Raw genomic sequence first — 144,179 nt, forward strand, 5'->3', positions numbered from 1 at the left:
CCCCTAAGCTGACCCCGGGCCTCCAAGTGTGCCTCTGCAGGGCCCGTACCCCACATGCCTCCCGCTCAGCGAGCCAACCATTCCCTGGCAGACCCTGCCACCTTCTCCATGCCGCTTCAGCGTGGCAAGGTGCGTGTATTCCAAGTGGCGGGGGCGGGTGGTGGGGCCCCACAGGCTGCCCGGGTCATGTCCTCTGCACTCTCACCCCTTCTGGGTCCCTGTCCATGCTCCCTCCCCTCCACCCTCCACTGACCTACAGGGATCCTGAGCGGGTTGCTCCTCTCTCCAGGCCTCTCAGAGCGATGGGAACAACGGACGCGCAGACCTGCAGACAGACAGGACGCGGGGGCGGGGGCGGTGCTCTCAGGACTTGACAGGGACAGGAGTCTCTTTCCAGAATCCAGGCCCATCTCATTCAACCTTTTCCTCTGCTATCCCCTCCCGCACCCCAGCCGCCATTTCTTTTCAGGCCATGGGCACTAAACCAGGATGCTTTCCACACTACGTTTGGGTCGTTTGCGCCCTCCCTAGAGGCGATCTGCCCAACCCATTCCCCTTTCGCCCAGTTCATTTAATTTGTTTTCATAGGTGCAGAGTGTGAGAGGGGGTTAGCCCCAGAATGCGTCTACGTTTCACTGCCGCACTGCGGGGGCGCCCCCCCACCATGGTTTACTCTAAAATGGTTGGAGCAATGGGGGTCCAGAAAGCAGCCGGGGCACTGCGGGGACCCTCCTTCCCCCACTGCTCCGCATCCCCCTTCTCACCAATCTGGATGATCCTTTCCCCTGCCCCCTGCCCACTGCTGCGGGATCGTGCTGCCACCCACCTCCACCCCTGTCCCGGGTCCGCTGGCAGTGCCCGCCTGCTTACTGACCTGCGAGGACCCGGGACAGGCCTGCGCCTCCTCGGGCTCGCAGAAGCCCGCTCGCTGCTCGCCCGCCGCCCAGCGCAGCTCAGTGAGCTGGTTCCGCGCGGGCGCCGGGACCGGACCGCAGGGCGGGCGGGCGGGCGCGGGGGCTGGTGCCCACGTCGGCGCCCGGTTGGTCACGTGAACGTCGCGTCACCCGAGCTCGCCCCCCCTCCTGTCTGACCCACCTCACCACCCCGCATCCCTGAGGGGCTGAAAAGATGCGGACATTGGGGATGTATGTGGCAAATGAGGTGGGGGAGTCACCAAGAAGAAGAGGAGGGGAGACTTCTTGACTCCAGGTACTTTACCTGGTGCATCTCACCGCATAGTCGCACAGCATACCACTCAGATACCCATTAGAGGTGTGACAGCTGATCAGAGAGACAATCAGATTTTGCTAAGACCGTTCAGCTCTTGTACCCCAACATCTAGCTTTCAAAACCAGCTCTTCCTGATTTTGGAGCCCGGTGGTTTCCACTGGAAAGCCGAGCTGCCATCCTGAAGGGTGGCATTCCCTAGGGTTCTGTCCTGGGCCTTCTTTCTCCTCAAGTTCTTTCTGGCTGGGTGTTCTCATTCGTTTGCCTCTAAAAACTGAACTCTCAAATTTGCATCTCCATATTCCCTCCCCAAACCTCAGACCTATTTTTGCCTTCCCACCAAAAATAATACAGTGCTTACTGATACCCTTTCCATCATATCATATGACATATTTTTAAATCTTCACTAATATAGTTGAGAAGTACTATTTCAATGGTTTTTCCTTTTGCCTTTCTCTGTGGTTAAGGACAATTTAAATATCTTTCTGTGTGCATTGTCTGTTTATGTCTTATTCACTTTTTTCTAGTGGGTTGTTGGTCCATCTCCCCTTGTTTTTCAAGTGTTCTTTATACATTAATTTTATTAAGCCATTACCTGTTGTATATGTTGCAAATATTGTCTTCCAGTTTGTCAGCTGTTTATTGGCTTTGTTTATGGCATTTTCTGCCATGCATTTAAAAATGTAGTCAAATATATCAAGCTTTTCTTACCTCTACACTTTCATTCATAGTTAAGAAATCTTTTCCTACTTATGGTCAGAGAAGTATTAACCCATGTTTTCTTCTATTATGCATATGGCTTTATATTTAGAGTTTATACTTGTGTATGGTATGAGGTATGGATCTCCACTCTACAAGACAAATGTTCTTTTTCTAATTAGTTTCTCAGTCATTTGCAGCATCATTTATTTAAAAGTCCATCTTTGCCCCTGTGGTTTGAGATGCTACCTTTATTCCATGCTAAATTTCCATACGTATTTGGGAAGCTTTCTAGGCTTTTTATTCTATTGCATTGGTGTATTTGATACTTATACTACCAGTTTGAATTACAGATGATTGTATTAAGTTCATACATTGAGCAGAGCTACTATGCCTAGTAATTTTTCTTTTTCAGTTTTTTCCTATATGTTCTTGCATGTTTATTTTTCCATATGAACTTTAATGTCAACTTGATTCAGATCCATTTTAAATAACTATTAGATATATCCACTCATATATCCCTGGAATACCTGAAATTCAATGTCCCCAAGTGATTTCATCATCTTTCCTTTCTTTTCTTCACACACAAACTCCCTTTCTTGTTTCCTTTATCTTAATTGATGATCTGAGGAGCCACACACCCTTGCTAAAGTCTAGGAATCATCCCTGATTTCCTTTTTCTCCCTGGGACCAAGTACAGTCACATTACTTAATAATGGGCATAAATTCTGATAGTTGCATCAATCGGCAATTTTGGCACTATGCAAACACCATAAAGGTATTTACATAAAATAGGATAACTATGGTGTCATTAGGTGATATAATTTTTATGGGATCACTATTATATATGAAGTCCACCATTGACCAAAATATTATTATGGAGCACATAATTATACTCTTAGAAATCCTTTTAGTTCTCCCCCATTTCTACTCTTGCTACCCACTTTCAGGCAACCAACTCCTCTCTCTTGGTCCATAGTGGCAGGTCCCTTTCTGGTTAGTACTTAAGTCTTGCTCTCCTCTAATATATTCATTTTTCTAATTTTTTTGGTGCTGGGGATTGAACTCAGGGCCTTGTGCATGTGAGACAAACACTCTACCAACTGAGCTATATCCCTAGCCCCTAAAATATTGTATGTCATATTGTCTCCATTCCTTTTCCTGTTCCATCTTTATTACAGCTCTTGAAGCAATTGTTAGTAACATATTGTCTCTCATTCAGAAACTATTCCATGAGTCAGGTTAAAAAGGGTTTCTTTTCTTTTTTTTTTTTTCACATAAGAGAGTTTATTAAGCAAACAGTGTCTCCCTGCAGGGTAAGAGAGAAAATGAGAGGAAACAAAAGGAAAAGGGAAAGGGTGCACGCAAGAAACAGTGGGAAAGCAAGGAGGAGAAGGAAAGTGAGTCAGGGGGAGAGAAAGTAAGAGAGCCAAAAAGGGTTTCTGTCTTTAGCTTGATTATATTCAAATCAACTTTTAGTCATTATTGAAGAGCTAAAATAATTTTTAAATTTTGTTGAGATAGTTGACGAGAAATGTGTCTTTTGAATGTTTAGGAAGCCAGATTCCCAGATGGGATGATTCAGTCTTACAAAGCTGTAAATTCTATCTACCCATCTTAACACACAAGAGCTTCTAATAATAAATAATTAAAACAGTGTGGCACGGGTCCAAAAACCAATTTAGTGGACGATAGGAATGCTCTTCTACACACGTAGGTTTTAATGGGCTTTTAATATGTGGATAAGGTATATATATTTCGATATAGTGCCAAAAAACTGGCCTATTCTGTACATTGATGTTTTGCTCTAACTAAATTCATGTGAACTTCATAGCCCAGGACACTAAACCCAAGGAGATAATTCATCTTTGTTATCTTTCTCATCAAAAGGTGTTGTTGTTATTTTATATGCATCACATCATGTGGTTACCATATAACATACACTTTGATAGCCAGTATCATTATTTACTATAGAGATCAAGAAATAAAATATCAGCTTTGCCACTTAGTGGTTGTGTGAACCTGGAAAAGTTAGTTTCCTTATCTAAAAAAATGGAATAACATTATCTGCATCAGAGGATTATTGTGAATTCTAAACAAAAATGCTTATAAATGTGTTTAACATATAGTACTTCTTCAAAAAATGTTAGTTGCTTCCAACTTCATTTCACTCTCCCATTAAAGATAAAATTTTGTAATAAAATGTACATAGTTGTCAGAGGTATCATTTGGAAATGTAATAAGAGAAATATATATATATGTATATATATGTGTGTGTCTATATATATATATATGTATGTATGTATAAGCTTCAGTGACATCAGATTAACAGATGATGGGATACGAGAAAAACACATTGTACTATCTGTGGCTCCTCTGTCCCATTATGTTACGTTCTACATGAACATCTGGGAAGCACAGGTATATGAGAAACAGAAATACAAGTTACTGTGTATGCTGCTTCTGTCTGGACAAAATACTGGAATCAGGAGTCTTGTCTGAGTTTCCAGAGATAAAACCATCACTACTTTGTGTCCTTGAGTAATTCACTTCCATTGTGTTGCCTCCACAGCTGAAAAACACTGAAGTAATAATACATCTTCACATCTTGGGTCCTCAAGAAAATGCAGTCATAATGATTTCTTATGCATCCACTGGAGTATGTCAGGATCGGGGAGACACAAAGACCAATCACAAAAGAAACAGTGCTTTTCCTCTAGAGACCTCTGGGATGCTCACCATTACAGAGTGCTTGCCAAGTGTCGTGAATGGAGACAGCTGCTTTATGTAGGTCAGGTAGTGGGGTATTCAGGTGTCCTCTCACCAATCTCTGAAGTAAGGATTAGTTGCTTCATTGAATGAGTTAGGAACCTGAGGCTCAGAGTTCACAGCTAAGCATTTTCAAAATTATTATTATTATTATTAATTATTATTATTATTATTTTGTTGGCAGTCCTGGGGATGGAACACCTGGCCTTGAGTACACTAAACTATATTCCTATCCTGCTTAAGAGTTTAAGGTTACACAAGCTGGTTAGTGCCAGGTCATAGAATGAGGCTGTCTCTATGTTCCTCTGTTATCTCCCATTTTCTCAATTTCTTTCTTTTTGTTTGCTCGTGAGTTAATATTTATTTCTTTGGGGGCCTAAGGATGACTAGCACTTCCCTGCATTCCCTAAATGGAAAGGGCTTGGTCTCAGAGCAGGGCACTACCTTGGTGGAAGATATGTTCTCTCTGTAGGCAGAAAACCTCTTTATACAAGGCCATCTGGGAAAAGGACTAAAGGGAAGGATGGATTATTGGGCCAACAGGAGCTCAAAGAAGGCAATGATGATATTAGTCTGAAATAAACAGAAAGCTTCAAAAGGGAAATGAACCTTGACCTAAGCCCTAGAAGAAGGTCAGAATATAGAAGGAGGGAGGGAGTAACTCACCTGTTTTGACTACAAGTCCCAACCTGACATTAACTAACTTTGCCTATCTTTACAAAAGTTAACTTCAACTTCAAATCAGAGTCTCGTCTAATTTCTCTCTCCCCATCAACAAGTCCTCTTATTTCTTCAGGGTATCTCCTTAATCTGAAACTACCTTAACACCTCATCATCTCATGTCTGAAGTATATGATAGTTCCTTCTCTAGTTTTCCAGCTTCCTTCCGTACCTTCTTCCCTTCCAATAACTTCTGTACATTACCACCAAATTAAACGTCACTCTTCCCCAGTTTCAACATGTCATTCTCCTGCTCGAAGGCCCTGAATGGCAAGCCCATCACTTACAGAGCAAAACTTACACTACTCATCTTGACATTAAGCATCAGCAGAATTGAGCCCCAGGACACACATTCATGTACTAGTCATGTACTTCTCTGCTTTCACTGCTTGTGTCCCAAGCATGCTATATTTATTTCTCATTATCCTTACATGCCATTTTCTTCCTGCTATCTTCTCTCTTATTCTTCCAAGATCCTGGTCCTGCTCATTATTAGATGTCTGGTATTCATCCTTCAGCCTTTGAAACCCCCAGCTGGAAGCAATGTTTATCTCCCCTATGACTACTGCACATAGGGTCTACACTCCTCATGTGGCCCTTAACAAAGACTACCTTTTACCTGTCTCTCCTCCTCCTCCTCCTCTTCCTTCTTATTCTCTCTCTCTCTCTCTCTCTCTCTCTCTCTCTCTCTCTCTCTCTCTCTCTTTCTTTCTCTCTCCCTCTGCCTCCCTCCCTATCCCCTTCTGTAGAAAGAGCACATCAGAAAGGTGGTCAGATGTAGCAGATCAAATGTGATCTCATCCTGCATTACTGGTCCCTATGCTGGTACATGGTGATTTGCTCAGAAATCTGTCTCAGAAGCTGATTACCCATTGGCTCACAGATCAACCTGCTTTCTGAATGCACAAAGATTGGAGCAGATGGGGTTTTTTGTTTGTTTTGTTTTGTTTGGTACTGGGCATTGAGTTCAGGAGCACTTAACAAACAAGCTACAGCCTCAACCCTTTTTACTTTTTTATTTTGGGGACAGGGTCTTGCTAAATTACTGAGGCTGGTCTCCAACTTGCAATTCTCCTGCCTCAGCCTCCCATGTTGCTGGCATTACAGGCAGTGCATTACCAGGCCAGCTTGAAGCAGATGCATCTAGATTCCTTCTTTGTTCTCTCTTAGCACCCTTACTTACCATTTGTTAACACTTATTGTTAACTTTTGTAATTGTTTCTTTCCATTTCTGTATCCCCGACATTCTGTAAGTCCCACAAAGATGCAAACTGTGGCATACTTCTTTTTGCATCATCTTACATGGTTGTACAAATACCCAGTTGATGAAAATAATCTAAATACCCAACAGTAAGGGATTAGATACTATGGAATGGTTTGCTACCATTAAGAAAATGTGACTCTGTTTGTATTGGCATGGTATTATATCCAATATATTGTTAACTAAAATATCAAGTGACAGAACAATATGGGATATTTCAATTCTAATATATATATGTGTGTGTGTGTGTGTGTGTGTGTGTGTGTGTCTCAGAGTGATCTGCCCATTGGAAAGAATTTGTAAAACTTTAAATTTCTGAAAGGTTCTACACTATAAGAAAACACAAACATGCAGAGAGATAAGCCTAGGATTTGAAACTGTATTTTTCTTGAAGTCTGTGATTAAAGAATAAGTGTTATGGTCTAGATTCGGTGGTATCTCTGAAAAGCTCACGTGTGAGACAATGCAAGAAGATTTATAGGTGAAATGCCTGGGTTATGGAAGCCTTAACCTAATCAGTGAATTAATCCATTTATAGGGATTAGCTGAGTGGTAACTGAAGGCAGGTAGAGTGTGAATGGAGGAGGTAGGTCCCTGGGGGTGTGACTTTAGGGTTTATATTTTGTGGTGATGAGGAGAGCTCTCTGCTTCCTGATGTGATGTCTTGAGCTGCTTTCCTCTGCCACACTCTTCTGCCACAATGTCCTGCCTTACCTCAGGCACTGAGGATTTGAGTTGGCCATCTATGGACTGAGACCTGTGGAACCATGAGCACTAAAATAAACTTCACCTCCTATAATTGTTCTTGTCATGTCTTTTGGTCACAGAAGCAAAAAGCTGACTAAAACAACAAGTCTATACCAAATTGCTTTGAACTTATAGCACATTAAAGGTACCATAATAACAAAAATCAAAGCATAAGATCCACCAAAAGCATGTGGGGGTTTTCTAAAATACCATCACCCATATTGTGCTTGGAACTTCAAATATTATATCTTCAGGGAAATTGTAAACTGAAAATAAACTAGCCTCCACAGAGTGTTACAGGTTGACTTTTTTGTTTTCTTTCATTTTGAGACAGGGTCTTACTATGTTGTGCAGGCTAGCTTCAAATTCCCAGGCTCACTGGCTCAACCTCCCAAGTAGTTGGGATTATATGCACATGACACCAAGCTGGGCATATATCTTGGCTTTGAATCATCTAGATTCACTAGTAAACGTTAAGATAAGAATGTAGTTTAATATGGTAGTAAGCACACATATGGCCCTGACCACTACAAATGAAATCTTCTATGGAATCATATTCCATCATCCTAGGCCAAAAATTAATACAAAAAGCAATTGCTCAAGTGCAATATCCACAAATCAGAAATAACCAAAGGTATAAGGAAAAAGACATTGTAAGAGGTAGTAAAGACAACAGGCAGCACAAACAGATGCATGAGATTTGAATTACTTTATCATATTTAGATTACTAAAGCACAATGCTTAGTGTATTTGGATAATAAAATCTAATCTTGAAGATTTCAACAGGGAACTAGAAATTAGGAAAAGTGAAAAATAAGCAAAGGGAAATTATTTTAGGAAACAAATTACAGAACTTAGCTGAAATTAGTAACCAAATAGATGACTTTAACAGGAATTATGCAGCTTGAAATGAAAGAAATAGAAATGGTGTTCAGAAGAAACTTATCCATAAAATTTCACAAGAAGTAAAGAAGATGAGAACTAATAGAAGGGAAGTTATAAGATGTAGTGGAAAAATCATAAGATTGAATATGTTCAACTGGACTTTCATACAAAAAATGATAAATGGAATTGTTCAGAAGAAATCTCCAAAAAATATAATGGCTGAAGATTTTTCAAAACTAATGAAAGACACTGATACATAGATCCAAGAATCCCAACATACCCCAAACAGAATCTATAATAGGAAACTTACACCAAATGTGCAATACAGCAATTTTCCTTTATGTGTGGTTTTGCTTTCTGTGTTTTCAGTTACCTATGGTTAACCATAGTCCAAAAACATTAAATGAAAAATTCCAGAAATAATAAGTTTTAGGTTGCATGCTGTTCTGAGTAGCACAATGGAATCTCAGCCTGTCCCACTTCATTACTTTCTCCAGCATATCCACACTATTTATGCTATGCTACCCACCCAAGTCACTTAGTCTCAGTTATCAAATCCACTGTTATGGTATCACAGTGCTAGTGCTTGTGTTCAAGTATCCTTATTTTATTTAATAATGAACCTAAGGCACAAATGTAGTGATGATTGCAATTCAGATGTGCTAATGAGAAGCCATAAAGTACTTCCTTTAAGTGTAAAGATGGATGGCCTCAATTTAATAAGTAAAAATTCGTATGCTGAGGTTGTTAAGATCTATGGTAAGAATTAATCTTCTATCCGTGAACTTGTGGAGAAAGAAATAGAAATTCATGCTAGTTTTACTGTTGCACCTCAAACAGCAAACATTATGGTCACAGTACATGGTAAGGTGCTTAGTTAAAATATAAGGAAAAACATTAAATTATGAGGTTTGGAACTATCCACTGTTTCAAATGTGGGTTTTGGAACATATCCTCTGAAGATGGGGTGGGGTGACTAATGTAGTGAATTTGTAGAGAATCACAGACAAATAGAAAATTTTAAAGTAGCCAGAAAAAATAGATTATGCCTTCACAGAAACAAGTTAGACCGATTGCTGGTTTCTCAACAGTAACCATGGCATCATATACTCAAATATAGGTTGTGTCTTCCAAAGAAAAGTGCCAACCTAGACACTGACAACCAGCAAAAATACACTTTAGAAATTGAGGTGGAATAAAAACTTTTACAAATAAAAAGTGAGAGTGTTTGACAATAGCAGGTATGAAGTAAAGGATGTACTAGAGAACATTTTTCAGATAAAAGGAAAATGATCTCAGATGAAAGACTGGAGAAGGAAGGAATGTGAAGCAATTAAAAAGATAAATATCTACATAAATTTAAGCCAATACTTATAGAAAAATAATATCATATTGCTAATCTATGTCAACAAAAATATGAGTTAAGAGGGTGAGAGTAAAAGTATTTGAAATGCAACATCTGGGGAGCATGTAAAAGTATAAATTAATATTAGCCTTTGATAGGTCAAGACTGCATGCTTTAAAATGATTCTGAAGATGAGAAAACAAGTTGGGAGAGGTGGTGGTGCCTGTTATCCTGGTGACTCTTGAGGCTGAGGCAGGGGATTGAAAATTCTAGGCCAGCCTCAGCAACTTAGTAAGACTGTCTCAAAAAGGACTAGAGAGGTAACTCAGTGGTAAACTGCCCCTGGGTTCAGTTCCCAGTACCTATATATGAAAGAAAATTAATATGGATATGGGACAAACAGAAGGAAATTGATTAAATGATTAATTTGTGCCAATTAATATCAGTAATTACATTAGTGCAAATGGTCTACATGCAAAAGATTAAAAACAAAGGTTTTTAGACTAGAAGAAAGCCCAACTATATACTACTCACAAAATACAAACCTGAGGGACTGGTGAGGTAGCTCAGTGGCAAAGAATGTGCATGCTAAGTCCTAGGTTCAACCCTCAGTACCAAAAAAGAAAATAAAACAAACCTGAAAGATGAAGATACATGAAGACTGAAAGTAAAGGGCTGGGGATGTAGCTCAGTTGGTAGAGTGCTTGCCTCACAAGCACAAGGCCCTGGGTTCAATCCCCAGCATTGCAAAAAAAAAAAAAAAGTAGACTGAAAGTAAATATATAGAAAAATTATAACATGGAAAGACTAATCAAAAGGAAGGCATTGGAGTTATATTAATAATAAAATAGACTTTAAAGCTAACAGTATTACAAGAGTTAAGGAGTGTCACTTCATAATAATATTTAAAGACTTTCATGCATTCATTAACTTGATCTCAAAACAAAATTTCTTAAATTTCCAGAATTACAAAGATAAATAAACAAATTTTCTATAATATTTTAACAGCCTTCTCTCTGTAATTGTTAAAAGAGACAAAAATCAGTAGGGATACAAATTAAATGAACAAAATCATCAGCAAATTTGACCTAATGGGACACTTGAAACACTGTACAATGACTGCAGTATGCCCTTTTGTTTAAAGTGAGTGCAAATCATTTACCAAAGTTGAATAGATTCTACGTTATAAAATAAATCTTAACAAATTTTGAGAAACTGAATTAAGGGGATTGAGGATTTGGATGAGTGGCAGAATGCTTGCCTAGCAAGTGCAAGGCCGTGAATTTGGTCCTTGGTCCTGATTAAAAAACCCTGAAATATGGTACCGAATAGAGGACATGGACACAAACCCAAATAAATACAATTTTCTAATACTAGACAAAGTTGCCAAAAATATGCAATGGAGGAAAGATAGCCTCTTCAACAAATGGTGCTGGGAAAACTGGAAATCCATATGCAAAAGAATGAAAATAAACCCCTATATCTCACCCTGCACAAAACTCAACTCAAAATGGATCAAGGACCTTGAAATCCAACCAGAGACTCTGCATCTTGTAGAAGAAAAGGGAGGTCCAAATCTTCAACAAGTCATTTTAGGATCAGACTTCCTTAACAGGAATCCCATAGCATAAGAAATAAAAGAAAGGATGAATAACTGGGATAGATTCAAACTAAATAGCTTTCTCTCAGCAAAGGAAACTACCAGCAATGCGAAGAGAGAGCCTACAGAGTGGGAGAATATCTTTGCCACGCATACTTCAGATAGAGCACTAATTTCCAGAATATATAAAGAACTCAAAAAACTCTACACCAAGAATACAAATAACCCAATCAACAAATGGGCTAAGGAAATGAACAGACACTTCACAGAAGAAGATGTACAAGCAATCAACAGATATATGAAAAAATGTTCAATTCAACATCTTTAGTAATAAGAGAAATGCAAATCAAAACTACACTAAGATTCCATCTCACCCCAATTAGAATGGCGATTATCAAGAATACAAGCAACAATAGGTGTTGGCGAGGATGTGGGGAGAAAGGTACACTCATACATTGCTGGTGGGACTGCAAATTAGTGCAGCCACTCTGGAAAGCAGTGTGGAGATTCCTTAGAAAACTTGGAATGGACCCACCATTTGACCCAGCTATCCCACTCCTCGGCCTATACCCAAAGGACTTAAAATCAGCATACTACAGAGATACAGCCACATCAATGTTCATAGCTGCTCAATTCACAATAGCCAGACTATGGAACCAACCTAGATGTCCTTCAATTGATGAATGGATAAAGAAACTGTATATATATATATATATATATATATATACAATGTATATATATATAAATATGTATATATATATATATACAATGGAATATTACTCAGCCATAAAGAATAATAAAATTATGGCATTTGCAGGCAAATGGATGAAATTGGAGAATATCACGCTAAGTGAGATAAGCCAATCTAAAAAATCCAAAAGACAAATGATCTCACTGATAAGCAGATGATGACACGTAATGGGGGGTGGGAGGGGGGCAAGAATGGAGGAAGGAGGGACTGTATAGAGGGAAAAGAGAGGTGAGAGGGGTGGGGGCGGAAGGAAAAAATAACGGAATGAATCAAACATCATTACTCTATGTAAATGTATGAATATGCAAATGGTATGCTGTTACTCCATGTACAAACTGAAACAACATGTATCCCATTTGTTTACAATAAAAAATAAATAAATTAATTAATTAATTAATTTTAAAAAACCCTGAAATAATATAGAGTAACTTCTTTGTCATAGTGCAATTAACCAAGAACGTAATAGTAAAAGTAATTTTAAAAAGTGTTTGTTTGGAATTTAAATAACAAACTTGTCCAGTGGAAACTTTTAAAATGTTTGAAATGAAGGATAATTAAAATTATATATCAAACATTAGAAGAAAAAAGCTTGTGGATTGTAGCTGAATCATGCCTGGGGGATATTTATAACATGAAATACATATATTAGAATAGAAGAAATACTGAAAATCAATGACCCAGGCAACTAGGTTCAGAATATGGAAACAGAACACAAACTATACCAAATGAATTAGAGGCAAGGAGACAGAAATCTACAAGCAGAATGTAATGAATTAGAAAACAGACATATAATAAAATGCATCAACGAAACTAAAGTTGATTTTTTAGTAAATAGTAATAAAAGCAATAAATACATAGACTGGCCTGTGATAAAATGAAAATGAACAAATAATAAATGGCAGGAACAAAAATTGAAGTATCTCCTCAGAACTTACAGATTAAAAAATATATTAAGAAGAATTTTATGTCACTAATTTCAAATTTTAAATAAAATATATGAATTTCTAATGATATATTTGAAAATCTTATAAAAATTTAAATGCAAATAAAATTCTTATTTATTCTTTAAATATGAAAGAAAAAATTCATAACTAAAAATCTTCCAAGATGTTTTCCACCAAGAAAATTTCAGACTCAGATAACTTCTGTAGTGAATACTTGCACACATACATCTAAGGAAGAAAACAGTATCCGTCTAACAGAATCTTTCAGCGAATTATAAAAGTGGGAATACTCTGAATGTCATTTTAAGAGTACAGTATAACCTTAACGACAGTATAACCTTAACCTAACAAGGCCATTATGGGAAAGGAAAAGTCCAGGCCAATCTTCCTTGTCAACAAAGCTGAAAAAAATCCTAAATGAGAAAGAATTTTATCATATATGAAAAGAATAATACACCTCAAACAAGTTAATGTATTCAAGAGCTGAATGATTGATATAACATTTGAAAATCCATTAATATAATTTATTATATTAAGAGAATAAAGTCTAACAGCATGATTATCTCAAAAAAGGAGTAGATATAATTTACTAATATTCAGTGTGTATTCATAACATAAAGCATTATCAAATAGGAATAGAGACTTCCTTGATCTATTAAAATAAATTTGTACAACATGCATAGGAAACATCAAATACAATGATGAGCACATTCTCTTTGAAATTAAGAATAAGATAATGAAGCCCCAGATCTTTTCAAAATATTACTGTAAGTCCTAGCCAGTAAAAGAAAAATGAAAGATGAAGGCAAGAAATCAAAAAGGAGGGAAGGAAGAACTGGAAAGGATGAGATCAAATAGTTACACACAGTCAAGATGATTTTGTAATTTAGGAAATCTATATCTACATGTATATTTTAAAATGAATGAGGTTGAATGTTCAGGATACAATATACAAAATTCAATTTCATTTCTTTAAAAAACAGCTTGAGATATAATTCACAGTCCATCCTTTTAAAATGTGCAATTCAATAGTTTTTAGTATATCCATAAGATTATACAACCAACACCTCTATCTAATTTTAGAACATTTTTTTCTCTTCAGGAAAAGAAGCTCTATACCCCTTAACAGTGAAATCCCATTCCCTCCCATTCAGTCTCTAGCAACTACTAATGTATTTTCTATGTCTTGTATTTGCCTATGCTGGACATTTGGTATAAATGGAGCATATAACAATTTTTTAAAAAAAGCAAATATTAGTTTTATCAGCACCAATTTCCAAAAGACAATATTCAAGAATTTGCTCATAGAACACAGGTGCTGGAAGGGAAAATATAATTTGTGACAGACACCATATTCTACAGTTAATTTAGAAAAATATAAGCATTATATGTATTCATTATTATGGTCATGGGAGCAATCTGAATGAGATCCTGACTCTGCCACTTAATAATGATTTGACCTTGGGCAAGGTGCTTAATGTCTTTCTGCATCTCGGTTTCCTCAATTTATGCTGAAAACCATAACAGAATCTACCTCATAGGGTTATTATGAAAATTGACACATTTAGGTTTTTAGACAGTGCCCACAGGAAATAATTTTAGCTATTTTTTCAATGCCCCATAACCTATACTTTGCATGGGCAATGCCAATATCTAATAATTAAGTATAACACAAACCAATCAGGTGATAAAAAAGGAGTAGTTTGTTTTCCAATAATTGGAAAAAAATAAAAAGGAGACTGTAAAACCAATTTCTACAGAATATATTCTTTCTTCTTCACTTTGAGAGTCATTGAATCCTTAAATACTATTGCTGTCTTTTAAACTTTTAATTGACATATTATTGTACAAATTCATAGGACACAATTGGATGCTTTGAAAATATGTAATACACTATGTAATCAGGGTAATTAGCACATCCATCACTTCAAATGGGAAGATCAAAGAGAAAGAAATCAAACTTTATCACTTATCACTCAAGAAAACCACCAAACCACAAAGACAAAGAAAAGAATGAAGGACATACAAAATAACCAGAAAATAATTAACAAAATGACAGGAGTAAATTCTTTTTTTTTTACTTGTTCTTATTAGCTATACATGGTAGTAGAATGTATTTTGACATATTATACATAAATGGAGTATAACTTCCCATTTTTCTGGTTGTACATGATGTGGAATTGCACTGGATACGCATTCATATATGCACATAGGAAAGTAATGTCCTACTCATTCTACTATCTTTCCTTTTCCAATTCCCCCTCCCTTCCCCTTTGTCTAATCAAAAGTACTTCTATTCTTTCCTATCTCCCCCCCCCCCTTATTGTGAGTTAGCATCTGCATATAAGAGAGAATATTCAGCCTTTGTTTTTTTGGGACGGCTTATTTCACTTAGCATGATAGTCTCCATTCTCATTCATTTACCCACAAATGCCAAAATTTCATTCTTCTTTATGGCTGAGTAGGAATTCATTGTGTATATACCACATTTTCTTTATCCATTTGTCTGTTGAAGGGCATCTAGGTTGAGTCCATAGTTTAGCTATTGTGAACTGAGCTGCTATAAACATTGATGTGGCTGCATCACTGTAGTATGCTGATTTTAAGTCCTTTGTGTATAAACTGAGGAGTGGGAAAACTGGGTCAAATGGTGTTTACATTGCAAATTTTCTCAGGAATCACCATACTTCTTTCCAGAGTGATTGCACAATTTGCAGTCCCACCAGCAATGTATGAGTGTCCCTTTTTCCCCACATCCTCGCCAGTATTTATTGTTGCTTGTGTTCTTGATCATTGATTGCCTTCTGACTGGAGTGAGGTGAAATCTCAGTGTAGTTTTAATTTGCTTTTCTCTAATTGCTAGAGATGTTGAACATTTTTCATACATTTATTGGCCGATCATATTTCCTCTTCTGTGAAGTGCCTGTTAAGTTGTTTTCCCCATTTATTAATTGGGTTATTTGTGTTTTTTGGTGTTAAGTTTTTTGAGTTCTTTATATATCCCAGAGATTAATATTCTATCTGAGGTGTGGGTGACAAAGATTTTTTTTCCCGTTTTCTAGGCTCTCTCTTCACCAGAGTAAGTTCTTACAAGATAATAATAGCCTTGAATTGAATGTAAAGGAATTAAGTTCCCCAATTAAAAGATAGAAACCATATGAATAGATTTAAAAAAGAAAAAAACATAGACCAAATTATTTGCTGCCTAACAAGAAACTCATCTCACTGGAAAAGACACACATAGACTGAACGTAAACAGATGTAAATAGATATTCTATGAAAACAGAAACCAAATGTAAGTAGGAGTGGCTATACTTATATCAGATGAAATAGACTTTAGGTCAAAATTGTAAAAGAGACAAAAGTGAAATGGAAAAGATAGAAATTCCGCAAGAGAAAATAACCATTGTTAAATATATATGTGCCCAACACTGGAGCACCTAAATACATAAAGCAATATTTTTAGATCTAAAGGGAGAGTTATATTCTAACACAATAAAAAGGGGGACTTCAACACCCCACTTTCAACAATGGACAGATCATCCAGAGAGAAAATCAACAAAAAATTTGGGATTAAATCACACTATAGACCAAATAGACCTAGCAGACAATTACAGATCACTTCATCCAACAGCTGCAGAATATATATTCTCTTCATTTGCACAAAGAATATTCTCCAGGATAGATCAATTGCATTTCTTAATCAGCAAAGAAAATTGCAAAATAGAAGTTTTAAATTCAGTATATGATATTTGAAATTTCTATGCTAAAAAATGTTACTGAGAAAAATGGAATGCCTAAGTAAATGGAATACATAGCATGGTGATGGATTGGATGACTCAATGTTAAGAATATGGTATTTTCTACTAATTAATCATATCTTTAATACAATCCTAAACAAAACTCTTCCTCCCTACTCTCCTTTCCTCCTTTCTTTCTTTTGTGGACCTTGATAAGCTGTTTCTAAAGTTTATATAAAAATTCAAAAGGTTAAGAATAGCCTAAACATTACTGAAAAAATCTAGGAATACTTCATTCATTAATTATAAATATTAATATAAAGTATAAATATCAGTACATATTATTAAGTCCTACTAATTTAGTGTAATATTAATTCAAAGATAGCCAAAGAGACAAATGGAATCAAATAGATACCAGAAACAGAATTATGCATAGGTCTTGGACTTACAATAAAAGTGCTTATTAAGCATTGGGGAGGAGGATAACTATTTAATAAACGATGCTGAGTAAATTACATGCTGATATGGAAAATATAAATCTTGACTCCTATCTCACATCACAATGTGGTTAAGTTTATGTGTTAACTAGACTGGGCTAGAGAGTACTCAGAAACGCATGCAAACACTATTCAGAGGTATTTCTGGATAAGTATTTGAATCACTAATATGAGTAAAATAGATTGTCCTCTTTAATTTGGGTGAATCTCAGCCAATCAAAGATGGGAAGAGAATACAAAACCTGAATTAGAGGGGTCTTCTTGATTAATTGCTTGAGCTGAGAACTTAGACCATGGCTTTCCTGAATCTCCAGCTTTCTGAGTGTATATATTTAGAGAGAGAGACAACACCAATACAATACACAAAAACCAACTTCTGGTCAATCATACATACATGAACCTTCTAGAAAAAATATAAAAGTCTCCTTGATTATGAGGTAGGAACAGACTTTTTGAACTGGACACAAATGTGCTCATTGTAACAGAAAAATTGGGAACTCTTGACTTTACTGAGGTAAGACTTTCCATTAGTCAAATGACACCATTGAGAGAGTAAAAAATATGCTACAGAGTGGGTGAACTATTTGCAATAAATTTCACTGACAAAGAGCTCAGATACAAAATATATACATTAAAAAACTGCTGTAAAGCAATGTAGAAAGATATATAAGCCAATAATGGGACAAAAACAATATGAGAATAATAGAATCACCTCATAAAAGAGGATATCTAGTCAGACATGGTGGTGTAAACCTCGAATCCCAGCTACTCTATAGGCTGAGGCAGGAGGATCACAATTTCAAGGCCAACCTGGGCAATGTAGTGAGATTCTGTCTCAAAGTAAAAAATAAAAAGTACTGGGGGATGTAGCTCAGTGGTACAGCACCCCATTACCCTCCCCAAAAATGAAGATACTGAACTGGGGTTGTAGCTCAGTGGGAAAGAGCTTGCCTAGGACATGTGAGGCACTGGCTTTGATGCTCAACATAACATAAAAACAAACAAACAAATAAATAAAATAAAGATATGGTATCCATCTACCACTAAAAAAATTTTAAATGAGATACTCAAATCATCAGAAATATATGAATGTATGCTCAACTTCATTAGTCATCAATGAAATGAAAATAACAGATGATAAGTGATGGTGAGAATATAGAAAAGTGAGAACTCTTGTTACTACAATGAGTGTGTAAATTGATAAAACCACTTTGGAAAAGTTTGGTGTCATCTATTACATTGAATATGTAACTCCACTCATAAATAGCTACTTAATGAAAATGGGGTGCACACATAAACTGAGATATATAAATAAGAATGTTCATATCAGCATTATTTATATTTAAAACTGAATATAAACCAAATGTGTCCAAAAGTGTAAATTAATATCATAAACTGTGATGTTTATTAACAGTACACTACACATCAATGAAAATAACATAATATCTTAACACAAAACATGGACTAATATCATAAACTTAGCATTTTAGCTTGGGCTGCTATAACAAAATACTATAGACTTGAAACAACCAAGATTAATTTCTCATAGTTTTGAAAGCTGGGAAATCCAAGATCAAGAGGCTAACAGATTTGGTACCTGGGGAGAGCCTACTTCCTTATGGAGGACACGTTTTTTACTGTAACTTCATGTGGCAGAAGGTTAAGGGATCTCTCTGTGGTCTTTTTTTTTTTTTTTAATAAGGGCACTAATCCCACTCATGGAGGCTTTGTTCTCATGACCTAATCACCTCCCAAAGGCCTCTGCTGCCTAACACTATCACCTGGGAAATTAGGAGTTCAGCATATGATTTGGAGAGGGCATAAAGATTTTGTCCAATTCACATGCTATTTAATGAAATATGCCAGTCATAAAATTACATGCTATATAATTCCACTTACATGAAGTTAATTAACAGATAAAACTAAACTCTACTGCCTAGGTCATAAAATATAAAGAAAACTAAGGAAATGATTAACATAAAATTCAAGATCATTATTTTCTCTAGTGGGGAGGGAGGTTGGAATGATTGAGAGAGGATATCAGTAGTATTTCTGGGGTGCTAATGGTATTCTATTTCTTGATATGAGTGGTGTTAATCCAGGTTTTCATTATATAATAAATAATTTAGCTCCATATTTTATGTGTGTGACTTTGAATGTATGTCTTCATTATAAAATGTTAAAATTGCAGAACTATAAGGAGAAAAAAATCCATAACCACTATGAGACATTAACATATTCCTATCAATAATTGATAGAATAAAGCTGGGTGTAGTAGTACACATCTGTAATCCCAGCTACTAGAGAAGCTGAGGTAGGAGGGTTGCATGTTACTGGTTAACCTGGGCAAAATTAGCAGGACATTGTCTCAAAAATAATATTAAAAATGGATGGGGATGTAGCTTAGTGGTGGTGCACTTGCCTAGCACGTGCAAGGCCCTGGCCTCAATCCCTAGTACCACCAATAATAAAACAAAACAAGCAGATAGAATAATTGAAATGAAAAAGATCGAAGCAATTCAAGTAACAAACTTTCCTAAGGACGTACATAGAACCCTGTAGAAATGGGATTGGAACTTGGTCTGACTCAATAATCCATGATATTAGACAGCTTGCTTGCTATTCCTTTTATCTGCATTACTACATTTCATATATCTGCATTACCAAGGATAAGAACTACAGCAGTATTCTCATCCTAAACCATATAAGCAAGAAAAGAATAGAGTGAAATATGTAAAGTTTTGAAAGAAAATAAATCAACCTAAAATTCTATATCTGGCAAAATTGTCTTTCAAAAGTGAAGGGGAAATAAAGACTTTGTCAGCCAAACAAAAACTGATGAAATTCAATACCAAAAAACCTGCCTTTCAAGAAATGTTAAAAATATTTTGCTTTGGGCAGAAGGAAAAGAATATTGGTCAATGATTAGGTCTACATAAAATGTGGAAGAGTACTGGAAATGGAGTAAATGAAAGCAAAATGACATTTTGTTTTTCTTATTATTATTTGATATAAAAGACAACTGTCTAAAGAAAAGATTGCAACAATGTATTGAGTGATTATAGAGTATGAACAAGTGAAAAGAATGACAAGTACTCTATATTAAGGCACCTATACTACATACAGATTAAGCAGAAGATATTATTTAAAAATGGACTTAGTTAAAAAATAATGTTAGTTTAAAATTAACCATTAATTCGTTTTAAAAGTTAACTGAGCCAGGCACAGTGGCACACACCTGTAATCCCAGTGGCTCAGGAGGCTAAGGCAGGAGGATCAAAGCTAGCCTCAGACAGTGTGATGTCCTGTTTCAGGGTGTCCTGGACCTACTTTCCATGTGAAGGGGTACAGGTGGATAAGACAGGGAATGGCCCTCTGTGAACCCAGCTCTCCTCTGTAAAATGGGGTCAAGAATGCTCAGCCACAACATTAATGGGTCCTTCAGTGATGACACAGGGGAGAACCCCATAGATCTGTGCTTTTTGTGGGATCTTAGATACCTGTATTGACTGGGCATGGTGGCGCATGCCTGTAATCCCAGCTACTCATGAGGCTGAGGCAGAAGGATCACGAGTTCAAAGTCAGCCTCAGCAAAAGTAAGGTGCTAAGCAACTCAGTGAGAACCTGTTTCTAAATAAGATACAAAATAGGGCTGGGGATGTGGCTTAGTGGTCGAGTGACCCTTAGTTCAATCCCCAGCACCCCCCTCCCAAAATACTCAGTTAAATCCAGAGAGGATGAAGAAACATTTGTTAACAAACAGAAAAAAGTTATAAACATGGTTGATATTAAACCAAATATATTAAGAATCACTTTCAATGTGCATGGTCTAGATACACCAATTAAAAACAGAATAGTCAGTGTGGATAAAAAATAAACAAGATCCAAGAGCTGGTGGGGTGTGTAGTTCAGTGGTAAAGCACTTGCCTAGTATGTGTGAGGTTCTGGATTTGATCACAGTACTGAAAACAAAGAAACAGCTACATGTTGTCTATAAGAAGCCCACTTTAAATATAATAGTTGGAGGTTAAACATAAAGTAATGGAGAAAGATATTCCATACTACACTAATCAAAAGAAAACTGGAGTACCTATATAATATTAGAAAGAGAAAACATCAGAACAAAAAATATTAGGGTTAAAGGGATACTACATAATAATGAGATTAATTCTCCAACAACACATCATAATCTCAAACATGTATACACCTAATAGAGTGTCAAAATATGTGAGGCAAAAACTGATAGAACTGAAAAAAGATATACACAAATCCATTATTAGAGTTGACGACTTCAACACCCCTTGTCAGTAGCTGATAGATTAAGTAGGCAGAAAATCAATAAGGATATAGTTGATCTGAACAGTGCTATCAATCAAATTGATCTAATTGACCCTTGGCCTAATTCATAGGATATTCCATTCAATAGAAGAACACTGCTCCCCCCATGAAGCTTACATTGAACATTCACCACTAAGAGATACCATGATCTAGGCCCTAAAATACACCTTAAGAAATTTAAAAGAATGGAAATCAAGAAAATATGCTCTCAATGGAATTAAACTAAAAATCAATAACATTTAATGTCTGGAAATGAAACTAAGTTCTATGTAGTATGAGTGAAAGAAGAATTCCCAAGAGAAATATAAGTATATTCTGAACTAAATTAAAATGTATCAAATTTGTGGGATGTAACAAAAGCAGCACTTACAAGGATAATTTCTGGTTTAAATGAATATATAAGAAAAGCAGGATATAAAATCAATAACCTAAGCTTTCACCTTAGGAAAATATAGTTAGAAGAGTAATACAAGGTATAACAACAGAGAAATCAATGCAATTGCATATAGGGAAACAATAGAGGAAAGCAACGAAACCAAAAACTGGTTCTTTAAAAAGATTAGTAAAATCAATATATCTCTTCCCAGGCAGTCCAAGAAAAAAGAAAGAAAATTCAAATAACCACATTAGAAAGAAAAAGTGGAGTTATCACTGCTGATTCCATGAATATTAAGAGGATAATGAAGGAATACTATGAACAATTCTATGCCTATTCATTTGTTAACATATATGAAGTGTACCAATTCCTTGAAAGGCACAGATTACCGAAACTCACAAAAGGATAAGTAAACAACCTGAATAGACTAGTATCTATCAAATAAATTCAATTAATAATTAATAACCCTCCAGGGACTCAGGTTGTGGCTCAGTGGTAGAGTGCTTGCCTGGCATGTGTGAGGCACTGGGTTTGATCCTCAGCACCACATATAAATAAATAAATAAATTAATTAATTAATTAAAGGCCCATCAACATCTAAAGATATATAAAAAATAATTAATAACCTTCCAAAATAGAAATTGCTGGGACCATAAGGTTTCATCAGTGAAATCTACCACACATTTAAGGATTAAATAATACCAATTCTTCACAATTTCTTACATAAAATAAAAGCAGAAAGAACATTTATAGACCCATTCTGTGAGGCGAGCATTACTGTAATTCCCATACCAGATTAAAAACATTACACAAAAGGAAAACTACAGATGAATCTCTCCCATGAAAACAGATGTAGAAATCCTCAACAAAATACTGTCAACTCAAATGTGTAAGAATTACACAGGCATTTGTAGATCAACCAATATGATCCACCATATTCAAAGAGTAAAAGATCAAGAAGAGATATGACCATATAACTTGATGCAGACAAAGTGTTTGACAAAGTCCAATTCGGGTTCGTGATAATAGCACTCAAAATAGAATTAGAGAGGAGGTTCTTCAATGTGATAAGAAACAACTCCAAAAAACCATGCCTAATATCAGAATTAATTGTGAGAAAGTGATACTCTTCAACCTAAAATTGGGTATAAGAAGACATTGATGTCCTATCTCATTGCTCCAATTAAACATAATACTGGAAGTCCTAGCTAGTGTAATAAGAAGAACTGAAATAAAACATACATAAATTGATCAGAAGGAAATAGAACCGTTTCTATTTGCTCATGACAGAATTGTCTATGTATAAAATGCCAAAGAACTGACAAAATCCTGGCTGCAAGGTCCCAGGATAAAGGTTAATATACAAAAGTCAATTGCTTTCCTATATACTAGCAATAAAACAGTTGAAATTTAAAAATTTTAAATATCATTTATGAGTGTGGTGTCTCACATATGTAACCCCATCTATTCAGGAAGGAGGATCCCAACTTTGAGGCCAGACTAGGCAACTTGGAAAGATCCTGCTTCAAAATAATAAAAACTAAAAGGGCTGGGATGTAGCTCAGTGGTAGAGAGCATTCCTAGCACATGTGAGGCCCTGGGTTCAATCTCCAATACTGCAATGAACAAACAAAGACCATTTATAAATGTAGAATGTGACAAAAGAATCTAAATGTCTTATGAATGTATGTAACAATCTCACTTAAAGGAATTGGGAAATAAGGTGCTGACATGTAAATTTGGAAAAGGCAAAAGGAACTGTACATATCACTTTATTCTAGATTGTAAAGTTGTTTCCCTTATGGAACCTATTACACATGTATACTGAAATTGAATAATTAACAAAATACATATCAACAGTGGGAGACAGGATTCTTGCATTAGACTGGAAGGTTAAAGATAAGGGGAGGTGGTTCTGGAGATATAGCTCAGTTGGTAGAGTGCTTGCCTTGTAAGCACAAGTCCCTGGGTTCCATCTCCAGCAACACACACACACACACAAACACACACACACACACACACACAAAGATAAGGGGAGGGTAGTATGATCCATGTAATTATGGATTGCTGTAGACACCACTATGAACTCATATTTAGATTTATATAAACACAGATGGTTATGTAGAGAAATATTTAAAAATTTCTGTTTATTTTCTATGTAAATATAATGGTATATACACACATGGATACCTATATGGGTTATTATATACATATATATCTGCTTGTTCTGTTAACAGAAAGAGCCTAGAAGCAATGCTATTCTTACAGCAATGATTATGCCTCGTGCTCAGATCTTGCTCTCTTTCTTTTCTTTCTGTAATGGGGAGTGAACCCAGGGGTAATCTATCACTTGCTATTCTTTGAGATGGGGGGGTCCCCTTAAGTTGTCCAGCCTGGCCTTGAACTTGTGATTCTCCTGCCTCAGCCTTCTGAGTAGTTGGGATAACAAGCATGCATCATGGTGCCTGGTTTAGATCTTGCTTTTTAAATACCATTCTGCAACAAAAGTTACCAGGGCTCCTTGGGAAAATGACTGATTCTAGGAACAGGGCAGAAAATACACAAGGCTGGAACATCTTTCAGTGCCAGAAAGTAATTAAGTACTAAAGTACTAAACACACACACACACACACACACACACACACACACAACAATGGAACTATGTCAAATGAATACAAGAGCCAACTGAAAGACCTCCCAATGGTCAAAGCAGGAACTATTTGAGCAAGAAAATATGTGAAATAACAATGGATTATAATTAAAATGATAAATAAGTATTTATGCATCTATACTGATATAACCTGAATAGATAAATAAATGAAGAAGTGTCAAATATACTGTACATTAGAATTACAAATGATTTTTGTAGATACTGTCATCAAGGAAGTGGAGCATAATGTTCCAATGCTTAAGGGTATGCTGCCAATAGTGACTATTCCAAAGAGTAGTTTGGAAAGGGAGAGATTAAATAGCAATTTTGCCAAAGAGAAAACTGACAAGTACTATCTCAGCCCGGTGAACAAGTTTAACATCAACAGTAGTAAATAATATTGACTAGTTTGTGCCCTTTACATAATGGAATGAGAATGACATTTTCACCTCTTTGATTTTCTTCCCCAAAACATGTAACACCTGTGTAACCACAAGAAGAAAATAAAGGAAATTCAACCTGTGAGACATTAAATATATGATCAGTGTTTTCAAAAGTGTCAAGGTCATCAAAAACAAGTCAAGTCTAGGAAATTCTCATAGCCAAGAGGAGCCTAGGAGAGAAATGATGACTAAATAGAAAGTGGTAACCTGCGTGGGATTGTAAGACAGAAAAAGGACATTGGGAGAAATTTAAGTAAAGTATACACTTTGGTTAATAACAATTTGTCAATATTGGTTCATTATGACAAATATGACATACTAATGTAGGATGTTAAGAATAGGGGATACTGAGTATGGAATATATAGAAACTCTATATTACCATTTCAATAATTCTGTAAATCTACAACTGTCTTAAAATATAAGGTTATTTGAAAAACACTATAAGCAAATAAAGGACTACCAAAAAGCCAGGAGTCAAGAAATCACAAAGGCAAAAGAGTCGTGCAAATGGTAAGGTAGGGCTTAACAGGAATTCCCTGGGAGACAATTCCTAAGGAAAAAAAGTGTTAGCGGATAGATTACCAAGTGAGAATAGCACAGCATCTGGTCACTCAGATTTGTTTTCCTGCAATCTCCAGTATCTAAATCCCTTGGAGAGAGCTAAATCAACAAAAAGTATGGAAAGAAGTGTTTTGTATGAACTTCAAAAAGCATCAAAACCCAAGTGACAATTGGGTACCCAAGTGGGTTAAGGTGACTATATTGTAGGTAAAGAGGAATTCTCCACCTTGTTGTTGGGACACAGTGTTGCTTTAATCATTTCCAGCCCACCACCAGCAGAAGGGACCTTAGGGAGGTTAAGGATCCATTAGGGGAGGCACAAAAACAGGAGACATTACACTACCCAGGGGACATTGGTACCCACCTCTCAGTTGTCTGGACTTATTCCTGACATAGATGAGACCTGTGAGAACACCTTCAGTTCTCCAGCAAGTACCTATTAGAGTATTGGTTCTGCTAGTGCAACAGAAAAGGTAGAAGCCAACCCAACATACTCAATACCTTATTTAATTTTCTCCACAAGCCTGGAAGACAAGTTTTATTTCCATTTCACAGATGACAATGCAGTCCTTTACAGCAAGGGATATATATTAACTGTTAGATTGCTCCAGAATGGAGTCCCCAGAGTAATACAAATTTTACCTATCATTTTACATCCTGATGACAGAATTTTAATGTCTCCATTGCATTTATAAGTCTACTGGACAGTTTTTGATAAATTGTGTATTATTTCCCTGCTTATCTTTTATTATTTTATGGCAACAGGAATCTGTTTTAGGAGACAGTGGACAGATGAACAAAAAAAGAACAGAAAATCACCACAAATAACCCCTTTTAGTGAATACAACTTTAAAGTTGCTTTCTCTACATAGTTTACTAGGTAAATATCTTTTTAGATTTACATAAGTGGGTCAATGCTATATATATGGTTCTGCAAGTTATTTTAATTTTACAAAGGAACTATAAACATTATTCCATGCAGTCAATGAAAGTCTACTACTGACACATACATTGTTGCAGTTGGGTCAAAGGGCCTAAAGCAAAGTATTCGTAAAAGGTTAAAGCCCAAGACCTGGCAAATGTCCGAGAGGAATACTACACATAAGGAATGTCTTCAAGGTCCCTCCGTGGGGCCCTGCAGCCACCCCTGAATTCCCTTGGGCCCCTTGGGTAGAATGGGTCTTCTAAATTTCTTTGCATCCACAAAAGCCTCCCTAATTTCTGTTTGCTTTTTCTCATGTCATCCTCTACCTTAGCCATATTGTCAAATTCTCTTATCATATCCTCATTGCTGAAATTCATATCATGTATGGACTCCTTATACTCTTTAAGGTAATGAGCCAGCCCCTTGTTGGTTTTTCTTTTGGCTTTCCTGGGCATGTCATCCTCAGCTGGGCGCTTTCCTGCAGCTCTTGTTTCACTCTCTGGCTTTCCTTCCTCTTGTGGCTTTCTCTTGCTTTCTGGCTTTCTTTCCTCTTTCGCCGGTCTCTCACCCTCTGGCTTTTCCATATCCTTCAGCATTTCCTTATCCGCAGTCATTTCCTCATTTTCTAACATTTCCTTGTCTTTGAAAGGACAGGCTCCTTCTTGCTTTTCCTCATCCTGTGGCTCTTCTTCATTTTCCCTCTTTTCTTGGTTGGAAGGTATTCCTTCATTTTCACGGTAAAGTTCTTCCATGTCAGGATTTCCCCTCCTCCTGTCTTGGGAGTAGGGGTGGAGAGAAGACAAAGAAGAAACATGGTAGACTGAAGGATGGGAATGGGGGGTGGGACGACGATGCACGTCCACAGGGTATTGAATCTCACCCATGTGAGGGTTCCCCTAAGCTGACCCAGGCCTCCAAGTGTGCCTCTGCAGGGCCCGTACCCCACATGCCTCCCGCTCAGCGAGCCAACCATTCCCTGGCAGACCCTGCCACCTTCTCCATGCCGCTTCAGCGTGGCCAAGGTGCGTGTATTACAAGTGGCGGGGGCGGGCGGTGGGGTCCCACAGGCTGCCCGGGTCATGTCCTCTGCACTCTCACCCCTTCTGGGTCCCTGTCCATGCTGCCCCCTCCGTCACCTGCAAGGATCCTGGGCGGGTTGCTCCTCTCTTCAGGCCTCTCAGAGCGATGGGAACAACAGACCCTAAGATCTGCGGACAGGACGCGGGGGCGGAGAAGGCGCGCTTAGTGAATTGACAGGGACTCGGTGCCTTTCCAGAATCCAAGCCCTCCTCACCCAGCTTTCCCCTCTACTACCCCCTCCCGCACCCCAGCCGCCATTTCTTCTCAAGCCTCTGGCGCCAGACTACGATGTTTTCCAAACTACGTTTGGGTCTGCGTGTCCTTCTGCTTTGGAGACAACTCGCGTTCCTACCTTCACGATCAATATTTCCCTCCACGTACGGAATGACCGAGAGGGTTATTTCCACTATCTCACTGCTGGGGCGCTTCGCCGCCCACCATCTCAGACTTCAAAATGGACGGAGGGCAGAGGAGGTGCCTAGAATTCCGGCGTGAATACTTGGGGTATTCGTCTTCTCTACCCTCTGCCCACAGGCTGCATGCTCCCCCTCGGCTAACGTTCTCCCACTGCCATCTCTACCTACATTCCGGGCCAATTTCCCTTGACCGGAACCCCACCTCCAGCCTTCCCCTCTTTGGTACCCACCCCCGAGTCCCGTTAGCAGCGAGCAAGACCCTCAAGCTGACCTGAAAGAAGCTGAAGCAACACTTAGGAGACTCGGAGCAGAGCGGATGACTCCCGGGCAGCACCGAAGGGAAGAAGGGCTGGCGCCGCAACTGGCAGGTCACGTGAACTCCCCAGCCCCAGAGTTGGATCTCGACACACCCCGCCTATTAAGTGACGTCCGCTCACCACCCACTTTTCTTGAGCAGGTACTCCCTCACCTCTCTGAACCCCGTTGTCATTTTTTTTCTTCTTGTTGAGAAGTTGTTCAAAGAAAAAATTTTAAAGGTTTATTTTGTGTGTGTGTGTGTGTGTGTGTGTGTGGGTTGGGCGGTCCGAAGGAGGAGTCTTGACAATGTTGCTTTTAAATATGATTGCGCGAATGTAAACCCAGCCAACTGAATGGAATGAATGCTTAAATATTGTATGGAGGTTTGAATACTGCATTTAAGAAAAAAATTAGAACATTTTCCCAAACATGATGGAAATTTCCCCTTTTCTTGACAACCAGAAACATTTTCTCATGAATAAAAAATGAAATTATATTTGAAGCTAAGTAAAAGAATAATTTATCTTAGATGAGAAATTGAATATATAAGGGATAATGATCAGACCATATGTGACAATAGAACTGTAACCCATAGCCTTTGCAGCAAGCAGTCCAGATAGCCAAATCACAGCCTCTGCAGCAATCTTCAGGATTTAAATACTGAAGAACTTGCCAGCCTTCCAATTTCTTGTCCTTGACGGACAAGAAAAAAACAAATGTGTACCATTAACACAGGATGCCCCACTTCTAGTTGGTCTTCCTCCTGCATCCCTGTGCAATAAACTAAGATCAGATCATTCCTGAAATCTTCCTTTTTTATTGTTTTTTTTATTATTAATACATTAAATGACAGAAGTGAAATGAATAAATTACTGCTACATACAACAATATGGGATAAATATAATACTTAATACTTCCATTGTAATCCCTTTATCTCCCTCCTGCCTACAAAACCACATACCTTGTGGAGTCAAAATTGGGTTTAGGTTTGAGGCCACAAGAAAGAATTCAGGAAGAGGGAAAAGCAGAAGCAGCCCCTGGAACTCAATTTCATAGATGACACCTCTAGAAGTTGGAGTTTGTTGGGAGAAAAAAATGTACTTACACATTTTCATTTGAATTAATTACTCAAGTAGACATTAAGGCAACTCAAGCAAATGAATAGTACATTTGCTTTTATTTTAACTCATTTCTTATTAAGCAGGTTAATGCAGAGAAACAGTTTCTATGATAATCTAATAGATGCAATACCTAAAAACTAATACTGTATCTGATGGCTCAAACACTGGAGTGAGATTCAGATCAACCTGGGTCTTCGTGTTCAATCTAGCCAAGTAGTGCTATAAGCTTGGGTAAGTTTCTTCACTTTTCTGAGAGGATTCCATCTGTCAAAGGACTGTCAGTTCCTAGAAGGAATAGAATTCATTATGCCAGGCCAACTATTTCAACAAGCACAATAATTATGTGTCCCATTTGTTTTGTTTTAGGACAAAACTCCCAGTGGTACATGACGAAATATCTGATCAGGTATCAGGTCTGCCTGTTACCAACTCTGTGGTCTCTCTATCAGATGAATCAGGCAAAGGCACATTGGGACAGACACAAGGCTTTTTATTTTTATGCTTGAGCACAAGGAAGGTGGCACATGGGGGACAGACTCCAACAAAAAATGAAGGTGTATAGCTTTTATGGCATCTGCAGGGTAGGCAGGGATCCAGTCTCTTCATGTCATTATACATAGAGATAAGAGTTTTAGCTGTGCCTGGGTTTTTTTTTTTTTAACATGCTTCCTCAATCAGTGTGTGTCTTACTACCATTTAAGTCTTTACCTCAGCATGTGATTTTTACTAATGAGTAATTTATGTATGTATTTATCCTTTACCACCAGGAATTTGTCCCCTATCTGTGAAAGTTTCTATCTGGGTCTTAGAGCAGAGCAGATCATTTCCCTACCTCAGTGTGTTTGATTTTAGTGATCTTACTTTTCTTGGTTTTGGCTTCCTGAAATCTATGATGATCACATAGTCTTTGAAGGCTGAACTTACTTCTCATCCTTCTATCTCCTGGTGTGTTATCTTAATTTTATAGCTTTGAAGAGAGGTTCTACTATTTTCCTCCCAATTTTCTGGTATGTTTTTAACCCCATAAGACTTACAGCTAACTTAGCTGTCTCATACCCAAAATCATATGTTCTTTGCCTAATTTCAGTTACTAAGAGATGATGTTATCCATCCTCATCTCTGCATAGGAAAATCTTGGAATCAGAGGTAGTTAAATTTTGGGTGGATTCCAGAATTTCGTGGCAACAGCAGAGGCCTTGATGGGTAAAACCTGTCTGTTCCAACCCTTAATTGAATGCAAGGGCAGGATTGATGACCCAGTAAGCATGAGTCTCCATGTTCTCATGCTCCAATAATGTCCTCCTCAGGAGTTGGTCACAACTTGAGAGTGATCTGAGATTTATATTTAAATTCCTTCTAACAAGAAAAAAGAGCAAGCCAGGTACAGTGACGTGTACCTGTAGTCCCAGCTACTTGGAGATTGAAGCAGGAGAATTGCTTAAGCCCAGAAATTTGAAGCCTCAGTAATATAGCAAGACCTTCTCTCAAAAACAAAAAGAAGGAAGGAAGTGTATGTGGGTTTATGGCATTTTTCAAGCTTCTTCCTCCCCATACCACACTTGTTTTCCACACCACCCTCGTTCTTCTCATATCCAGGAATAACTGGCCACAATCAATCTGGAATAACCCCACTGTATTAACCACTAAACTGGTATCTGGCATCTCATCTTGTCAAAATAACATGGTAAGTTTTATTTATAGACATACTCAAAAATGAAAAAAAAAAACCTCAAAATTCAAATAGCTTTTACACAGGGGAAGAAAAGTCACCTGGCCCACCCCCACTGCTCTTGTGCTGGGGATCATATCCATGGCCCCAAACATGCTACACAAATGTTCTACCAATGAGCTAATACCCAGCCCTCTTCTTGATCTTAGTTGATTACTATGTCCTAAAGTTATAATGTTTGTTTCTTCTCAAAAATTCATGTTTAGACAATCCTCAATGCAGTCATGTTAAGAAAAGGAGCTTCTAGGAGGTGATTATTCTACAAGGGCTCTGCCCACATGAATGTGTGAACAACATTATAAAAGAACTGGAAGGAAAGAGCTAGGTCCTTTTTGCCCTTCTGCCAAGTGAGGTTGCAGCAAAGACTGAGACCTCGCCAGACACAAAAACTACCAGCACATTAATCATGCACTTCCAGTCTCCATAACTGTGAGAAATAATTTTCTATTCTTTAAAAATCACCCACCATTAGGTACCTTGCTATAGCAGCACGGATGGACTAAGATAGCCCAATTCTCTTAATTAAGATGTAAGAAGCAAGCAAGATGTCCACTAGTTGCAGCCCTGGATTCATATGCTTAAATTACCATTATTGAAAGCAAAGCATTTCACAATCAAGCAATAATCTAATGACAGAGAAAGGACCACACCAATTTTCTCAACCAAAGGTTGAGCATCCCAAGAAAGTTTCATTGAATCATCTTGGGTCACCTCCCCACACTTTGGGCAATGTCTGTGGCTCAGGGGCTGCAAGTCCTTCATTGGCTGAACCATGGAAAGTGGAATATAAACGACTGTCATTGGCTTCTCTCATTATTCAGTCATGCGCAGTTGTAAGTTGCAGGTCATGAGACTTGTGTGTGTGTGCACGAATGTACGCAGGTGTTGGGAAATTAAACCAGGGTGTACCATTGAGGTACATCCCCAGCCCTATTTTTATTTATTTTGAGACAGGGTATTGCTAAGTTGCTTAGGGCCTTGCTAAATTGCTGCAGGCTGGCTTCAGACTTGTGGTCATCCTGCCTCAGCCTCCCCAGTCGCTGGGTTTATAGGTATGTGCTACCATGCCCAGCCATAGATCATAAGATTTGTGTTTTTAAGATTGATATATTATGGACTGGAAAATAATAGAATTGAATAAATCTGAATGAAATAGAATAGTAATTTCAAAGTTGAGGGAGCTTGGTAAAATTTTTTTCTTGACATTTTAAAATGTATATGTTTCTGTAATATTTGTTTGTTTTCATTACATATTAAAGTAAATTCAAAAAAAGTTTATGGTTTTTAAATTCTATAACACTATTTTTGCCAGACTCCTGTTTTAAATATATTACTTGCTGCCATTAAAGCTTTTTTAATAAAACAGAAAATTAGAGCATGATGGCTCACTTAGTCTCTTTGTTCCTCATTTGCCCACCAGGTTAATAATCAGATGTACTAATTGGCCCTTTTGATCTTTCAGCATCAAACCTCATGTTTTTCTTTTTCTCTATCTTAATTACCCCTGCACTTTCAACCAAATTATGGTTCATTTTTAATTTCTTTCTGAATTTACAAGAGCAAAATGGCCAAAACACTATGACTATCCTAATGGATTTGATATGTTAAAATACTTTTTCACATAATGCAATCTGTACAATACTAATATGTTAGAATAACTTTGGTAAAACATTTGCATTCACATACTGACACACCAGCATATTAAAGCACCAACAATTAGTATGATATAAATTAAATGACTTAATGGATTATTGTTTCCTCCAAGCATGTGACAGCTGTCTCTCTGAACACATAAAAGTCTCCGATAAAAGCATTTGGTTTCACAAAATTTTATTACAAACGCAAGAGCCTAACATGTGATACTCCCTTAGGGGATTTACTTGCAAATAACTTTGTGATAGGTTTTCTTAGGTCTCCTTTGCAATGAAATCCTTTTTCAAGGCCTTTTATAAAAATATAATATACCAGATAATTATAAATAATAGTCCTGATGATAGGTCTCATTTTTTCTTAGTCCTGATTCTGTTGATGGTAATGCTAATATCCATTTTATCATATTAGCAAAGGAATTTAAAGTGTGTACTGAGATAACCTGAAGATTATCTGTTGTCCTTTAACACCATCAGGTGAATTCTGTTTGTATTTTACTAATATATATTCATAGGTTTTGATGGATCTCGATTTGTCCTTTTTGTTTAATCTTTTATTGTGATTCCAGACATAATTGTTAATATTTTAAATAGGACTTTAATATATTTATTCATGAATGTGACTGCTCAGGATTCTTCCTGCATGCTTTCTTCACATTTTATTTTCTTCAAATAAAAGTGAGATTTTTTTCTTCATAATATGACATCATCTAATTAACAGAAAAATACCTCTTCCTTAATGATCTGAACATATACTACTTTTTGAAGCCTAGCCGTTTGGGATAGTGGTTCAATGATTACCTTAATTTTTCCCATTCTTCTTTGTCCATAAGTTCTTTTGGGGAGGAGGTGAGTTTAATTTCTCTGGTTAATTTTTCCACAACTTCACATATTTTATCAATATTTTCAGACATATTATCATAGACATTTGAAAGAGATCATAGTTACATTGAATATTTCCCATGTGGTCCCCTTTTTCTCCATAAGGAAACTACTTTGATGTGTCATTTAATAATTATTTTTTATCCAAGAATTCTTATACTCTCATATTTGTTCACAAATTATATGGTTTAGGGTTTTTTCCCCTCTAGGACCCAAGATTGTTGTCAAGGAAACAATTTTAAACTCTTTTAATGTTTAAGGATATTTAACATTTTAATAAACCTATTTTGTTTGTGTTCTGTGTTTGGAGACTGATCTCACCATTTTTCCTTTTTATACTGATTGCTCAGGTTTTTCATCAGAATTGGAAGCAGTGACTTGTTTAGCCAGGCCTCTTGTTTTCCAGGAGCTCCTCCTCCATATCAAAGAGTTCCTGCTTAAGCTGGGGTGGCTTAGCCCTGGATGACATTAGAGCCTGTGTTGTTGGACAAATACCCAAACATTGCTAACATCATTACTCTGGGCATCATGGATCTCGGTTAAGGAGGTCAGATTCTCTCAAGGAGTAGAAGCTAAAATTTCTGTGATTTAGGTACTGTAGATGGCATCTTCAACGTGCTCATTATTGAGCCTACAGGAAGCTTTCCGTATGCCTGAATATTCCATGCCTTCTAATTGTATAATGTCTTCATTGCATTTCATGCAATCAGACATTTTCTGTATGCAAGATTTCAACTGACTACAGGGCCTATAAATGAGCAACACCCTGTCACCAATCAGCATCCTCTTTCATTCCAAGGCACTGAAAAATATGTCCATCATGGCTGAGCATTCTTTTAAATCTGTCTTTATCTAGAAGAACTTTAAGAGCTGGGTACAGAGGCACGTGCCTGTAATCCCAGCAGCTCAGGAGACTGAGGCAGGAGGACCGCAATTTAGAGAGGCCCTAAGCAACTCAGTGAGACTCTGTCTCAAAAAAAAAAAAAAAGGAAAAAAAAAAAAAACAGGGCTGGGAATGTTGCTCAGTGGTTAGGCACTCCTGGGTTAATCTCCAGTATCAAAAAGAGGGAGGGATTAAAAAAGACATTAGACAATTAGACATTTCCAAAACAGAAGAGGAAGATGTGAAAAGATGCTAAGATAAGTTACTCCATCTATGTCCAAAAGTTTCTGATGCAGGTTTGCCCTCCTTTTGGCATTTCATTAGATGTCATGTGTATCATGAACTATTTTTTTATTGACATCTTCAGTGTATCACCCACAAGGCTAGCTAACGGACACACCAGAACAAGTGCTCAACCTTCAGCTCTAGTGGTACATATAGCCTGGGGAGATCCTGCTGTCCAGGGAGAGCATGCTGTGTCCAAACCAATGACTCTTTTCAGAGCCACCTACGTTGATATGAAAAAAAAAAAAACCCCACAACTTTATTACAGTTAAATTAATGCAGTTTAGTTACTGAACTTTGGCTCCTGTTAATTTTAAAATATTTTTATAACAAACTAAATAATATCAAATTTAGTTTAGTAGAGCTATGAACCAGTTTGCTTAAAAAATAGAACTGGGTTTTGCTTGATAATATTACATTATACTACTTTACTAAAGAGTAATTTCTTTTGGTTATTTTTCTAGGTCAACTCTTATGGGATCTGTAAGATAATGTCATTTACCTTTTCTACTCTTATTCATTCACAACTATATGGTGAAATTTGCTAGACATATATTATGTAGGGTATGACAACAGATTAAGTGCAGGAACTGATATAAGAATCCAACAGACTTCTATTAGGAGAGATATTAAAGATATTTTCAATTTTTTAAAAGATTTCATCTCATGACTGTTTTTGGAAATACATTTTTCATATGAATATGCAATACAGTTTTATGTGATGTAATGGATACTTTACTTTAGCTTTAAATGAATTACAATAATAAATACATCAAATTTTCCATTTTAATATCTACTGTAGTAAACATTGACAGATATAACCACATGAAAATTTAAAACTCCATTGTTTATAAACTGAAAATAATTAGTCCCTTTATCAGTAATTTTTTTCCCAGCAGAGGAGAGGACCATCCTCTCCTCCCCTTGCCAGACAATATTTATTTGCATGTTTATAGACAGGAATTGTTTCCAATGCTCTAATTTACAGCTTACAGAGTTATAAGATCGTTCCCATAGAATCAGAATCCTACAGCCTAGAAGGGTGCACTATAAATAACACATAATTTTCCACTGATGAACACTTTTTTTCTATAGTCTCCTTTTTTTAATTACTAAGGATTGAACCCAGGAGTGCTGTACCACTGAGCTATATCCCCAACCCTTTTAAATTTCTATTTTGAAATGGAATATCACTAAGTTGCTGAGGATGGCTTTGAACTTGTGATCCTTCTTCCTCACCCTACCTTTTCACTGGGATTACAGGCACACAGTGCCTGGCTTAGTATCTCCATTTTTGATAAACACTAATTTCAAATAATAATTATTCCTGATCAAAAAATAATTTACCGTGTATCTGTTCTTAATTTTTTGTAGATAGTTTTCATTACTATCATTTCATATCTCTTATTGTGATAAAAGATACATAATTTTAAATTGACCATGTAAGCCAATTTTTGGTGTACAGTCTAGTGACATTAAATACATCAGCACTGTTGTGCAACCATTACCACCATCTATCTCCAGACTTTTTAATCTTCCCAAACTGAAACTCTACCCATTAAACAATAACTTCCCAAACTCCCTATCTCCAGCTCCTGGTAACCACGGTTCTACTGTGTGAATTTGACTACTCTACATATCTCATATAGATGGAATCAAACAATAGAGTACTCGTCCTTTTGTGTCTGCTTCATTTTATTTAGCATAGTATCATCAAGGTTCATCCATGTTGTAGCATGTATCAGAATTTGATTCCTTTTTAGGAAGCTGAATAAATACTCCATTGTATGTATATACTACATTCTGTTTATCCATTTATCCCTTTATATACTCTTGGGTTATTTCCACAGTTTGGCTGTTGTGAATAACGGTGCTGTGAACAATGGCATACAATATCTATCCAAGCCCCTGATTTTAATTCTTTTAGGTATGTACCAAGAAGTGAACTTGGTGGATCATATAATATTTGTATGTTTATTTTTTCTTAGGAAATGTCATACAGTTTTCTATAGTGGTTGCATCATTTTACATTCCTGTCAACATTGCACTAGGGTTCTAATTTTGCCAGTCCTTCCAACATGTATAATTTTCTGATTTTTTTATAATAGCCATTCTAATGGGTGAGAAGTGGCATCTCATTGTGGTTTTGATTTGCATTTCCCTAATGATTATTGATGTTGAACCTCTTTTTATGTACTCATTGGCTATATTTATATATTCTTAAGGGAAATAGCCATTTGTGTTCTTTACCTATTTGTGTGTGTTTGTGTGTCTGTGTTGTACTGGTGATTGAACCCAGGAACACTGAGCTACATCGCCACCCCTTTTTTCAAATTTTTATTTTGAGACAGGGTCTTGTTAAGTTGCTGAGGCTGACTTCCACTTGTGATCCTCTTGCCTCAGCCTCCTGATAACTTGGATTAGAGTCATGCACCATTGTTCCCAGAATGAGTTGCTTTATCATTCAATTGATAGGGTCCTTTAGGAACAACATTTTTCACTTAGATGAAGTCCAATTTATCTATTTTAACTTTTGTTGCCTATGTTTTAGGTATCATATCCAAGAATTCATTGCCAAATTCAATGTCGTGAATCTTCTCTCCTATATTTTCTTCAAAGAGTTTTATAGTTTTGACTTTTACATTTAGGTCTTTGATCTATTTTGAGTTCATTTTTGCATGTACTGTAAGGGAAAGGTCTAACTTTATTATTTGGAATGTGGATATCAAGTTTTCCTAACACATTTGTTGAAAAAATTGTCCTTAATCCATTGAATAATGTTGACATGCTCATTAAAAATCAATTGAGCATATGTGTGAAAGCTTATTTCTGGGCTGTCTATTCTACTCCACTTAACTATATTTCTGTCTTTATGCCAATATCACACTATTTTGATAACTATATTTTTAGAAAGTTTTGAAACCAGGAACAATGAGGTCTCCAATTCTTTTTTCTCAAGATTATTTTGGTTTTTGAAGATCCCTTGAGATTCCTTATGAATTTTAGGATGAATTTTCCTTTTTCTGCAGAAATTCTTTGATATCTTGATAGGAATTGCATTGAATCTATATATCCTGTTGGTTAGTACTGATATCTTTTTTGGGGGGTGAGTACCAGGAATTGAACTCAGGGGCACTCATCCACTGAGTCACATCCCCAGCCCTATTTTGTGTTTTATTTAGAGACAGGGTCTCACTGAGTTGCTTAGGGCCTCACTTTTGCTGAGACTGGCTTTGAACTTGAGATCCTCCTGCCTCAGTCTCCTGAGCCACTGGGATTACTGGCATGCGCTACCATGCCCGGCCTGATATCTTAATATTGTTTTCGAATATTAATGGATGCCTTCCATTTGTTTCTATTTCTTTAGTTTCTTCCAAATAATATTTTGCCACTTGATTAAGTGTATTCCTATTTTATTCTTTCTGATGCTATTATAAGTGGAAATGTTTTCTTAATATCCTTTTCAAATTGTGTATTGTTCCTGTATATAAATGCAACTCATGTTTATGTGTCGATTTTGTATCTATCATTTCTTTAATTTATTAATCCCAACAGGTTTTTTGGGGGATGTGGGATACCGCAGATTGAACCCATGGGCAATGTATTAGTGAGTCACATTCCAAGCCCATTTTATTTTTTCATTTTGAGATGGGGTCATGTTAAGTTGCCTAGGCTGGTCTCAAACCTGGCCATCCTCCTATCTCAGCCTCCCAAATAGCTCGAATTACAGGTGTACTCCACTTTGTTTATCCAAAATTTCTTTATGGAACTTTTTCTCTTTGTGTGTGTGTCTGTGTGTGCGTGTGTATGCACACATATGCTGAGGATAGAACTCATGGGCCTCATGCATGCTAAGCTTGTGTCCTGTCATGAGCTCCCAGCTCCCTTTTAATGGAATCCTTAGATTTTTCTAAACATTAGATTAAATCATTTTGCCTGAAAACAGAGATAATTTTATATCTTCCTTTCCAATTTTGATGCATTTTAATTTCTGTCTCTTGTCTAATTGTTCTCGATGTAACTTCCCATAAAATTTTGAATGCAAATGTCTTCTTTCTGATCTTAAAGGGAAACCATTAGGCTTTCTCCATTGATTGTGATGTTATCTGTGGGTTTTTCACATTGAATTTTTGAAAGCCTTCTACCATTTGCTTATCACAGGGCTAGGAAGGAAAGCCAATAAAGTGTCCCAACAGAATTCACCTGCAATATGTGTAACTTGGGCCAATTATTTCTTCTTAAGTTTTCCAAACTATCTCAGTGTTCCTAGCCTGCTAGCAATGACCATACTTTCTCACCTATATGCTGGGACCCTGTAAACCAAGTACAAAGCCAGGTTTCCACGGTGGGTCCTCTATCATCAACCTTAATTCTCTGTGGCTGGCCAAACCTGTTTTAATGAGTGTCATTCTCAAATAGGACATTGCAGGGAAAACCTCAGTTGCGTAAACAAATTTGCCAATTAATCGTGGTAAAAATGAGGACTGATTATTGTGGAATTGGTACAGATCATTTTATTTCCATGGAAAATAAAATTACCCAGTTCAATTTTGTGAATTTTACAGAGGGTGGAAAGGCAATAAGGAAAAAAAGTCTAATTTGCAGATGTTTTCATTTCAGTTTACAAATGCCAAGTGTACTAAAGTGTTATGGGTTCAATATAGTATAAGAAAGCCAGGGCTGCATTTTATATCTAGAATATAGAAGATTAAAACAGCAACAATATTCCCCAAACCACCATATAATAATTCCTCATCAAGTTATTCAGTTCTATGTAGTTAACTCTTGCTCTGCTGGATTTGGGGTGAGTAGTTTCACAAGTGCATCTGCTTCTCAACTAAAAAAAGTTCTGTAAATCTGTAGTCCATTAGTGACTTCAGAAGCCAGTACCCATGAATGTATCCTTTCAAGTGTCTGTGGCCTGAAATACATAGCATAGTTCCTTTGGGGGAAATATCTCCTTTTCAGCACTCTGGCAACTTCCCATGTATCAGCAGAGGCCATGCAGGCATAGGCGTGAACCACTGCTCATTCAGATCTTGGAAGAATGCCTCTTGGTCCTCCTAGAGCTTGAGAGCATGGCAGTCTTCTGTGCAGCTATCACCACCCTGTTTTCCACTTGCTTCACTCGTGAGAGCTTCCAATTGTCTCCTGGGTTCTGATGAGGTGTGACTCTTTCTGCCTCACTCCTGTTGGGCACAGCTTTGGACTATAAAACTCTTTAGGTGCGGGACAAAGTTGACTCATCAGAGACAGAATACCGTATCATCCATGTTGCAGTTATTTGGCCTCTTTTGTTTTGCCCAAGGCAAGGGACAAGAGTATTTGGCATTTGAGCCAAAGGGTATCATTTATTACCTTTGGCTACTTATCCTTTTATTTCTATTTTGTATTTTTATGGCAGTACTCAGGATTGAACCCAGGGCCTTGCATATGCTAGGCAAGTGCCCTGCCACTGAGCTACATCTCCAACCCTGGCTACTTATCCTTTTAATGTCTATAAAAGTAAAGCACTCTCTGAATCCAAAAGAAGCTCTTTGTTTCTTTACTGGCCAAATCGGTGAACTGGCCTTTGTGTGACATCCATTTCCACAGGCTGACTCATTTATTGAAGACACAAACTTGCCAGTTGCTGATTATGGAGTCTTCAGGTAAGCTTTAGAGTAAAACAAAAAGCATTTGTAGGTGACAGAGGATTAAAATGGCTATGGTTCATTCATTGATAGTAATTTTCTAAATTAAAATTACTGATGATTTTATAAGAAGAATGGTGCAAATGACAGGAAATTTGTTTCTACAGCAACAAAGGCAATAAAACCAATCCACAAATTTAAGACAAAATGTGTATAATGATAAATATTATGCCTATATTTGGTAAAAGAGAACGTTATATCTTTTTACAAAAAGTAGACATTTTATAAAGGAAATATCTTGAGATATTTAATAATTCAGGAAGACATAATAATTTAATAATTCAGGAGACATAATAATTCAGGAATATAACTCATCATAGGTATATTTACCATTCAATAATAAAATATACCAAGAGAATATCAAGTGAAAAGATTAGGTAAGTCTGGAGTAGATTTTAAATATCTATGTTTTAATAACACTTCATAGAAAAATCTACCAGTATATGTAAAGATATTTAAATAGGTGTTACTGCATAACTTGTAGTTTTCACTGCACATTTTGTTTCTGAGATTCATCTATATTTTAATTTCTGTAGCTTTCATTCATTCATTTTTACTGACATATTCTACTGTATGATTGGAGTATGATTTATTTATCCAGAATAATCTGATGGTGGACATTTCAGTTGACTTCAGATTTGTGATGGTTTAAAAAGGTGGTGCAGAGGTCTTATAGTGATCTTGTGCACATCTGTTCTGGATATATAACTCTAGATCCATTTGAGGTGTTATCAGATAAGCACCACCAAAATTCTTTGCAAAGTTGATGTACCAGATCATAATCCAATCATTTCTGTATAGGAGGTCGTATTATTCTACTTTTGCCATTTAAACAGGAGGTTGTGTGCTTGGTTCCATACACAGGTGTTTGAATCAAACGCACAAGAATTATGATAGTAGCTCTTTCTTTTAGAAGCTGTGTGACTTTGAAACCCATAATTAGCCTCTCAGTGACTTATTCTTATAATCTGCAAAAAGAAATCCTGATACTAAGTATAATATCTAAAACACACAGGCAGTATGTTTGTTTCCTTTTTATTCTATCTTTCTTTGTAAGAGAAATTTTATTGTAACCTCAATATCATCACTGTGTCTTAGCATTTTGGGAAAGTTGAAAGAAGAAGGAAAATAAACCCTCTAATACCTGTTATATGGCAGATTCAAGGTCATTTCTGTGATAAAGAATCCTGTGTGAGATGGCTAAGGAGTTCAATGTTACAGTTGGACAGGAGCAAAAAGTTCTGATATTCTATTGTATAATAAGGTGATGATAGTTAATAATAATATATTGTGCATTTCTAGATAGCAAGAAGACAGGGTTTTGAATGTTCTCACAAGGAAATGATAATTGTTGGAGGTGATGAATATGACAACTATTTTGATCAAGACACAGTTGATACATGTATGGAAATATCACATTCTATCACATAAATGTGTACAATTATTATATGCCAAGTAAAAATAAAACAAATCTTAGGAAAAAGATGCTTTAGAATGAGTTGTGTGATGGAGAGGAATAGGAGAGAAAATATTAGTATTTCCTATTGAATGGTTGTACCTTCTTTGTTGTTTTTATGGGTTCTGTTATGTTTTATGGGTTCATAACGTAAGGGTTGGGATCTTGGAGCTCCAGAAAAATGAGGTACTTGATGACTGTGTGTCTTTGGGAAGGGACACTGAAACAAGAGTCAGAACCTCTGACTATATCTTAGTGCCTGAGCCTTCATTGTTGACAGCATCTTGAATGAATCATTTCCTCACTCTCTTCCTCACCTACTAAAGTGGATTACACCAGGAAGCTGGGTGAATGGGAGCATGGCACCTGGACTGAATATCTGCTGTGCTACCCTGCCATCTGCTTTACTTGTTTTCTCCTTTTCTTTTGAGTTATTTTGCTCAAGTTGATTTCATGGTGTGGAGTCAAACATCTTACAGACCAACATTTGGATATCTAGATGGGAGTGGGGGCCCAGAAATCCCTTTTAAGAAATTACTTTTAAATGGCAAGAAGAGAAAGCTATAGGTGCAGGCAGTGGGGACAGCATGTTCAAAGGCTCTGTGGTGGGATGTAGCTTGGCCCATTTGCAGGGAGTCCACTGTAGCACAGTTGATGTGAGAAGGAGAATGGCCCTGGATGAGAGTATTAAGGAAGGCAGGGTCCAGAGCACACCTGGCCCAGCAGTTTAGGGTCCATAGTTTGCATTTTCCCTGCTGACCTCCAGCAAGGCACTGGCAAGTTTGTAAACAGATGTGATCCTGCTTGCTTTTAGCAGCCTAAAACATGTGGGACTCTGATGGTAAAAATGCCACACCCAGAGTTGAACAGAATGGAGCATCCCTATGAAGTAGCCTGAAGTAACAGAATATTAGATTTTCACTGTAGAAACTTAATATTGAGCTGGTGATAGTGGTAATGAGGACACATGACAGGACTTGGGGCTGGATGGTGGACTCTCTTCATTATTCTACCTAAGTGAATGTATTGCCTGAGGTGAAGAGAGATGAGGGGATAGTTTATCTTTCATGGAGTTCCAGTCAAGCTATCAGCCCTCCTAAAGGAAGGCAAAGGTCACCAAGACATATGGCCCTAATTTCCTTGTATGGTTCTGAACAAGCTAAGACATTTAGAAATTCTGGTTCTCTTTGTGATGAAAACTCCACAATTTCCCCATGCCATTTTCCCTCTTACAATAATACCCATCAACCCATGGTCCCGGCCCTTCTCATGTTCTCCAAAATATATTATTATTCACCAGAGCATAATGTTTTCCCTTGATGAGCTGTAATTTGGAAGGAACATTGATCACATTTATTTAAAATTTTAAGCTGTATCCCACTGAACATGATTTTATTTTGCATTTTTATATCACAAAACATATGGAGCTAATTAGTATCCCCATTATCAATTTTAACAGAACAAAGAACTAGGCAAATGTGTTTTGGGTGGATATTGAATATAAAGTTTATTCTCCTCAGTACCCTACTGTTTATAAGAATATCTTCCACACATGCTTTTTTGAAATGGTTTTAAATTTACAAATTTATGTGTCTTTAAGTGCCCTACAGCTAGACAAAATCAAAACTCTTCCTGACCAAAACTCCTCAATTCCATTCCCTAGAGGTAACCATGGCTAACATCTGCTCGATACATGAGTTTTGAGTCTGTACTTGGCATACAATTTTTATATTGGCATTCTTCTTCTTCTTCTTCTTCTTATTATTATTATTATTATTATTTTTATTATTACTATACCAAGAAATGAACCCAGGGGTACTAAACCATTGAGCAACATCCCCAGCCCTTTTTAATTTTTTTTTTTTTTGAGACAGGATCTCACTAAGTTGCTTAGGGCCTTGCTAAGTTGCTGAACCAGCCTTGAACTTGCAATCCTCCTGCCTCAGCCTCCGAGTCATTGGAATTATAGGCATGCACAGGAATTACTGTGCCCAGAAGTTTATTATTTTTAAGATGCCAAATTGGAATCAGAGTAGCAGTGATCTACTCATTATATTCTTCACATAACAAGATGCATACTTTTAAAATTATTTTCATTAAGTCAATATTTAAAGTAAAATTCACTCTTTTAGTGTACAGTTCTGTGAGTCTTGAAAAGGGCTTACCGTGGTGTAACCATCCCCATAACCAAGATCTATAACAGTTCCATCATGCCAAAAATTCCAATGTCCCCTTTGCAGTCCATCTCTCATGCTTTTTGAGAGGTGGAATTTTGTTGATATCATACTGTAAGTTTTATAAAAAAAAGTTTTATTCATGCATTGTTGTCATACATAATACCTGGCTTCATACTGACATATTTATGAGTGCATATAACACAATTTGCTCCATTTTAATCCTCAGTACTTTTGCTTTTTCTCTCCTCCTCCCTCTCCCACTTGCCTTCCTCTATTCCTCTATTCTTCTATTTATTTTTTGTTTTAAATTATTGTATTATACACAAAAGTGGAATTCATTGTGATATATTCATACATGTGCATAGCACAATTTGCTCAAAATTTAATTCCATAGTTCCTCCCCTTTCCCATTCCTCCTCCCTCCTCCTCAATTTCTTTCCTGTACTCCACTGTTCTCCCTCCTATTACCATTAGATGCCCCCTTTATAATCCCTTATTTCTCTCTAGCTTCTGCATTATGAGAGAATATATTTGACCCTTGACTTTCTGAGTCTGGCTTATTTCACTTAGCATGATAGACTCTAGATTTACCAGAAAATGACATAATTTTATACTTTCTCTACTTTATGGCTGAGTGAAACTCCATTGTGTTCATATTCCATATTTCTTTCTCCATTCATCTGTTGAGGGATGAGTAGGCTGGATCCATTACTTGGCTATTATGAATGACAGTGATATACATGTTGGCACATATGTAAAAATGTAGATATTTTGGATAAGTTCTGGAGCTGGGTCATATGGTGGTTCTATTCCTACTCTTATGAGGAATCTCCATGCTGCTTTCCAAAGTAGTTGTACTGATTTACAGTCCCACCAACAATGAATGAGTGTACTTTTCTCTCCACAACTTTGCCAGTGATTCTTGTTATTTTTATTTTTGATCATTGTCTTTCTAACTGGAGTGAGATGAAATCTTAGTGTAGATTTGATTTGCATTTCACTGAATGCTAAGAATGTTGAACATTCTTTCCTATATTTGTGGCCATTTTTATTTCTTCTTTTGACAAATACCTGTTCAGATTATTTGTCAATTTATTGGTTGCTTATTTCTTTTTGGGGGGAATGTTAAGTTTTTTCATTCTTTATATATTATGAATATTAATACCCTGTCAAAAGAGTAGCTGGAAGTGTTTTCTCCCACTCTCAGGTTCTCTTCATGGTCTTGTTTCCCTCACTGTGCAGCTTTTCAATTTGAGACCATTCCACTGATGGATTCTTGGTTTTACTTCTTCAGTTTTAGGAGCAAAAACAGACCTAAAATTCATGTGGAATAATAAAAGACCCCAAATAGCCAAAATGATACTGAGCAATAAAAATAATGTGGGTGGCATCACAATAATGGATTCAAATTATACTATAGACTTATAGTAACACAAACACTATGGTATTGGCATAAAAACAGAAATGAATACTGATGGAATAGAATAGAAGACATAGAGACAAATACATGTACAGTCATCTGGTCCTTGACAAAGATGCCAAACACATATATTGGAGAAAAGATAGCATTTTTAAAAAATGGTGCTGGGGAAACTGGATATCCATATGTAGAAGAATGAAACTAGATTCCTATCTTTTGCCCTGCAGAAAAGTCAATTCAAAGTGAACCAAAGATCTTGGAATTAGGCCAGAAACATTGCAAATACTAGAAGAAAATACAGGGTCAACACTCCAACATAGTATTGGCATTATATGCACCATCCATTTCATTTTAATGCTTAAGTAGAAACTTCATTTATTTGGCCTCTTTATACTTCCTGCTTTCTGGTCCAGTTTCTTTGGTCATACAGTCTACATGTTTGAGATCAAAACAGTAATTTCCAGTTTTCTCCACAGTAAATACCTGCTTTTCTGATTATTTTCTGTCTACTGCTTAAAAAAAACCAATTCAATTTACATAATCCACATATCCAAGCCTTCTGGTGGCAAGAGGTAGGATTTCATTTTTATCGTTTTATTATCATCCACAACACCACTCCTACTCCCACGACCAACAAAGGGGTTCCTGAGTAATCAAGAGAGGTGGCCGTGTATAGATTTTGTCAGACCTTATTTCATTATTACCTTCCCACCAAAGAACGTTTTTAGACTCTTCCCTCTACTAATCCCTACTTAACAGTGGAATGTGAAATTTTTAATATTATAGATGTAGTGTGTATCTGTGTATGTATTATAGTCCTTTGGAGGATCCCAAAACATTGAAATATCTATGACAATTTTGCCCCAAATTACCTGTTTTGAGACCCTTGTTCATGATGCCACATCTGCTGAGAAAGCAAGATGTAATGTGATTAGGGGAAATCTGGAACTCCCTTCCTCCCTCATCTATCTCCTGGTCCAAGCTAGAAAAATCTGTCATGAGTGGAGACCCAGCCTCAATGGGCCATCTACAGAGCTAACCCAAGTATAGATATGGAATAGTGCTCAAGTCTCTCTACACTTGGAAGGACCTTTATACCTCCCCCATTGTCCCTGTCTTAGAGAAATTCCTTTTCCTAGACTTTTCCATCTTCAGAGGTCCTCACCTTCTTATACACTACAAGCTGTTCCATCCTTCCATGAGGTACATTTCCATAAAGCATAAAAGAATTCCTGGCTTCAGACAGCTTCTGCTTCCAGCCCCGCCATGAACCTCCTCTGAGGAAAGGGTGAGCGGCACCAAACCGAGCTCCCTGCTGCAGGATGAACTTAGGGAAGACTCATTAGCCCTCACAGCAGGATGTGTCCTGGCATATTTGCTACAGATCTGCCACCAGCAACTCAAGATGCTGAGGAGGCAGGTTCTCTCCCTGGCTCTGGCAGTGATCCTGGTGAACAACCTCTTAGCCATCTAGCTCTGTGGTTACAAGCAAATGCTTTGTAGTCCCTCTAATCCATGAAGAGAGGACAGCAATACCTCATCTGAAGGGTTACCATGAGATTAATTCCAGGCACTAACATGAAGAGCCTGCAGCTAAACACTCTAAATGATCAGCTTCATGAATTTGGCAATTTTTTTCTCAGGGAACTCATGTGGCTCCTGACCCGCCTGGGCAGCCCTTTAATTAGATTTCAGGTCTGAATCACCTTGAAATCCTTTCCTAAAACTGCAGTTGAATCTTCCCTTTTGGTCAAAACAGAGCTTCTGTTTCAAGATCATTCAAGTTATTAATCCATATTAATATAGGCCTCAGAAAATGGTAACCCCATTTGGTACCAAAACTGTATGCCAATGTCTGTTTTCCCCTCATAATACCAGCACCATATATTATCAGATTTTCTCTTTATTGTCCGTGTTATCTTATTTTTCCCAGAAGTGCCTCATTGGAAGACTTGTCTCAGATGCTCATTAAACTTAGAGATTCAGAGTGTCTTTCCCCCAAATTGCCATAGTTAGCAAATAAGAATACATATAAGACATACAGCTGAATTTGAGTTTCAGATAAACAAAATGATATTGCACGTGAATAAAAATTATATGTTGTTTATTTGGTGTTCAAAATTAAGTGTGTTAAATGTAATCTGATGGCCCTATATATGTAGGGCTTTGTGAAGGAGAGCCACGGTGCTCAAATCAGTTGCCCTACCTGTTTTTAGGAGGAGCCAGATGGTTGGAGCCTCCAGATGACTGCAGCATCAGATGACAGCAACCACGTGGATCAGAAAAGGCCCAGCTGGATCAAGTCAACACAGATTCCTGTGAGATAATCAATGGTTATTGTTTGGGGTTGTTTGTTAAGCAGAAATAGAAATCCAAAATATGTGGCTTTGTGAGCTTTCCCTCTTGTGGTCTGTTTTCACTGAATGAAAATGGGATTCTCTTCTTGAAAACTGAAGGAGGGGGATTTGTTATAATTTCAACTATAGTTTCCCTGTGATTTCGTGTGTGAGTTTTGATTTTGAATCATTTCAATTTCTTCTTGAAGGAATTTTTTATGGTTTTCACTCTACTCTTAGAATTTATAAATTAATTCAATCCCCTTTCATAAGATGACCCTTCAGTGTGGTGTGTGAATTCTACATGTTCGATGTCACATGGCTAGGTCATAAGCAAGAGTCCTAAGACACCTTCCGGTGTCTCTTTGCTCTGATAACACTCCTCTACGGTCATTTTTAAAGCAAACAAATTCCCGTTAACAGATACATGCTTTGTTTCCTCAGCTGGTCCAGAATTCCGCTCACTGTCAGTGCCCCAGACTACTTTGTCTAATTGGCACTCGTCTTAGATGGTGGCCTTCCGCAGAAGGAAGGCATTTTTGCTACTAGAGAAAGGTGAGGGAAGGAGTTTGCATAGGCATTTCCTGTGTGGAGAAACTGCTGGCGCATCGCGGTTACCGTAGTAACCTGACGTCATCATGCCGACCACGGCGACCAGGACGACATTCTAAGAGCTCCAGATGATTTGGTGAGAAGAGCATGACCCCCCCCAGGTGTGTGGACTCAGCGGAGGGTGTGGGTGCCCCGCAGTGGGGGCTCACCACCCCCCCGGGATGTGGGGAGATGAAGGGACTCCAGACCAAGTCGCCTCGATTCCACTCTGGGACTCGGTGCCCCGCAGACTGGAGAGATGTGGGACCCTCCTGACTCCAGGCAGCGTGATGTCCTGCTCCAGGGTGTCCTGGACCTACTTTCCATGTAAAGGCGGGGTGCAGGAGAAGACAGGGAATGGCCCCCTGTGAACCCAGCTCTCCTCTGTGAAATGGGGGTGGGATGCTCATCCACAGGCCCACCCGCGTGCAAGTACATAGCCCTGTGGGATCACAAATGCCTGTATAAATTCAGGCCTCTTACTCCTTTTGAAATTCGTTTTTGGGAATAGAGGAGAGAAGAAGGCCTCCCGAGTAGCTGGTGAGAAGCCCATCCTACTCTCCGGTTGTTATGATCACTACCCAATTGTATCAGTGTTGTTGGTCATCGACCCAGTGCCCAGCATGGTGCCAGGCAGATAGTTACTCTAATAATGCACAGTGATTTCTGTATTCCATTTCTTTCCTGGAAGCTCCTCATATGACTCTTAGCAGGTATGTGAAGAAGATAGTTTCTGAGGATGTGGGTCATGAGTGCTGCTGAAGATCTAGAGGGCAGCAGTACTCAGGAGATCCCCAAAACTTCCATCCCTGGTAAGATATAATGCCTGGCTCAAGTGAGTTCATAGATTTGAATAAGAGTATATGGCAGAATAGCACACTTGAGGGTCACAGAATAGCCACAAAGGAGAGAAGCTACTTTGATCTCATCCTTGATGAGGTTCAGCAGGTGGGATTTCATTCCTTCAGCAGTATGTGGTCTGTAGTAGCCCTTGAGGCCCTTGCTCGGAATGCCTTCTTTGTTACAAAGCAAGGAATAGTTCACTTGAGGGAAAAATGATGACTAATATGCATTTGCAATTATTTTCTTTAGTGCTCGGGATTGAGGTCTTACACATGCTAGAAAGGCACCCTACCACTGTGCTACATCTCCAGCCCTCCTTTATTTTTGAAATAGCATCTCCTTAAGTTGTCGAGACTGGCCTTGAACTTGTGATCATCCTACCTCAGCCTCCCGAGTAGCTGGGATTACAGGCATGCACCACCATGCCTGATTGTGTTTTCTGTAACATATATATATATATACACACACACATACACACAAATATATATATATATCCTGAGTATATAAATTATAATCAGTGATTTGCACATGTGAAATATCTATCTATATCTATATATCCATTTTCATAGTTCCTGGCTCAGAAACTAGAATTTCTCTTCCCTAAAGCAGTCATAGAGTCTCTAACCTTTCTCTGTCTTGGAGCTAGCCATAAAGAAATTTTTTGACTTGTCTGGTCTGAGAGTAGGTCCTATGACCCTCATGTCAGTAAGAGTCCTGCCCCATATCATGGAGAAAGGAATGCTATAAAGTCATGCCAAAAAAAAAAAAAAAATTTCAGCAGGTCTTGCTGGGTTTCTCTACCCAGTCTAGTAGCACTAGATCATATTCTTTTTCAGTTACATTTCTTAATGGTTCTTCATGCTTTGATTATGCTTATATTATGAATCCTCTATAAACAACCCAGAAGGGCTGGATTCAGAGAGTTTCTGGATAGCTGAACAGATGGAGATTCCTGGAATGTGGAACCTGGAGAGGGCATGAAACTGCAGGCCTCTTTTCCCATACTTGTCCTACATATCTCTATATCTGCATCCTTTTGAATATTCTTAATAATAAACTGGTAAATGTGCTTCCTCCTTTCTGTGAGCCGCTCAAGCAAGTTAATCAAACCTTAGAAGGGGATTATGCAAACCCTGATTTATAGCTGGTAGGTCAGAAACACAGGCAAAACAACCTGGGCTTGTGATTGGCATCTAAAGCGTGGGAGGTGTGGTCTTCAAGATTGAGCCCTCATCCTGTGGGCTAAGAACTGAACTGTGTGTAAGAACTGAACTGCATTAAGGGATACCCAGGTTGTGTCCACAGCTGCAGCATTGCTTGCATGGTCAATGGGATAAAAAAAAAAAAAATCCATGATTCTGGGGTTGGAAGTGTAATGTTGAGTTAAAGTGTGGGAGGCAATGCGTTTTTGGTCAGTTTTTCCTCTATCTACACAATTCGGTCTTACCGTAATGGGTGTGGAAATGTGAAATTTTAGGTCTTTCTAGCAATTTGAGATTATGAAACCTCTTTCCTGATAATGGCATTTATTTGCACTTTTTAATGAATTTTTTAAGCAAGATTAAAATATTAGCTACTAGCAATTGTTTCAAAAAGAATTCCTATAAGTAGAGTTTGCTGTATTAGAATGACACATATAATATTGCATTCCCTAAGATAACCAGTCACTCGTAAGTATTATGATTACATTCCTAGAACACAATATTTTAATTTCTGTACTTCAAAAGGAAATGGGCATTAACTTTATCATCATATGATAACAAGTGATCATTTCTTTTGTGGTTCTATGTGGCATGGATGAATTTGATATTGTAGATCCATTAATAGAACAAGAGAATAATAGTAGGAATCATCAGGCTGATTTATTTAATTATATCAACGTCTCCTGTACATACTTAAAATAAAGTAAGTTTTAACATACATGTGTACTGATAAGTTCAGTGTTACAGTCGAGATAATAAACATACTTATCATCTCAGGAATCTTCCGCATGCCCCTTTGCAATTACCTCCCCCTACCTGTCTCTAGCTTCCCTCTCTCTGTCACTTTGCCCCATTCTCAGGCAAATGCTGATCTTTTGTCACTGTAGATTAGTTTTTGGTTTTTATAAAGGGAATCATGCTTTGCTTATTCTTTTTTTGTCTGCCTTCCTTCATTTGACTTAATTATTTTTAAATTTATTCGTATTGTTGCATGTATGAATAGTTCTTATTTTTTATTATTGGTTAAAATTCCATGACTGGAATATACTACATTTTGTATTATCATTTGAGTTGTCCCCATTTTGAGACTTTTTAATTCATTAAGAATTTTGATTAATTGATTTATTTTTGTGGTGCTGAGAATCAGACTCAGGGCTTTGCACATGCTAGGACAAACACTCTTCTCCTGAGCTTCATCCTCAGCCCTTGAGTCTTTCTTTAAATTGAAAGCTGCTATGAAAATTTTTAAATTTTTTTCATGGACAAATGATTACTTTCTCTAGGGAAAATATTTTGGAGTACCATCAATGGCTAGAAAATTTGGTAAATGTAAGAACAACATTGTAAGAATCTGACAGGTTGTTTCCAAAGGGGTCATACCATTTCCCCCCACCAACAGTGTATGAGAGTTCCATTGTACATTAGCTAGACAGCACTTGGTATGGCCATTCCTTTTAATACCAGCCATTTTCAGAGGAATATAGTGGTATCAAATTGTGATTTTCACTTACATTTCCTAATGATTTTAAGTATTTCTTCCTCCTCCTCCTCCTCTTCCTCCTCCTCCTCCTTCTTCTCTCTCTCTCTCTCCCTCCTTCCTACTCTCCGCCCTTCTATCTCCCCTTCTCTCTCTCTCTCTTTCTGGTATTGGAGGTTAAACCCAGTGGTGCTGTACCACTGAGCTACATCTTCAGCCCTTTTTATTTTGTTTTGAGGCAGGGTCTCACTAAGTTGCCCAGACTCCCTGAAACTCATGATTCTCTTACGTCAGCTGCCTCAGTAGCTGAAATTACATACATGCACCACCATGCCTGGCTTGAGCATATTTTTGTTTTTTCTTCCTTTTTGTATATCTTCTTTGGTGCAATTTCTGTTTTGCCTGTGTACTTTTTGTAGGATCTGTGTTCTTATTAAACCTTTGTGAAATTTTCTGTATTCTGGATGCAAGTTTTATCACATGTATAACTTGCAACTATTTCTTCCCCTTTAGTGAGTGGCTTATCTTTATTCTTTAAAATGTGTCTTTGGAAGAACAGAAGTTTATCATTTTGAGAAAGTCCTATAAATTTTATAGTTTTAGCTTTTATTTAGGATTGTGATTTATCTTGAGATTACTCTTGTATATAGTATGATAAATGGGTTACAGTTTTCTTTGTACCCATGGAAAGGTACTTGTTCCAGAAACATTTCTTGAAAAGATTATCCTTTCTCCTCTGAACTGCCTTTGCCTCTTTGTCAAAAATCAGTTGTCCATATAAGCTTGGATCTATTTCTATATTCTTTAATTATCCTTTTGATATATATTTCTGTCTTGATGCCAGTACAACACTGCCTTTGTTACTGTAGATTCATAATGAATCTTGAGTAATTTTTGTTCTTCAAATTTATTCTTTTTCGAAGTTGTTTTTCATAGTCTGGATCCTTTGTGTGTCTACGTGATTTTTAGAATAAGCCTGTCAATTTCTTCTTAAAAATGCATATGGTAGGATTTTTAAAAAATTGAGTTGTAGATGGAAACAATACCTTTATGTTATATTTTAATGTGGTGCTGAGGATAGAATCATGTACTCCATATGTATGAGGCATGTGCTGTACCACTGAGCTATAGCACAAGCCCAGTATAGTAGGATTTTTATTGAACTGAATCTATAGTTCAAGTTGAGGAGAATAGATATCTTAATGATATTGAATGTTCTGATTTACGATGATAGTATGTCTCTCCATTTATTTAGGTATTCTTTAACTTCTCTCAGCAATATATTGTGCTTAATTTATAGACCTTGCACATACATGGGCAGATTATCCCTATGTATTTCATACTTTTTGATACTGTAATAAATGGCAGTATTTTATTTTAATTTGTTCTGTTTAGATGTTCACAACAGTAGAGTGTATTTTGACATATTATACATAACATGGAGTATAACTTAGGATTCAGATCCTGTGGTTGTACATGATGTGAAGTTTCACTGGTCGTGTATTCATATATGAACATAGGAAAGTTATGTCCAATTCATTCTGCTGTCTTTCCTATTCCCATTCCCCCTTCTCTTCATTCCCCATTGTCTAATCCAGTGAACTTCTATTCCCCACCACCACCACCATTTTGTGTTAGCATCCACATATCAAAGAGAACCTTCAACCTTTGTTTTTTGGGGATTGGCTTATTTCACTTAGCATGATGTTCTCCATTTCCATCCATTTACCAGCAAATGCCATAAATTCATTCTTCTTTATGGCTGATTAATATTCCCTTGTGTATATATACCACATTTTCTTTATCCATTTGTCTGTTGAAGGGCACCTAGGTTAGATTCATAGCTTAACTGTTGTGGATTGAGCTGCTATAAACTTTGTATGGCTGCATCACTGTAATATGCTGATTATGAGTCCTTTGAATATATACCAAGGAGTGGGATAGCTGGGTCAAATGGTGGTTCCATTCCAAGTTTTCCAAAAAATCTCCATACTGCTTTCCATAGTGGCTGTACCAATTTGCAATCCCACCAGCAATGTATGAGTGAACCTTTTTCCCTGCATCCTCATCAACATTTTACTAGTATTCTTGATAATTGCCATTCTGACTGGAGCAAGATGAAATCTCAGTGTAGTTTTAATATGCATTTCTCTAGTCGCCAGAGATGTTGAACATTTTGCATATATGTTTTTACCATTCATATTTCTTCTTCTGTAAAGTGCCTGTTCAGTTTTTTGCCATTTATTGATTGGGTTATTTGTTTTTTTGGTGTTAGGTTTTTTTTTTTTTTTTTTCCAACATTATCTTCATGTATCAGTTATACTCATGGACTTATTTTTTTTTTTTTGTAAACAAATGGGATACATGTTGTTTCTCTGTTTGTACATGGCGTAAAGGCATACCATTTGTGCAATCATAAATTTACATAGAGTAATGTTGTTTGATTCATTCTGTTATTTTTTCCCTTCCCCCCACCCCTCCCACCCCTCTTTACCCTCTATACAGTACTTCCTTCCTCCATACTTGCCCCCCTCCCTAACCCTAACTCTAACCCTAACACTAACCCTTCCCTCCCCCCCATTATGTGTCATCCTCCACTTATTAGCGATATCATTCGTCCTTTGGCTTTTTGAGATTGGCTTATCTCACTTAGCATGATATTCTCCAATTTCATCCATTTGCCTGCAAATGCCATAATTTTATCATTCTTTATGGCTGAGTAATATTCCATTGTATATATATACCACAGTTTCTTTATCCACTCATCAATTGAAGGGCATCTAGGTTGGTTCCATAGTCTGGCTATTGTGAATTGAGCAGCTATGAACATTGATGTGGCAGTGTCTCTGTAGTATGCTGATTTCAAGTCCTTTGGGTATAGGCCAAGGAGTGGGATAGCTGGGTCAAATGGAGGGTCCATTCCAAGTTTTCTAAGGAATCTCCACACTGCTTTCCAGAGTGGCTGCACTAATTTGCAGCCCCACCAGCAATGTATGAGTGTACCTTTCTCCCCACATCCTCGCCAACACCTGTTGTTGCTCGTATTCTTGATAATCGCCATTCTAATTGGGGTGAGATGGAATCTTAGGGTGGTTTTGATTTGCATTTCTCTTATTACTAGAGATGTTGAACATTTTTCCATATGTTTGTTGATTGCTTGTAGATCTTCTTCTGTGAAGTGTCTATTCATTTCCTTAGCCCATTTGTCGACTGGATTATTTGAATTCTTGGAGTAAAGTTTTTTGAGTTCTTTATAGATTCTGGAGATTAGTGCTCTATCTGAAGTATGATTGGCAAAGATATTCTCCCATTCTGTAGGCTCTTTCTTCGCATTGCTGATAGTTTCCTTTGCTGAGAGAAAGCTTTTTAGTTTGAATCTATCCCAGTGGTTGATTCTAGCTTTTATTTCTTGTGCTATGGGAGTCCTGTTAAGGAAGTCTGATCCTAGACCAACAAGGTGAAGATTTGGACCTACTTTTTCTTCTATAATCTGCAGGGTCTCTGGTCTGATTCCAAGGTCCTTAATCCATTTTGAGTTTAGTTTCGTGCATGGTGAGAGATATGGGTTTAGTTTCATTCTGTTGCATATGGATTTCCAATTCTCCCAGCACCATTTCTTGAAGAGGCTATCTTTTCTCCATTGCATATTTTTGGCACCTTTGTCTAGTATGAGAAAATTGTATTTATTTGGGTTTGTGTCCGTGTCCTCTATTCTATACCATTGATCTACCTTTCTATTTTGGTACCAATACCATGCTGTTTTTGTTCCTATTGCTTTGTAGTAGAGTTGAAGATCTGGTATTGCAATACCCCCTGTTTCACTCTTCCTGCTAAGGATTGCTTTAGCTATTCTGGGTTTCTTATTCTTCCAGATGAATTTCATAATTGCTTGCTCTATTTCTGTAAGGTACATCATTGGGATTTTAATTGGAATTGCATTGAATTTGTATAGCACTTTAGGTAGTATGGCCATTTTGACAATATTAATTCTTCCTATCCAAGAACATGGAAGATCTTTCCATCTTCTAAGGTGTTCTTTAATTTCTTTCTTTAGTGTTGTATAGTTCTCATTGTAGAGGTCTTTCACCTCTTTTGTGAGATTGATTCCCAAGTATTTTATTTTTTTTTGATGCTATTGTGAATGGGGTAGTTTTCCTAATTTCTCTTTCTGAAGATTCATCACTTATGTATAAAAATGCGTTGGATTTATGGGCATTGATCTTGTAACCTGCTACTTTACTGAATTCACTTATGAGTTCTAAGAGTTTTCTGGTGGAATTTCCAGGTTCCTCTAAATATATAATCATGTCATCAGCGAACAGGGATAGTTTGAGTTCTTCTTTCCCAATTCGTATCCCTTTAATCTCTTTGGTTTGTCTAATTGCTCTGGCCAGAGTCTCAAGAACGATGTTGAATAGAAGTGGTGAAAGAGGGCATCCCTGCCTTGTTCCAGTTTTTAGGGGAATGCTTTCAGTTTTTCACCATTTAGAATGATATTAGCCATGGGCTTAGCATAAATGGCCTTTACAATGTTAAGGAATGTTCCCACTATCCCTATTTTTTCTAGTGTTTTGAGCATGAAGGGGTGCTGTATTTTATCAAATGCTTTTTCTGCATCGATTGAAATAATCATGTGATTCTTGACTTTAAGTCTATTAATGTGGTGAATTACGTTTATTGATTTCCTGATGTTGAACCAACCTTGCATCCCTGGGATGAAACCAGCTTGATCATGGTGCACTATCTTTTTAATATGTTTTTGTATGAGATTTGCTAAAATTTTGTTGAGAATTTTTGCATCAATGTTCATTAAGGATATTGGTCTGAAATTTTCTTTCCTTGATGAGTCTCTGTCTGGTTTAGGTATCAGGGTGATATTGGCTTCATAGAATGAGTTTGGGAGGGTTCCCTCCTCTTCTATTTTATGGAATACTTTGAGAAGTATTGGAATGAGCTCTTCTTTAAAGGTTTTGTAGAACTCGGCTGAGAACCCATGTGGTCCCGGACTTTTCTTTGTTGGTAGGCTTTTGATGACTTCTTCTATTTCAGTACTTGAAATTGGTCTATTTAAATTGTTTATGTCCTCCTCGTTCAGTTTAGGCAATTCATATGTCTCTAGATGCCTTCAAAATTTTGTATTTTGTTGGAGTATAGATTTTCAAAATAGCTTCTAATTATGTTTTGTATTTCAATCCTGTCTGTTGTGATATTTCCTTGTTCATTCCGAATTTTAGTGATTTGGGTTTTCTCTCGTCTTCTCTTTGTTAGTGTGGCTAAAGGTTAATCAATTTTGTTTATTTTTTCGAAGAACCAACTATTTATTTTGTCAATTTTTTGTATTGTTTCTTTTGTTTCAATTTCATTGATTTCAGCTCTGAGTTTAACTATTTCCTGTCTTCTACTACTTTTGGTGCTGTTCTGTTCTTCTTTTTCTAGAGCTTTGAGCTGTAGTGTTAGGTCGTTTATTTGTTGAGTTTTACTTCTTTTATTAAATGCGCTCCATGAAATAAATTTCCCTCTAAGTACTGCTTTCATAGTGTCCCAGAGATTTTGATATGATGTTTCTTTGTTCTCATTTACCTCTAAGAATTTTTTAATTTCCTTCCTAATATCTTCTGTTATCCATTCATCATATAATAGCATATTGTTTAATCTCCAGATGTTGGAATAGTTTCTGTGTTTTACTCTTTCATTTATTTCTAACTTCAATCCATTATGATCTGATAGAATACATGGTAGTGTCTCTATCTTCTTGTATTTGCTAACATTAGCTTTGTGGCATAATATATGGTCTATTTTAGAGAAGGATCCATGTGCTGCTGAGAAGAAAGTGTATTCGCTCTTGGTTGGATGGTATATTCTATAAATGTCCGTTAAGTCTAAATTATTGATTGTGTTATTGAGATCTATGGTTTCTTTGTTCAATTTTTGTCTGGAAGATCTGTCCAGTGGTGAGAGAGGCGTGTTAAAATCACCTAGTATTATTGTGTTATGGTCTATTTGGTTTCTGAAATTGAGAAGGATTTGTTTGACATACATGGATGAGCCACTGTTTGGGGCATAGATGTTTATGATTGTTATATCTTGCTGATTTATGCTTCCCTTAAGCAGTATGAAATGACCTTCTTTATCCCTTCTGACTAACTTTGGCTTGAAGTCCACATTATCTGAAATGAGGATGGATACTCCAGCTTTTTTACTGAGTCCATGTGCATGGTATGTTTTTCCCCATCCTTTCACCTTTAGTCTATGGGTATCTTTTTCTATGAGGTGAGTCTCTTGCAGGCAACATATTGTTGGATCTTTCTTTTTAATCCAATCTGCCAGTCTATGTCTTTTGATTGATGAATTCAGGCCATTAACATTCAGGGTTATTATTGAGATATGATTTGGTTTCCCGGTCATTTGGTTCATTTTTTAAATTTTATTTATTTATTTATTTGATACAACTTGTTTCCTCCTTTATTTGACAATTCCTTTAGGATAATTCCTCCCTTTGCTGATTTGCTTCTTTGTTTTTCATCTCTTCCTCATGGAATATTTTGCTGAGAATGTTCTGTAATGCTGGCTTTCTTTTTGTAAATTCTTTTAGCTTTTGTTTATCATGGAAGGATTTTATTTCATCGTCAAATTTGAAGGTAAGTTTTGCTGGGTATAAGATTCTTGGTTGGCATCCATTTTCTTTCAGGGCTTGAAAAATGTTGTTCCAGGCCCTTCTAGCTTTTAGGGTCTGGATTGAAAAATCTGCTGGTATCCGTATTGGCTTCCCCCTGAATGTAATTTGGTTCTTTTCTCTCACAGCCTTTAAAATTCTGTCTTTATTTTGTATGTTCGTTATTTTCATTATAATGTGCCTTGGTGTGGGTCTGTTGTAATTTTGTGTATTTGGAGTCCTATAAGCCTCTTGAACTTGATTTTCCATTTCATTCTTCAGATTTGGGAAATTTTCTGATATTATTTCATTGAATAAGTTGTTCATTCCTTTGGCTTGTTTCTCTAGGCCTTCCTCAATCCCAATAATTCTTAAATTTGGCCTTTTCATGATATCCCATAGTTCTTGTAGATTCTGTTCATGATTTCTTACCATCTTCTCTGTTTGTTCAACTTTGTTTTCAAGGTTAAATATTTTGTCTTCAATGTCTGAGGTTCTGTCTTCCAGGTGTTCTATCCTATTGGATATGCTTTCTATGGAGTTCTTAATTTGGTTTATTGTTTCCTTCATGTCAAGGATTTCTGTTTGGTTTTTTTTCAATATCTCTAACTCTTTATTGAAATGATCTTTTGCTTCCTGTATTTGCTCTTTTAACTGTCGATTGGTGCGATCAATCAATGCTTGCATTTGCTCTTTCATCTCATCGTTTGCTTCTCTGATCATTTTAATTATGTACATTCTGAACTCCTTTTCTGTCATTTCTTCTGCCATGCTATCACTGGGTTTTATTGATGTAACATCTAGATTTGTTTGCAGCATTTTCTTTCCTTGTTTTCTCATATTGTTCAGGTATCAGAGGACCGCTGAGATATTGCAGATTTCCTCTATTGACTTACAATGTCCCTGAAGATTTCTATATATATCCCCCCTTAGCCTTCAGTAGGCTGAAGTCTTGGAGGACGTTGATAATGCGGTGCTCCACAAGGAAGCTGCCTCTCTAGGAGTGGTGGCCTTCAGGTGGGGTATAATCCCTGCTAGTGGGCAGAGGTGCCTCCACTTGTTGACCAATGGTCATCCAGAGGGGACCTAGGCTGTGGGCTGAGGCAAGGCCTGTTTGGGCCTGAGTCTCTGGTTTTACCGTCCTTGTGGGGAAACCTCACCCGACAGGGAAGACTCACCCGGTGGGGAGGTCTCGCTGGTCAGTTCCCTCCTAGAGGTTCCCCTCAATTTACAGCTACCGCCTGGGCTAGGCTGCCTTCCTCTGCAAAGTTCCCAGGGGCCTGGCCCTACCTCCTGGGCCTGGGAGACTCACCCTTTGCAGATGACTCTCCTTAGGCTGCCCTTCCTCAGAGAATCTGCCCGCAGGCCTGGAACCTTCGCTCCGCCCTAAGCCTGTCTCTGTGTGGCTCTTCCACCAAGAAGCCTCCTAGATCCTGGGACCCTCCTCTGCACCTAATCACCTGGCTGTGCGGCCCCTCCTCTGAGCAGCCACCTGGGGCCCTGTACAATCGCTCTAAATCCCAGAGACCCGCCACACGCTTCTTCCTCCAGACAGCCGCCCAGTATTCCGGTGCGGTCACTAGGAGTCCAAGAAACTCACTGCGTGCCTCCACCTCCACCAACCACCCGTAGCCTTGGGCAATCAATCACTCCGAGTCGAAGTGACCCTCCCCGTTCCTCCTCCTTCTCCAGATAACCCCCGGGGTTTTCAGGAGCGGTCGCTCTGAGTGACTCTGAGTCCACGTGACCCGCAGCACGGGTCCTCTGGGCAACCGCCCGGAGCTCTGGTGCGGCCACGCAAGACCAACGTCCCACCACGCTTCCCCTCCAGGCAGCCCCCCTGTGTTCAGGAGCTGTCACTTTAAGTCCAAACAACTCACCACTCGCCTTCTCCTCTGAGCAGCCGCCTGGAGCGCTAATGCAGTCACTGCGAGTCCAAAGGACCCGCTGCGCTCCTCCTCCTCCTCCTCCTACTCCTCCGGGCAGGCCCCGGGGTTCAGAAGTGGTCTGAGTCCAAACAGCTCGCCACGCAGCCCCTTCTCTGGCAACCACCTGTAGCTCTGGTGTAGTCACCCCGAATCCAAGTGGCCGCGCTCCTTTTCCTCCTCCTCATCCTCCGGGCAGGCCCCAGTGTTCAGAAGCGTCGTTCTGAGTCTAAACAGCTCGCCGCGCAGCTTCTCCTCTGGCAACCGCCTGTAGCTCTGGTGCAGTCACTCCGAATCCAAGTGGCCACGCTCCTCCTCCTCCTCCTCAGGGCAGGCCCCGGTGTCCTGAGTCCACACAGCTCTCCTCGCCACTCTTCCCCTGGGCAGCCGCCGGAGCCCCAGTGGTTGCTCCAAGTCCCAGCGCTGTGCCGAGCGGCCTCCTTTACGGCGCTCCCAGCTGTCCGAGTTCACTGCTCCAGCGGGGGGAGGGGCGTCTCGCCGGCAGTTCTACTTCACAGAGTTTCCTGCGTTCCGGGACCACCGTCCCACCTGGGATGCCTCCCCAGGGGGTGAGAGTCACACGGCTGCTTTGAGTTGGTCCCAAGTGTCTCAATATCTCCTCTTTTGAGTCCTGAGTCCTGGAGCAACATGAAATGCAGCCACCCTCTAGGCCGCCATCTTGAAACCTCCGGTGTTAGGTTTTTTGAGTTCTTTGTATATCCTGGAGACTAATGCTCTATCTGAGGTACAGGTGGTAAAAATTTTCTCTCATTCTGTAGGCTCTCTTCATATTATTGATTGTGTTGCTGTGAAGAAGCCTTATAGTTTGATACCATCCCATTTATTCATTCTTGAGTTTACTTCTTGCCCTTTAGGGGTCTTGTTAAGGACATCATTTCCTAAGCCGACATGATGGAGATTTTGGCCTAGTTTTTCTTCAAGTAGGTGCTGGGTCTCTGATCTAATGCCTAGGTCCTTTATTCACTTTGAGTTGAGTTTTGTGCATATGGATTTCCAGTTTTCCCAGCACCATTTGTTGAAGAGGCTATCTTTTCTCAAGTGTATGTTTATGGCCTTTGTCTAGTATAGGATAACTGTATTTATGTGGGTTTGTTTCTGTTTCTTATGTTCCATTGGTCTTCATTTCTATTTTTGTGCCAATACCATGCCATTTTTGTTACTGTAGCTCTGTGGTATAATTTAAGTTCTGGTATTGTGAAGCCTCCTGCTTCACTTTTCTCATTAAGGATTGCTTTGGCTATTCTGGGTCTCTTATTTTTCCAAATGAATTTAATGACTGCTTTTTCTACTTCTATGAAGATTGTTATTGAAATTTTAATAGGAATTTCATTAAATGTATATAGTGCTTCTTTTTTGGCAGTGGTAGGGGTTACCCAGGGATTGAACCCAGGAGCACTTAATCACTTATCCATATCTCTATCCCTTTTAAAAAATATTTTATTTTAGAGGCAGGGTCTCTCTGATTTGATTAGGACCACACTAAGTTACTGAGGCTGGCTTTGAACTCACGATCCTCCTGCCTCAGTCTCCTGAGCCACTGGGATTATAGGCGTGCACCACTGCTCCCAGTCATGTATCGTGCTTTTGGTAGTATGACTTACATGGCAGTATTCAAGTTATAATTTTTATAAGTTATGTTTTCACTGATCTGTCTGATCAGTCAGAAGCCAAATGTTTAACAGTGATTGCTGGAGAATAATTTGACTACTCAAGGATAGAAGATACTTAATACATCACATCTGTATTGTCAAAATTCTCCAGAGAAATAAACAATAGGGGATAGATAGATAGGGAGAGAGATTGAGAGGTGGTTTTTTATTTATTTATTTATTTTGTTACCAGGGATTAAATTCAGGGTCACTTAACCACTGAAGCACATCACATTCTTAGCCCTTTTTATTTGTTATTTAGAGAAAAGGTCTCACTAAGTTTCTTAGGACCTGCTAAGTTTATGTGGCTGGCTTTGAACTCATGATCCTCCTGCCTCAGTCTCCCAAGTCACTGGGAAAGAGATGTTTATTTTAAAGTATTGGTTCATAAGATTGTAGAGGGTTGGCAAGTCCAAAATCTGATGGTAGAGACCAGCAGACTTCAGGCTCTGGAAGGAGTTGAAGTTTGAGTTCAAAGGTAGTCTACTACTTATTGACTAGGAAGAGCCTCTATTGCTCTGAAGAATAAGCTGACAGAATTTCCTCTTCCTTGAGGAATATCAGATTTTTATTCTATTCAGGCCACCAAGTGATGGGGGAGGGCCAATCACATTGTGAAGGGCAATGTGCTTTACTGAGTCTGCTGATTTAAATGTAAATCTCATCCAAAAACACCCTCACAAAAACATCCAGAATAATGCTTGACTGAATATTTGGGCACTATGGCTTAACCAGTTGAGACATATATTCAACAGTCATGAAATCCATTTACCTGAATTTGTGTTATCAGTTTTTACACATTGGCAATATGCTGAAATCAAGCACAAAAATGTCCCTGACACAATTCTATAGATCATTTCCAGAGAAATTAATCACTAAAATAAAATATTTTAGTAGCTCTCAGTTTTTCGAATTAGATTGTGGACTTTTCCTATTTTATTCCCAAACAAATCTACCTTGATGAACTCCTGGGTTCTTTGGTGGTAAGAAAAAGAGAGAAAGAGTGTGTATGTGTGTGTGTGGACATGTGTGTATGCATAAAATATGTATTTTGTGTATATAACTGAAGCTGTGAGGTGTATTTATTGTGAGAAATTTTTGAGGTTAATTATTGCATATTATGCCAGTCATATGCAATTCTTAGCACATATTAGGAAACGAACAGAAGATGTTAGCTTTTTGATTTTTCAGCATAGCCAGTATGGTTACCATGGTGACTCAGTGACTGCTGTGGGATTTGGTGCAGACTGAGCATCCATTTTTGATTCTTTCCTGAATCATTTCTTACTATGAGAGTTTTGAAGCATTGCTTTCATAATTTTGTCATTTCTTCTGGATTTATTAATTGACACTTGACTGTTAGAGTTGTATTTTATTAATATGACTCATCAATTGCTATTTTGCTCAGTGTTAGCATTTATTATAATAGTTATATATTTTGATATTCATGTTGTCCCAGTATTTGCCAGTGGATATGCCATCAAGTCTCAGTGTTCATTTGATGCCTCTATGGAAGTCCTTGAGCATGTATTTCGTTCTCTGAGCCTGACCATCTCCTTATCTGTAGAAAGGAAGTAATGTCTGCCTACTTCATAGTATTACTTTAAAGATTTGGTTAATTAAAGTCTGGAAATACCAATTTACTTGTGGGAGGTCTTCAACAAGTGTTGATTCTCTTGTTCAAATTTGCTTCATTCTGTCATTGCAGTGCCTGTAACTTTAACATGATATCATGTTTACCAGAGAGAATACTTAGAACTGGAATACCAAGCAGGGATAAAATTATGAAACATTATTTTAAAAATACTAAATTGAGAAAGCTGGGATTACAGGCACATGCCACCACACCCAGCTAGATCTTTGTGATGTAGGCATTGACAGCTAGAAATTTTCTTCTTAGAACTACTTCTTCTGCATGCCATAAATTTTGGTATGTTATATTTCCATTTTTGTTTGTGTGAATATATTTTAAATTTTTCTTTTAATTTCTTCCTTGACTCATTGGTGTTTGAGCATGTTTAATTTTCATCTATTTGTGAATTTTCTGAAATCGCTCCTGTTGTTAACTTCTAGTTTCATAACAGTGTAGTCAAAAAGGATATTTGATATGATTTCAATCTTTATGAATTTTGTGGACTTGTCTTGAGGTGTAACATGTGATCCATCCTGGAGAATGTTCTATATGTGTTTGAGAAGAGTGTTTAATCTGCTGCCATTGGATGGATTCTTCTTGACACTGGGTTCGACTTTTGGTTGTAGTGACACTGGTGTCTGATGACTGGAGTTGGTGGAGCTTCCATGGAACTGAGGCCTGAAGTACAAGTGTACACAGAGGGGCTCTATCTCTGAGATCCAGGATGGTAAGGGACCTGATACTTGGTGCACAAACACCCACACTGCTGCATTGGTGGAGTACAGGATGTGCGGACATTTGTGAAATAATCAGGGAGCTAAGAATGGGAAGCACAGTTGTGAACAAAGTTTGAGTGGCTCTGTCATAAGGGCAGGGCCTTGCCCTCTGTGGTGGCTGAGCTCATACCTGGCACACAGTAGTGCATGGCAAAGGCTTGACTATGTGGCCCAGAATACGGACTTAATCACTGTGGCAGTGGCCCTGGTATCTGAGGTATGGGTGGACACAATGCAGCCACAGAGCCTGGGTCTAGAGTATAAGCAGTCATCTGATGACTATGGCTCCAGATCTGGGAAAGCTTAGGGCTGAGAAAGGTGGTGGCTCCTTTTTCTATGTAGCTCAAGAGTGGACACTTCTTGTGTGTCAAGGAGGCAAACGTATCTGTGTCTTCTCTCTGGATTTCTCTTACAAAAATGGCAGAAGCCTTAGTGGTGAGCAAGATGCTGAATCCTTCTGTGGACCTGGCCTCTGGGGAACAGGGTGGTTCCTGCTTTGTGGCTGATGGTGATAACCTCTGACTTTGTTCTTTGCTCCTAGCCATCTTCAGGCATCTGAGGTATGCCAGTCTCACCAGAGACCCTTTTGATGTGGATATTCTCCAGGATGTGTTTTTTGTTTGCTTGTTTGTTTGCTTCATTGTGTTAGAGCAGATTCTTTAATGGATCTTTGAACCCTCTATGGTATATTTTGGTTTGTGAATGTCTATCTATATATTTTTGTTGTGAGATGAAGGCTGATATCTCCTACTCTGCTATATTGGTAGCTTTTTTTTTTTTATCCTTTAGATCTTTTTCATTGTTTCTCCTTAAATGGAATGCTGTTTTGTTGCATGGTTTTGTCTGTAGATCCCCTACTGCCACATGGGAAAACAGAGAGGAGGAAACATGAGAACAAATGGACATTTTCATCCCAAAAGTGGCAGAGTAAAGTGAGAACATGTTGTGAAACAACTTTTGTCTCATGACCTTCTCTAAAATCCTGGGATTTGGAGACATGCTCTGACTGCTGAATGTATGGTTCCTTTAAGAGACATGCTTGCGCTTTCCCTGTACATCTGTAATTTCCCAGCTGTGCCCAACTGTGATTGTCAATGTAGGTAAATTTATATATTAGTTCTGTGATGACTGTATTAGCTAATTTCCTTGACTTAGGGATGTTCTCCATTCAGAAACAGCCACTTTCCTAGGGGAAGAACTGGAGGTATTTATTTTTTTCTCACTTCCAAAACCAAGACATTTTTGTTGGGGATAAAAATGGAAAATACATGAAAGGAAAAGCATCATTAAAAATCCATTAAAATTCTATTACTCATGAATAAACATGGTGAAATTTTGAATATATGTATATTCAAAAGAGTTTGTCTCTCAAACAAACCTTTTGGAATATGTGTATTCAAACTTTTTTCACAAGTTTTACTGTGTAAATGTAACTATATTTTAAAAAAGGAATTGGAAAACATACTACTTATCCCCTTGTTAACTACTTTTTTGACAGACATCATATGAAGGGCAATCCATGTCCATCGCTATAAATCCACATTGATATTGTAGTCAAATTGGGTTTTAAAACAGTGATTAAAGTGGTTGATATTTATTGTTGACTTCCTATAGTGACAGACACTATTGTCAGTGTGAAGCCTGCCATTGTTCATTTAACCCTCACCACAGCTGATGAGGAGGGCCTATTGATGTTCCACTTTTTAACATAATGGAATTGAGGCCCAGTAAGGGCAGGGCTATTGAGTGGAGAGGCTTAGATTTAAAAACAGGCCATGCAGCATCCAAGCAAGTATACCTAACCAGTATGTGCTACTGCTCTCATCAGATAAGACCAGATTTATTGTTAATCAGGGCACAGAAAAATGAATGAAGTGCAGATAACTTGTGTTTTCTCAGTTGACAGAAACTTAAAAAACAAATCTTTGTTGTTTAGAATTTGGGGAAATGTGTTCTATTACACTGTGAACCGTGCTGCTTAGTATCGTGTCTCCCTTCCTGTGTCTTAGGGATGTTCCCCTTCTGCACTGAGGGACTTTCGTATAGGTGGGATAGCAAGTGGTTGTTTCCTGATTATTTTGTTATTTTGTGTATTTATAAGAGCAATAGATATTCATTATAGATAAAAGTAGAAAATATAGGAAGTAATATAAAATAATATTCCCCAAACTTAGCATCCAAGGTAAGTCCTGCTCTTGCTTTCATCTAATTATATTATTGTACAAGTTTTCTTGTGCATATGTTTATTTAAACATGTATGGCTGATTTTCTCTATTTGTTTACACAATATAGGAACTCATTTTAGTTTGTTAACCTGCTTGCATTATTGTAGAGGGTTGCATGAATTATATCTCCTAACAAGATTTGTGCAAGACCTAGCTCCTAGTACCTGTGGGAGCAGCCTTATTGGGGAATAGGGTTTGTGCACATGTAATTTAGGATCTTGAGATGAAATCATCCTGGATTAAGGATGACCCCTAAATCCTGTGTTTTTGTAATATTGACACCCACCCAGGAAGGAGGTCATGTGACTGAGATAGACATTAAATTTCTGCTGCCACAAACAAAGGGAAATGGAAACATGACAAGCTTTAAGAGTAAAGGATTCTCTTTTCTAAGCCTTCAGAGAGGGTGAGACCCTGTCAACACACTGATTTTAAACTTCCAGTGCAGAACTGTATGAGAATAAATTTCTCTTTTTGGCCATGAAGTTTATGATAATTTGTTATGGCAGCCCTAGGAAACTAATACACTCAGTAATAACATATCTCAATAATTTTGGTCCTGGGAATTGAGCCCAGTAGTGCTTAGCAACTGAACCACATCCCCAGTCCTTTCTATTTTTAATTTTGTGACAGGATCTTGCTAAGTTGCTTAGGGCCTCAGTAAGTTGCTTGGCTGACCTGCAACTTGCCATCTTCCTGCCTCAGCCTCGTGATTTGCTGGAATTATAGGCATGTGTCCCCACTCCCAGTCTTTAATTTTTCTTTTCTTGTTTGTCATGAAAATGTATATGTTTTGCAGGGTAACAAATATGATAAAGTCATTTGTTTACAATGATTCTAGTTCTGTTTGGAAAATTCACATGTATATCAAAGCAATTCCATGTGTTGTTGACCCCAAGCATACATGGCATTAACTGATTCATCTCTTCCCCCTCAGTGTCAACACTGTAGAGGTGCCACCACTATAGAGTCCTCCAATGACAAGGGCCTTCACCATTCATTACCCCAGCCCTGAACAGGCTTCCCAGACCTTCTACCACCCACTCTCAATTATTCCCTCTCCTGAACCCTGGATACAGCTGTCTAGACTGCTGACATCCCCATCCTCTTTCAGTCACTTCCTCCTCGGTCTGTGCTGCCCTGTGCCCACTGGTGACTGCCAAGGCATGCTAGAGCTACCTGGAATTTCATTGTGTGTTTTTACAGTATTCTTTTACACCTACCAGTTTTTGGAATGAATTAGAATCATTCTGTACAAGCTGGTTTTGAGGGTGGTATCATTTTTTCTGCTCGTTGTGTAAACTGCTCTGAAGAGATGTTTGATGATGGTGGTATGCTATTGCCACCTCGTGACAGAATTCTAAACTGCAGCTTTAACCACTGTGCAGGAAGGTGGGAGGGCGGGGCTTGCCCAAGCCCACTCTGCAGAGCTTTTTGTCCTCTGAATGGAAAAGGAGGCATTTCCAGTGGATGGGTATACCAATGACCTCCAGACCAAGGGTGAAGAATGTCATTATTATGCAGAGAAATTCTATGTGAGAGAAATAAAGTGATATCTTCTATTTATGGTTAAAATTCTCTGGATAAATAGAGACATATGAGTCATTATGAATTCAGGTCACTTCTGATCTTTGTAACCTGCCTTTACTTTAATTATGACAATATGTACATGTAAACATATTTCTTTCTTTTTCAAAATATTTTGTTTATTTATTTATTTATATGTGGTGCTGAGGATGGAACCCAATGCCTCACATGTACTAGGCAAGTGCTCTACCACTGAGCCACAACCCCAGTCCTGTAAACATATTTCTATGAAAACATTTTAAGTGACAAATTTGGTTTTATTTTACATTAACTTATTTTTTCATCATATAGATATTCCAAGTATTTTACTTATATTGTTGTATAAATATTTAGTTCCTTTACCACTTGTATTACAGACTGTTTTATTATCCTCACATATACATATATATATATTTATTTATTTGTAAATCCCCTTTTACTACAAGTTTCTCAAAACACTTTCAAAATCATTAAATATATGCTATTTTACATTATCCCAATATATTAAAATTATTATTAGTAATGCATATTCTTTAAAAATACTTTTAGTTATAGATGGACACAATACCTTTTATTTTATGTATTCATTTTTACGTGGTGCTGAGGATTGAACCCAGTGCCTCACATGTCAAGGCAAGTGCTCTACCATTGAGCTATAACCACACCTCTGCTTTTTTTTTAATGTATATTTTTTAGTCATAGATGGATACAATACCTTTATTTTATTTATTTATTTTTATGCAGTGATGAAAATCGAACTCAGTGCCTCTTGTGTGCTAAGCAAATGCTGTACCTCTGAGCTACAACCCCAACCCCAGGACGGTAGTCTTTATAACCAGATTCTTATTCATATCCCCCACTATGTCCTGAAGATAGACTTCTAAAAGGGAAATTGATAGGGTAAAGGGTATGCACCTATGTGGCCCTTGGATAAGTACTGCCATCCTGATATCCATAAAGGTAGTTCTCATTTAGTGTCCTTAAATGTAAGCATGTATAAAAAAGTATGGAGAGGCATGAGGAAGGTAATCATGCTGAGTTCATTTCACCGAGGGGAAGGCCTTCAACTATACTTTGGACCCATTCTTGAGTCACCGCCATAGTTGGAAGATGTGAAAGGGATCAGAGGTAAATCAGTCTTTCACTACAAGGGCAACCTCAGGAAATTTTTGGTCGTTCCTGTGTTTCAAAAGAAGACTAGGGGCCAGAAAAAGAAAGAAAGCAAGGTGGGTGGGCAGAGAGATAGACAGAGAGAGAGAGAGAGAGAGAGAGAGAGAGAGAGAAGGAAGACAATTAAAATCACACGTTTTAAAGTTGATGATTTTTAGTGAATATATTGAGTTGTGTAACTATCACCATAATTGACTTTTAGATGTTTCTGTCACCTAAAAATTCCCATTGTGCTTCAGTGCAGTTAAATCTGCACCCACCCCTAGTCACAGGAAGCACAGAATTGTGTTTTTTTCTCTATGAATGTTTCTGTTTTTGGCATTCCATGTAAATGTAATTATGATATTTGATCTTTTGCATCAGGATTCATTCACGTCAGATAATATTTTCAAGGTTCATCCATATTCTAGCATTTAGAATTCATTTCTGTTTATGGCTGAGTAAAATTCTCTTGTAAGGATATACTGCATTTTGTTTATCTACTAACTTCAATGGTCTTTGGATAATTTCCACTCTTTGTCAATTATGAATGATGATGCTGTGTACACCTATTTACAAGTTTCAATGTAGACAAGTTTTCATCTCTCTTGAGTATATACTTAGGAGTGGAATTGCTGGGCACATGGTGACTCCATGTTTATGTATTCGAAGACCTGCTAGAATGCTTTCATGGCCCTGACAACCATGAGGCATAGTTGGTAGTTTTTCTCCATTTTAGCTCATACTATGAGTTTTGAGAAAGAGTACCACAGAGTTGAAGCAACCTCCTCTCCACATCATATCTGGTACTACACGATGCTCCCATGACAAGTCTTCACTTGGTTACGGCAGTGTTCTTTAAGTTTCTTCAATGTACAGTAACAATTTTCCACTTGCCCAGACCAGAGAGTATGTGGAGAAAAGAAAGAACATGCTGGCATCGTTCTCTTTTCACTGTGAGTCCATGTCATTTCTATGTGGTGGAATGAGTTTCCTAATAGGGAAGTGGGAAGGAAAGAAGGGATTTGAATCATAACCATTCATCTGAAGTCACCACCCACCCCATTTCTTCCTGTTTCCTGAATTTTCCTGTCCCCTTATTTTATCCCCCTATTTTACACGAGAGAAGCATATTCCCTTGAGCTCCTGAATGGTGAGAGCAACTCCTCATGCTGTGTATGCTGCAAAGAATGCTGGAGCAAGACAGACAGATCTCCCTGGGCAAGCATTAGATCCAAACCAGAAACTTTGGAACATTCTTGACTCGTGGGTAAGTCTATTCACTCTCTTACCCTCACCTGGGAACACATATATCTGTTGAGTGTGAGTATCTTTGCTATGTGGAAGAGTTGTGGCAGGAAAGTGGACATAGGTAGAAACTGAGCACTTGGTGAATGAGTCAACACCCGGGGCATAGGGTCCTGGTCCTCTGTTTTCAGATTCTATTCTCATGTTGGGCACTTATCATCTTTCTGTCCCTTCCCAGGGGTGATCTAGATGACTACTTTCTCTCTATAGCCCCTACTGTCACAAAAGGCTGGGAAAAATAGCAAAAGCTGAGAAAGAGAGAGAGAGAGAGAGAGAGAGAGAGAGAGAGAGAGAGAGAGAGAGAGAGAGAGAGAGAGACAAACAGACAAAGGTGGCCTCTAGAGGACTTGCTGTTCTCTTCTCTCCTGGAGGAGTTGGAGAAAAAGAAGAAAGTCGGCACCCTATTTCCTCCTGTTGCAGACACGATCATGTTCCCAATTTTTCCTTACACTTAAACTCATGGACCAGCCAATTCACATGACTGGCCTCATGGCCTAAAGATTTCATCACCACCACCATCTTCAACATGGGGGGCTATTGAGTGAGTATTCACTCATGGGGCACAATACTGGGAAAGTTGAAAATGGCCAATTTCCAAATGGGAAGCTGCTGGTTCTGTTGTGGGGAGAGCAATAAATGGAACTTCATTTCCTTCCTGCCACTTATCTGAAGAGAATCTTAGACTCTGTGAGGCTGGGTTGGTCACATGTGAGATGGAACTCACGATACCTTCACTGACCTCTGATGGTAGATAGGAAATGCTGAAAAGTACCCATGGGACACTGTATCATTCCTGACTCCACTGCCTCCTCCCTCCCAGGGGAAGATGACATTGACCAAAGCCCTAAAGTGTTAATGCATAGGAACCTGTGCAAACGGAGCAACAAGCACTGAAATAGACCCCAGAAAGTGTAAGGTTTAGGCCAAGCACAGAGCTGTGGGATGTGTTACCTGGTGGTTGGGACAGGGGATTAAATCATGGCACCAATTCCTATTACAATATATGCTTGCTGTTCCTTACTTTGCCATCCTGTTTGACATGGGAGGAGCAGTTTCCCATTGATTCTGAGGTACAGCAGACAGTACAGAGCAAGACAACATGGATGCTGGACCAAAGATGGGAGTCAAGAGACTGGATACCTCTCTGACTTCAGATTCTTGGGTGAGTTATTTCCCCTGTGCTGGCCTCACCCTAGCACAGGAATGCCCCGTAATAGTTGCCTGAGCTTCGGGTCAAAAAAGAGTTTACTCTGGACACCACTGATGACATTTGAGTGATTGTTTTTTCTTAATTTGGCTTGAATCCCCATATGGTAGGCAGAATTCCAAGATGACCTCCAATTACCTTCCCCCTTGTGTAATCTCCTCTTCTTTGATCATGGGTTGAACCTGTGAATATGATATATCTTCCATGATTGTGTTCTGTTATGTAGCAAAAGGGAGACTATCTGGGTAGGTCTGACCTACTCAGTCAAGCTCTGTAAAAGTATGGAAGTTTTTTGGCTGCTCGGAGGAGGGGAAGTCAGGGATTCACAGCACAGGAAGCATTCAACACACCATGGCTGGCTGGAAGATGAAGGTAGCTACACAGCCGAGAATTGGACTAGTCCCTAACCAGCAAGGAACCTTTACAAATGACAGCCATAATGAAAATGAGGCCTTCAGTCCAATAGTCACAAGTAAATAATTTCTGTAGCAACAATCCGGATTTTAAAATTAGATTATTCCCCAGAGTCCCCAGTTGAGATCTCAGTGGGGTTTACACCACTACCTTGATTTTTTTAGGCTTGTGAGACACTAAGCACATAATGAGGTCATGCTGTGCCACACCTCTGACCTACAGATTTGTGAGCTATAGAATTGGAATATATGTTAGTCCCTCCACATGTGGTTACACAACTGCAGGAAATTTATCCATTCTAGTTAAGCCAGATTCATACTCATTGCATATACAGTATGTATGTGTGCAGATGATACTCGGAGAGAATACACCATGTGATGACTTTTACTAGTGCAAGGTGAAGCTGATGGTTATGAATACCCTATAAAGATTTTTAATGTAAATATGTTTGATTTAAGACATTTGAAAGGGGATCATAAATACCATAATAAGCAGATATGTCCACCTGGACAACTTTTCAGTTGCCTCACCCCCAGAAAGACCCATTATCCAAAATCTGTTTTTGACATTCTCATGCTTATCTCCACATTTTACCACTTGTGACTATGTACCTAAACAAAACACATGATTGCTGTGCTTGTTTGATATATTTTATATAGTTATTGAACATAATGTTCCTGAGATCTCTCTAATAATGCAGCTTTGGGGTTTTGATATTTTAACCATGCTTGGTGACCATGCTTACACATTTGTCAGAGTATTCCAGACTTAGAATGCAACCACTAATGGGGCCTCACTTGGAGATTGTCCCTTACGTGTTGGCAAGTGTCTGCAAAGGAGTTATATCAATTTTTCCTTTCCCAGCTTCATATGCAGTTTTCATGACTCCAGGATTTCTATTTAAACAGGACGCAACATAAATACAAATTCAGTGATCACATTTGTTTTTATTTCTTGTTTTTTTTTTTTTTTTTTTTTTTTTTTGTCAAATGCTATAATTGTTCCAGGACATATTCTGAGGCATAAAGAGTGAACACTATCTTTGTTGTTAAAATGCACGTAAGTGACGATTTGGGCCTGCATTTTCTTCTATTAGGTGCAGGGTCTCTGTTCTAGTGCTGAAGTCTTTGATACTTGGAGTTGAGCTGGGAAACACATTATTGCACAGATCTACAAACATAGGTGTTTTCATCATGTAGTTTTGGGGATACACATTAGAAAAGGGATAATAAATTTTAACTAGACAGTAAATACTAAAAAAGCTAAATGATCATCTTCTTTGTTGAGGTTTTTTCTCCTGATATGGACTGAAGAGGCCTCTGCCATCATCACTGATTTGTCACACTTCTTAAGGCTGAGCTGACATTTCACTAGCTAACTTGTTACCTTCAGGTCCCTTGGACCTGCTCCATTCATCCTTCCATCCAAACAGGAAAATTTGGCTCATGGCTGAGATGGACTATCCACAGCCACCCATAGTGTTAATATGGAGTAGTGCTTAAGTCCCTACTTCTGGAGGGACCTGTAGATCTCCTCCCTCATCGCTGTGTGGGCAAAATCTCCTTTCCTCTCCCTTCTCTGCATCCTTAGAGGCTCTCCCTTCCCTACCATGTACAAGCAGCCCAATTCTTTCCATGAGTTTAAGTTTTCATAAAAGATGGAAGAAACACAGACTTCAGACACCTTCTGTTTCTATCCTGCTATAAACCTCCGCTAGGGCAAGAGAAAGGGGCACCAAGACTGTCACCCTGCTGAAAATGCAGGAAGGTTAAAGGGACAACCAAGATTAGCCATCACAGTGCTATGTGTCCTGATAACCTTGGCTAGAGATTTGCTACCAGCAAAGCAAGGTGCCCCAGCACCCCAGAGCAGTTCAACACTGAGAGTTTCTGTTTGGCTCTGGCAATGGACCTGATCAACATCCTCTTTGCCATCTAGCTCTGTAGTTAGGAGCATGTGCTTTATATTTACACACAACCATGGAAAGAAGATAGTAATATTTCAGTAGCAGTGGTGTCCTGAGATTCAATCCAGACACTAAGGTGAAAATCCTGTAGCTGTACTCCTCTATTAAATCTGCTTCACAAATAATAGCTGTCTTTCCTCCCTGGAGCAGGAAATTCTTGTGGAACTTGACCCGCCCCCTCAGTTGTGGATCCTTAGCCAAGTACACATCAGAGTGACCTTGACAAGATTTCTCTAAACTATCATCAGGAACTCCCTTGTTGGTGGAAACAGGGCTTCTACATCAAAGGCCAATCAAGTTGTTCATCTGTAATCATATCTGGTTCAGTAAATGCATACATGCATTTGGAACCAATGTTGTATATGAAAGTGTATTTTCCCTTAATTCCACCAACACTAGGTGTTGTTAGGTTTTGTCTTTTATTGCCAATTTGATCTGCTCCTTTTATCATGAGCTGCCCATTGTGTCATCTAAAATGATCATTACATTTGCATATTCATAGGCTCCTAGGGTTTTGAGATTTGGCAAATAAAAAAACATGCAGTTGAATTATCATAAACAAAATAATATTGCATGCTACATCCAGAGAAACAGAATCAATGTATCTGTTCTTAGAAAACAAATTTATTTTCAGGAATTGGCTCACAGGATTAATGGAGGCTACAACTCCAACATCTGCAGGACAGGCAGGCAGATTTTATACCAGGGAAGATCCAGTGCTGTAGTTCAAGTCCAAAAGCCATCTGCTTCCCAAATTCCTTCTTACTTCCAGGTCAGTCCCTCTTTATTTTCAGGCCTCCAATTGACCTGATAAGGCCCACCCACATTGTAGAGGGTAGTCTACTTGACTCATAGTCCACTGCTGTAAATGTTAACTCCATCCAAAATACACCCTTATAGAAACATTGACAATGATGTTGAGCTATCTGGACCTCCAGAAGAGCATTGATGAGATATCTAGACATCGTGGCACAGGTAAATTGTTATATATAATTAACTATCACATACTTAAAAATTATTCCTTGTAGCTTGGTAGGCTGAAGCAGAAGGACTACTTAATACTACTAATTTGAGGCTGACTAGGAAACATAGTTAAACTCCAGTTTGAAAAATTTTGTTTTTCATCTATATTCCAAATTTGACTGGGTGTCCTCTATGTCCTCTTATAGTCCTACAAAGGAAAGGTTCTGTGGAGGACCAAGTTGTTCCAGGCAACAGCCCCACTGAGCTCAGCACAGGTTGATATCCATGTTAGGGACTCTCTGGATGTCCCAGGTGAGTGACACCTCCAGAGGAGTACAGCCCCAGGTGGTAGACATCATGTGGAGCAAAAAACACCCAGCTGAATCCATTCAACACAGAGGCTCCTATTATAAACATCTATCGTTTGGGAGTATATCGTTGAGAAGAAGTGGAAATCAGAGCATTATGGTGTTGGCAACTGGCCCATCTTCTTCTGTAGTCTGTTACCATTGGATGAACAGGGATTCTCTTATCCATAAAGACTTAAGGAGGGGGCTTTGTTATCATTTTGTCTATAGTAGGCATGTATTGGTTTATGTGTGGTGATATGTTTCTGAACATCACATCAATTCCTTTTTGAAGGGATTTCCCAGGGGAATTTTCATGATATATGCTTTTCTAGCCACTCTTGAAATTTAGAAACTATTTCCAATCTATATATGTGATGGATGCTTCATCCAATACCTTTATTTTATTTATTCTTTTTCATGTAGTGTGAGCTGCCTCACATGTGCTAGGCAAGTGCTCTGCCATTGAGCACCAAGCCCAGCCCCTCCAATCCCTTCCTATAAGATGAGCCGTCACTGCTTTCACCCCTTTTTAGGAATTGAGAGGCTCTTAGTACAAACTACTCCCTGAGCCATATGAAAAATTGTGTATCTTCAGCCAGTCGTGTGATGAGTGCAATATGACAAGGGACATTTGTTCACCTTAAGAAATGTTGTTGTGAAACACTGTCTCTTGTTACAGGGGTAGCCCTTGGCAAGGAAGTCACTTTCATTAGGCACATAGAGACAAGACTCCTTCAGTAGACAACTGATAGGTATGCATTGCAGTCCTTGACTTTGTCATTTCCCAACACAGCCCTGCTGAGGGCATATGTCTGCCTGATCCTGGGGATCATTAGTAGGAAGCTCAGGTGCAAGAAAATCTATATCACATTCTCCAATATTAACTTTCTTTGATACCAGGGATTGAACCCAGGGGTGCTTAACCACTGAGCCACATCCCCAGCACTTTGTACTTTTTATTTAGAGACAGGGTCTCACTAATTTGCTCAGAGCTTTGACAAGTTAATGAAGCAGGCTTCCATCCTCCTGCCTTGGCCTCCCAAGCTGCTGGGTTACTGGTGAGTGCCATCATGCCTTGTTCTAATATCACCTTTGTAGTAAAAGAGTTGATTTAGTGTTCTTATTCTTTGTTCACATATTTCATTTGGCACATAGGTCAGATTTGGGGAATCACTACTTTGGGTGACCCTTAAAACACAAACCTTGTGAAGTAAAAACATAGGAATAGGTGAAGCAGTAAAAACACAAAAATTGGGCAGGGGATATAGCTCAGTGGTATGGTGTTTGTCTACATTATATTGACTATGTTATTCTAGTCCTGCCTCCCTGAATTAACTGAGATTCCTCAAATGACATTTTTTTGGTGATCATATATCATAGAGTTGAGTAATTATGGACAGACTCTTACTTTTCTACCAGATGGCTAACTGTTTAGAGTGGTGTATTTTACGTGGCCCAGCCATCTTCAAGTGCCCTAGGAGCTATTCCTAGTTTCTGTGTGCTGGTACTACTCCCCTAGGGGCATGGAATTTCCCCCAAAATGGGCAGAGTTTCCCAACATTCCTGAACCCCAGCCTAGTCCCTCTACTTACTATGCTTTCTCAGGTGGTGGCCTGAAAAATGAAAGCATTTTTTTTCCCCTTAGTATGAAAAGCAAGAAGACAAAGAGCCAAGAAGAAGCATTTTCGGTGTGATGGAACAGTCTGCACTGTCGCTTGCTATAGCAACCTGACATCATATGGTGACCATGACAACTTTTTCCTAGAGACTTCCATGGTATGGCAGTAGGAGCAGGGCCCCAGCTTCAGGTATTTGGACTCACTGAGTGTGTGAACTGAGTTCTCCCCATCGCCTGAGTCAGCCTAGTTCCTCTAATTAGTGCACTTTCTCAGGTGGTGACCTAAAGAGTGAAGGTGTTTTGACTTCAGAGAAAAGAAAGGGGACTGAGAGGAGGGCTGTGCAGAGGCATTTCTAATGCTGAGGACCAACGTACGTGTCATGGCTGCCATAGAATCCAGATGTCATTATGGCTACTATGGTAACTGATGACATTTTAAAGGAGACCCACTTGCTGTGGTTGGAGAGTATTGTCCCACTTCCAGGTGTTTGGACAAAGTGGAGGGTGTTGGGAGATAAAGGGATTTGAGACCCAAATGACCTTGATGCTGCACTGGAACTTGGTACCCCACTGACTCAAGAGGGTGAGAGACATGGGACCCTCCTGGCCCAAGGCAGTGTGATGACCTGCGTGGATATTTTGGGATCATAAGTGCCTGTATGAATTTAGGCCACTTTTTATTCCTTTTCATAGTTGTTGTTAGCAGATGAGAGTTGAGTAACAGAGAAGGATAAGGTCCTGGTGAGAAGACCATTGTACCCTCTGGCTGTTATCATCACTACCCAGTTTACCAGTGCCACTGGTCACTGACCCAGTGCCCAGCATGGTGCCAGGCACACAGTTACTCTAGTGAGGCACAGTGACTTGTGGTTCTGTTTCTCCCTGGGAAGCTCCTGGTTGGGCTCATATCAAGTGTCTGAAGGATGCAGTTTCTGAGGGTCTGAGTGGTGATGGCTGCTGAAGCTTCTACTCCACATCTGAATGCTGCAGTGCTCAGGAGACCCCCACACTTCCACCCCTGGTGGGATATGACTCCTGCTTCATATGAGTTCACAGATCTAAACATAACCATGTTGTGGGATAATGTCTACGATGTTCACAAAATCATATAAAATAGACAAGCTCTTTTAACATCATCCTTTGAAGAAGAAAATGGAGTTTTGTCCCATTGGCAGCTTATATGCTTTGTTGTAGCCCTTGAGGCTCATCTAGGGTTGGCTTCTTAGTCTGAAAGCAATAGATCCTGCAGCTGTGGTAGGAACTTGATATTTAGCATGAATTTTAAATATACTTTTTTGATTGTACAAATTAAAACCATGATCCCTATCAAATCTTCAGATGAGTGTTGAAGTATGCAGTTGGTTAGAGGCACCAGGAAATTGTAATATAGAATCTTCCTTTGTAGCCAAGTTTTATCCATTCTTAAATTTTTGTAGAAACCAATAATTATCTATGAATTAGTTTGATGTCATTAATTTTTTATTTTATTAATATTTTAATATTAATTAAACTAGAATTTATCCTATTGTGATTCAGAGCTATGTTCTTTAAAATAACCAGATATACTGAAATATCAGTATGATTATTTTACCAGGTTTTATCATTTCATTTTTGTACTTCAGAAAGAAATGTGCGTCACCATTCCCTAAGTATTTAGATAGACCTCATTGCAAATAATTGCTTCTATTTTCATCATATATTGTGTGAAAAACTAGATAAGACCTAGTGACTATCTGTTAATATGACAGGATCATCTTAGTGGAAATTTCTGATTAACTGAATTTCATCAAATCTCTGAAGAGTGCAAGTGTATTTCCAATGCTTTATTGAGGTATGATTGATGTCTGCATATTTAAAGTCTTTTCTGTCGTAGTTTTGACTTCTGTAAGCACCAGTGAAACCGACACTACAGTGAAGGAAATAGATATCCATCACCCTAAAAAGCGTTTTCCTGCCCCTTTGCCATCCTCACACCCACATATCTCCCTCCAGCCTCCCTGCCTCTCCCACCCATCACCATTTTCAAGCAACCACTGTTCCCTCTCTGTTGATCATTTTGCATTTCTTATAGTGTTATGTAAACAGATTTGTATAATATGTATTCACTTTTGTCTGGCTTCTTATGCTCAACCTATTAATTTTAGATTTATCCATATGGTTGCAAGATTGATTATTTCCATTTTAATTGCTGAGCACTGTTTCATTATATGGATATACCATAATTTGGTTTTATCCACTCACTTTCCTATGGAAGATGGGTTTTCAGTGTGTGTAAATGTCTTTACATACACATAAGCTTTCATTCGCTGGAGTAAATAGTAGGAGTGCAGTGCCTCAGCGTATGGTAGACATAAGATTAATATTGTCAGAAAATGCCCAAATCTTTTCTAAAGTGGTCCTACCATTTTTCATTCCCATGAGCAGTATATGAGAGTTCCATTCTCCATAACCTTGTCAACACTTGGTATGGTCAGTCTCTTTAATTTTAATAATTCTGGCAGTATAGTAATATCTCATTACAGTTTTAATATTTGTAGAACAATGATGTTAAACATCTTTTATATAATTACTTGCTACTTATATATAGTCTTTGGTGAAGTGTTTGTTGAGGTTGTTTTGCCATTTATTTATTGGCATTTTTTCTTCTTATTGATTTGTGAATGATTTCATGTTTTCTGGATATGTCACCAGTCAGATATATTTCATACACTTTTCATATTCATTTTATTTACTTCATTTTGGTGCTGGTTATTGAACCCAAGGGTGCTATGCCACTGAGCTACATCCCCAGCCATTTTTTAAAAAAATTGGAGACAGGGTCTTGCTAAGAGGCCTAGGCTGGCCTCCACCTTGCAACCTCCCTGCTTTAACCTCCCGAGTCACTGGGGTTATGGACGTGCATCACCATACCCATCTTTTTCACAATCATTGCCTTCTCTTTTCATTATCTCAACCGTGGTTTTAGAAGAGAAGAACTTTTTAATTTTGAGGAGTTCCATTTATAATTTTCTTTATTTAAAGTTAAGATGCTTCTATTGGTCTTGTCCAACTTTTGCCTCACCCATGTTCACAGGATTTTCATTTTGTTCCTTACAAAACCTTACACATTTAGGTTTTATGTTTAAGTCTCAGATTCAGTTTGAGTTGACTTTTATATGTGGTACAATATATGGACCATGATTCATTTTTGTATGTTTGGATATCCATTCATGCTACAACCATTTGTTGAAAAGACCCTCCTTTCTCCCCTAAATTGCTTTTGCTCCTTTGTTGAAAATGAGTTGTCCATGTAGGTGTGAGTCTATTTCATGATTATTTATTCTACTTTGATATAACAGGGTTCCATTTCATGCTTTGAATGTAAACTTTGCTGCTCGACCACAGGTGGATCATTTTTAAACTGGCATGTTTTCCCCTTTTTTCCCTTTTCTCCCCCCCCCCCCGCATCCCCAATGGCAGGGGAAACAAGACTAACATTTTTCCCAACCCACGCTAAACTATCATGTCCTTCACTCCCTGAATTATATCACTGCCCACAAGAAAAAAGCAACTCCAAGCCTAGGAACTGGAGCAGTGGCTCTCTCAAGGACATCTACTGGACACTAATTAATTGTATCTACTGATAATGTTTGGATCCCAGTTCTTGTGTCCCTCCTTTAAAATTCCTGTGTTCCCACTGGCAGGGAGAATCAGCTACTGGAACAGGAGTTCCCATTGATTCTCCTTTGCTAACAAATCAATAAAACTCTTCCTGTTTCTCAAAACCTTGTCCTCATTATTAAATGGGCAATGGAGACAAGGACCAAGCCTTTGTATCATACTTACCTACCTTGAGGCCAACACTATAGTCTGATGAATGTAGGTTTATAAGGACTCTTGAAATCAGGTAGTGTTTGTCCTCTAACTTGGTTCTTTTTCTAAGTTGTTTATTATAGTCAAGGTTATTTTTATTTTCACATGGTGTGAAGATCAGTTTATAAATTTCTTTTAATGTTTTGTACGACTTTTGAGATTATAGTGAATCTGCATATTAATTTGAGGAGAATAGACATCTTAAAAATACTGAGTCCCATGAACACCATTTGTCTTCCACTTCTTTGGGTCCTCCTTAAATCTCTTGGCAATATTTTGTAGTGGTAAGTGTACAGGTATTTTACATATGTGTACAGATTATTTACACATATTCCATATTTTTGGTACTGCTGTCAATGGCATTACTACTTAAATAGCATTTGTAATTATTATATGTTCACTGAACCAATAAAAAAAATTTAATAATAGATATCAAGGAATATTTTTGTTTGAATGTATAGACTACTGTAGGATATAAAAGTTATTTGATTCTTAATATGCATAGACATGTATTTTCATACCATCTTCAGAAATTATTAACAATGCACTGAAATCAGGGAGAAAAATGTCCCAGAGCCAATACTGCAAATCATTTTGTAAAATATTGACCATTAAAATAATACAGTTTATTAGCTTTCAGCTTTATGTGTCCTGTATTTAAATCTGTGGAAAATATGAAGTTGTACTTGTTTTCCCCCAGTAAATTCGCCTCAGAAAATTCCTTGAATCATGGACTATGAGTTGTCCAATTCTATGTATTTGGATATGTGTTTATGCATCAATTTGTATATTGCTGAATCTGCCAGGAATGTGTACCGTAAGGTGTCCTTAAAGTAAAATACTCTGCATTATGTCTTCCCTGTATGGTTCCTAGCACACTTTAGGATCAAACAAAGGGGGTTGTTTCCTTTTTCTTGTTCTTCCTACTTTTGAATATTTAGGTTTCTTTTATTCTTTTGCAATAAAAGTAATGTCACAATGAATATATGTATATTTGTATTTGTATCTACACCAAAATTTTATGTTATTGACAGTACACATACATGCACTTTAATTTCTGGAATTCAGTTTAGTGAGTCAAAGAATAAGAGCATATACAATTTTGAAAGATATCAAATTTCCTTTCATGGCAGTTTTATTAGTTTCCTGTGTCTATTGAACCAAATCTCTACAAACTTAGTTGTGTAAAGCAAGATACATTAATTTTCTCAGAGATCTGGAAAGAGAAGTCAGAAATTAGTTCCACTGGTCAAAATCAAGGTGTCAGCAGGGCCGTGCTGTTGGAGGCTCCATGGAAGAATCTGCACTGTGCCTTTTCCAGCTTCTCATGGCTGCCAGCATTCCTTGGCCTATTGCTGCATCACCAATTTCTGCCTGCGTGGTCATACTGTCTTCTTCCTTTCTATGTATGTCAATCCTCCCTCTGTCCTCTCTCTTAAGGCACTTGTGACTATCTATAAGACTCATCCAATAATGTCATGTGAACTTACTATTTCATCATGCTTAGCTCAATCACATTTGTGAAGACTTCCTACCATATAAGGTAAGACTTACAGGTTCAACAAATTCTACTTGATATCATTTTCATCTCAATAGGCAGTGTAAAAAAGCATTTTTTTCATTTCACATTCTCATTAACTGAATATGTTGAAAAACATTTCATTCTTTGCCAATTTAATATTGAGAAATGATATCTTAACTGCAGTTTTAGTTGCATCTCTCTTATTAAATACAAACTTCAGGGGCTAGGGATGTAGCTCCAAGGTAGTGTGCTTGCCTTGCATGCATGCGGCCCTGGTTTGATCCCCAGAACCACCCCCCAGAATGTTTGTGCCTCTCTATTTTTGTGGGGAGGTGATACCACAGATTGAACTCTTAGAGGCACTCAAACACTGAACCACATCCCCAGCTCTATTGTATATTTTATTTAGAGATAGGGTCTCACCAAGTTGCTTAGTACCTCACTGTTGCTGAGTCTGACTTTGAACTCTCTATCCTCCTGACTCAGCCTCCTGAGCCTCTCTCTGTAATTACATGTGTGCACCATCATGTCCGGCTCCTTTTGTAATTTTAAAGACAAGTTATATTTTTTGTTTTTTATAGTTTATAAATATTTTCGATGGGCCTATTGGATTTTTAATGTCTCTGTATCAGCTTCTATATAGATTGGATAATCAACATATTTCTGGAGGTGTTAGCTGTTGATTTTCCCCATTGTCTTTCTAGTTCGCTATCATATTTTTGCCATGCATTAATATTATTTTTATTTTATATAGTCAAGTGTATCAATATTTTTACTTATAATCTTGGGTTTCAAGTTATAGTTAGGAAAATTCTTCCTACTTCCCACTAATAGGTGTCAGCAGAGCTAGGCCCTCTATAAAGGCTTTAAGGGAGAATCTGTTCTTTGCCCCTTCCAGTTTTCAGATTATTTAACAATTGTAAGATTTTAGTTTTGATATTTATACCGATACCATTTCAAATTTATCCCATTTTAAAACATGGAAATTGGTCTACTTTCACTTCTTTTAACCATATAGTTATCGAGGTCTCACCATAGCACACACTGCTACTGATTTGAAATGCTGTTTGGATCATATTCTAAATTTCTAAATATAATTTAACCCCTTGAAATTTACCATGTATTTATCTCCTCTGTCAGTGCAAGGCACAGCACTACCAATAGTTTTGAGGGGAGGGAGCCTGGATGTGCAACCTCTATATATCTTCCCAAAGTAACTCCTGTGATAGAGAAGGAGTGGATATAGAGAGAGTGAGATGTGTTTTTGTCATGGGCATCTTTCCACATTGATGAAGATATCATGGATAGAGATTAAGAATTCCTCAGGTTTAACCAATGTTGGATGATGTGGGCATTATTCTATCGCTGCTTCTCTGAAATAATAGATTCCCCAAATGACGTTTTTTGGTGTTCTTAATTCATAGAGTTGATTTATTGTGAGCGGTATATTCGTTTTCTAAGAGATAAGTAACCACTTAGAATGTGTATTTTACATACTCACCTACAGATGGCTAACTCATTACCAAGAGCCCTGGGAGATATCCTGGGTCTCTGTGTGCTGGTACTACTTCCCTAGTGTAACTTTCATTTTATTTTTATATTTTAAAGACAAGTTCTGTTTTTTCTTCTTTTCTCTTTGTGTGTGTGTTTATTCTAATTTTTATTGGTACCAGTTTTTGTACCGGGGATTGAATCTAGGGGTATTAAACTCTGTGCCACATTCCAAGCCTTTTTTTGTATTTTACTTAGAAACAGTCTTGCTTAGTTGCTTAAGGCCTTGCTAGGTTGCTGAGGCTCACTTTGAACATGTGATCCTTTTGCCTCAGTCTCCCTGAGCCACTGGGATGAAAGGCATGTGCCATTGACCCTGGCCCTAGTGTCACTTTTAAAGCCAAAATGGTACCTGAGAACAGGATCACACTTTTTTTCCACTAAATTGGGCAGCATTCCTAAAATTGCCTTGGATCCAAGCTAGTCACTTTAATTAATATGCTTTCTCAGTTGGTGGCCTGAAGTGTAAATTTTTCCTCAGTTAAAAGCAAGAAGACAAAGAACCATGAAGAGACACTTTAAATATGATGGAACAGCCTATGCTGGTGGTTGCCATAGTAACTTGATATCATCCCAATGATCCTGATGACTTTTTACTAGAGACTTCCATGGCCTGATGATAGGATCAGGGCCCCTCCTTGAGGTGTTTGGATTCATCTGAGGGTGTGGACAGAGTTCTTCCCATTGCCTGAATCTATGCCTAGTTCCTCTAATAGGTACACAGTTTCAGGTGGTGGCCTGAAGGGTGAAGATGTTAGGGGACAAAAAAGAGGCCTGTGCAGAGGCATATCTGGTGGGGATTACCTAATGGGGCATCACAGTTGCCATAGAAACCTGATGTAATTATGGTAACCATGGCAACTGTGATGACATTCAAATGGAAAAGGAGTTGGTCTAGTTAGGAGAGCAGCATCCTACCTCAAGGTGTTTGAACTCAGTGGAGTGAGTGAGTGTCCCCCCCAGTGGAGGCTAAGCCTGCCTGGGGTGTGGGGAGATACCACAAGACCCACGTTGCCTTGTTCCTGCTTTGGGACTCAGTGCCCCCAGTGACTGGAGAGGGAGAGAGATGTGAGAACCCCCTGACCCCAGGCAGCTTCATGTACTGTGTAGTTATTTTGGGATCATAAATACCTGTATGAATTTAGGCCACTTCTTACTCCTCTTCGTATTTGTTGGTAGAGGAAGAGAGATGAGTAAAAGAGAAGGAAAAGGCCCTGGTGAGAAGCCCATTGCACCTTCTGGTGGTTGGGATCACTTCCCAGTAGTACCAGTGCCATTCTTCACTGACCCAGTGCCCAGCATGGTGCCAGGCACACAGTTACTCTAGTGAGGCACAGTGACTTGTGGTTCTGTTTCTCCCTGGGAAGCTCCTGGTTGGGCTCATATCAAGTGTCTGAAGGATGCAGTTTCTGAGGGTCTGAGTGGTGATGGCTGCTGAAGCTTCTACTCCACATCTGAATGCTGCAGTGCTCAGGAGACCCCCACACTTCCACCCCTGGTGGGATATGAGTCCTGGTTCAAGTGAGTTCACAGATCTAAACATAACCTGTTGTAGAATAGTGTCTACCATGTTCACAAAATCATCTAAAGTACAGCAGCTCTTTTGACACTGTCATGAAAGAAAAATGGAGTTTTGTTCTACTGGCAGCTTGTATGCTTTGTTGTACTCCTCAAGGCTCATCTTAGAGATGGCTTATTAGTGTAAAAGCAATGAATCCTGTAGCTTGTGATATAAATGTGATATATAACATGTTTTTTAAATAAATTTCATATATTTTTTAAATTGTATTGTCATGGAAAATAATGGCACAAGGAAGAGACAAGTGGCACTTGGAAATGCAGAAGAGCAAGGTTTATTCAGCACAGATGCGTGTCTAGCAGTGTCTTCTCCAAGAGCTAATCACAGCCCTTTGTTCTCAGTATCTTTTATATGATACAGACTTCTGGGTTTTAAGACTTTCTCACGTAAGTAGCCTTGATCCCTTTTCTCTCTTTCTAGGCAGCTCTGGTTCCTGCCACAGCTGCTAAGCAAGCATGAATACAGAAGCAGAAACTAACAGGTTGCAGTTATTAACAGAGATTAAAAGGACAAAGAAAAATCTTAGGAAGGAGTTGCTGTTTACTTTCCCCCCTCTTGATCCTCAGGATACATCTGTAGCCTATAGAGAGCATCATTTTTTCACTTGATGGTATCCTCTCATGAATAATAGATGAGAGGTGGTCTTTTTTCTTAAAACTGTCACTTTCTCTATAAACATTTTTATAAAACTTATTAGGAGGAGCAGGAAGCAAGGAATAAGTAGGCAACAAATACTTAAGGCTATAGTCATCCCTATCATTGTCGTCGTTCTACCTTTCTAATAGAACCATCCTCTGAAGAGGCTGAGTCCCATCCATTCCAAGTCTGTACAGGCACAATGGAAAATTTTAACATACAATCTGTGATCTTTTTTTTTTATAACTTCCCCTGGTCATCTATATGTAAACAACAATTACTCAAGTTTAATTTTCTACAGACCCCTCCCTCAGAGGCAAGTAAGTAGTCCAAGGCCAAAGGGTTCTTGTAAAGGGAATTCTGCAGCTTAGTTTTTTGTTGAGCCAATATATCGAGGACCTCTGCTGATTCGTTTGTTATAATCTCCAAAACTGCCTGTAAAATTATAATGCAACTTGGCATATAGGTAGGGGTACAATATCCCCAAAACCCATCTTCTGCCCAAGTGGCAGATCCATAGTTCTGAAAAATGCATTCTGGGGGCAATTTATCATTCTTCAAATCACAAATCTGCAGGTCCCTTTGGTTTTTCTTGGTGACCTGTGTTTTATATATTAGTATTCCCAATTGTTCTCCTTTTGATAATGAGAATGAGAAGAAAGACAGTTGGATTGTCCCTAACACACATGCCCCAGAATAGGCCATCTTTCTGCATATTATGCAACATAATCCTTTTGGGGCTCGCCATTGGAGACTACTAGCACTGATATCATCCCATGTCTGTCCGAGGTGACAGAAACTAGGCAAAGGGTTAGGATTTGGCTCTGAATATTTTGAGGAGCACCACCATTGGGTTTTCTGAGTTGTCACATTATAGTACCTTTGTCCTAAACATGTTAGGCTTCCAACAGGAACAGTGCATTGCTTTTCTTTTTTGGAAAGCCAGTCTCTGCCTATGATGGAAGTTTTGAGGAGCCATATTCCATCAACAGATTGGGGTTGCCCATTCTCATTGTGAGACTCCAACAAGTCCAATTCTCTAGTCTGCCAAGGCCATTGGTCTCCCATATTTGTTCCCCAACATACATAGCAAGAAGAGTCCTTTAAGGTTTGTGCAATGCAATCTGCTAAGGGTAAAAACGAGTTCTCAGTTTTGACAGAAATTGGTAGTGGTGTGTTTTTTATCTCCTCATAAAACGAATGAAAGATCTGGTGAGAGGCAGTTTGAAATGTGACTGTAACCCTTTGGAAGTATAACAGAATTCCGGGGTCAGTGCCCCATCCATATATGCGTATGCCAATCATAAAGCCCTCCTTCCATCTAGGTTCACTTGTGTTGTAAATGGTGAAATTAACTGGGTTACAGGTTTTAGTTGGGCAGTCAGGAGGGGCTGTGCCCTTTTGAAGGATGGCTACTTTGTCTCCTTTATCCCATGTAGTCCAGGACTCACATCCCCAATAGGGACAGTAGAATTCATCAATAGCTCTGCATCTGGCCCAGAAGGATGTGCGTTGCTCACACATATATTTATCTTGAAGCCTGTATGTTCGTTCCCATGATAGGCTTCCACAGGGTGTTGCCCCCTCCTGGAACCAGGACCCATCCATAGCTTCACAGGCATCAAAGAGAAGTGACACTGGTAACTTAGGGTTGGTGATTAGAGTTTGAGTGATTAGAGGTCCTTTCTTGTGACGGCGCCGGACCTCTAACCACTCCTCTGTTGGTGAGTATTGTGGGTCAAAGCATGTATATTGGTCCCCGTGTTTACAAACAGAATACATAGTTCTGTTGTGAATACAACCCTCTTGAATTTCTCCAGGGCAGGAGAAATGGGTGGAATAGAGCAAGGTCCATGCAACTCCCTGGTCTGATCGAGTTACTCGGATACATGGGTCACATGAGGTGGGGGAATCTGGCAGGACTGTGGGGGCCCAGATGAACAACAGCAAGCAATAAGCATACATACTGAGAAAAGGAAGACCATGTAAACAGTAAGGAAATATTTGCACAGAATAAAACAGTTGTATTTTTTTCACCAGGTGGTCGACTCCTCAGACTTCAGCCGTGCGTTGACTGACCAGCTTCCAGTGTGGCCAGAGCAGGGCTTTGAGATCACTGTCTCTTTGTAGTGTCAGGTGCAGAGGTCTCTCTGGATTAAGGACTGTCCTCAGTTTCCTCTGATCCTCTGTTGGGCCAGCAGGTTTGGCTCTGGAATGGTGGATCCAGGTGTCTATTCCTGTTACTTTGAAAGCAGTAGGGGTAGTTAACATTACAGTGTAGGGACTCTTGCACGTTGGTTTTAAGGGGGCTACTTTTTCCAGTCTTTTATCTATGCTTGGTCCCCAGGTTTGTGGAGGTGAGCAGATATACTCAAGGATATTTTTATTCTATCTTTGACCAGCTTCTGTATCTGAGAAATGGTGAGTCTCTATCCTTGTAGCAGCTTATGTAAATCTGTCTCCCAGTTCACCAATGTCACCTCTTAAGCTGATCAGCAGGGGCAGTTGCCCATATAGGATTTCAAATGGTGAATTCTATACTTGCCTGGGGCAAACATCTCAGTTTTAAGAGGGCCATGGGTAATATGTCTATCCAGGACAGGCTGATTTCCAGACATAGTTTAGCTAATGTTAGCCAGAGGGTTTGGGTTCACATGCTGTACTTTTCCTAAGCTCTGTGGGTGATAAGTATGTATTTTCCACTGAATTTTTAAAGCCCTCACCACATTCTGTCCTGCTCAGCCACAAATGCTGGTCCATTGTCTGACCCTATGGTTGGAAGAATTCCATTTCTGGGAATAATGTCTCTCAGGAGAGCCTTGGTTACTTCCCCTGCCTTTTCTGTTCAGATTGGAAAATTTCCCACCCGCCCCAAGAAGGTGCAGACAGAAACTAATAAATATCTATATCCTCAACTCATGGTGATTTCAGCGAAATCTACTTTCTTATCTTAAAATGGGGATAGTCCACAATGCTGTGTTTCTGCTGGATTTCTGGATCCCGGGTGAGTGTTGTTTTGTAAGCAAGTCATGTATCTCTGGGAGAGGGAGGAGCAGAGTTTTGGGAGATGAGCAATGAGGTAGTACATGTTTAATAAGGTTTCCATGGCAATTTTCTCCATGTGGGATAGTTCACATTGTTGGAGGAGTAGACTGTAAGCTAGTTGTTCTGGAATATAAACTTGTAGTGTCTTGTAAGCCACCAATCTGTCTTGGCCTTGGTTCCCCCTTCCTTTTTTATCCATTCCTGTACCTCAGGAGAGTACCTGCAAATAGCCAGTATTTCTGGGGCTAGCAATATTTTGGATTTTTCTGGGGGTGCTGCCTGGCATCAGTGTGGTGCTTGTTTAGGATCTGGGTCATCTCCTTTGTAGTGGCCCTTGCAATGGGCAACTGCCACCTCCTTTAGCAATGCCAGAAGTTTAAGAATTTTATATTGGATTTTGATTCCTTTCCCTTCTGCAATGAGGATCCTCTTTCCCTGGATATAGCTCTCTGGACATTTAGAGTAGCAAAGGCATGCTGAGAGTCAGTACAGGTGTTGACCTACTGGTTTTGACTGAGTTACAATGCCCTAATTAATGCCCACATTCTGTCCTTTGTGCTTACCCTTGGTCAAGCACTTCTGCCTCTACTACCTTAGAGTCAGACACCACAGCATACCCAGCTATCCTCTTTCCATCTTCCATGAAACTACTTCCATCAGTGTATAGGATCAAGTCAGGGTTCTGGAGAGGTCTATCAGTTAAGACTGGTCTGCTGGAAAATATTTCATCCAGTACTTCTACACAGTCATGGTCAGGGGGCCCTGATTCCTCTGGTGGGAAGATATCTTGGTTTAGGGTTCACACAACTTCCATTTTAACCCATGGATTCTCACTTTGATATCCCCTTGATACCAAGTCATTTGTGCATTTGTGAGCCAATGGTGACCTCTGCTGTTCTTCAGGGTTACAACTGAATGTGGGCCTTTAACATTGAGGTTTTGTCCAAGTATCAGTTTGTCAGCTTCCCTTATCAGCCAAGTAGTGGCTGCCAGTGCTCAGAGGCAGGGTGGCCATCTGTGGGTGACTGAGTCATTGTTTTTAGATAAACATGCCACGAGCTTTTGCTAAGTTCTAAATTCTTGGGTTAGGACTCCCAATGCCATTCTGTTCTTTTCATGAACAAAGTGGTTGAACTCTCTGGTTATATTTGCAAATTCCAGGGCTGGAACCTTAGAGAGTTTGACCTTGATTGTCTGAAAGTCCACCTCTAGTTTGGTCTCTGCTCAAGGGGGTCTTTTTTTCTCTTTTTAAGACCTCATACGGGGCTCTGGCTAAGTCTGAGAACCAAGGGATCTGTATTCTGCAGAACTCTGCTGCTCCTGGGAACTCTTGAATTTTTGACAAGTGATCAGGTTGGGGATAGTGCAAACTGGGTGGTTTTTCAGTCCCTGGCATTTGCTGTGACTGCAAGTTGTTAAAACATAAGTTGTTAATCTGTCTCTGACAAATTTGTGTGTCTCTTGTTTTTTGTTTTTTTTTTTGGATACTCAATATTCTGCCTCTGTTAGTAGGGAAAGAGGGCCTTTGTACCTTGTAGGCTTTGAGCCTGTGTTGAGCTGGTTAGCAAAATATTGTCAACATATTATAATAAGACACAGTTTAGTTCCTGTCCTGGGAACCCTGTCAAGTCATGGGCTAAGGCTCCATTGAAGAGTGCAGTGGGGTTTTTGAACCCTTGAGGAAGTCTTGTCCAAGTGAGCTGTTCAATAATCCCCATGTGTGGGTCTTCCCATTTGAAAGCAAACAGCAATTGACTGACAGGTGCTGCCCAGAGGCAGAAAAAGGCATCTTTTAAATCCAGGCAAGTAAACCATTCAGCAGTAGAGGGGATTAGCCCTCGTGAGGTATATGGGTTAAGTACTGCTGTGTGTAGTGTAATTGTTGCCTGGTTTATGACTCTCAAGTCCTGAACTGGATGGTATTCATGAGTCCCCATGAATACCATTACGGACAATAGTGGAGGAGATCCAGGGTGACTGACATTTTTTTAAAAGTTCACATTGAAAGAGTCTGTCCAAATGAGCCTGAATTACCAGTCAGTCCTCTTGTGAATTGAGTACTCTTGTGACTTCACAGGCTGAGCTCCCTGTTTTAAATCAGTTATAATGGGAGCATGATGTTTAGGTAGGCCTGAGGGATTCCTCTCAGCTCACACTAGAGGGTGTTCAATTTCTAATTTAGTAGGAATGATCCTCTCCTGGGGGCAGAATATAGGCACCATTCTTTTTCTCTGCTCACAGCAAGAGTCATAATCAAAGGGGAGAGTGGTCCTGTTAATTCTACCTGGGCTGATCCATCAACAGAGGAGGAAATTTGGGTTCCTTTTTGGCAATCACTTCTCTCCCCATCAAGGGGACAGGGAGTCTGGTAGGTAAAGAAGATCATGCACCACTTCATGGCCTCGTAATTGGCATCCCCAGAGGCCACAAAAGGACCTATGGGTCTGAGCATCTGTGACCCTGATGACTGTGGTTTCCTTCCCTGAGAAGGGGTGTACTTGTTGGGTGACCAGAGACTGTTCAGTGCCAGTGTCTACCATGAAGTCCATTGGTTGGCCCCCTACTCTAATTCTGACCATAGTTTCTTGGGGGCCAATATGGAAAGGGCCTGGTCCCCTGTAGTTAGATTCTGCCCCAGCCAGACTGATCAGGTTTGTGCTGGGTGTCTTGGGTTGATATCGGCCTGGCAGGTGAGAGGTTTTGACTCTCCTCCTGTGGTTGGTGCATTCATCTTTCCAGTGACCCTTTTCCATGAAATGTGCATACTGATCACTACCAAGGGGATTTATCTTTCCTGCTGTGGGACCCCTTGACTTATGGGGCAGTCTTTCTAGGGATACAGGTCTTTATAGGGCAGCCATTAGAAGCACAGCTTTCTATTTCATCTATCTTTTTACATCTCAGTGAGCTACTTGATTGTGATTGGGAGCTTTTTTTTTAGCTACTCTTAGTAGCTCTGTGACAATTTTCCCTGAAAACTCCTTAGAATTTTGTAATTTCTTCTTGATAATCTGATTGAGTTTGCCTCACAAAAGGTACATTCACCATTCACTGGATCTCAGAAAGGCCTCAGGGTTGAAGGGGTATAAACCCAAAAGGCCTCTCACATAATCTCTCATAAAAATCAGCCAGAGTCTGATCTGGCCATGTTAGTGGGTTTCTTAGCTCCAGCTATTTTCCCTGCCAGAGGGCCTGCTGATACCTTTCTAACTGGCTTCTTCCCCTCTCTGTGTTGAGGTTCCATTGGGGCTCCTTCTCAGGGAAAGCTCCCCATGCCCAGCTCTCCACATCTAGTTGTCCTCCTGGGGCTGGAGTTTGGAGTCATTTTGGAGCCTCAGTTACAATTTGTCAGCATTCCTCATTGTTGATCAAGGTGAGGAGGAGCTGCCAGCAGTCCACCCAAGTAGGGCAGTGAGTTTGGAGAGTAGATTCCAAGAGATCAGTCAGCACTTAGGTCTTTTCAGAGTATGTGGAGTTGTGGTGTTTCTAGTTAAAGAGATAAATTGAGGAAAAAGGCTGGTAGTAATAAACTGGTTCTCCTCCCTGTAGGGTCCCACCAGCAGCAATGTACTATGGGCCTCTGTCCTCTTGTAAGGGCATTTGAAGTGCTGATGCCACCACTCCCTGTGCCTATCAGAGCCACCTACTCATTGGTACTGATCAGAACCTGGTTGTGGGTACACAATGGCCTTAGGAGCTTTAGTAGAGAATGAAACAGAAGGAGGTAGGCTGTCTGGAAATTGTGGACCTCTTTTCTCTGGTGGGGAAGCCATTGACACAAAGTGTTGTGGGGAAAGGAGTGGATCCTCGGTTTCCCTTTGGAATATTGGTGGCTCTCTCTCTCTCTCTGTCTCTCTCTCTCTCTCTCTCTCTCTCGGTGACCAGGACCTTGCACTGTCCCTGACTTATAATGCAGAACCAAACCAGGACTGCCTCAGCTGTGCAGTCTCCAACCATTGATCTATATGGGAACTGATCCAAATGGTTGGGTTCTTCTGTTTCTACTGTATACTGCTTGAGCAGTGGCCACATCGAAGGTCCCATCTGAGGGCCACTCTAGAGCACCAAGAATATGCAGTTTTCCAAGGCTCAGTTTTATACCATAATCTCCATGAGAATCTTTACTTAAGGTTCTTAATCATACATTTTATGACAGGGTTTTGGTTTTGAAGCTGAGATGCCTATTGTGTGAATGTTCCCACCCTGAGACAGTAGTGCACTAATACAGGGGAAAACACCCTCATCAACATGGCCACTTTTTTTTTTTTTTTTTTTTTTTTTTTTTTTGCGGTGCTGGGGATTGAACCTAGGGCCTTGTGCTTGCCAGGCAAGCACTCTACCAACTGAGCTATCTCCCAGCCCCAGCATGGGCACTGTTTTCAAGGAGATATAGGTACCTCTTAGCATCACTGGCAGTTCAGTATAAGCCCCTGACCTGTACCAACACTGTAGGGAGTGACTTTTGGTCCCCCAGGGGTTGACGCTGCCTCAAGCCTTATGAGATCACCACAGAATTGCAGGTTAGGACACATTCAGGCTCCGTGGTCCAAAGATGGTGGGGCACAGACTTTCATTCACTCCAGTCTCTCTCTCTCTCTCTCTCTCTCTCTCTCTGTGTCTCTCTTTCTCTTTCTCTCACTCTCACTCTCACACCCACCCACCAGAATTGACAGACAGACCTCTCAAACATGCAGATCCTATACTGAGTCACACTCCCAATCACTGGGAAGTGATCAGTTTCCCCTTCTGCATTAGGGCAGGACCTGACTCGGGCAGATGCCCCAGGGGGACTCACCAGTCTGATGTCCTGTCCTGAAACCTGTTTTGGTTTTCCTTCTGAATCGTTGGGGAAGCAGTGAGAGCTAGGGCCAGCACAGCTTGAGTAAGAGTTGGGATCCAGTAATTGGACAGTTGGAATCTATCAAGTTGTCACCAGGCTGGTGGCCACTGGTTTTTCCACTTCGCTGACAATGGCAGTACAAAGGGCCAGCTTGGTTGTTGGTTTGCAGGCCAGTGCACCAAAAAAGGTTATAGGAAAATAATGAGACTGGAATGAGATAAGAAGCACTTGGAGATGCAGAAGAGCAAAGTTTGTTCAGTACCAGTGTGGACTAAGTAGAGTCTTCTCCAAAAGCTGAACACAGTCCTTTGTTCTCAGTATCTTTTATACAGTACAGACTTCCAGGTTTTAAGACTTTCTCATGTAAGTAGCCTTGATCCCTTTTCTCTCTTTCTAGGCAGCTCTGGTTCCTGCCACAGCTGCTAAGCAAGCGTGATTACAGAAGCCGAGACTAGCAGGTTGCACTTATTAACACAGATAAGAGGACAAAGAAACATCTTAGGAAGGAGTTGCTGCTTCAGTATGAAAAAAAAAATGATTCCTATCAAATTTTTCAGATGAGTATTGAAATATGCAGTTGGGTACAAGGCATTGTGAAATTGTAAGATGAAATGTTACTTGATAGCCAAGTTTTATTCATTCTTAAATTTTTGTAGAAACCAACAATTATCCAAAGATTAGCTTAATATATTATTAAAAATTTCATTATATTCAAAAATATGAATTATACTAGTTTATCCTATTGTGAGTCAGAACCATGTTCTTTAAAATGACTAGATATTCTGAAATGTCAGTATGATTATTTTACCAGGTTCTAAAATTTAGTCTTGTACCTCAGAAAGAAATGTGTATCACTTTTCCCTAAATGTGTAGATAGACTTTATTGCAAATGATTATTTCTATTTTGGTCAAATGTTGTGTGAACAACTAGATAAGACATAGTGTTGGTCTGTTAATATGACAGGATCATTTTAGCAGAAATTATTCTGATTAACTGAATTTCATCAAATCTCTGAAGAATACAAATATATTTCTAATACTTTATTGAGGTATGATTCATATGTAATTGTGCATATATAAAGTCTTTGCTGTAGTAATTTTTGACATGTGTATGCACCAGTGAAACTGACACTGCAGACGAGGAAATATATATCCATCACTCTAAAGTGTTTTCCTGCCCCTTTGCCATCCTCACACCCACATAGCTCCCTCTACCCTTCCTTCCTCTCCCTGCCCCCAGCTCCCATTTTCAAGAAGTCACTATTTCTCTCATTGTGGATCATTTTGCATTTCTTGTAATGTTATGAAAACAGATGCATATATGTTCCTTTTGTCTGGTTTCTTACATTCAATGTACTGATTTTAGATTCATCCATATTGTTGCATGATTGAATATTTCTTTTTAATTGCTGAGTAGTATTCCATTATATGGGTATATCACAATTTGGTTTATCCATCCAATTTCTTATAGGTGATGGGTAGTTTTAGTGTGTGTAAATGTATGTGTACACATATATATGTATGTGTATATATGTGTGTGTGTGTGTGTGTGTATACTTTTTTCTCCCAAGTAAATAGTAGGAGTGCAATGGCTATAGCATATGGTAGATGTAAGATTAATATTGGCAGAAACTAACAAAATCTTTTCAAAAGTGGTTCTACCACTTTTCATTCCAATGAACATTATATAAGAGTTGCATTCTCCACAACCTTGTTAGCACTTGGTTGTTGGGCTCTTAAGCCCCCCTGCTCTTCTCCAGGAGCGACAAGGGAAGGGGACACTCCCCACCAAGGCCAGACCAGGAAAGGTAGGGCCCACTGACCGCCCGCACCCAGCCCTCTGGGCAGAGGACAATCAGACGCATCAGGGAGACCAGTCACAGCAGGAACTCCTTTATTGAGGAAGTCACACAGCTTTTGTGTAGGGTGGGGGCTAGGCGGGAACCAATCAGCTTAAAGGTCAGCAAGGCACGGGGGTTCATGCAGGTGAGAGTCCCATAGGACTATATGGCAAGCACGAGCTGATCACGTTCACGGAACTGTTGTTAACCAATCCCCTGACGGTGGTCGGTGGTCCAATTTATCGTCATTAACCTTTGAAACTGCCTTTGAAGCCTTGATCTTGCTCACTTGCCAGGGAGTAAGGAGTCAGCCTGAGTTAGTTAACTTGTGATTAGTCCCAACACTTGGTATGTTCAGTCTTTTTCACTTTAGCCTTTTTCATGGGAATGTAGTGGTATCTCATTGTGTTTTAACCTACATTTCTGTATCAATTAACTATTTTATATATCTTTTATATGACTATTATATATATGTTCAATGAATTGTTTGTTCAATATGTTTTCCCATTTATTCATTAGTGTGTCTTTTTTTACTGACTTCTAAATGATTTCATATTTTCTGGCTATATCACTAGTCAGCTATATAACTTTCATATACCTTTATTATAGTCATTTATTTATTTATGGTGCTCTGAATTGAACTCAGGATTGCTTTACCACTGAGCTACATCTCCAACCATTTTTTAAAAACATTTTGATACTGGGACTTGCTAAGTGGCCTAGGCTAACATTCAAGTTGCAATCCTCTTTCCTCAGCCTCCAGAGTTGCTGGGATTACACATGTGCATCATTGTGCCCAGCTTTTTCACAGTTATTGGCTTATCTTTTCATTATCTCAAGCATGTATTTAGAAGAGCAGAACATATTTTTAATTTTCAGGGGGACCATTTATAATTTGTGTCATTTAACATTAATACTTCTATTGGTATCATCTAAGTTTTACCTAAACCATGTTACAAACATTTTCTCCTGTTTCCTTATAGCAGCTTACACATTTAGGGTTTGTGCTTAAATCTTAGATTCAGTTTGAGTTGTCTTTTATATGTGGTACAATATATGGACCACAATTCATTTTTGTTTATTTGGATATCCATTTGTGGTAGAACCATTTGTTAAAAAGACCCTGCTTTCTCCCCTTAATTGCTTTTGCTCCTTTGTTGAAAATCAGGTGTCTGTCTAGTAGTGAGTCTATTTCTGGACTAGTTATTCTGCTCCTTTGATGTAACAGGGTTCCACCTCATGCTTTGAGTATAAAACTTGCTGCTCAGCCACAAGTGGATCATTCTTAAACTGGCAAGTTTTTCTTTTATTTTTCCCTTTTCTTCTTCCCCCTTTCCATCCCTATTGGCAGGGGGCACAAAGCTAATGGTTTTCCCCACCCACAGTAAGCTATCATGTTCTTCACTTCCAGCAGAATATCAGTGCCCACAAGGATAAAGCAACTCCAAACCTGGGAACTGGAGGAATGACTCTCTCAAGGATATCCACTGGTCACTACTTAATTATATTTACTGATAATGTTTGAATCCCAACCCTTGTATTCTTGCTTTAAAATTCCCATGTTACTCCCTGGCAGGGAGAATCACAACATCTGGGGCAGGAGTCCACAGTGATACTACTTTGCTTGTAATACAAAAAAACTTTTTCATGTTTCTCAAAATCTTATACTCATTATTAGATTGTTAATGGAGAAAAGGATCAAGCTTTAGATATCATACTTGTCTATCTTGATGCCAACACCACAGTCTTGATTTCTATAAGTGTATAAGAAATCTTGAGATCATATAGTCTTTGTCCTCTAACATGGTTCTTTTTCCAAGATGTTTGTTATATTCTGTATTCCTTTTTATTTGTACATGATTTTAACATCAGCTTATAAATTTCTTCTTATTTTTTGTAGGACTATTGTTGGGATGGCACTGCATCTCTATATTGTCTTGAGGAGAATAGACATCCTAAAAATACTGATTCCCAAAAACACAATTTGTCTTCCACTTCTTTGGGGCTTCCTTAATTCTTTTGGCAGTATTCTATAGTGTTAAGTGAACAGATATTTCACATACCTTGACAGATTATTGTCGCTCGCAATGACGACTCTTACACGATCTTCCTCAAGCAGTTTTATTACCCCAGGTTCTTACAGAGTTCCCGTAGATCTTCTTCCTCCCTCTACCCCAGAAACCATTCCCTTATAGAGCCCATCAGCCAATCAGCAGCCTGTCCACGTGCACATCACATGGACTCAGCCAGTCCATTGGCAGTTGCCCCGTGGCATGTGGTGTTCCCGTGCATCTCATGCTCCCGCTGTCAGACCTCCTGAAAGTTGTTTACCACCTAAGTGCTCCGAGGAACTTCCGCTCAGCGCCATCTTAGCTCTCAGACTTAATGGCCGATGGGCGGGGCCCGTCACAGTTCCCCCTTTTTGTTTTATTCAGACAGGAGAGGACAGAGGACTCAACCCCCGTAAGCTTGAAAAGGGCCTTCATTGCCCACCACCTTTTGCCAGGGACGGGACAAGAGCCAGTGGCAACCCGTATGCAGTTGAGCATGCCCTCCTCAGGATGCACCCTCCCGGGGTCCCGAGTGCAGTCCTAGCTGGCATCCTGTCATTAGGATTTTCCCATCGCCACAAGCCATATTTGAGGGGATTGTCCCAACTCTATGGCTGCAAATGCCTGAGCTATGAGCACTTGATCTGTAGCTCGCTGACGGAATATTTTTCTAAGACAGCAGAGACACAAGATACACAGCAAGACCAGACAAAGACCAAGGGCTCCCAGTCCAGCCCACTCTTTCAGATGACGAGCTGCTTGTTGGATCCAGGACATCAAGGTGCGGGCTAATGAAAGAATGGACATTTTTTTAAGCTGTCTGAGGTTACCCTCCCAGTTATCTTAACTCCCTAAGGTCACCCTCCCAGTCATCTCAACTCCCTAAGGTCACCCTCCCAGGAATGGAAACAAAGCCCTTAAAGCTGTTCCAAGAAACAGCCCCAAACAGAGAATAAAAGGATAAATTGAGCCAGATAGCCAGATAGTGATCAAACAGAATGATTACCAGAAACTATTGACCAGAATCTACGCCCTATTGTAAAACATTGTGAAACATGTTGTATGTTATCAGCAAACCCAGACCCCCCTTTGAAATTTCCCGGCAGCTTTGTCCCCCCTTTTCCCCCTTTCATGTGTGACTCCTCCCGATGTGTGGTTTCTGCCTTTATAAACCTACAAGATTTTCTGCTAGGGACTCGACTCCTGGAGTTGGGTCCCAGCGCGCTGGAATAAACACCTCTTGCGGTTTGCATCAAGTGACGCCTCCTGCGGTTGATTGGGGTTGCCGTCCATCCATGGGACAGAGTTGGGGTTTCCTTTTTGGGGGCCTTACATTTGGGGGCTCGTCCGGGATAAGACGGCCCCCCCTCATCCGCGGAGTCGACCTTGGAGGTAAGAAGGGGTACCCCGAAGTTGTCTGTCTTTGTCTTGTGTTTTGTTAGTTGGTCTGGTTCTGTGAGCGCGCTTTCGGTTTCGGTGGCAGCCGTTCGGTGACTCGTGAGAGGGGCCGGACAGTGGCCGGTAGACGTGCCTGGGGGGCCACAGGTTGCAGCCCTGGGGGACGCCCTAAGGGTGGAAGGAGAGCCAGGGACGCCTGGTAGTCTCCGTCGGTAAGGGCGCTGATGGGGTTCAATTGGTGGATCAGAGATTGGCGCCTGTCTGTATCTGGTTCTGTTGTGTGTTTGTGGCGGAGGTGGAGGAAGGGTTGGAACAACTGGGGGGTTCTGGGCCCGGGCTACTCTCGGGTGGACCCCAAAGGTTCCTTCTCTGGACTCCCCCTCCCAACAGCCCTAAAGGGTAACTTAGCAAAGTAGCTTCAGTCTCAAAAGTAATGAAAAATAAGGTCTCATAATTTTAACATCCAACCTGTCCTGATGAGATGGCTAAAATGCCTTAGACACAGAGTTTCTGTTAAAACCTGTTAGATCCTTCCAGATCTCAGTCCAGGCTTGCATTGAAATATAAATAAAAGAAGCCTAAAGGCTCAGTAGGAGACCGGTCTCAAACCCAGGGAAAGAAAAGGTAAAAAGAGTCTTTAAAACTCCAGCAAAGTAAATTTTATGGTACTTTACTAAAGTAATTAACGGCCGTATGATTTTTTTCCAGGACTCTTGGTTTTTTTTAATTATATGTTTTTTTGAGCTCATGATTTTTTTGACCAGTTCTATTTTTTATTCAACTAGAGTTTTTGAACATCTGTTACACTGCAATGGAGATTCACCTATGAAGTTACAAGGGCTTGATTTTGTGTTATTTGTATGTTGTGCTGTCTGATGTCATGTTTTGTCTGTATCAAAACTGAGCGCTCCTAAAATTAAGATTTAAAAATGGATCCAGACACTTTTAATTCACGTGATTTAAAAAGGTTCAAATTGGGTAAACTAACAAGAGTAAAATGTCTTTGAAAATAACTTGCAAGTCTCTAGGTGGTCAAGCTAATAAAATATTGATGTTAATAAAATGTCTAATATCAATTGTTTCTAGGACTTTTCTTCAACAGGGAAGAGACAGCAAATACTGTTCAGGACACTTGTCTGATATCTTGGTTTTTTTTACAGAATAAGTGAATTAGAGTTAACATGTATGGGATTACTCTAATGTGTTTGTAGAGACATCTGATTAATTTACAAAGTTAAAATGCTAATAACATTTAAATAACATCGAGTACTTTTAACTCCTTAAATTCCATGGGGTATCATACTTAAACATTATTGGTGTTTTCATAGGTTGGTAAATAAAAGGGTTTAAACTTGCTTTGTGTCATCACTAAACTAAAAACAAGGTTACTAAGAGTATGTCCTAACAAGTGCAATTCTATATACAAAGGGTCCCAAAAGTTTCAACTGTGTTTCAATTAGAGTACTATAAACAACAGAATATTTAATCTTATTAAAATAGAGTAATTTATCTAAATTCAGAAATTTCATAAGAGTTGTTTCAGAATGTGAACAAAAAGGGGTCAACGAGTAGGAAAGAGAAAATAAAAGGTTCTGGGTATGGAAATATATTTAGTAAAAGGAAAAAGGAAATGTTTCTGGGTAAGAAAGTGCTTGTGTGATGAAATACATGAGGGTCTAAGTAAGTGCTAAGAAAGTCTATGTAAGTAAAGGGCAAGTTTCAACAAGTTTGTGTGTAACTAAGTTGGTTATATGTATGTGAGACAGCTAAAACTATTGAAGGTTTTTCCTAAGGTGAAATACTAACGTTCTGATATAAACCAAAGTTTAATCTATATGGTAGAATGACATGGTAAAATGACAAGGATTTGAAACACTAATTTACTCTTAACTTTGTGTCTATTAAGTTTTATTCTTTAGAACAATTAGTCTTAAAAATTGGGGTGTATACAATTATGATTAAACAACTATTATAGAGTATTGTACTTTGTTACAGAGTATACATTTCTCTTTAAAAACTCAATTTGGTAAGATAAAAGTGTCAAGGTATTTGTGAAATGGTCACTAGTTGTATATTAAATGTGTTCATATTTTTCAGGACCACAAGTTTTTAAAGCAACTAATTTATTAAGCTCTGCTATCCTCCAGATTAAACTTGTCTGTAATGGTAATCTTAATCTTATAAAGAGTAAATTTTATTGGGGATTTATTTCTATCATTTAATGTTCTATTATAGGACCTGCTATCAATAGGGTATGTGTAAAATTTGTTACTTTTTACACTGGGATAAAGAATTTCAAATGTAAATGTATTTCTAAACATTAGAGTCTGATTGTTTAAAGGTTAATATTGTGAAACATGAAAGAAACATGAAAACATTTTGCCATTTAATCACAAAAGGAAAGTTAAAAGCTCTCTCAGTGCAGGCCATTTAGCTCATCTCGTACGTAGAGTTCCTGACTCTCAAGCGGGAGGCCTGGGTTCGAGTCCCAGCACTCTCGGATTGTGGAAATAACAAAAGTTCTTTCAGCCTTTCTTTGATTCATGTTTTAGATACTATGTTAAATTGTGTTAATTATAAAGTTTATATAGACTCAGGAAACAGTATATGTAAACTACTTAATGATATTTAAGGAAGAAGCAAAGATCAACATCAGAATTAGAACACTTAAGATCTGTAAAGAGCCCTGCCTTACCTGAGATAAGGCTCTGCCTCCCACCTTACTGCATGTTAGAGTGACTCCAAAATAAGCCAGACTTCAGCTTATTTAAAGTTATAGTCAAAAGATTGGTTCTTGTTGTAAAAGTACTGTGATCTCAAATAGGGGATAGAATATAGTTCTCAATCAAAATTCAAGATAGCTATTATACAAGCTGAATATATTTTTACTCTTGCTAATTTCATTTTGTAAAACTGTTACCTGTTAATGTTTTGCAGAAGTAGCTGCTTCAAGAATATACAACCTAGGTAACTTGTGATAATAAGCCATCACCTATAGAATAGATAGTGGTAACTTCCAGTACTAATGCAGACTCCAGTTAGATAAAAGGGTAAATAACTGTAAAGTTATGGACATTAAAGTTAAAGCCCATTACTCTTAATTTATGACTGGTGAGACTGGCTTGCTGGATAATTAAGATCAAACTTAGAAATTGGAGTTAAATACAGAGGTCAAGAAAAGTCCATATTTGGGTCTTGCCCTCAACATTAGCCTGAACCCAGGGAATAAGAGAACTTCTCTAAGGAGCGTTGCAACTCTGGGTCACACAACCTCCTGATCAAGGAGATTGTTGACTAGAGGATGAAAAATCATCCAGTGCATCTGCTGCAGAGGAGGGTCATGGAAAAGGGGAAACATCCCTTGATGTTTCTAAAGGAAGTCACCCCATCAAGAGACCCTGCCTAACCAAAGTCACTGGTGGAGCTAAGGAGCCGCTCTTAAGTTCTGTACGAGTGACCCCTGTGGGACTCAGCTGACTCTTTAACAAGACAGGAACCAGGTCAATTTGACCAGCTTGATCTTAGACACCCAGCAAAACAGTTAAAACCAAAGTATAGCCATTCTTGGGCATTTAAAGGAAATAATAGTTAAATGTAACTTTAGATGTAGCCTGATAACTATCAGAGAAACTGCCAGAGTCAGAAGTTTTTAGTCAGTTTAAGGCCTGCAGACCTTCCTAAGCTACACAGGTAGACTTAATCTATGTTTGCCAGTATGATTATCTATTTCTAAGTAACAGAAGTATAGAGATCTCTACTAAACACAGGTTATACCAATAAAGGGATATTTTACAAAATCAGATGACATTAAGTAGCTTAACTATATTTTTTGGGGACATCTATGGCAATGTTAAAGTCCCCAAATAAAGGCCTTGTTCTCTCCAGCCTTTGCTAGGCCTAGTTATGGGAACAATTTCTCAGTTCTTCCACCTCCTGGTGAGAGATTAACTTCTGTCATTTTCATGATACTCAGTGGCATATTTCAGATGCTGCAACATTTACTTTGTGCTAATCTCATTTCAGTACTCATGTCTTTTTGTTCTTCTATCATAGAAGCAGCCACCCCCAGACGACTTTACAACCTGCTCTTCTCCAACCAGGCTTCTTCCTGGGACCCCTCGATTGACCCGATTTTTTAAAAAGAAGGAACTCCAAACTGCTTGCCCCTCGCTGCCCCCATTCAGCTTCGAAGCAGCCAGAATGACCGACGCCCCTTTTCATTTTCTTAACAAGCAGTTATGGGTTCCTAAAGCTAAAGGGGGGAATGAAGCCAGAATTGGGAATAGGTAGTTAGTGTAGAAATAGGGGATCGGGTCAAATCGAGGAAATGAAACCATGAGGTCATTTGCCTCTGCAAGTTGGAGACTGCCCCTGGAAGAATGGAATGTCAAGGATCTCCGGAGGCCATTGATTACCAAATTTACCTGCCTTTATCAAGGACTGTTTATCAAGGACTGCAAACAAGGGGCTGCTAATTGGTTGCCCGCCCCCTCGGCTCTTGCCTGCCTGAAATCGCCTAGTCACCTTCATCAGGGAAAGAATAAGTGCTGTACAGGTACTAATGCTTAGGCAACAATACCAGTCCCTCCGCCAAGGAAATAGCTTTGGAGAAGAGTATATAGAGACAGAAGTTCCATGATTAGAACTTACCAGAAAAGAAAATGGGGAAATGAAAGAATGGACATTTTTTTAAGCTGTCTGAGGTTACCCTCCCAGTTATCTTAACTCCCTAAGGTCACCCTCCCAGTCATCTCAACTCCCTAAGGTCACCCTCCCAGGAATGGAAACAAAGCCCTTAAAGCTGTTCCAAGAAACAGCCCCAAACAGAGAATAAAAGGATAAATTGAGCCAGATAGCCAGATAGTGATCAAACAGAATGATTACCAGAAACTATTGACCAGAATCTACGCCCTATTGTAAAACATTGTGAAACATGTTGTATGTTATCAGCAAACCCAGACCCCCCTTTGAAATTTCCCGGCAGCTTTGTCCCCCCTTTTCCCCCTTTCATGTGTGACTCCTCCCGATGTGTGGTTTCTGCCTTTATAAACCTACAAGATTTTCTGCTAGGGACTCGACTCCTGGAGTTGGGTCCCAGCGCGCTGGAATAAACACCTCTTGCGGTTTGCATCAAGTGACGCCTCCTGCGGTTGATTGGGGTTGCCGTCCATCCATGGGACAGAGTTGGGGTTTCCTTTTTGGGGGCCTTACACTACCACCGGGTCAACTTGGGTAGTATTGATTTTGATGATCTCCAACCGCAACTTTTCTGTCAAATCGTCAAATTTTGATGACCAGTTTCCTATAAGACATAGAGAAAGCTCACGGGAAAGATTAGCAGCAGTAGACATATTGTTATAGGGGATTCCAGTCAAACACAGAGCTGTGGAATGCCACTCACAGCCAAGCTGTGCCAGCCGCCACAGCACATCAATTTGATCTTGTAACAAATCCACTCTTTGGTTTAATATCATGATACCGCCACGCAGGTGTGCATTGATACTACTCTGTGTAGTCAATGCTTCAGCTGTCTTAGTAGACAATGGATTTAATGTCTCAGCAGTACTGATAGAGGTGGCCAAGGCGACTGCGGCAGTCGCCGCCGCAGTGGCAGCAGCAGCAATCGCGGCGACAATGGCTGCTGTAATCCCAAAATCTCGTTTAGGGCGGAAAAGAGTCAGGGGAGTCGATCCATCCACAGGGAGAGGAAGATGTTCAGGAATTCTAAGTACAACAGCAATATGGAAACTGGTAGCATTCCAGCACAGAGAATAGAAACAAGTAGTATTGGAACAAGACAGGGTATCATGTTGTAATGTACTATTAGACACAAGAAACAAAAAAGGTGAAACAAGACACACTGGACTGGGACCAAATGTAACATTTTGTCCTGAGCGATTGAAAAAAGCATGACTTTCAAACACTTCAGAAATATTCCACACTATACTAGTATGGCCCAGGGCATGCTTGTAAGGGGTAATGGCCTGTCTGCATTCTTTAGTGCATTGTTCATAGACCAGTTGCTTAATAAGTGGCATGGCCGCGTCAGGATCCCCAAAAATTCTACCTGCAGCCTCCACTACACAGGCCACGAAGTCTGAAAAGGGTTCAGTCAATCCCTGAGTAATTTTAGTAAGATTACCAGGTATCTCTCCTTTGTTAGGGAGGGCCTTCCAGGCCTGGGTAGCGAGTCTGTTAATTTGTTCATACACCTGTTGCGGATATCCAAGCTGTTGATTGGCAAATCTTCCCTGGCCCGTTAACATGTCAATATCCCAGGCTGGATTCCCTGCTGCTCGATTACGTGCAGCTTGTTCAGTGGCATATTCTATATAGTAAGCTTTCCAATCCAAGTATTGACCAGGATTTAAAGTGGCCCTAACTAAATTTTGCCAATCTCCTGGGGTCATGGCAAAACGATGTAAACTTTCTATTATCGCTACAGTGAAAGCAGCTGATGACCCATATATGCGGACTGATTCCGCAAGATGTTTAACCGTTTTAAAATCCAAAGGTTCATGGTATCGATTCCCCCCTCCTTGCGGTTGGAAAACTGGAAAAGCCTGACTTGCTAAGAAAGTCCCCGCTTCCCTCCACATTTGACAACTAAAGGAGGCACCTTCTCCTGCACTGGGCGTGGAAGGGTTATACGGAGGAGGTGAAACTTCCTCTTTGTTTAACTCTAGGTCTTTCATTTGCTTGCAGATGGCCTCTAGTTCCTCTTCAGAATCATTTTCTCCCTCTGACTCTGAATCCTCTTCACTGGCCGCTTTAGAGGAAGTTGAACGTTCCTCTTTTACACTGTCTAAAGCTGCCTGACCCTCCTGCACAATTTTTCTAAAGCGCCTTTCTTCCAAACAGGCACGAATCAGCCGACAGAGCGGTCGAATCCCTCCTGAGACAGTACCTTGTTCTTCGGCGCGTTCTACGTCCTTTCCCAGTTTATCCCAACTTGCTAAGGAGAGATTCCCCGATACTGCAAACCATGGTGCCACCCTATCTATCTGTTCAAGAAAATCTTGTATTGTCTTATCCCTGAGCTTTAGACCTCTACTTTTTAATAAAGCTTTTAATGCTTTATGCAATGGGTGGGATGGACTATTCCCCATCTTGACAAATCAGGACCAGCCCGATTTCTCTAGCTTATATATACTGAAAAGATATCCTCCTTAATGGAGCCCCCTGTTCTTCTCCAAGGAGATTGGGGAAAGTTATCCTCCGTAAACGGAGCCTCCTCCTCCCTTTTTGGAGTCAAAGGAGTACTTACCAGCCGGCTGCCCTGGACTGCCGAGGTTCTGATCAGAGCTTCCCCGTACGGGCCACCACTTGTCGCTCGCAATGACGACTCTTACACGATCTTCCTCAAGCAGTTTTATTACCCCAGGTTCTTACAGAGTTCCCGTAGATCTTCTTCCTCCCTCTACCCCAGAAACCATTCCCTTATAGAGCCCATCAGCCAATCAGCAGCCTGTCCACGTGCACATCACATGGACTCAGCCAGTCCATTGGCAGTTGCCCCGTGGCATGCGGTGTTCCCGTGCATCTCATGCTCCCGCTGTCAGACCTCCTGAGAGTTGTTTACCACCTAAGTGCTCCGAGGAACTTCCGCTCAGCGCCATCTTAGCTCTCAGACTTAATGGCAGATGGGCAGGGCCCGTCACAGATTATTTATAAATTTCTCATATATTTTGTTGCTACTGTAAATGGCATTCTTTCTTAAATAGCATTTGTAATTATTATATGTTCACGGAACCATCTAAATAAATAATTAATAATAGATATTGATGAATCTTTTTATTTGAAAGCATGGGGCACTGTATAATGTAAAGGGTATTTGATACTCAACATGCATATACATATATTTCCATATCAGCTTTCAGAAATCATGACCAATGCATTGACAGTAGGGAAAAAATGTCCCAGTTTCAGTACTACAAATCATCTTCTGAAAAATCAACCACTAAAGTAATATAATTTAATAGCTTTTTACTCTACTTGTGTTATATTTGAATCTGTTGAAAATGTGAAGTTGTACTTTTTTACTTCTAGTAAATTCACCTCAGAAAATTCCTGGAGTCATGGGTGGTGAGGAGGCTGAGTCTGTGTATTTGGGCATGTGTGTATGTATTAATTTGTATATTGCTGAAGCTGCCCGGAATGTGTATTGTAAAGTATCCTTAAAGTTAATTACTGTGTACTATGCCAGTCCAACTCATTTTCCAGCATTTTTTAGGAACAAGACAAGAGTGTGGTTTACTTTTTCCCAGATTTCCTGGGTCAGTATGTTTATCACCATTACTCAGTAACTGCTATGAGAATGTTTTCCTGAATCATTTGCTGTTGTAGCTGTCAATGACTCCATTTCTGGTATTCTTTGTAATCTTATTAGCTGACATTTGAGCATAGGGCAGGAGTCTTGTCATTGTTTTTTTCTTAATCGATTCCTTTATTTATGCCAGTGTGACTCTGAGATTCCCATTTTTCTCTAAAGTTTACCGTTTTGAAATTTGGTAAAGATATGTCTTTTCTTATTTCTTTTTCTTTTTTTTTTCTTGCAGGAGGTGGGGCATGGATGGAGGTTGCTGTCACTTAGGTGTGAGGTGCTGGTGAAAATCCATCTGTACATGGCCTCCTCTGACCCTCTGAGGTGGGAGGCTCATTTCTGCCAAACAAGGATGAATATCATGGTTCTCTGCTTTGCCTTCTCTGACAACCCAGAGAATGGGTCATATTACCTCATTAGAGTCATTTGAGAATGGAAGTTCACACTCTCTATTAACCTTGGATTGCATGGACAAAGGTAATGCTGTTGTCTTTTTCTATGGTGTTTGTTTGTGATAGGACAATTTTGTGTGAAATCATTCTGTTTACTGTGTTCCCTGTGTTTTGGTTCATTGGCCAGATCAGCACACTTTTGTTGCAGTTCTTTTTGTTTAATGTTGTTGATGATTCTGGTTTGCATGCAGTCTGAAATATACGACACAACTTAGTTTGATAAAATTAGGGTACACCTATATTCCATACTTTGGAAAAATATTCATTATATTTAATTTCATGGGTAAAATGAAGTAGAAAAATGAAATTGACTTTGCATATGCGATTGTAGTTTCTCTCTCTCTACCATATCCAGTAAAGTGCACAGTTACAGCTTTTTCTTCAGTTCACACCAGGACTGACTTTCAATCTCAAGTTGAAATATCCCAGAAAATGTGCTGTCTTATATTCCAGGAAACTCTTGGAATCTTTTTTACAGAGGTAAAAAAAAATATTCCAAAACAACTATAGAGTTATGATCCAATCAAGTCAAGTTCACGGCCTGCCTTCTTCCCACCTGTCTGCTTTACTCTGATCAAGTGGTGGCATTGAAGCTATGTCTATATGTCTCTCTCTCTCTCTCTACACACACACATATAACTTTATTTTACTTTTCTGGTACCGGGGATTGAACTTGGGGTACTCAACCACTGAGCCACATCCTCAGGTGTATTTAGTATTTTATTTAGAGACAGAGTCTCACTGAGTTGCTTAGCACCTCGCTTTTGCTGAGGCATGCGCCAGTGTGCCAGGCTCCATATATATTTTAATGTAAAGGCATACATTTTGAGAGTAACAAATGTTACAAAGTGGTTGAATATGATACTTGTTCTGCTTAGGAATTTCACATGCATATCAACACAGTTTCATTTGCTCTTGTCCCCAAATCTACCTGGCATTCATTAATTTGTATCTACCCTCTCAGTGTAGGTTGAGGTGGCTACAGAGCAGAAGGGTCCCTTTCCGAGAAAACGGTCATTGTCTTCCATTACCCCACCCTGACATATTCTGTCAAGACCTTTTCCCACCTCCTCTCTCTAATCCCCTCTCCATAACACTGGACAGAACTGCCCAGACCCAGCTCTGTTGCACCCATGGTCTCAGTTACCTTCCACTTCTTCATTGCCCTGTGCCCACTGGTGACTGACCAGGCACCCTAGAGCTACCTGGTGATTCATGGTACATTTTTTCAGTATTCTTCTATATCTTCAATTTTTTTTTAAGAATTAGAATCATCATTTCATGTATAGGTTCATAATCTTGGTTTTGAGTTATTATTTTTCTCCATACAACTGCCTCTTTGTAGACATTTGATAATGCAAATGCATTGGTGACACCTCGTGACAGAATCTTGAACTGTAACTGAAAGGGGCTGATGTAGGAATGCAGGTGGGAGGGACTCCGATCAAGCCCAACAGAGCTTTCTGGAAGTTGGTTTATAAAAGGGGACATTCCCAATGTACAGGGATACTGAGTAGCTCCAGATAAACAGTAAAGTCTGCACTATTGTGTACAAAAAGTTCTATGTGAGAGGATCAAAAATATTCTGTTTTTATGCTTTGAAACTTCTGGATAAATAGCTGGAGACATACAAACAAAAAAAGTTCCACATCATTTATCATCTTTGTAAAAAACTTTCCCCTTAATATAGGCATCTTTCCAGGAAAATATATTTCTATTATCACATTTAAATTTTCAACAAATTTCCGGGTTTTTCCCCCTTGACTGGGTGTTTCACTGTGGATACTGCACAATTTCATTAGTATCAAAAAAATGAAAATTTGGTTCTTCACATGTTTTTCTATGACAAATAATGCTATATTTAATACCCTGCTAACACTACATATGCATATACAAAAATCACATTTGCATCCACACTGATGGAAATGTATTTGCAAGCATTTCTATTAGCATAATGACTTCTAAATATTGTTAGTAATTTAAATTCCTAGCATGGAAGTGTGAAAATACCTATGTCTCCACACATGACAGTTAATCGGAATCATTGCTAATCTGATAGTGAAGGAATCTTACATCATTGTTGTCATTATGGTTTGTTTTTGCTGCTTTTTAGAATTATATCCTTTGGACGTAAAATAATATTTACAACCCTGTATTATTTAGAGTGTTTCGATAGTCCCTGTTGTCAACCCTGTGTGGATGGCATTTTCACAGTGTATACTGCTGAAGGGCACTATTTGAGGACAGTTCATATCACTGTTTGAAAGGCAAGATGAATGTATTCTGTTTGAACCCAGCAACAGTCGTTGAGAATTATAATATGACAACAGAGCAGAACAAGTCACATGTGTCACATGTGGTGTCAAGAACATTTCCTTAGTTTTCTTTTTGGCCCCTCATCGCTTTTCATCCTGTTTGTCCTCCCTTCCTACATTCAGACCCGGAAGTGAAGGAAGGGAATTCTCAGCATAGCATCCCTCTAACCTGATCTTATCGACATCCTTTGTTCCATCTCTGAAAGAGAAGTGTGGGTACAAAGGGTGTGCACCTTTGGAGCCCTCTAGTAAGGTCTGCCATCCTGACATTCATAAAGGTGGTGCTTCTTAGACTGCCTAAGGCCACAGAGGAGTAAGGAAAGTAACAGTGCTGATAGTCTGTCTCAGAGGGCAGGCCTTGGACCCTTTAGTGGACCCACTATCAAACCAAACCACTGGGGCAATTGGAAGTGATGAGGTGTAAAATGGATTTTACCCAAATGAGCAACCCAAGGGAGCATGGTGGATGGAAAGCCATTGCTTGGAGTTACACAGGACATAGAGTCATCAGGGTAGGATAAAGCCACAGTTTTATTCATATTCATGGTTATCAAATACAGATGCATAAAAAACTTGGTAAGAACAAAGTTTGAGTGTTATTGCAATACAACAGAAGCTCAAGCCAGTATTGTAGTTTAACAGCTTTCATGCAATATAATCTGAAATAATACGATTACCCATTTATTCATTTTAAGGGAACAGCTTGGTAGTTTTTAGTATATGTATAAATTTAAACAACTAAGTTTTAGATACTTCCATCACCTTAAAATGTGGCATTGTGCTCACTGCAGTTAAACCCTGATCCCAACCTCAACTCTAGGAAACGTATGTATGTGTTTCTGGATTTGCCTCTTCAGACATTTGATACAAATGGAATCACACAATGTTTGGTTTTTTACCTCTGGTTTCTTCACCTGCTTTCATGCTTCATCCCTGTTATATTAGTATTTAGTTCCTTTAATTGATGAAAAATACAGTATTCCATTTTATGTATCCATTCATCAACAGAGAAATGCATGGGTTATTTCCACTTTTAGACTGTTGTGAAAGATAGTGCTACATGAGTTTCTGTGCCAGATTATATGTAGACATGTGTTTTCATTTATCTTGAGTGTGTACCTAGGACTATATATATATATATATATGACACATATGATACATATCACACATATGATAACTCACTGTTTAATGGTGAGACTCACTGCCAGCCTGTTTTCATGACCTTGGCAGCCTTGAGGAGCACCAACTGAGCCTGTTGTTTTTCTACTGATTTGGACCATGGGCATGGTTTTTAAGAGGAAACACCAGAGATTTGAAGCACCTCCTCATCATATTGTATCTGGGAGTACGTGATATCCATGTGACATCACTGGTGACACTAACCTTCATCACTTAGTTAAGGTGATGTTTACCAAGATTGTTCAGTGGACAGTGATTGTAATCCATCTGCTTACTGTCATCATTGCAAGTAAGTAACTAAGTCAGTTCTGCCTTCAGGGCTTGCAATCAGAATTAATCTTCACCTCATGAAGGACAGATGGGTGCATGTGTTACTTGGAAAATAATGGATGAAGATAGTTCGCTTCCTCTTACACATTTCTTTATTGATTCAGCCATTTGTGTGCATCATTTTGGATTTATGCATTCTTATTCTATAGGCTGTGTCATCTCACTCTAATGATATGCCAGCATCCAGATTTTTGTGGCACATCCTGGAATGTGAGTTTCCAGGGAGATCGGAGCCTCAGATTCCTGGCAGCAACAGGATACAAAGCTTTAGTGAGATTCTGGGCACCACGAATGAGCAGGCATTAACAATGCAATTTCCTTGATTTATATAAGCTTTCCCAACTTCCTATAACCTTATTTAAACTGTACATTTAATAAACTATTTAAATACATATTCAATTTAGGGGAGATACACTTTAGGGTATTATTTGGTTTTGTTAGTTTAAAAACCTTAAATCCCCCCCGCCAGATCATCTGTCCTAGAGGAAACACCTGTTACTCTCATTCAGCCTCTGTGTGTCTGCCATCATTAAGCTCTGGTGGCCAGTCATTGACATGAAGTTCATGGGCATGCAATATTCTTTGTCCTTTCTCACCCCCTAAGGAGGATTTTTTCCATTGTTTCCCTCACACACAGTCTGTCCAGAATATGAAATGTTTTTATCATAGATGGACTGTTAACTATGTGTTGTGGTCCCTTGTGGTGGCACAAACCATTATAATATGTACCATCCCCTTATACCTGAGAGCCACTTTGGAGCCCCTTGTGGGCCATATTGTCTCCTTTGAGCATGCCTGTACCATTCCAATGCAAGCAAACTATGGAACCCCGTTCCTGCCCCTTACTTGATGTGTGGTGCTGGAATCCTTCCTTAGCTTTTGTCAGTCTGAACTTGTTCAAGGGACCCACCATGCCCCTCTTACAGAACTGTAAGGGTCAATGAGAAATCCTCTTCAGAATACATGGCATGGAGGTAGAGTCCAACCAATGTTTGTCCTGGCTTAACTTTCTCCTCTCCCGGAGAAGTGATGACGGCTCCTAAACCAGAGCACACCTGCCCTGGAGACCACCTGGATGTAGCAGAAAGAAGCAGCACATTCTCCCATTTACATTATGAATCAAGCTTTGGGGCCTCTCAGTGTTGCAGGAGAGCCTTGATGAGAAAGAGGAAAAGGATTAAACCATTTCATTTTGGAAATTCTTCATCATTTTCTGTCTGCTTATTTGATATTCTAGTTGATGTTGGGGAAACAGTTCTCCATTGATCCCCACTGGAACGGATAGTGCAAATAAAGAGGCAGGAATCATGAACCCTTGACACTCATACTTAGTCCCATTACCACCCAGAGGGCCCTACATTGGGATTTATTCTGCACTACCAACTTCTTCAAGGAGGAGTTGTTGATAATTATCTGATTGGACACAATACTAGAATCATTTAAGCTACAAGTTTTTAAGTACAAGACATTATTCATTGGTAATGGAGATTGTTAGGTGCTCTTTGGGAGAGGGATAGAGGTAGAATACCATTCTTGCTCCTTGCTCCTTATTAGATGACTCTGTAACTGTGATTTTCCATCAATGAATTTGATTTTTCCATTTGTTAATTGCAATAATGATGCTTTCCTCACAGAGTTTCTTTGAGATAACGATGCAAAATATATGATTCTTGGCATGTGTTTAAGTTGTAAATATATATGTGAAATCATAGAGCAAGTGCCTGTTTGCAGCTCTTTTTGGGAGGGGGTTACTGGGGATTGAACCCAGGAGTGATTTACTTACCACTGAGCCACATCCCCAGCCCTTTTTTAATCTTTTATTTAGAGACAGGATCTTGCTAAGTTGCTTAGGGCCTTGCTAAGTTGCTGAGGCTGGCTTTGAATTCGTGATCCTCCTTCCTCAGCCTGCTGAGTTGGTGGATTAGAGGCCTGTGCCACCACTCCTGGCAGCAGCTTGTCTTTCCGCCTCTGAAAAGTGTGTATCCCATGTTTCTGTAATCAGGTGACTTTGGGGCTGCTTTGTTATGCCACAAAAATTTTTGCGTATTTCCTGGGAAATATATACCTGGGACTCTCTCCACTCTAACTACAACAACATTTGTTCAAGGAAACTTCACTTTTTCCCTCTCTCATGGATGTCCTCCTGTGTTTCTACAAAGAGGTCGTGTAATTTGTTCTCCTCCAGAAGTGTATGGATTTCTCCTCCCCACATTTTCCATTGAAGCGGGATGTAGCATAAACTCACATTCAGTCATCAGGTTTTATTTTCAAACTCAAGAATTATTCCAAGACATATTCTGAGGTATAAATGTGAACCATGCAATTTATAGGAAAAGAGGGAAAACATAATCTAACATTCCAAAATCAGAATATCAGGCAAGCAATATTAACTATTTTGTGAAGCCCATAAATTTCTCAAGTCTTACAAAGTATCTGCCCTCTTCTGGTAGTTGATTGCACTCTACACTAATAAAAAGATTGTGCAGTTCAATTCGAGAGGACATATTCACCAAATTAAATTTTCGTGCACTCGAGAAAGCAGTTTCCCTCCTCGGAATTTATCCTCCTGATGTGGCGGGGGCGTTCCTGCCTTCATCACTCATCTGTCTGCATCTCTCAGGGCAAAGCGGACCACTTCCCTCGCCAGCCTAGCGCCTTCAAGCCCATGTCTGAGGCGCTGTTCTGCAATTAGGTTTTATTACTATTCAGGAATGGTGAGGCCAAGAGACCAGGAGACCCACACCACTGAGAAGAGAGTTTGTAACTCAGCACTGCTAGGAGGAGTGAGTTGCTCCTCGAGCCACACACGCCCACACAGGAAAGCAGCAGATTAGATGGAGAGGCAGAGGGAAAGAGGAACTGAAAGCAGGGGTCTTTATTGTGCTCCCCATGCAAAGGAACAGACATGGTATTGTAAGTAGCTTAGAAATTAGTACTCTGAAAAATTTCATCAGGCTCTAGGGCTTAGGGGCTGTTATGGTTTGGATGTGACGTGTCCCCCAAAAGCTCATGTGTGAGACAATGCAAGAAGGTTTATAGCACAAATGATTGAGTTATGAGAACCTTCACCCAATCAGGGAATTAATTCCCTGATGTGGTTGTGTGGTAACTGAAGGTGGGTAGGGTGTGGCTGGAGGAGGTGGGTCATTGGGGGCATGACTTAGGGGTACACATTTTGTATCTGGCAAGTGGAGTCTCTTTCTCTGCCTTCTGATCATCATGTCAGCTGCTTCCTTATGCCATACTCTTCTCCCATATTGTTCTACCTCACCTCCAGCCCTGAGGAATGGAGCCTGCTATGAACTCAGGCTTCTGAAACCATGAGCCCCCAGATAAACTTTTCCTCCTCTAAAATTGTTCTTGTCAGGCCTTTTATTCACAGTAGCGAAAAAGCTGGCAAAAAGAGGAGTTGCCCTCGGTTGTCTCATATCAGGCATTGGTACGATGGCAGTGGAGGATTATCAGCCTGGAGTTTAAGGGCCTAAGAGAGGAGGTATGGCAAAGTATGGGGACTCTGGATTGGTTAGTTTGAATATGCCAAGCGAGTTGCTTGCTAGGTCTCAGAATTAGCTAACCCTGGGAGGGCCAGTCCACCCCAGTCTGCAAGGGTCCAAATGCCAGAACATGAAGCATACAAACAATAAGAAAAAAAAAATAGTTAACATACCATTTATCCCTCAATCCAAATCCAAAATCTTCTTATGACTGGATGCCCACCTTAGATGGTCCATCCAGGAGCCACCCCAGGAATGTGCTCAGTTCCCTACTTTTGGAGGGACTGGTAGATCTCCCACCTCATGTCTGTCTGGAAAAAATCTGCATTCCTCCCCTCTGTGTCTGCAGACACTCTCCCTTCCCTACCATATACGAACAACCCCATTATTGCCATGAGCTTATGTTTTCATAAAGGATGGAAGAAACACTGACTTCAGACGTTCTGTTCCAATCCTGTCTCTGCGAGGGCAAGAGAAAGGAGCACCAAGTCTAACACCCTGCTGGAAATGTAGTAAGGGTAAACAAAGGAAGAACCAAGATTGGACATCATAGCACTATGTCCTGATATCATTTGATTCAGGTTTGCCACCAACAATTCAAGGTGCCCCTGCATCACAGAGCAATTTGAGGTTGAGAGGTTCTCTGCCTGGCTCTGGCAGTGGGCCTGATGACTAGCCTCGTGGACATCTAGCACTGTGGTCAGGAGGATGTGCTTTGTAGTCACATACTACCATGAAAAGAGGATACTGATATCTCACTAACAGGATTGTCATGAGATAATTCCAGATACTAAAGTGAAGAACATATAGCTGTCCTCCTCTATACAATCCGTTTTACAATAATAGCTCTCTGTCTTCCCTGGAGCAGAGAATTTATTTGGCTCCTGAATTTCCCCATTACTAAGGCCCCATAACCTGATTGCAGGTGAGAATCATCCTGTGATCCTTCTCTAAACCCTCACCTGGCACACCAATGTTGGTAGAAATAGAACTGCTTTATGAAACATAAATTCACGTCATTTAGATAAAACATATGAACCTCAGAAAACAAGCATTGTTCAAACATAAGCTTAAGCACATTAAAATTTTAGATAGATTACTTAAGCAGGCAAATATTCACACATTGGTCAGCACCAAACCACAAGAGGTTTTGGCTTCACAGAGGAAATTGGAGAGGAAAGCTTTCATAAATTGCTTACAGAGGCAAAACAAAAAGAATACACATGATTAGTTAAAGTGAAAGCATCTCTCCTGGTGGCTTCTTCTTGGTAAAGATTAAGGTTTGTTTTACTGTTTACATGGAATTGATCTTCCTTTTACTTATGTAGGAGCTCAAGTTGCAGGATCTATCTGTATTAGTCACCTTTTGGTTGCTATGACCAAGGTACCTGACGAGAACAATTTAGAATCTGGGCACAGTGGTGCATGCCTGTCATCCCAGCAGCTCTGGAGGCTGAGATAGGAGGGTTGTGAGTTCAAAGCCAGCATCTGCAACTTAGCAAAGCCCTAAGTAACTTAGCAAGACCCTGTCTCTAAATAAAATAAAAAGGTCTGGGGATGTGGCCCAATGTTTAAGCATCCGTGGGTTCAATGGCCAGTAAAAAACAAACAAACAAAGAAACAAACAAACAAACAAACAAAAAAAACACTTAGAGGAAAAGTTTATTTTGGGCTGAAGGTTTCAAGGTTCCATAAATTTAGTTCATGTTCAGTCAACCCCATTGCTTGAGGCCCAAGGGAGAACATCATGGCTGAAGTGAATAGCAGAGAAAAGCTGCTCAGCTCATATCAGCTGGAAAGCAGAGAGAAGGAGAGAGAGCATACAAGGAGGCAGGGTCAAAATACAATCCACAAAAGCACACGCCAGTTACCTACTTCCTCCAACTTTGCCCAAGCTGCCTGCGGTTACCAGCAAGCAATCTATTCAAATTATTATTCCATCAAATGGATTAATCTATTGATGAGGTTAGAGCCCCCATGATCCGATCATTTCAGCTCTGAACATTCCTTCATGGTAACATCAGCTTTCCAGGGAATATCTCCTATGCAAACTCTAATATCATCTTAGCATCGTAGCCTAATGTGCCCACAGTTCATTGCTAACCAGGTCCAATAGTGTATGTGAAGCTCTATTGTCTCTTTGTTTGCATTAGTCAGGTTTCTACAATGGAACCAATTGGATATGTTGATATAGATAATATGTAAGAGGAAATCTGTTATAGGAATTGGCTTATGTGATTGTGGAAGCAAGAAAGTCCCATGACATGCCATGTGCAAGTTGGAAAACCAGGAAGGCTAGTGGTGCAATTCAATCTGAGTCTGAAGGTTTGAGAATCATGGTGACTGAGTCAAAGTGGTATCTGGCCTTGGCTGAAGGCCTGAGAATCTGAGGGCCTGCTGGTGTAAGCCCCAGAGTCGCAAAGCCCAAGAACCAGAATTCTGATGTCTAAGGGCAAAAGAGAGTGAAGTTCCATCTCCAAAATAAAGAACCACTTTTCCCTTCTGCCCTTTCATTCTGTCTCAGCCCTCAACAGTTTGGGCGGTGCTTGCTTGTGTTGTGGAAGGTGGATCTCCTTTACTCAGTCTACTGTCTCAAATGTGAATGTCTTCCAGAAATACCCTCACAAACACACTCAGGATCAATGTTTTATCACCTACTTCTTTGTTAACTTTTTGACACATAAAATTATCCATCACAACCATATAATGCCAGCTTTTGACCTTATTGCCAATCTGATCTACATGATTTCCTTAGACCTGACCATTGGAAGAGTCTTCTTAGGTGTTAAAACCTAGAGATGCCAGATTAGCACTTGAAAGTACAGGGACACACATTTACATCTCAGTTTCAGATAAACAAAATAATTTGCATGCCACAAGAGGTGAAAATAATCCCTTGTTTATGTAGAATTCAAATTGAAACTGAGTTAAGTTTAATCTGGCAGCTCTATACATGGTGGGCTATTTGGAGTACAACCAAAGTCATCTGGTATACAGGACCAAATGAGTTCACAGCAGATACCAGCACCACTTATCATCTGTGTGACAGAGCTCTCAGGATGTCCCAGATGACTATAGGCGTAAGTCGGAGACACCAGACGGAGCAGAAAACACCCAACTGGCCTGCTCAACACACAGATTCCTGAGAGATAATCAATGAGAATCATTTTGTTAACAAGAAATCAGTACTGAAAAAAGCATGGTTTTGTTGAACTTTCCATATTTTTTCTGTGATCTGATGTCATAGGATTGTATAGCGATTCTCTTATCCTTGAAGACTTGGAAGTACTTTGTTAGCATTTTTTGACTAGAATGTGTCTTGTTTTATGTGTGTGTAGATTTCTGAACATTAGTGAATTCCTTCTTAAAGAGAGTTCTAGGAGAAAATTTCAGTGTGTGTGTGTTTTCCCCACCTATTCTTAGAATTTAAAATCTGATTCTAATCCCCTCTCATCAGATGAGCATCCACTGCTATTTAATAAGTAGTCTTAAGCAACTGAGAGGATATTGCTACATATGGGTCTATGAACTATATAGAAAACCATTATCTTAGCAGGTTTCTTGGTGAGTATGCAATCAGGAAAATGCGTATTTTTTATTCATTTTGAGAAGTGTTTTAAAAACTTTTATTTGTTCTTTTTAGATATATATGACAGTAGTATATTTTGACATATTTATACATACATGGAGTATATCTTATTCTAATTAGGATCCCGGTCTTGTGATTATACATGATGTGGAGATGTATTGTGCTGTATTCATATATGTACAAAGGAAAGTTGTGTCAGATCCACTCCACTGTCTTTGTTTTTGAGAGTTGTCCTAAAACATTGCCTCCTGCTACACAGATAACCTTAAGAAAAAGAAATCACTTTTCTTGGCAAAATTGGGGCTTCTCCTCAAGACAGTAGAGAGAAGCACATTGTAGCTCTTACACTTTGTCTCTATACCCACGCAACACTGCTGGGGAAGTCAGTCAAAATTTAGGGTTCATTAATAGAAGCTCAGTGTACCATCAAGTCTAAGTCACATTATCCAATGTCGCTTTTTAAAGGAATAATATCAATGTGCTTTTCTCCTTATTCTTTGGTCATATTTCCGAGTTGGTTTAAACCTCAAATATGGAGCAGGGGGCTCTTTGGAGACCCTTTGAAGACCCAAGCATTTTGGAGGAAGAACATGAGAATAGTTGGGGATCCAGGGAGAACAGGAATAGGGGTAGAGTTGTGGAGTTACTGTAAGACACACGCTTGAGGGGCAGAGCAGAAAAGGACTGGGGAGAAGTTTACAACCAAGAGGGTTGAAGGAGAGGACCTGGGCTGTGCAGTGGGTTTCTCCTTCTGGATGCACCAATCATGTAAGTCATTCCTGCCATAGAGCAGGAGTGAGTGAGCAGAGAGGCTAGGTGTGTTTTAGTCATGGATGTTCCTCCCCATGGAAGAAAATATCAGAAATGAAAGATAAGAATTCCCCAGGATAAACTAGCGTATGGTTGAGCTGACTAGGTGTCTGCCTACTAAATGACTGTATTATTCTAGGTCCACCTCCCGAAAGTGACTTGGAGATTCCACAAATGACATCTTTTGGTGTTCTGAGATCATTCCGTCACTAATTATGGACAGCTTTAGCTTTCTACCACAGATGGCTACCTGTTTAGCACAGTGCGTGTGTTTTGCACACTCCCTTCAGAAGGCTAGCTCATCTGTAAGAGCCCTGTGTACTGATAATACTCCTCTAAGTTCCTTTTTAATGTCAATAAAATTCCTGGTAATGATACCGCCGTTTACTGGTGACGAGTTCTGCTCCTTCTAAAGTTGAAGATTGAACACTAGAGAAGCACGCCAAGGCAAGCATATTAAGCAGGTTTTATTTAAAGGTAATAATACAGACTTCTCCCGGCAGGGAGAAGGGGGCCATGGCTGATGTTCTAAAGTCCCAAGAAGTGAGCGCACCCTACATCTTTTATAGGTTAAGGTCTCTTTTGTTCTGCAGTTCTCTCCCCCCTTATCTCTCCTTCCTGCCTGGTGACTAGGCCTGGTTTTGCATTAAGTGAGAAGCCATGGGCAGGGGGAGGGCCACGGTGATTCAGGCAGGCAAGGGCCCAGGGGGCATTAATTAGCAGCTCCTGGCTTGCAGTTCTTGATAAAGGCAGGTAAATTTGGTAATCAATGGGCTCCGGAGATCCTTGACATTCCATCCTTCCAGGGGCAGTCTCCAACTTCCAGAGGCAGATGACTTTATGGCCTCCATTTCCTCTATTTGACCCGATCCCCTATTTCTACACTAACTACCTGTTCCCAATTCTGGCTTCAGTAACACACACGGTTTGTTCCAACAACCTGGGCAAAGCGCTCCCAATTGCCTGCATACCCATCAAGGTTCTCTAATTAGTGTGCTTTCTCAGGTGGCCTGAGGGAGTGAAGGCATTTTGCTTTAAGGATGAGACATGGGGACAGAAGGGAAGACTGTGTGCAAGGCATTTCCAGAGTATAAGAACAGCCTGTGCATTGCGGTTGCCATAGAAACCTGATTTCATCATGGTGACTGCGGCCACTTTTTTCTGGAGATTGGACCCAGGAGCACTTAATCAGTGAGCCACATCCCCAGATCCTTTCATGTATTAGTTTGACACAGGGTGTTGCCGAGTTGACTCGGGCCTTGCTAAGTTGCTGAGGCTGGCTTTGAACTCCCGATCCTCCTGCCTCACCCTCCTGAGTGGCTGGGATTACAGGCTGTGCCACCACGCTCCACCCGAGGGCATTTTTATTTTTCCTCATGAAAAACAAGAAGACAATGAGTTAAGAAGAAACATTTCCAACCTGATGGAACAGCCTGAGCCAGGTTTCCATAGTAACCTGATGTCTTAATGGCCAGTGTGACAACTTTTTACTAGAAATTTCTATGGCCTGACGGTAAGAACAGGGTCAGGTGCTTGGACTCACTTGCCACAGATGGCACCTCTTAGAATGTGGGCAGAGTTCTTCCCGTCGCCTGAGTCTGAGCCTGGTTCCTCTAATTAGTGCACTTTCTCAGGGGGCGGCCTGAAGAGTGAAGGTGGATTGATCTCAGAGGAAGGCTAGGGCACAAAGAGGAAGCCTGCGCAGAGACACTTCTGGTGCCCAGGATCAGCCTGGGCATCGCTGTTGCCATAGAAACCTGACGCCATGGAGGCGACTATGACGATATTCTAAAGGAGAACGACTTGCTGTGCTTGGAGAGCACTGCCCTGCCTCCAGGTGTTCAGACTCAGGGGGAGGCTGCGGGGCACCCGCAGTGGTGGCTGAGCTTCCCTGGGGAGTGGGGAGACAAAGGGATCCCAGACACAAGTCACCTCGTTCCCACTCTGGGACTCCGTGCCCCACTGGCTTCCAGAGGGAGAGATATGCGGGACACTCCTGGCCCCAGGCAGCGTGCTCTCCTCTGTGGTTGCTGTGGAGTCATATATGCCTTGATGAATTTAGGTCACTTCGTATTCCTTTTCAGATTTGTCGTTAGAGGAGTAGAAATGACTATTAGAAGAGGAAAAGGCCCTGGTGAGAAGTCCATGGCCCTTTCTCCTTGTTTTGATCGCTACCCCATTGTACCAGGTCCATTGGTCACTGATCCAGTGCCTCCTTCTTGCTTCAGGATCCAGTGCTCCGCTGGTGGATGAGGGAGGGAGATGTGGAACCAGTAAGTGTGTGTGTCCTGGTCCTGGGTGCCCCGGACCTACTTTCCATGTAAAGAATGCTCTCCCACCGGCTTGCTGGAACTCAGTGATAGCAACTGCTATCCCATGTCACTCAAACTGGTGTTGAAATATGAGGTTGATTTCATGATCTTCCTTGCAATTTGAGATTGTAACATGGCCATGCATTCTTTCATGGCCACCACATTGTTATCCATTTGTACTGGAGATTCAAACTACGGGTGCCTTACCACTGAGCCACACCCCCAAACCTTTTTATTTTATTTTGAGACAGGGTCTCACTAAATTTCTTGGGGCCCCACTAAATTATTCAGGCTGGCCTCTAACTTGCCATCCTCATATCTGAGCCTCCTAAATCACTCAGATTACAGGCATGTGCCACCACTTCTGGCTCTAGGATGTGTTTTTGAGCCCAATATTTGGTTATTATCCAATGAAAGAAAAGACAACTGCTAGATCCACATGGGATGCACTGGAAGGGTAGGATGAATGCTTTTGTTTTACTGTTACTTCCTCTTTGAAAACACTGAGTTATTTCCCCAGGGTCCTCCAAAGTTCAACAGTGAATTGTTTTGTTTGTTTTGATTTTTATTACCAGTGACATCATGAACTAATAGATTCTCATATATTTGATGAGTTTTAATCCAGTGTGTTCATTAATCTTTTTCAGATTCCAGATCAAATGTTTGTCCAGTAGGATCCCTTTCAGCTCGGTCACCTAGTCTTTGTGATAGAATCTCCAGTGTAATAGTTTGGTCCAGACTCATCTGCTATAATCTCAACACCAGATTTGTAAACAGCCATTTCCACGAGGGGGCCTGGCTCCTTTGAGTGGGAAATGGTTTTAAAGAATTCTGTCAGGGTTCTTGGATTGCTTGTTATTTTTAGCATTTTCAGTGCATATAACCAGTAAATATGTATTGTACTTTTAAGAGTGTACAGCATCATCTGCTTCCATCTGGACTGCTTCACCATCCCCTTACAAATAATCACTTTTTGCAGTTTTGGTTTCAAGTGTCCCATTTTTAATTAAATAATCAAATATGGCATGTGTGTTAGTTTTCTTCACAGTTCACAGATAAAAGGTGGCATATTCTACACCCCATTGTCCAATGTAAGTTTCATCAGAAATGAAAGCATTCTCTTTTTGAATATTTTGTGTCCAAAGCATGCAAGTCAATTGTCACTGGCTGTTTATGTGCTGAATTTGTGACTGTTGAGTACATGAATCACAGTGAGTGTTACTGAGGAACTGAGTCATAATTTAATTCAAATTTGAAGTGTGAAGGTCATGGCTTCTTACTGGACAGTTGCAGCTAACACTTTTTTCTGTACCTGTGTTTCACCTAACAGTGTATCCTGGAGATCACTCCGTATCAGTAAGAGAGGGAGTCTGCATCGCTTTTAATACCTACATAGTCCTCTAGCTTATTTTAGGTTATTCCACCAGCCTCCTGTTGCTGGATACCCATCATGTTTCTAGACTTCTGCTTTATGAATTGTCCTTTTAGGCTTTGTGCATTGAATCTTTGGGATAGATTCTTACATGGCCAATTGCACGTTCTAGGAATGTATACCTGTGTAATATTGCTAGCTAGCATCAAATCCACTCAGTGAAGATTGTACCATTTTACATTACCTTCTGTATATATGAGAATACACTGGCTCTCAGAGTATCCTAGGGGAGTGGAGGGAGGTGAATGTCATATGAGAAGACTGGGAAAACCATTTCATTAACGCAGGGAATTAGATGTTTGGACAGGGTTCCTTGTCCTGAGCTTCTCGATGATATCTGGTCTCTGGTCACTCTTTTCTTTCTCTGTGGCTCTAGACACATGTTCCCAACTGGGAGAGGAATTATTCCCTGAAGCAGAAATACTCAGAACAGTAATTGGGATGGGCCTCCCTCCTAGGGAAAAGACAGGCTCGAAACCAATTTGGCAATCTACCACCCTGTCCTAGCAAAGGGCTAAAGGAAGAGCCTGTAGTTCCCCACCTGTGAGAAGAGCCAAGACTGAAGCCACATGAGGGTTTACTTGTCCTTCACTCCCAATGTGTGAGTGAGGAGAAGGTAGCCTGTTGGCACTAGGTGCCTCAGTTTCCCAAGTTGCAGCCTCTCTGCACTCAGCTGCTTCACATTCTGTTCAGATTCTCCGTTTCCAGAACTCAGGGTGCCTCTTGGAATCACCTTCCCTAGCTCGAGTGAAGTGGTTTGAGGTCATACACAATGGCTGGTGCACCAACATTCACGCTGCTTCCTTTGGACATACCAGTAGTGCAGGTCTGCAGATAGAGAGGGAAGGGGCGCCACATAGAACAGGCCTGGTGGTGCTCGGCCCAGACTAGACCCCAGTACGTAGTTCCTAAGTGTATTACATGTGGACTTGGGAGTAAAGCAGGGAATGAAACTGTGCATGTGTTCTTTCGGGTTTTTATACACATGGGAATTTTTCAGAGAGCCAAATCCACACTGCTTGTTGTTTCATAATCTGTTTTGAGGAAAGATTTCGGTTTATGGAAATGATGCCTTTTGTTTGGGACAGAAATGACCTGGAGAAGGTGGAAAATGATGTCACCTGGCAATTGAAGTCAGAATCGTAGTGGTGAAAATGTCCAGCAGGAAGACTGGAAAAGAGGTGGGGGGTTTGTGGGCAGTGAAGGAGCTGCCTTGATTTCTTTGCACAGACCAGAGCTTTCTGGGATGTCCACACATTGGTGGTGATCCTGCTGTGCTAATGCCCACCCTGGGGTCCTTCGCCCTGGTGTTGAAAGTCTAGCCCCTGTGTGAACTCAACAGAGAACTGCTTGACTTTATGAGAGAATAGTTGTGCAGAGAAGGCTGAGACAAGGAAACACTGGGACACCCCCACACAGACACACCATCAAATAAATTGTTTTGAGATCAAAACAATTCCTCTTTTGCACGTTACACACTATAACGTGAGCATGTTTCCAAAGTAGGGAGTATATTGTCATCATATGTGTAATCAGTTCACAGTTATTTTCTTTTCAACATTTTATAAAGTATCCATGTTTAAAACCCTCGTTTGCATATTTAATCTCATGTAAATTTATTTGATAAAATACTTTTACTACACCGTATCACATACACACTGAATTACTTTTTTCTTTTTATTGGTTCTTTTCAGTTATACTTAACATTAGGATTCCTGGTGACATTATTATAGAAGCATGGAATTTAATGGCTCTAATTCAGTCCCCAGTACTTCCCCTTACCATTCTCTCCTCTCTCTCCCTGTTGCTTTCTCTACTCTACTGATCTCTCTGCTATTTACTTATATACTTTTTCAAAAATTAGTGTCATGTGGATATACCGGATGGTGAGATTCACTGTGGTACAGTTATATATGTACCTCGGAATGTTAGGTCGGATTCTTTCCACTCTTCTTCCCTTATCCCATCCCTCCACCCTCCCCCTCAAGCCCGTTGGTCCACTCCACTGATCTTTCTTCCCTTTAGATGAAATTCCCACACCTTTCCTCCCACTCTCTTTTTTTCTTTATTTTGCACTGGTTTCCACATATCAGAGACAACATTTGACCTCGGACATTTGTATCTGGCTTATATCACTTAGCATGGTAGTCTCCACTTGCAGCCATTTACCCACACATGCCATAATTTCATTCTTCTTCATGGTTGAGTAATACTCAGTGGACACACGGAATTATTAAATGAAACTTGGTAATGTGTAATTTTTGCAAAGAGTATGTGAACATGATTTGTAGTCAGTAAATGTGTTTATGCACTATCATTCTGTAATTTGGTTCTCATATTCTTTTTAAATTTTTTGTACTTTTAGATGGATTCAGTGTCTTTACTTTATTTATTTATTTTGTTTTTATGCGGTACTGTGGATTGAACTCAGTGCCTCACAGGTTCTGGGCAAGTGCTCTACCAGTGAGCTACAGCCACCACCCAGTTCACTAGTTTTCTTATTAATGCAAGTTTATCTCAATTACTCTGTGGTATTACCCACTGATTTTTTGTTGTTTAACGTGTGCCAATAATAATAGAAATTAAAATTATTTTCTCCCTCCATTCTGTCCCCACCTTTTCCACTCCTTAGTACAAAGTCTGTACCTATTCTCCGCATATAATATACGAACTTATATATAAGCCAACCCCAAAGAACCAAAGGCTAAATGTGTTCTCTGATATGTGGATGCTAATTCACAATAAGTTGGGGAGAAGAATAGAGATATTTTGGACCAGACAGAGGGGAGTTAAGCAAGGGAAAGGGGCATGGGGTGGGAATGATAGTAGAGTGAAACAGACTTTATTACCCTATCTGCATATATGGTTACAGGACCTGCGTAATTGTACATCATATACAACCAGACAAAGGAGAAGTTATACTCCATTTATGTATGATGTGTCAAAATGCATTTTGCTGTCATGTATAACTAATTAGAACAAAAATTTAAAAAGATATTATATGTATACTCATACAAACATATCCATAAACACAAATAGATACAAACATACTTTTGTGTAATTTGAGCATATTTTACATTATATGTTATAACTTACCTGATTGATTAAATATGATTCTTTTTCATTTTAGTATTTAATGGGTTTCCATGTGTTTATTGTGCATACTATTTTGCTCTTTATGTGTATTATATCTTATTTTTTTGAGAGGAATAATAATCATATTATACATGAAGAGCTCATACAAATTGGTAAGAAAAATATACCATAGATAAATGGACAAAATATAAGAACAAACATCTTTACAGCAGGAAATGGCTAATAAACTTTTAGAAATGTTTTCAGACTTTTTATTTGCCTGCTTTCTTTTTTTTATACTTTTACTTATTTTTTTCATTATCTTTTTTTGACTGTGATAAATATTTTTTAAAAAATTTATCATACCTGCATGCAGAGTAATAATGTCTGTCTCGATCTACGGTCCTTGCGATCCCCACCCATCCCACCCCTCTTCTTACTCCCCTCTGTACAATCCAAAGTTCCTTTATTCTTCCCTACCCAGCCCCCACTATGGATCAGCATCCACTTATCAGAGAAAATATTCAGCCTTTGGTTTTTTGGGGATTGGCTTATTTCACTTAGCATGATATTCTCCAGTTCCATCCATCGACCTGCAAATGCCATCATTTCATTCTTCTTTAAGGTTGAATAATATTCCATTTGTGTATATGTACCACATTTTCTTTATCCATTTATCTGTTGAGGGGAATCTACGTTGGTTCCATAGTTTTGCTATTGTGAATTGAGCTGCCATAAACATTGATGTGCCCAGCCGTTCTTAAACATTTTCCAGACAGGGCTCGTTAAGTCCATGAGGTTGGCTTTGAACTTGCCATCCTCCTGCCCCAGCCTCCTGAGTTGCTTGGATTGCAGGTGTGCATCCCTGTACCCAGCTTTTTCACACTCATTGTCTTATCTTTGCATTATCTCAACCATGTTTTTAGCAGAGCAGAATTTTTTCTATTTTGCTTTTGAGGTCTATTTATAATTTTCTTCCTTTTAAGATAAGATGCTTCTAAGTCTTGATCGACTAAGTTTTACCTAACCCGTGTTCACAAGGATTTTCCTCCTTATGTTTTCTTACAGCAGCTTACACATTTTTCTTTTCTTTCAGTCTCAGACTCAGTTTGAGTTGACTTTTTATGTGGCAAAGTACATGGACCACGATTCATTTTTGCATATTTGGATATCGATTTGTGGTAGAACCATTTGTTGAAAAGAGCCTCCTTTCTCCCCTTAACTGCTTTTGCTCCTTTGTTGAAAATCAGTTGCCCATCTAGGTGTGAGTCTGTTTCTGGACTCTTTATTCTGCTCCTTTGATGCCTTAGGGTTCCAATTCATGCTTTGAATGTAAACCACCTGTGGTCAAAACTGACACAAGTGGCTTATTTTTAAATTGGCATGTTTTTCCTTTTCCCTTTCCTTCTTCTTCCCCCCTCCCTATCGCTAACAACAGCGGAAGCCGGGGTAACATTTTTCCCAGCCCACACTAAGCTATCATCGTGTCCTTCACACTAGGAAGAGTATCAGTGCCCACATGAATAAAGCAACTCTGGACCTGGGAACTGCAGCAACGGCTCTCTCAGGGACACCCACGGGACACTAATTAATTATATCTACTGAAAATATTTGTCTCCCAGCCCTTGTATTCCTGCTTTAAAATTCCCACATTCCCACTGGTAGGAAGAATGACAGCATCTGAAGCAGGAGTCCCAAGTGTTTCTCCTTTGCTAGCAAATTAATAAAAAAAAAAACACCTTTTCCCCTTTATCTCCAAACCTTGTCATCATTTCTAGATGGGCAATGAAGACAGGTACCAAACTTTGGTATCATACTTATCTACCTTGATGCCAGTGCCCCAGTCTTGACTACTGTAGGGTTATAAGGAATCTTGACATCAGGTAGTGTTTGTCCTCTAACTTGGTTTTTTCTCCAAGTTGTTTGTTATAGTCTAGGTCCTTTTCACTTCTGCATGATTTTAACATCAACTGATGAATTTCTTTTAAATTTTTGAAGAACTTTTATTGGGATTGCCCTGAATCTGTATATTGACTTGAGAACAGACATCTTAGCAATACTGAGTCCCATGAACACAATTTGTCTTCCACTTCTTGGGTCTTCCTTCATTGTCTTGGCATCGTTTCTAGTGTTAGTGTACAGATATTCAGATACATGGACAGATCATTCATAAATGTTTCATAGTTTTTTATGCTGCTATAAGTGGCATTCTTTCTTAAACAGCATTTGTAATTATTGTATTTTCACTGAGCCATCAACAGACATATTTAATAATAGGTATTGAGGAATCTATTTGTTTTAAAGCACAGACTACTGTAGGAAATAGAATGTATTTGCTACTTAACAGGTATGGATATAGAATTCCATATCATCTTAACGTAATTTAGTAGCTTTCAGCTTTGTGTGCTATATTTGAATCTGCAGAAAATGTGCAGTTGTACTTGTTTACCTACAGTAAATTCCCCTCGGAAAATTCCTAGAAAAGTGGATAATAGGGAGGCAGAGTCTGTACATATTAATTTGTATATTGCTGAAGCTGTCAGGATCGTGTACTGTAAGGGATCCTGAAAGTTAATTACTGTGCAGCATGTCTGTGCTATACAGTTCCTAGCAAATTTTAGGAACAAAAAGGGAATTGTTTGCTTTTCCTTGTACTTCCTACTGATGGATATTTAGATTTCTTTTATTCTTTTGCAATAAAAGTCACATCACAGTGAACATATGCATATTCATATTTGTAGTTATACCACCATCTTCTGTTATTGACGGTACACATACATACACATTTGTTTAATTTCTGGATATTGGTTTAGTGAGTCAAAAATAAGGTGTGTATACAGTTTTGGTAGACATTATCAGATTTGCCTTCATGGCAGTTTTATTAGTTTCCTGTGTCTACTGAACCAAATCTCCACAAACTTAGTTGTGTAAAGCAAGATACATTAATTTTCTCAGAGATCCGGAAAGAGAAGTCAGAAATTAGTTCCACTGGTCAAAATCAAGGTGTCAGCAGGGCCGTGCTGTTGGAGGCTCCATGGAAGAATCTGCACTGTGCCTTTTCCAGCTTCTCATGGCTGCCAGCATTCCTTGGCCTATTGCTGCATCACCAATTTCTGCCTGCGTGGTCATACTGTCTTCTTCCTTTCTATGTATGTCAATCCTCTCTCTTAAGGCACTTGTGACTATCTATAAGACCCATCCAATAATGTCATGTGAACTTAGTATTTCATCATGCTTAGCTCAATCACATTTGTGAAGACTTCCTACCATATAAGGTAAGACTTACAGGTTCAACAAATTCTACTTGATAGCAATGGCAGCCATCATTAATCCTTTTATACTACCCATATCATTTTGGTCTCAGTAGGCAGTGTATGAAAGCACTTTTTTTTCATTTCACAACCTCACCAACTGAGTATATTGACAAAACTTTCAATCTTTGCCAATTTGTTATTGAGAAATCATAGCTTACTAAAGTTTTATTTGCATCTCTTTTCAATTCATTTTTATTGTAAACAAATGGGATACATCTTGTTTCTCTGTACATGAAGTAGAGGCATACCATTTGTGTAATCATACATTTAGCTAGGGTAATAGTTTTTGATTCATTCTGTTATTTTTTTCTCCCCCCACCCCTCCCACCCCTCTTATCCTTCTACACAGTCCCTCCTTCCTCCATTCTTGCCCCCTTCCAACCCCTATTATGTTTCATCATCCGCTTATCAGCGAGATCATTCGTCCTTTGGTTTTTTGAGATTGGCTTATCTCACTTAGCATGATATTCTCCAGTTTCATCCATGTGCCTGTAAATGCCATAATTTTATTCTTCTTTATGGCTGAGTAATATTCCATTGTATATATATATATATACCACAGTTTCTTTATCCATTCATCAATTGAAGGGCATCTAGGTTGGTTCCACAATCTGGCTATGGTGAATTGAGCAGCTATGAACATTGTTGTGGCTTTGATGTCAGGACTGGAGTGAAGATGTATCCCTCATCCTCCCCAGAGGTCACTGACAGCTCCCCTGTTAGAAGGTGGGCTTCCAGGGCTTGAGACATGCTCACATTACACTCTCCTGCTATTGTGGCCTGATGAGCCGCACTCAGCAACTCCTCTCAGTGAGGAAGATGAGAAAGGAGGTGAAATCCTGCCATTTCTGCCAAGATACCTGGGTGTAGGGCCACATGAGGTGGCTGATACCTGAAGCAGTGAGTGGGGTCAGGAAGAAGCTGAGGAGTTGACTTGGGACCAGTAAGGTAGAAGGAAGGAAAGTGATATGAACTAACTGCTTAAAGCAAATAGACTTTATGTTTCATCTACTTTAATCCTAACTGATCCACCTGTTGTTGTTATCATTGTTCACATCAGGGTACTCACTTCAGGAGAGTTTAATTAAATTAGGAAAAACCTTTGTTATCTTTTTCTGAGCAGCTTCTCCTGAATTGTTCTAAAATTTTCCCATTGGTCTTTGGGCTCTCTGGGCTCTAAGTGATCTAATCTTCCTGGGGGTGGACATTTTGTGTTCCTGGGGTGTTCAACCATATTTAAAATTACAGTCTGTTATGTTTCTAAGTCACAGTATTATTGAAATTAAAGAAAACCAATTCCTCAGCAACCATTATGTGAAAACGTGGGAGAAACTGGTAAACTACACCTCAGGTATGGGTTAGTGTTCATGGTTTGTAACATATACTCACATATTTACAAGTAATTGCAACAGATAATTCACATAAAATATACGGGAGTGGGTTCCATCTCCAGTTTGCTTCTTTTCTTCTTTAATCAAATAAGTATATTTTGCAAAGAATTGCATTACATAGAACAGTTTGTTGTGATGAAGGTTCTTGTAAAATTCACGTGTATGTTAAAGTAGGTCCGTTTGCTGTTGAGTCCTAATCTACCTGTCATGCACTGATTTCTCTTCCCTCGTCAGTATAGGTTGAGGTGTCCACACTGTGGAGGGGTCCTTCTCAGGGAAAGGGTCTACACCCTCCATTACCCCACCCCTACACAGGCTTCTGAGTCCCCCTTTCACCTCTCGTAGTCATCCTAGCACCAGGACAATTGTACACAACTGCCCAGACACGATGCAGGTGGCCCATCCTCCCTGCCACTGCATTACAGCCCCACCACTGCTACCTGGTGTTTCAAGTTATAAATGCCCCTGAACATGATGTCTTCACTATCTAATTTTATATATACCCGGTTTCTATGGCAGAATTAGAATCATTTTGTGCAGAGATTCATAAGCTACGTTTTCCCCATGTTTTTTATTGGTGCATTATAGTTCATAATGGTGGGATTTGTTGTTACATTCGTACATGCACAAAATATGTCAATATAATTGGGCCAATTTAATTCCCCAGTATGTTCACTTTCCCTCGCCTCCACCCTTCCCATGGTCCCTTTCCTCTGTTCTACTGTCTCCCTTTGATTCCTAAGCTGGCTTTCATGGCAATTATTGTATTTGATTCCTCCTTGTGTCTGCAGCTCTGTACGCAGTTGAAGATGGAGGACATTGGTGCCATCTCATGACAGGATTCTGAACTGCAACTTGAACATCTTTAAGCAGGAAGGTGGGAGGGAGAGGCTGTGGCCCAAGCTTACCCTACAGAGCTTTCTGGAAATTTATGTGGCAAGGGGGACATTGGCAGGATGCAAGGACACAGATGGCCTTCAGACGGACAGTGCAATCTCCTACTGTGCTGAAGAGAAAGCTCTATGTGAGATGGATACAAAGATAATTTTGATTTGTATGTTTGAGATCTCTTCATGAACAGCTAGATATTTATATAAGAAAAAATGGCACCAGGCCACTTATTACCTTTGTAACCTGCCTTTACCATTATTGTGGCCATTTTTTTCCATTTCAGGCATGTTCCAATGTGCCCAGCTTTTCTGTAAGCATTTTTATACATAGTTCCAGACAGTATCCTTTCAAACCACCGGCAAATATGAAATTTTGTATTAATATAAGGAATCCAAGATAAGATTAATCTATATTCCTTACATAACAGTGCATAAGTACCTGTATCTCTATATTACCAAAGTTTTATATAAAGATGTGGATGCAAGGAGGAAAAAAACTACTAAAACTCCCATAAATGTCAGCTTCTGAATTGAAGTGAGATCTATAGAGTAGTGTGATTGAGTAGTACATTTCCATGATAAAATTTGAAATTGTAGCATAATTTCAATATTTTCATATAAAACAGTGTTCATGATAGGGTTCCCCAACTTTTATTTAACAGTTCCTGTATATGTTTGGTAAATACACTAATAAATTATCGATCAATCTTATTAGACAGTATATAGTAACAATGTAAAATTTCCATGCACTTGGATTGAGCCATTGCCACTGTGGAATTTACCCTCCTGTCTGCTTCACTCATCCTACCCTGCTCAGGGCAGAGATGACCACTTCCCTCGCTGACTCAGAGCCTTCAAGCCCCTGTACCTCAGGCATTGTAGTACCATGCAGTTTTTATTATTTAGGCATGGCGAGGCCAGGAGATCAGGAGACCTCTGCTGTGGAGAAGAGTTTGCTACTCACAGGTGTGGGACTCTTCAAGCCACACCAGTCCACATAGAGAAGCACCAGTTTACGTCAGGGGCACTGGGAACAGGAGAAAATGTGGCCAGAGACATTATTATGGTGACTTCATCAGGGAGGGACTGGCCAGTCCGCGTATACAGGTTTAGGACTGGCTACACTTTATTTCTTTTGGCTCTGGGGTGTGGGAGCTGTCTGTCATGAGTTGTCTGTTCCAGGTCCTAAGGTGACTAGGACAGGGAACTATTGGCCTGGAGTTTAAAAGCCCGCATGCATAGGGCTGAGGGAAGGTCTCGATCTGTTAGTTTATATGGGAAAGGCACGCTCCCAGGTGACTTATGCTCTAACTCTAGGAATTAGCTAACTCAGAGGGGCTGTCCTTCCCCTGTCAGCAAGGGCTCAGGTGCCACATCATCGGGTATACAGTAAATAAGGAAAAATAGTTAATACAGCCAGCCAGCCCTCCAGTCAAACAGGAAAATCTGCCTCATGTCTGAGATGGCACATCCACAGAGTCACCCCAAGTGTTGATGTGGGGCATTGCTCTGGTCACTATTCCTGGAGGGACCATCAGACCTCCCCACTCATCCCTGTCTGGGAGAAATTGTCCCTTTGTCTCCCTGACCTGTGTCCTCAGAGGCCCTGCCCCTCTCCACCATGTATCAGTAGCTCAATCTTGCCCTTAAGTTCATGTTTCTCCAAAGGGTGGAAGAAAAATTGCCTTCAGAAAGCTTCTGTTTCCCGCCCTGCCATAAATCTCTACTGAGGAAAAGGGAAGGGCCACCATGCTTGGTTGTCTGCTGCAGGGAGGGCAGACACACTGTGAACAGAGATCAACATCTTCTACAGTGTGAGTCCTGACACATTTGCTGCAGACCTGCCACCAGCAACTCAAGGTGCCCGGGCTGGCAGGTTCTCTCCCAGGCTCTGGCAGTGGGCCTGGTGAGCAATCTCTTTGCCATATAGTTCTGTGGTTAGGAGCATGTGCTTTGTATTCACATATGTTCATAAAGAGGGCGCTACCTGTCATGAGGATTAAATCCATCCACATACCCAAAGAATGTAGCCTGGGGCTTGTTAAAAATCTCATTCTAAGCCCTAGCTTGTTTTCTCTCTAGCTGGGTGGAAACTCATATGGCTCCCTCAGTCCCATTACCCAAATACCCTTAACCAAATGGCAGGTCACAGTCACGTTGAGATGCACTTCCCAATCCTTCCCTGAAACTTGTAGATAATGCTAGGACTTCTGTATTGAAAGTCATTTAATAATTAAGATAAAAATAATATGAGCATTAGAGAACTGATACATCCATTTGCCACCAAGAGTATATCCTTGCTGCTTTATTCCACCATATTTATTCCTATAAACTTTGTTTTTTTGTGCCAATCTTCTCTGTTCATTTCCCCCCGACCTTCCACATTGAAAGAGTGCTCTCAGAAAGTTATTAAGCTTACCTATTTACAGTCTTTATCCACTATAATTGCCAGATTTAGCAAATAAAAGTACAAGATGCCTTGTTGAATTTGAATTTCAGATCAACAAAGTTACATTGCATTCCACATTCACTAAAATTATTCATTGTTTATACAGAATTACTATTTAGCTGTGTTTCTTCTATTGCATCTGGAAACCCTCCACAGGGTGCTCCATGCAACAGCCCCAGCTGGATTCCAAGCAGACACCAGCACCAGCCAGTATCCATGGGAGGAGAGAGTGCTCTGGATGTAACAGATGAATAGAGACTCCAGATGCCTCAGCACCAGGTGACAGATAACCACATGAAGCAGAAAATGCCCAGTTGAGCTCAGCCACCAGAAAAAAGCTACTGCCAAAGAGAACGAGGTGAATTTAGCTCACAGTTTTGGAAATTAAAGGCATGCACTTTACATATCGGTACTGGGTGAAGGTCCTATGGCCCAATGGCATGGCAGGAGCATGTGCAGGGAGCTACATTACACCTGGAACAAGGAAGCAAAAGAGCTGGGTGGGCCAGGCTTGCTCCTCGTATAGCAGCCCTATCCCAAGTACTCCGGGAGTTGCGCCTCTGAGGAGACACAGTTAAAACATGGCTGTGGTGGCGGGCTCAGACTTGACATGGGAAGAATGTATGGTGGCCACCTAAAGACCTGAGCTTTTAAGAGCAACACCATAGGAATAGTTAGGAAGTCAGCCAGACACAGAAAGAGAAAGTCGTAGGCCTGTTGTAAGACCAACTCCTGAGGAGCAGAACAGAAAAGTGCTCCTAAAGAGGCTGCTTACTACCAATGTTACTAGGCTGGGACCTTCTGGGAAACGGAGGCAGTGCAAGGACCCCACTTTGAGCCTGATTCTTGCAGGCAAGTGAGAAAGATTTCAGACATGTCACACATAGTAACAGGCAAGTGTTTATTAGAAGAGGTGGGAAAGGGGAAAAGGAGAGAGTTGTTTCTCTCAGAGAAAAGAGAGATATGGTGCCTCTCTCGCACTCTACTTTTATTCGGGGATCCCAGAGAAGTTTGAGAGAGGCCAGCCTAGGTCCACCTCTTGACTTTTGACTGACAGCAGGATGACATCAGACTTTCATGTCCCTGCTGTCCTGACAACTCTAGGTCATTTTGGCCCATGCTGACTGGTTCCAGTTGGAGTCTCTTTATCGCTCTGAATTCCAGGATCTAGTCTGTGAGAAGGGTCACAAAAGTTTCCCCCCTCAGGGTAACTTGAGTTACTCTTATAGACTTTTTTTTTTTTTTTTTTTTTTTTTTTTTTGCGGTGCTGGGCATTGAACCCGGGGCCTTGTGCTTGCAAGGAAGCACACTCTATATCCCCAGCCCTTATAGACATTATTTTAGGGCTGCATTTCTTATTCAGATTGCAGAGGAATGTGGCATATTGTCCACTTAAGGCAGGCAAGCTCCAGGTAAATTGTGTCTTGGAAAAGTAAGCGTGTGGGGGTCATCAGAGTGGGTCCAGTATATAGAATGATTCTGTTAATCTCTTGTTCCTACCACTCACATTTGTTTGTCTCTTTGCACCAAGAGTCCTGGGCTGTGAGGTCCCTGTTTCTTTTCTCTCTCTCTGTTTCTTTCTCTTTCTCTCTTTCTTTCTCTCTTTCTCTCTCTCTTTCTCTCCCTGGCCCCCACCCCCCAAGGGAAAGAACACAGGGGTCCTCAACCACTGAGCCATATCCCCAGCCCTATCTTGTATTTTATTTAGAGACAAGTGTCTCACTGAGTTGCTTAGTGCCTCGCAGTTGCTGAGGCTGGCTTTGAACCTACATCCTCTTGCCTCAGCCTCCCAAGCTGCTGGGATTACAGGCCTGCACCACCACGTCTCGCTTCCCTGTTTCTCTTTACGGCCTCATTAATCATGTAAGTCATTCCTGTCATGCAGGAGTGGGTGTGTAGAGAAGCTAGATGCGTTTAGTCATGGATGTTCCTCCACGTGGAAGAAAATATCAGAAATGGAGGAAAAGGATTCCCCAGGATGAACTATTGTAGGGTTGAATTGACTAGGATTCTGTCTATATTATTATAGATCTGCCTCCCTGAAATAGCTGAAATGGTATTTTGGGTGTTCCTAGATCATTCAGACCACGATTATGGACAGCCTCTGAGTTGTCTGTCACAGATGGCTAACTGCATAGGATGGTGTGTGAGTTTTGCATGCGCCCCTCAGAAGGCTAGCTCAACTCCAGGAGGCATCCATCCCTGGTTCTCTGTGTACTGATGATACTCCTCTAAGGTCATTTGGAAGCCGATGCAATTCCCGATAGTACGAACACGCTGCGTTCCAAGGACTTGGGCCGAGCGCTCCCCGTTGCCCGCACCCCGCCCAGTTCTCTCAGTACTGTATTTTGTGGGGTGTGCTGAAGGGTCGAGGTGATTTGCTTTAAGGGAGAGAGAAGGGCAGAGAAGGAAAGACTGCCAGTAAGGCATTTCGGAGGGCAGGAAGAGCCCGCGGAACGCGGTTGCCGTAGAAACAGGACGTCATCGCGGCGACGGTGACGCCATTCTAAAGAGACGCACTTGCTCGGCTGGGACAGCAGCGTCGCGCTCCAAGCGTTTGGCCTCAGCGCGGGTGTGGGCGCTGCGCGGTGGGGCTGAGCTTCCGTGGGGTGTGGGGAGACGAAGGGATCCCAGACCAAGTCGCCTCGTCCCCGCGTCCCCGCCGTGGAACTCGACGCTCCGCTGCCCCGAGAGGGAAAGAGACGTGGGACCCTCTTGGCCCCAGGCAGCGTCACGGCCTGCGTGGTTATCGGGAGATCCTTCAGTGCTTGGATGAACTAGGCCACTTCTTATTTCTTTTCAGTTTCGTTTTTTATAGGAAACTGATAGACGAGCAAAGGAGAAAAATCCTCGGTGAGAAGGCCACTGCACTTTCTGGTTGTTGTGATCACTCTCCAATTGTACCAGTGCCAGTGGTCACTGACCAGTGCTAGCAGTGGTGCCTGACGGATATTGACCCCATAAAGCATAGTAATTTCTGGATTCTGTCTCCCCGTGGACAGGTCTTCATCTGGTGACTGAGCTCATATCAAGGGTCTGAAGGAGACCTTTTCCGAGGATGCGGGTAACGTGGCTGCTGAAGCTTCTACTCCAGATCTGAAGGGCAGCCGTTGTCTGGAGACCCCTGACACTCCGAACCTGAGAAATGGGTTAGCTCCTAGACTTATTATTTATATTTAACTCCAAAGGTAGTGCTTTTAGTAGAAAAATATCAATCAAATGACTATTTCAAGTTTCAGTAACTCATTTCATACTCGTTTAATATAACACATCCTTTTTGGTATCATAGATTGAATCCCTGGGTGCTGAAACACTGAGTCACATCCACAGCCCTTTTATTTTGTGTTTTGTGCCCTAAGTTGCTTAGGGCCTCCCTAAGTTGCTGAGGATGGCCTGGAAGTCGCAAGCCTTCTGCTTGGGCCTTCTGAGCCACTGGGATTGCAGGTGTGGGCTACCGTGCCCAGTTTTCATTCAGTATCAAAGGCAGGAAAGACTTATATCTTAAGCCATCAGTCAGAAGGTTCCCTCTTATTCAGTCCTTTCATTGCATTCAGATCTTTCTTTGATTGAATGAGGCCTTTCACATCTACAAGGGGAGGCAAGCAGCTTTACTCAGTCCACCAATTCAAATTTAATATCACCTAGAAAGACCTTACACCGACACCAAAATAATGACTGACCAAATGTCTGGACACTACTTAGCCCAGTAACGTTGAACAGAAAATTAACCATCATATATTCCAACATATTTGCTTATGGATCTGGATCTTTCACCTAAGTATTCAGCATTGTGCACTTTGCTGATTGTATCTTAGTGTCATGTTCCTTTGGTCACTCCTTCACCCTTTAAGATATTCACCCTTTTTAGATATTTGGCTACACTAAATACAGAATTTTTGACAAAGGTACCTCAAATGTGGTGCTGTTCATTACTGAAGTGTTAGCAGGAAGCTTAGTATGTCTAGTTTTGTTTCCTCTTGAGAAATGACTGATCACGAGATTCAGGTGTTATTAGACTGATCAATTCACTATAAAATTTCCCATATGCCTCATACGTCCACTTTTTTGTATTTACTGAAGGTGATGGAGTGGACTGGTATTTCCAATTGTAAAATGGTTATATTTTACTTGTATAAATATTTTTACATTTATTAGCAGGGATTGAGTAAAGAAACTTTCTACAATCAACTGTTAGTTTATACTGAACTCCGGTACACATAGGAAAGATGGGATGAATATGTAATTCTTTTGCAATATTTCTACTTTTCAAAAACTTAGCTGTTCCCCTAAGATCCTCCAAAGGTGACCATTGATTGTATTTGCGTTTCGTTTTTCTTTTTGTGTTGATCATGAGCTCTAGATGTCTCTATATTTGATGTTTTAACCTATTTCAGTTATTAACCTTGTTGATGTTCAAATTTTCCTGTTTTTGCCGACTAGGAGGTTCCATTGGCTTCTGAGTCTAGGTGCCTCAGTTTGTGGCATTTCAGCCTTTCCCCAGTCACATTTATCATTTCCTGTTCAGATGCTGATTTTCCAGGACTCAGTGCGACTGTCTGATTCCTCTTGCCTAGAATGGAGTCCATTAAAGGTCATACACCATGCAGTCCCTCCAACAACCATGTTGCTTCCTTTGGAAGTATGTTCTTGTGAAGGTCTAGAGAGAGAGGAGGTGTGGGATGCACATGTAGAGTTGACTTGGAAGTGCCTGTCACAAACTAGACACCAGCACATCATAAATTGATCATGTAGAGCCATAGGAGAAAGTAGAGAATGAAAGTATGCATATGTTTTTACAGGTGTTTTATACACATGGGAATTTTTCAGAGAACTGAGGTCACACTCTTTATTGTTCCATAATCTCCTTTAATCAAAATTATGTTTCTGTTTATAGAATGAATTAATTCAAATATTATTTGTTTAAAACTCTGAGGCCATTGACTGGAATAGGCAAGGTACAAATGAAGATGATTATTGTGACTCTACTTTTGGAAAATGCAGTGTGTATGTACACCTAACCTGTGGGGACACATCTACAGAGCATGCACCATTTTGTTGACAACAGACCCCTTTGGATCAGGAGTAGGTGTGAGGCCCAGTGAAAGATACAGTTTAATTGGAGTTAATAAATGCTTTTGTGTATTGTTTGAAATTTTGTATTTGAAAATAAAGGTAATTGGATAAAAAATGTAAAATAAACACATGTCCAAGATTGACAAATGTAAGGGGTACATATATTGCATTCTTTGGGGAAATATTCATTGTATTTAATTTCATATGTAAAATGAAGTAAATTGAAAAATGGAATCGACTCTGTGTGTGCACCTGTAGCTCCTCTATTTCTGCCACCTCGAGTGGAGCTCATAGTCATAACTTTACCTTCAGTTCACTCCAGAACTGGCTTTCCGTCTGAGAATGAGATATCCAAGAAAAGGTGCTTTCCTACATTCCAGGAAAATCTTGGATACACAGTTAAAAATATATTCCAAAATAACTCTAGATTTATGATCCAATCAAGTTCACAGCCTGCATTCTCCCTCCCGGCTGCATCACTCTGGTCAAGAGGTGACATTGAAGCTATGTCCACATATACTTTAATAAAAAGGCATTTATTTTGCAGAGTAACAAATGTCCCCAAATGGTTGAATATGATGCTAATTCTGTTTAGAAACTTCACATGTACACCAAAGCAGTCCCATGTGCTCTTGACCCCAATCTCTTCCCCCTCAGTGTAGATTGAGGTGTCTCAGCTTCAGAGGGGTCCCTCCCAGAGAATAGGCTCTTTGCCCTCCATTACCTGACACCTGCACACTCTTCCCAGACCTTCTCCAACTACCTCTCCGTCATCCCCTCTCCATACCACTGGAGACAGCTGCCCAGACCTGGCTTTGTTACCCCCATGTTCTCAGTCACCTCCCACTTGCACTTCATTGCCCTGTGCCCACTGGTGACTCCAAAGCACATTAGGACTTCCTGGTGTTCGATGGTATATTTTTCTACTGTATTCTTTTATACCTTCTAGGTTTCTTCTGTGTTTTTGTTTCTATTAAGAATTAGAATCATTCCACTAGGTGTGGTGGTACATACCTGTAATTCCAGTGGCTAGGGAGGCTGAGGCAGGAGAATCGTGTGTGTTCAAAGCCAGCTTTATCTATTTAGTGAGGCCGTAAGCAACTTAGCAAGACCCTGTTACAAAATAAAATATAATAAGGGCTGGGGATGTGACTCAGTGGTTAAGCACCCCAGAGTAATACAAAAAGAAAGAAAAAAAGAGATTGAATACTCTGTTAATAACTGGATTTTAAGTGAGTTGTTATTCTTGCTCTTCCTAGCTGGTTTTGTGAAGACATTTGATAATGCAGGTGCGTTCGTGCCACCTTGTGACAGATTCTTGAACTGCAGCATGAAAACAGTAGAGAAGGAAAGAAGGAGGGAGGGGCTCTGACCAATTGCATTCTACAGAGCTTTCTGGAAGTCTATTTATAAAGGGGGCAGGGACAGAGGGCCTCCAGACAGAAAGTGAAGTCTATCATTACTGGGAAGAGAAAGCTCTACGTGAGAGAATCAAAAAGATCCTATTTTTATGATTGGCAACTTCTGGATAAATAGCTAGAGACATACAAACATAAAATGTTCCATATCAAGTATGATCTTTGTAACACAACTTTCCCTGTAATTTGGGTATCTTTCCAGAAATATACATTTCTTTGATCGCACTTCCAATCTTTATCAGAATTTCAGGGTTTTTTCCCCTTTGTGCGATTCACTGTGTGGATGCCCCAGAATTTCATTAGTATCAAAATATTGAAAATGCAGTTCTTGTTCCAGTTTTTCTATGACAAATAATAATATAACAAACATCCTGTTAACACTATATAATACACACAAACCAAATATACATATACACACTTATACATATACACTTATGTAAATATATTCATAAGAATTCTTTTAACATAATGACTTCTAAATGCTGTTACTAATTTGTGTTCCTAACATGGAAGCATGAAAGTACCTATTTTTGTGCACTTGAGAGATAGTGGGACTCACTGCTAATGAGATCAGGTCAAAGGATAGGTAGCTGATTATCAAAGAAAAAGGAAATGGGTAGATAGCACTTTCTCATCAACTCAGGGGAATAATCTTACTTTCCAAGACAAACAATAACCCCCTGGTCAGCTCTTTTTCTGCCTTTTGGTTATGCAAGATTGGAGGAGGAGTGGGCTGAAGAGGAAAGGAAACTGGGGTCAGTAAAAATGCAAGATACCCCCACTCCCATGGATATGAGCCCTGGGTCCCCAGCTCGTCTCTTGGAGGAACCTCTTTCCTCTCCCTTTCTGTTCTATATCTTATATAAAATTTGCTTTCCACTCTTGCCTTGGCAATTTTGGGGTGTTTAATCTTCAACATGGGGGAATATGCACCTGATCCTGATTTTCGAGACCAGTATCACTAATCTGATAGGGAAAGGATATTTATATCATTGATGTCAATATCGCATTTTTGCTATGATCTAGAAATCCATCCTGTTGATTTAAAATGATCATGCTCACAACACTATGTTATTTAGAGTGTTTTCATAGTCCCTGTTGTCAACCCTGTGTGTATGGCATTTTCAGAGTGTATATTGGTAAAGGACATTTCAGAGCAGAGGTCACGTCCTTGTTGCAAGGTGAGATGAATGTATTTATTTGAGCCCAGCAAACTGTCTTGGAGAATTTGAATATGACAACAGAGCTCGGTTTCTACAGGAGCATGTTCATGCGGGAAGTGTGCTTGCATGAGTGAATGAGAGAGTGTGTGCACTGCACACATGTGGTGACAATGATATTTCCCTAGTCTTTTTGTCCCTCTGTGACATTGCATCCTGTTTGGCCCTCTCTTCCTACATTCAGATCCAGAGGGAATTCTCAGCCTGGCATCCTTATGAGCCAAGCCTTGGTGACATCCTTCATTCCATCCTGAAGATCAACTTCTGAAAGAGAAAGTGTGGGTACAAAGGGTGTGCACCTTTGGAGCCCTCTAATAAGTACTGACATTCATAAAGGTGGTGCTGCTTAGACTGCCCAAGGCCACAGAGGAGTAAGGAAAGTAACAGTGCTGACAGTCTTGTCTCAGAGGGCAAGCCTTGGGCCCTTTAGTGGACCCATATCAAACCACTGCTGTAGGTGGAAGTGATGAGGTGTAAATTGGATTTTACCCAAATGAGCAACCCAAGGGAGCATGGATAGTGGGAGGGAGAGGGGACAGCCATTGCTTGGAGTTGCACAGGACATAGACTCATCAGAGTAGGATACAGCCACATTTTTATTCATATTCATGTTCATCAAATACAGGTGCCTAAAAACAGTATTATTGTGATACAACAGAAACTCAAGCCAATATTGTATTTTAACAGCTTTCTTGCAATATAATTTGGAAACAACACAATTACTCATTTACCCGTTTTAAATAAAGATACAGCCTGATGGGTTTTAGTTTATGTAAAGAGTTGAATAACTGACTTTTAGATGTTTCCATCTCCCTAGCATGTGGCATCGTGTTCACTGCAGTTAGCCCTTGATCCTAACCTCAGCCCAGGAAAACGCATGTTTGTATCTCTGGATTTGCGTAATCCAGACATTTCGTACAAACGGAATCACATGATGTTTGGTGTTTTGCATCTGGCTTCTTCACTTTTTATGGTTGATCTCTATTTTAACACGTTAGTATTTCATTCCTCTAATTGATGAAGAATACAGTGCTCCATTTAATTTTTCCATTCATAAGAGGGAAACACATGGGTTGTTTCCACTTTTTGGCTGTTGTGCGTGATGATGATGCTACATACATTTCTGTGCCATTTATACCTAGACATGTTTTCATTTATCGTGAGTGTGTCCCTAGGACTGTAATTGATGACACATACGATAACTCCCTCTTTAATGGTGAGAAGAACTGCCAGGCTGTTTCTGTGACCTTGGCAGCCTGGAGGAGCAATGGCTTAGCCTGTTATTTTCTCCAGATTAGACCTTGGTCATGGGTTTTAAGAGGAAACACCAGAGATTTAAAGTACATCCTCATCACATTAC

The 144,179-nt window shown here is 39.7% G+C and overlaps 2 protein-coding genes and 1 long non-coding RNA gene across 4 annotated transcripts in view; 1 reads left to right on the plus strand and 2 right to left on the minus strand.

Annotated features, from left to right (window-relative positions):
- The window catches only part of TCEAL3 (transcription elongation factor A like 3), a 1,983-nt gene extending 954 nt beyond the window's left edge, over positions 1-1,029 (minus strand). The window contains 2 exon segments of the mRNA XM_079122989.1: positions 254-325; positions 875-1,029. The gene's annotated coding sequence lies outside the window, so the exon portion shown is untranslated.
- Positions 1,030-26,042: 25,013 nt separating this feature from the next.
- TCEAL4 (transcription elongation factor A like 4) lies at positions 26,043-27,247 on the minus strand. Its single transcript, XM_079124726.1, has one exon. The coding sequence runs from the start codon at positions 27,229-27,231 to the stop codon at positions 26,650-26,652; it is 582 nt and encodes a 193-aa protein (XP_078980852.1). The 5' UTR covers positions 27,232-27,247; the 3' UTR covers positions 26,043-26,649.
- Positions 27,248-28,326: 1,079 nt separating this feature from the next.
- Positions 28,327-120,600, plus strand: LOC306651851. Of its 2 annotated transcripts, none has more exons than XR_013761215.1 (5): positions 28,327-28,432; positions 47,784-49,306; positions 70,742-70,882; positions 71,973-72,082; positions 108,312-120,600. It is a non-coding gene; the product is annotated as an uncharacterized lncRNA (long non-coding RNA). The 2 variants fall into 2 exon arrangements; XR_013761216.1 differs by lacking the exon at positions 108,312-120,600 and adding an exon at positions 77,466-78,863.
- The last annotated feature ends 23,579 nt before the right edge of the window (positions 120,601-144,179 follow it).

This window comes from Sciurus vulgaris (genome assembly GCF_902686455.1).
Source record: "Sciurus vulgaris genome assembly, chromosome: X".
NCBI classification, from domain to species: Eukaryota; Metazoa; Chordata; class Mammalia; order Rodentia; family Sciuridae; genus Sciurus; species Sciurus vulgaris.

Coding starts and splice junctions, on each gene's coding strand:
- TCEAL4 (XM_079124726.1), bottom strand. CDS start 27,231: ATGGAAGAACTTTACCGTGAAAATGAAGGAATACCTTCCAACCAAGAA.